General features: G+C 38.8%; 1 protein-coding gene across 1 annotated transcript; it reads left to right on the plus strand.

The window, feature by feature from the left end:
- Positions 1-30,320: 30,320 nt before the first annotated feature.
- LOC149169770 (callose synthase 3-like) lies at positions 30,321-121,457 on the plus strand. Its single transcript, XM_089425331.1, has 14 exons — positions 30,321-30,870; positions 30,965-31,065; positions 74,649-74,773; positions 75,102-75,195; positions 75,342-75,452; positions 75,684-75,803; positions 76,008-76,100; positions 76,216-76,307; positions 76,466-76,592; positions 94,416-94,553; positions 94,679-94,755; positions 94,856-94,949; positions 121,048-121,170; positions 121,284-121,457. The coding sequence occupies exons 1-14, from the start codon at positions 30,663-30,665 to the stop codon at positions 121,455-121,457; spliced, it is 1,677 nt and encodes a 558-aa protein (XP_089281457.1). The 5' UTR covers positions 30,321-30,662.
- Positions 121,458-126,800: the final 5,343 nt, after the last annotated feature.

The raw sequence follows: 126,800 nt of genomic DNA on the forward strand, positions 1-126,800 counted from the left end.
TAGAGATTTTCCCTTGGATCCCAAAATCGGGACTACCAGCTTGATTTTTCATTATGTTCCTTTCAATGTTACAATACATATTTATACATGCCGAAACATCCAATACCATCGATTGAAAACCATCGCGTCCAAAACCATGGACCAAAATCCATCGCTTCCAAACCATGTGCAAAAATCATGCACAAAACCATAGGTAGGTCTGCCCAACCTAACATAGGGTCCAAAAACAAAATTTTCCGAGGCGCTGCCCTGGACCCCATAGAGTGGGGTTACTTACACCCCTCAAACCCCCTATTACCCCATGCTACGCAATTGGCGCAATGAAAGGGGGGGGGGGGGGGGGTGCGCTTCGGCCCCCTTCTAGCCCCGCGGTTAACTACGTCAACTAGTTGTGGAAAGAATATAACACAACCCAACACCAAAGACCTCGCTAACTAGAATTTTAGCCACTGCGGCCGCCTGGACCCTGCCAGAGGTAATCCTCAGTGCTCTTCTCCATCAATTAGATACATAAATTGATAAAAGAATCAAATTTAATGGCTTCCCAGAGCGCTCAAAATGTAAACCCTCTTCAAACTCCAGTGTCAGATGTCGAACACATTCCCTTGGCCAATAAAGACTTTAAAATCATTGATACTGTGATAGATTCCAACCTTTTGGAGCTCCACTTTTGGAGCCATGACAAATTCATTGACCAGGCAGACCATATCCATCTGTGGGATTCAAATTTGCCTAAATACATATCCCCACAGACCTTCCAATTCTCTGAACTTATTAGACTCTATCAAATCAACTATTTGTCTAATGAAAGAGCTTTAGTTACCCCAAACCAAGAGGTCCTTTTCACAATCACTACTCAATCCATCAATCAGATGCTACAGATTCAACCACAGCCTAATGAAGTGCCAATATCCATTGAAACCCTTACAAAACTCTACTTGAAGCTGGACCTTCCCAAAAGATTCCAAATATTCCAAACTTCCTTCCACCATCAGTAGAAACTACAGAAGATAATCCTCCATACACAACATCCATTTTTCAGAGAGAACCAGACAAATTGTCACCATGTTGTCATGTATTTTAGGGTATTTCACTGATGAATATGTGGACGCATCTATCCTTGGTTTCCTATCCATATTTTGCCGAGGTCAGCCTCTAGCTTCCACCTTCAATTTTGCCCAATACCTAGCAGATGCAATCCATGATCAACTAGTCAAGATGCTAAAGGAAGGATTGTTCAAATACTCCTCAATTTTGTTCCATATATTTTTATATTTCCAATCAGAAAGGTTTGTAGTTAGCCTCCAAAAACTAGACACAGAGGGTAATCCCCAATCTGTTGTCTTTTGGACATCCTTGATCAGAAAGGATTCCACATAATACAACTATAAAGACTTCATTGATTCATTTGTTTATCCAGTTGTTAATATGCTAAGCAGTAGCATTCAGCCTAGAATCAGTGAAGAGATAAAGAAGGTGTTACAGTTGTCAGATCAAAGTAAAACAGGAGACTGGTATTTATACCAAAATCATACAGAGATCAGAGTGTATGGAAGCCAACTAGTTCCATACAAGCTTCCCAAATACCTCCCAATGAGGATATTTGCTTTGGAATACATCAGACAAATCTTGAATTCTGATGAGATCCATTTCCTTTCGGCTAAAAAGAAAACTCAGTTCAAGATTAAAAAACCAAATAGGGTCTTTATATGCAACAATAGAAATGGTGGAAAGGAAGCAGACAAATGTTCACAAGATTTCAAGTTCATGAGTAGTTTCAAATGGCCTTATGACCCTTTGGGTGTCATAAGTAAGTTAAGATTCAAATTCAAATTGACCCCTTTCATTCATGAGTCAAAACATCAAATTGAAAAATATTCCAACCAGTCAAAGTGGTTGGAAAACACTCTACACGAGGTGGATAAGCAGATTGATACTAGTTCCATCCTGCATACTCCAAACGCATAGGACAAAAATTCAAAAAGGACTAGAGAAGAAGGATCCTACTTAGCAGAAACTACTTCTGATACTAAATTCAAGCTTGTGAGCAGAAAGAAATCCAAACTAAATCCAGTAATAGAGCACGAAAAGCCAATTGAAACAGAAAAAGAGATTATAATCAAGGATGATGCACCCACAACACATATGGAAGAAACACCTCTACCATCATCTTCCAGTGCACAAATCATTCAAAATCAGAATAATGCAGAAGTTTCGTCATCTAGCAAACCAGTTGAGAAAGAGAAATATATCATGGAGAAGTACAAAGAGATTAAAATTAAAAATGAAGCATTAAACGCTATTATATGTACACAATATTGGAAGCAAACTCCCAATGATCATAGTAGGTTGCTTTCAACTTTTGACAACAAAACAAGGAAAATGCAGATGACCTTCCTATAGCCAGAGGTAAAGGCCCCAAGAACTTCAGAAGATGATAAGAAAACAACCTTTGAAATATGTGCATCCAATCGACCAAATTGAATTTCACAAACAGGCAGGAGAGTTGTTATATTCAACCATGACACATAAAGCTCTAAGTGTCGAGAAATTGAAGAATTCTCTTGAAAATATACAGTCACAGTTAAAGCTGTAAAGGGCCTCATCACAGGATTAAGTCACTCGAAGATTTGGTAATTGAAATTGGCTATAATCCAACTAACATCAAGGCAGCAGAAGAACTTACAAAAAAAGAAAATGCAGACATAGCTGCACTGAAGAAACAACTAAAGCTACCAACCACTGAGCATCCACAAACCAATGAGGTTTTAGAAACAGTTAATCAAAAGGATGAGATGATGAATTTAATCATCCAGTTGATAACTCAACTGAAGGAAATGGAGACAGAAAGAAATGGATAAACTTGTACAAGAAAAACAAGCTAGCATGGAAGCAGTTCCCATTACTGCTTTTCCCATAGTATCTACATCAGCACTTGCATCAGCATCAGTTCCAGCAACTGCAACATCAACAAGACCAACAACCCATCCCACTGATGAGGACAACAAATTGATTAAAGCAATGGAAGATATGTCCATTCAAACAACACAAATTAATAAGCTCAAGGAACAAGTAAAGAGCTTAGAAGAGGAAAATAAATTAGCAGAAGTAATGCATCAAGCTGAGAAACAAAAAGCCAATAGACTGAGTGACAGAATCCACAAGCTAGAAAAAGAGTTGTCACTAAAAGAGCCTTTAGCCCAAACAAAGCAACATTTATGGGACAATATCATTAACTCAGTTAATGATATTTGGCCTTCTATACAGGTAATATTTGAGCAGAATGATTTGGTGAAGGAAGTTGGTGATGCAATTCAAAAGGTAAAAGCAGGTATTGGAAAGAAACCAAAGGAGGCCTCTAAAATAATCAAATTCCTTAATTCTAAAAACAAGTATGAATTAGAATATCTCGGGATAACTGACAGAACAGAGACTATACTAGAAGTCAAGAAAGTGATTTCCAAAAGAAATTTTATGATACAGCTTGAGGAGAAATGTCAAAACATGAAACTTGCAGTAGACAGGTTTTCTGACAAGTTATATGTATTGAGACAGAAGGGTCTACCTAATCCTTTAGTAATCGATGATAAACTAATAAGACATGAAGACTGTGATAAAAAGACGAGGGAAGTAGCCAAAGAGACTTCCAACAGTTCATCCATGAAAGGTGTACCCACAGGAAAAGTGCTCCTCCAGACTTTAGAAAACTTCTTTTACCTCCAGCATGAGGTAAATCACCTTTTTGTGAATAAGCCTACATTTGCCAAATATATAGAAGTAGATGAGATTTACCGGAGCATGATGAAAATCAAACTTCCAAATGAAGAAACATGGGGAAAATGGTGTGATTTACTATGAAGGGTGAAAGGCACAAACAAGGTGAAAGGAGCAGACAACGTGAAAGAAAAGCAGATGAATGAAAAGAAGATGAAAGAAGTAGTCAAGTAACAACAATCAAATAAAAAGGGACAGATCTCAGTCAGTTAAACAGGTGTCACTATCTTTTTGCATAAAGATATTTATTTTCCTTAAATAAATCCTAGTAAGTTGACAGGATATTTTTGTAAAAGTTTTGTATAAATACTTCATCATTCGAAGTATCAAGTGTGGATTTTCTGAATATTTCAGTAGCTGACTGATCTATTACCTAAGGGTTATTGTACCAATTCTAGTTGACAAACAAAACAAGTTATAAAGAAACTTATTTACAAGATTCATGTGTTGAGCTATCTCAGCGAAGTGTACATTTTAATTGTTCATGTTTTCTTTCTAAGTATTCCATAAACTTTCATGTGTTCTAAATTTGAATGTTATAACAGGAGTTTTACTGCAGAATTTGCTTAAGCATTACACTATGCTTTTAACTGTTATACATTTCTATGTTTTCTTATGATATCTGGTTTAGAGAATTCTTAATTTACCTCTGATCTCGATTGATTTTCTTCATCCTTACTCATTATCTAGTTTAAGGAATTCATAATTGCTCCTTGATCCCGATTAAAAAACATTTCACCATTCAGCCTTGAGATCTGATATTGCTCACCTATCTTGCCCTCTAACACTTTATTTATAGTTTGTGGTTGTTCTGTTTTCAAAGTCATATTGACTCCATAGCCCAATGGAAAGTGAAAAAGCACCTATTCATCTAAATCATTAATTCCACCAACGAATCAAAACCAATTCTATTAAGCATACATAACTAGCCTAAAATCCATTAAATAAAGTGAAATCATATAGAGAGAGCCCTCTTTGAGTTTAGGAAGACTATATCCTAAGCTCCAAAGTAGGTTTGTAGTTACCTCTGATATTTCCTTTTAACGCATTGAACAACCCTTGGAAATTTCGGAGTGATAACATATTGGCGACCATACTCGGGAATCAGTCCCTAGTTAACATCAATCTTAAAGGAAACAACTTTCCTCATTTTTCACATTAAGATTTTAAGGGATTGTTCGAAATCATCATTATAAGTTGAAATTTTGGCTTCTAAAAGAACATATTAAATGAGGGCTCATCCTTATCCACGCTCTGCTACAATTGTTGATGATCCTGACAAAATTTTAAGAAAACCTAAAAAGGTAGAAAGTCTAGGAAGTATTAGTCAGTTAATCAAAGCAAATTCAGTTCCTAAAGAGTTATCAAGCATAGAGGATATTCAATTTGATTTATCATTTGAGCATTCTCCAGAGGGTAGGAGGGTCATCCAGAATTTCATTATTTGATGGATTTTCTGGATACAATTAAATCCTAGTCCAACCTAAAGATCAAGCAAAGACTGCGTTCACCACTCCCTGGGGAACTTTCATGTACTTGAAAATGCCCTTTGGATCGATGAATGTCAGAGCAACATTACAAAGAGCTATGGACATAGCCTTTGCGAAAGAAATCCATGACTTTTTAGTCATCTACCTAGATGATATCACAGTGTTTTCCAAGTGGGATAATGAACATCTAGATCATCTAAGAAGAGTATTCATAACATGCAAAAAGTTTGGCATATCCTTAAATCCTTAAAAAACATTATTTTGGATTAGAAGAAGGAAAACTCCTGGGACACATAATTTCAAAAGAGGGCATTAGAATTGATCCAGCTAGAATAGAAGCAATCCTAAACATCAATCATCCTAGGAACATTAAAGAATTAAAAGCATTCTTAGGTAAAATAATTTTTCCTAGAAGATTCATTTCTAACTTAGCATAACTAATTAGAGATTTGAATAACATGTTAAAAAAGGATTCAACACTTAAGTGGACAGTAAAGGCTAAGCAGTCTTTTGAAACAATCAAAGAAGCCCTTACTAAAACACTTGTCCTCAGAAGTTCTAATTTTAATAGAGATTTCATAATTTTTTCATTTTCTTAAGAGCACACCATTGCAACAGTCTTGTTGCAAAAGAATTATGAGGGTTATGAACAACCCATCGCTTTCTTCAGTAAAACTTTGAGAGATGCTACACTAAAGTCTAATATAATGGCAAAACAAGCTCTTGCTTTAGTGAAAGCCATAAAAGATTTCAGAGTATGTATTATATACTCTCACATAATAGCATATGTTCCAAACTCAGTGGTAAAGGACATTCTAACTTAGAATGGGCCTGATGGAAAAAGAGGCAAATGGATTGCCATCATACTAGAATATAACATGGAGATCAAGCCTACAAAATTGATTAAAGGCCAAGGTTTAGCCAAACTCATGGCTGAATCGAACTGTCGAGCCTTAGACATAAACTTCATTGCTACCATAGATGATCAAGAAGAGATGGCGACTACACAAATCAATGAAAATTTCATAGATTCACCTTGGTACACAGACATTATATTCGTTTTACTCAAGCTACAAACTCCTCTTGGTTTATCTAGAACTAAAAGTAGATTCCTAAAAATGAAAGCAATGAAATATTGTATCTTAGACAATGTTTTATTTTGGAATGATCATGGTGGCATCCTCTTAAATTGTTTATTAAAAGATGACGCTGAGAAATTCATGCAGGAGATTGTGGGGGATGTTAGCACTTTGTAATTTCGAGGTTGAAAACAAAATCACAGAGGTAACATCAAAACCACTTGATCCCGGATGGGATCTAGCCCTGCCAGCTTAAGAGAGGGCTCTCTCTTTGAGATTTAGCTTTATTGGCTGAATGGATATTAGGCTAGTTAATGAGCATAGGTTTGGTTTTTTAAATGGGAAAGATGCATATGGCATTTTTGAAGGCACAAATATCAGAGCCTAAAACTCCAGCAGACTACAAGCAGACTTCATTTGAGTTTGATGTCAAAATTGTGCATCCAATTGATCAGCTGGAGATGCACAAGAAAATAGTGAAATGATTTCATCTACTTTGACCAGCACTTCCATGAACTTGTTTAAAATGCAGGTAACCCTTTCAAATGCTCAGTCTCAGTTGAAGATGGAGAGAATTTCATCATTACCAAAGGACCCCAAGATTAAGTCTTTGGAATACTTAATAATAAAAATTGGGTATGACCCCTCAGATACTAAGGCAGCTGAAGAAGTGATAAAGAAGAAAGAGCTAGACATCGCAGCTATGAAGAAGCAGCTCAAGCTGCCTACTACACATGACCCACTGACCAAGGAAATAGAGGAAACAAAGAGTAGAAAAGTTGACATGATGAAACTTATAGTAGAGCAGTCCATCCAAATCAAACAGATGGAAACAAGGATGGAAAATATGGTGCAGGAAAAGGAAAAAGCAACACATATGGATATCACTACAATGGAGACCCTTCCTTTAATGACTCCCCCCCCCCATAACTACTCCAACATGTACAGCAACAGGAGCAGGAAGCAGTACAGAACAATTGGCAAAATCTATGGAGGGAATGAATATCCAAAATGAAGAAATTAAAAGGCTAGAATCCCAAGTTAGTGTGCTACAAGGTTAGATTAAAAGGGATGAAGACAACCACTTGGTAGAGATGCAGAGAACAAAGGCATTGATTAAGAAGCTTCAAAAGTCAAAAAAAGAATCCTCCATTGGGAATACTCTAGGGAGGGTTAAGGAAATCATTTGGCACAATATCATAGGTCGGATGAATGAAATTTGGACTAGCATCCAAATTATTTTTGAGTAGAAATAGTTGTTAGAAAAATCCAAAGAAGCCATTTCAACCACCAACATAGAGTTGGGAGATATGCTATAGACAAAAAACAGAATTACCAATTTCCTGAATGCAAGAAACAAATATGAGCTGGAAGACTTGGGAGTGGCAGACAGGACAGAGACAATACTACAAGTGAAGAAGGTGCTGACAAAGAAGAGTTTAAATGCGTAGCTGAAGGAAAAGTGCCAAGTTTTATAGTTGACAATAAACAGGTTTTTTAACAGAATGCAACCTCTGCATCAAAAGGGTCTTCCCTCTTTGTTTGTTATAAATTAAAAACTCATGGAAAGAGGGGATAATGTCCAGAAGCTTCAAGGCATAGCCATAGATGCTGCAAATCTGTCAAACATCAAAGGCAACATAACATGAAAAGCTTTACTAGAAGCAATCAACAATTAGATTTACATTCAACATGAGCTGAAGCATGTATTTTTGGTCAAGCCATCATTTGCCAAATACACTGATGCTGATGAGGTGTACCGAAGGTTAATCAAAATTAAGATCCCTTAAGGGGAAGCGTGGAGTGACTTATGTGACTACCAAGAAGAACGAGACAAGGATGACTAGAGTAGTCATATAGGTTTGAGTCAACACTAGCCACGTCAACAAAACCACTCAAGTCTAACTAACACTTGAGGCAACAACATTCTAGAAAAGGAGGGACACCTGTCCTAGTTTTCTCAGTGTGGCTACTCCTTAGCTACATTAGTCAAATTTTCCTTCATTGTAATAAATAATAGATTGCCAAGTGTTCAAGGCAAATCGTTGTAGTTTTTGTTTAAATACTCCATGCATTGGGAGTATTAGGGGTTGGACCCTAGTCATCAAAACTATTTTTATATTTGGAGCACTGTAATTTCAAGCTGGAGCATCAATAAAAGGACAGTTTATACGATACTTTATCTGTTTCGACCTGGTGATGTTTTTCTCTCTGTGTTTAATGTATTTCTATTTACTTATTCATGCAATTTCACTTCTCATTGTAAAACAGAAATTATAGTTTAATATATGTTGTTGGAGCACCTTACTGTTATCTGTATTTACAATCTTTGTAATTTCTTTTGAAGTACGATTACAAAATACTTAAATGCTTTTTAATCCTAACTAATATCATTATCTATCATTCCGTTTGTCATTGTTGGGTCCCTATAATACTAGTGATTACCCCATTACTATTGTAGTTGTATCCCTTATTAATATTGTTGTGCCCCTATTATCCCCATATTGTTATTATTGTGCCCCATAGAATCCCTCTATTGTTATTTTTGTGGCTTTATATTATTATTGTTAGGTCGGCTGGGTTATATTGTGACTCCTTAGACTCCTATATATAGAAAGGAGGTTTTGTCGTTTGAATCATCCATGAATTGTTCATTTATGTAATGTAAAGGAGGTTGACCCCTTGAAGAGGCTGGATTCTAAGGCGTTGATCTATCTTTTCTATCTTTTTATTGAGCTGGTTTCATAACATTTGGTATCAGAGCTTTGGATTCTAGGGTTTCGCTGCTCCAAATAGGTCATTGCGGCATTTTTGCTATAACTTTTTCTTCTGCGATGTTTCAGAAGCTAAAAAAAAAACCCATTTGAGAAGAAATTGTGCTAAATCTTAGGTCCGAATTTCAGAGCTTTTTAAGCTATAGTTGCAGAGATATGATCTGAGGAAGTTAGTCTTTTTGCAGACTCCTGAATTACATTCCAAATAGGTGACCTGGGGAAAATCATCATAACTTTCTCTCTGAGCATCAGATTGAAATTTCATAAGAAGGTACAAAAAGAGGACGGACTGTAGTTTCTTGTATATATTTTCAGAGCCAAAGGTCGAAAGAGTGACTCGTGGCATGTCATACAAGTTCGCTCTGTTGAACTAGTCTATAATCAGGTCACTGTGGGATATTTCGCATAACTCTTCCTTGGAGAATCCAATTTGGATCACACTTGTGGCATTGGAAAGAGGACACAGAGGGCTACTGCAGATCGCAATTTCAAAACTAGATGATCCGAAAATACAGAGATACATCAGAGGCAATATCGAGCTCCTACAAAGTGAAAAAAGGTGTGTAGATTTTTTAAAATTTTTGCTTAATCTTGGTTTGAAAATTTATTTTGAAGGAATTCAAAGGGAATAGTAGAGCATTATTATCGGTGACTGATGCCCCAAGGAAAGAAAATGCAAACACCTAGTGAGCAACCTGAAAGCTCTAGCATGACTCATGAAGAAGAGGAAGAAATGCTACATGATATATCAAAATTACAAGACCAAGTGCAACAAATGTCACTCTTAGAAAAGCTAATAGAAGCTAAGATAAAGGGCGTGGAAGCTAAGATGGACGATTTGAAGATAGATTTGAATACAGATTTGAAGAGAGACATGGCAGATTTGAAGACAAATTTGACAAATTTTCTACAAGAAATACTTACTAATGGTGAAAAGTTAGTAAAGGAAACTCATGTTGCGAACAAAAGAAATGTTAATCATGATTTCATAGACTTTAATGTGGGATCGAAGACCCACCATATTCCAAAAATCGATATGAGGAAGTTTGATGGCAAGGATCCCGCAACATGGATATTATAGATGGAGCAATTTTTCGATCTCAATAATGTGCAAAACACACAAAGGCACGTATTGCAACTTTATACTTGGAACCAAATCAGTTTGTAAGGTATCAATGGCTTTGCTCTCGTAAACAAATTATCACTTGGGCAATTTTTATGGAAGAATTGACAGCACATTATGAGGATACAAAAAGCAACACTTTTTTTAGCCAATTGATAAGTCTCAAACAAAAGGGTTCAATAATGGAGCACATTGAGGAGTTCTAAAAATTGAACATAAGGGTAAAAAATATTCCAGAGGAGCATAGGATTGATGTGTTCATAGGGACTTTAAAGGATAATATCCAACATGATGTTCGCCTTTGGGAACCTGATTCATTAGAGAAGGCATTTAGGTTAGCAAGAAAAAAGGAAAGCAAAATTATGGCAACCAGGAAGCATACTGTTGAAAATGCAACAAGATGATGGAGCTTAGTGAAAAGGAGTCGCCTTCACTAAGTGGGCCCACAGGCTATTTTTGGTGCAAAGTCTATTTTTAGACATATGGATCATGGTCTATGAGTTGCAAGATGCTATTTGTGGATGATTGGTCATGTTGGTAAAAATAGATGGACTTCTATTTTTAGACATATGGGCGGAGTCTATTTTTAGACTGCCAAGCTAAAAATAGAACAGTCGAATATTATTAGCTCTTAATAATATTTGGACTATAAACATTATCTTATCCTCTTGGAGCACTTGAGTTCGAGCTACAGATGTGGCACATGCAACTATCATAAGGAAATACGCTTTTCTTATGGGTCAGTTGAGCTATTGCATGATGGACTTCAGTTAGAACTCAAGTGGTTGAGTTTGGTGGAGTTGATTGAGGAGTTGATGGAGTTGTGTTCAATTTGACTTAGTTGAACTAGTTGTATTTAGTCTAACCACAGAATACACTAGTGACGAGTGATGTGAATTAATTATTAATTAATTCACTAATTATTAACTCATAAATCAACTAAAGAATACATCAGTTAACTCAGTGCATGGACAGTTCACTGGAGACAGGTGTCAGAGGTGGAGACTACTATCAGTTGTGACTATAGTTGTGCATGAGATTTGCACAATCATTGATTGAGATTGCCAATGAGGATTGCGTGGTACAACAAAATGGAATTCGAACTTGGATTATTCCTATTTCTTTCATTGGATTGTGTAGTAGAGGCAGGCAAACAATGGAGGAGATTTAAACCTGTGACTTGATTCACATCTGAGCTAGTTTGTGTGTAGCAGGTGGAGATAGTACTGAGTACTTGTGAGGAGTATTGTACTATGTATTGTTACATGTTCTCTATCATTATAATATACAGATAGTTGGGGGCTTTCAACTGTATGCTTTCCCCAGTACATACTGTGTTAATGTGCGCATGCGATTGATGTTTCATTGTTTTTAATTCCGCAAAATTGATGATCAATGTAGAGGAGGTTATGTATTATGCATGCATTCTGAAAGAGTGTATAATCAGGATAATCTCTATGAATAAGTGTTATATTATTCAAAATTTCTACATGGTATCAGAGCAGAGTTGATGATCAGATATTATTCAGAAAGTGTTTACATTTTATTTCTTCTGGCAGAGTCTGTAATCGGGCCAGGTAGCCTCTGGATTCATCCTTCTTTTGGAAGGTGAGATATCCAGTGAATGCCCATACAGTCAATCTTTGTACGAGAAATACCTTGTTCTCACGAGTTTTAGATCAGAAGTGGTTGAGTTTTGAGCTCGTGGAATTCAAATTTGCAGCAGTGTTTTCTTGGTGTCAAAGTTGAAATGTCTTTCAACGGATTGCGATTAGAGTATGCTCTTGAAGGCAGCTCGAATTATATTGCATGGAAAGACAGGATGGAGGCGGTGTTAGATGACAATGGCTTGAAGGAGTTCATAGATGCTGAGGTCCCAAAGCCTACTGATGCTTCTCACGTTGAGGTTTGGCAAAAGAAGACAACAAAGTGTCGAAGGATTCTCTTGGAGGGCGTGAAGGACCACATTGTATCCAACCTGCATGGAAAGGCTTCTCCATACTTGATGTGGAAAGCGTTGACAGATTTATTCCAAAGCAAGAGTGACCAGAGGAAGTTGGCGCTCAAGGATAAACTTAGAAACATTAAGTGTGAGAATGGAGACAGTATGCCCAAGTATCTCACGAAGTTCACCCAGTGCTGGGATGAGCTGGGAAGTGTGGGGGTGATTGTCGATGATGAGGACTTGGTGAGCTTGGCTCTCCTTGGTCTTCCAAAGAGTTGGCATTCCTATCAGGACTCTATCAATGGTCGGGAGAAATTGCCAGGATGGGAGAGACTTTGGTCGGATCTTGTGCAAGAGGAGATCAGGCGGAATACCAAGGACGAATCTTCATCAAAGGCATCTGATGAAGAAAATTGTGCTTTGGCTGCCAAAGCAAAGAAGGGGAAGGAGAAGGGTTCTCTTTCAGAATCCAGTTCTTCCAATGATGGGAAGAAGGTTGAAAAATCGAAAGTGTGATGCTTTCGTTGTCATGAGATGGGCCATTATGCTGCAAATTGTCCACGGAGGAAATCCAAGAAGGGATTCGGGGAAGGATCTGAAGGTGAGGCACTTGCTTCACAGTTTGAGTTGGATTTCACACTCTTTGCATGCATGGTTTCATCCATGGTGGGAAGTGGTTGGTTTCTTGACAATGGAGCTTCTTTCCACACGACCAATGACAAGAGTTTGTTCAGTACTTTGGAGGAGAAAGATCTCCAGATACTCATAGCGATGGGTAATGATGAGAAGTATAGTGTCTCAGGTATAGGCACGGTTATTTTTCAGAGGGAGCATGGAGCTCGCATTACCTTGACCGATGTCAAGTATGTACCAGGACTAGAGAGAAACTTGGTGTCGATCGCGATGCTGGAAGACAGAGGCTATGATGTAGTCTTCAGTAAGGAAAAGGTTTTCCTTAGACACATCATCACTAGACAGGTGAAGCAGATTGGTTCACGGGTCAAGAACCTGCATGCTCTTGAGGTTCAAGATGCATGCAAAGCCTTGAGCAGTGAGGCAACTGATGGAGACTTGGTGGTTGAGAGGGAGCGTATATTACCTCTCAACATGCAGAGCTAGAAGAAGTCTCAGACGACTGTGGAGGAGCCACAATTGGTGCAGCAGCTTCAGGAGGTTGTGGAGCAGCCACAACAAGGGAAGCTGAGAGGAGATCGAGAAGAGACATCTACTCATGCAGAGACCTCCAGTAGGGGGAAACTTCAAGCCAGGTAGGCTGAGGGATCACATGCAGCCATACCTCCAGGTAGGAGGTGGGGTGATGTGGATTGATCGTCCCAAGGAGGAGGGGCAGGATCCTTGAGGTACCCAACCTCTTGGATGAGACCTTGCTACGGGAGCCCCGATGTGGAGTAGCAGGAACTCACTGATTGGGTAGAGACAGATGCGGATGGAGTGGCAGAGAGAGCGACAATGTAGGGAATCCCAGGACAGCGCATAGCTAGCAGGCTGCAGTAATGCGAGAGGCACAAGTGTTTTACACAATGCTAGGTGGCACAGAGAAGTGTGCAATGGTGCGAGATGCATGGAGATGTTGCAGTAGCGCAGATGTCAGAGAGGGAGCACTTGTCAGCAGCAGGTAGAGCTTCAACACCAGAGTATGTTCCTAGCCCAACAAAGTGGTCAGTTGGGAGTGTTTTTTGTTCCAAGTGTTGTTGGAGCAAGTGGACTGGGCAAATGTGTTGCATGCAGAACATTCCAGAGTTGCAGGATAGGGGTTGAAGATAATCCATATCTTGTTGAGAGGGAGTGTTGAAAATGCAACAAGATGATGGAGCTTAGTGAAAAGGAGTCGCCTTCACTAAGTGGGCCCGCAGACTATTTTTGGTGCAAAGTCTATTTTTAGACTATGTCTATTTTTAGACATATGGATCATGGTCTATGAGTTGCAGGATGTTATTTGTTGATGATTGGTCATGTTGGTAAAAATAGATGGACTACTATTTTTAGACATATGGGCGGAGTCTATTTTTAGACTGCCAGGCTAAAAATAGAATAGTCGAATATTATTAGCTCTTAATAATATTTGGACTATAAACATTATCTTATCCTCTTGGAGCACTTCAGTTCGAGCTACAGATGTGGCACATGAAACTGTCAGAAGGAAATACGCTTTTCTTATGGGTCGGTGAGCTATTGCATGATGGACTTCAGTTAGAACTCAAGTGGTTGAGTTTGGTGGAGTTGATTGAGGAGTTGATGGTGTTGTGTTCAGTTTGACTTAATTGAACTATTTGTATTTAGTCTAACTACAAAATACACTAGTGATGAGTGATGTGAATTAATTATTAATTAATTCACTAATTATTAACTCATTCATCAACTAAAGAATACATCAGTTAACTCAGTGCATGTACAGTTCACTAGAGACAGGTGTCAGAGGTGGAGACTACTATCAGTTGTGACTATCACCGTGCATGAGATTTGCACAATCATTGATTGAGATTGCCAATGAGGATTGCGTGGTACAAAAAAAGGGAATTCGAACTTGGATTAGTCCTAATTCTTTCATTGGATTGCGCAGTAGAGGCATGCAAACAGTGGAGGAGATTTGAACCTGTGACTTGATTCAGATCTGAGCTAGTTTGTGTGTAGCAGGTGGAGATAGTACTGAGTATTTGTGAGGAGTATTGTACTATGTATTGTTACATGTTCTCTATCATTATAATATACAGATAGTTGGGGGTTTCCAGCTGTATGCTTTCCCCAGTACATACTGTGTTAATGTGCGCATGCGATTGATGTTTCATTGTTTTTAATTCCGCAAAATTGATGATCAACATAGAGGAGGTTATGTATTATGCATGCATTCCGCAATAGTGTATGATCAAGATAATCTCTGTGAATAAGTGTTATATTATTCAAAATTTCTACACATACCACTCACAACTATAAAGATGGAAGTGTTGTTGCCCCTAGTCTTGCACAACCTATAAGGTTGACACCACAACAATTGGAAGAAAAAAGAGCAAGAGGGCTCTATTACAGTTGTGATAGCAAATACACTAAAGGTCATAAGTGTGCTGAGAAGAAATTATTCTACATAGATTGTGAAGAGGAAGAAGAAAAGGAGCAAGAAAGGTCAAAAGAAGAGGATATATTCCAGGAACAAAGCCTAGATAAAGAAGAAATGAATCCGACCATATCTTGTAATGCATTGGCGGGAATTACCACTCCTCAAACCATCAAGATAGAAGGACAAATCAAGAAGTAAAAGGTAATAGTGTTGATTGATTCAGGAAGTACCCACAATTTTATTCATTGTAAGGTAGCAAAAGAATTGAATTGCTTCTTATATCCAGCACCAAAGTGTCAAGTGATGGTTGCAAATGGAGGAACAATAAATTGCTCTGGAAAGTGCCATAATATCAAGCTATCCATGGGAGAATATGTATTGACTAGCCCAATGCTTTCCATTCCAATGGGGGGTGCTGATGTTGTACTAGGAGTCCAATGGCTACAATCCTTGGGTACAATAGCTTTTAATTTTCAAGAACTTTTCATGAAATTTTCTGTGGAATGAAAGGAAGTTGAATTAAGGGGTATTGTAGGGAAACCGACAAAGATAATCAGCTCTAACGGTATGACAAAGCTTCTAAAAAAGGAACAAAGGGGTGTAATTGCACAATTATGTTCACTAGATGTTTCCACATTGGAATCATCTATTTCTCCAGATCTCCAAAAAGTCTTGGACAATCATTCCAAGGTATTTGAGACTCCCAAAGGTCTCCCACCTATTCGTGATCATGATCATGCTATTCATCTGATTCCAGGAAGTGTTCCTCCAAACATCAAGCCGTACAAATATCCCTATGCCCAAAAGAGTGAAATTGAACGTATGGTTGCAGAAATGCTAGAGGCTGGTATAATTCAACCGAGTCAAAGTTCTTTCTCTGCTCCAGTAGTATTGGTGCACAAGAAGGATGGATCATGGCGCACATGTCCGAATTATAGGGAGCTCAACAAGCTCACTATTAAAGATAAGTTTTCCATTCCTGTCATTGGTGAATTACTGGATGAATTGCATGAATCAATTTACTTCACCAAGTCGGATCTTCGTTCAGGATATCATCAAATCAGAATGAAGATTGAAGACATTCCGAAAACAACATTTAGAACTCATGAGGGTCATTATGAATTTTTGGTCATGCCTTTTGGCCTTACCAATGCACCTTCAACATTTCAAGGTCGATGAATTCCATTTTCAAACCATTCCTTAGAAAATTTGTGTTAGTATTTTTTGATGATATACTAACCTACAGCAAGTCTTGGAAGGATCATGTTGAACATGTTGACAGGGTGCTACAACTATTGGAGGAGAAATAATTATATGCAAAGAGATCCAAATGTTTCTTTGGAGTACAAGAGGTGGAATATCTGGGTCATATTGTATCTCATGAAGGAGTTAAGGTAGACCCTAGCAAAATTAAAGCCATTAAGGAATGGAAAATCCCCACATCCATAAAGCATTTGCGAGGATTTCTCAGGTTGACAGGGTATTATCGCAAGTTTGTTAAGAATTATGGGAGAATAACAGCACCTCTAACAACATTATTGAAGAAAGATGCATTTTCATGGACTCCAGAAGCAACAAAGGCCTTCAAACATCTTAAAGAGGCAATGTGCCAAGCACCGATCATAGCTACACCGCACTTCACAAAAACCTTTATTGTGGAATGTGATGCTTCAGGAAATGGAATTGGTGCTATTTCAATGCAAGATGAAAGACCCATTGCTTTTGAAAGTCGTCCAATCAAGGGAAAGTTTTTACACAAAGCTATTTATGAGAAGGAAATGTTGGCAATACTCCATGCACTTAAGAAATGGCGACCCTACCTAATGGGAAGACACTTCAAAGTAAAAACGGATCATGATAGCCTTAAATACTTTTTAGAACAAAGATTATCCTCTAAAGAGCAACAAAAGTGGGTCACAAAGATGTTGGGTTATGACTTTGAAATCATCTACAATAAAGGGAAGCAAAATGTGGTGGCAGATGCACTCTCGAGAAAGGATGAGGATGTGGAAGCATTGTTGTGCGCCATTTCTATTATCCAACCAGATTGGATAAACAAAGTAAGGGAGGAATGGAAGAATGATGAAGAAGTGTGGGCACTTATTCGAAAGTTACAACAAGATTCCAGTATATTTGATACATTTAGCTAGCAAAATGATTCGTTATGGTACAAAGATCGCTTATACCTCTGTAAGAATTCCCAGCTAAAACAAAAGATTCTTATGGGATTGCACACTTCTCCCTTAGGAGGGCACTTAGGATTTTTTAAAACTTACCACAGGGTTAAGAAGGAATTTTTTTGGGATGGCCTTAAATCAGATATTCAAAAGTTTGTGGTGGAAAGTTTGGTTTGCCAACAAAATAAAGTTGAAACAATTAAGTCACCGGGTCTATTACAACCTTTATCCATTCCAAGCCAACGTGGGAGGAGGTTTCAATGGATTTTATGGCAGGTTTACCCAAGTCTGAGGGAAAGAGTGTCATCATGGTGGTAGTTGACAGACTTACCAAGTATGCACACTTTTGTGCATTATCACATCCATTTAAAGCCAGTACAGTTTCTACTGCATTTATAGAAACAATTCAAAAGCTACATGGAAACCCAAAGATTATTGTAAGTGACAGAGATCCCATTTTCACTGGAAATTTTTGGATAGAATTATTTTCTTGTCTTGGTACTCAGTTAGCTCATAGCTCATCTTATCATCCTCAATCTGATGGGCAAACTGAGATAGTAAACAAATGTTTGGAAGGATATCTTCGTTGCTTTGTATCTGATAAACAGACACAATGGGTCAAATGGTTGCCTCTGGTTGAATGGTGGTATAACACTTCCTTCCATACAGCAACAAAAATGACCCCATTTATGGCACTTTATGGATATCAGCCACCATCCATCACATCATATTTAAGAGAAAATTCTAAGGTTCAAGCAGTGGAACATCACATCGAACATCAACAACAAGTCCTCCAACTCTTAAAGCATAACCTCGTGTTGGCACAGAATAAAATGAAACAACAAGCAGATCAACATCGCAGTGAAAGAAGTTTTGATGTAGGTGATTGGGTATTCCTACGGCAACAACCATATAAGCAAATGTCCCTCAAGCAAGCTAAGAAGGATAATAAATTATCACCAAAGTATTATGGTTCGTACAAGGTGTTGCAAAATATTGGTACTATGGCATACAAATTGGAGCTTCCTGCAACTTCTCAATTGCACCCAGTTTTCCACGTTTCATGTTTATAGAAGGTTATAGGCGACAAGCTCCTAGTTCAGACAATATTGCCAGAACTTGACGAGGAAGGAAAAATTATATTGGAACCGGAAGCAGTCACAGAAACAAGAACTCGACAACTACGAAATCGATCAATTTCGGAGTATCTTATCAAGTGGAATAACTTATCCGCTAAAGATTCTACATGGGAGGATGAGAATTTTATACAGAAGCATCCAAAACTACTCAAGCATTGAGGACAACACTTTTTTGAAGGAGAGGGGCATGTTGGGTCCCTATAATACTAGTGATTACCCCATTACTATTGTAGTTGTATCCCTTATTAATATTGTTGTGCCCCTATTATCCCCATATTGTTATTACTATGCCCCATAGAATCCCTCTATTGTTATTTTTGTGGCTTTATATTATTATTGTTAAGTCGGTTGGGTTATATTGTGACTCCTTAGGCTCCTATATATATAAAGGAGGTTTTGTCATTTGAATCATCCAGGAATTGTTCGTTTATGTAATGTAAATGAGGTTGCCCCCTCGAAGAGGCTGAATTCTAAGGCGTTGATCTATCTTTTCTATCTTTTTCTTGAGCTGGTTTCATAACAGTCATTCTGCTTTAAAAGATTTAGTGAGGACAGTTAGCTTGCCATGTAAACACTCTGTAAAATTTATGTTACCACTCGGCCTGTGACTCCATTTCCCAATGGAAAATGTTTAAAAATGATCTTTCTCCAACCAAATGAACAAACAATCTTTTTATTCTTGATATCTAGCCTGAAATATTCCAGCACTAAAAACAAAGTTAAAACATAATTGTATAGAGAGAGCCCTCTCCGAGTCCAAGAAGGCTAGGTCTTGCACTCATAAGTGGTTTGATGTATCTTTTGTGACTTTTGTCTTGCCAATCTTCAAAATCACAGAACGATAACAGGGGACACCTATACTGGAAAACAACTGTTGATAAGATTTTGAGGGCAGGTTTTTACTGGCCCACCCTTTTTGCAGATGTCTGAAAATATGTGACCTCCTATCACAAATGATAAACATTTGAAGGGAAGAAGAAACTCTTACCATTGCCCCACAAACCTATCTTAGTAGAAATTCCTTTTCAACAATGGAGTTTAGACTTTATTGTGGAAATTCACCCACCCTCCTCTGCCCAACATAATTGGATTTCGATAGCCACTGACTACTTTACCAAGTGGATAGAAGCCATCCCTTCTATACGAGCCACAATCTTTGTCATTATTTCATTTATTGAGAACAACATCCTTTCTAGATTTGGATGCCCACAAAAACTCATCACTGATAATGTTGTTGCCTTCAAATCCAAGAAAATGTTAGACTTTTGTAACCGATCATATCACCCTAGGCCATTCAACTGCCTATTACCCTCAAGGTAATGGACAAGCAAAATCTTCAAACAAAAGCCTAGTCAACATCATCAAGAAGGTATTAGAAGATAACAAGAAAACCTGGAATAAAAATTTGGTGAATGCCCTATAGGCAGACAAACTTACTACTAAGAAATCTATTGGTACATCTCCATATCAATTAGTATATGGGATGGATGTTGTTTTTCCATCCTCATTAGGAGTGCCAGTAATGAAAATGATTCAAGAGCTGCAAGTAGAACCAAATGACATCAAAAGGAGGATAAACCAAACAATTCATTTGCAGCAAACCAGGAAGAAGTCTATATCAAATCCCAAGTAATTCAAGAAAAAATCAACAAGATCTTTGATAAGAAAACTAAAGCAGAGGATTTCTTCATAGGTGACCAAGTACTAAAATGTGATTCCAGAAGGGAAGACAAAGGAAAACATGGGAAATTTGACTTTCTCTGGAAAGGCCCATATATTATTTATGGTTACACAGGCAAAAATGCATTTTTCTTGAAAGAGTTAGGTGGGACAAACTTACAAAGTGGACCAGTCAATGGTCGAATGCCGAAGCACTATTTTTCACTAAAATAATCAGTAGTTCATTTGTTATATTTTACTAATTGTATATACCATATCAAAGTTTAGATTGGAGTGGATGATTATCTTGTAAAGTTGAAGCCTCGAGAGGAAATCTTAAGCTTTAAAAGATATAACATCATATGTTTGAATAAGGGAGATCACAGAAAGCAGTTCCAAGTAAAGCATAGTCAAAGTTTCAAGGCCACTAATCAGAAACTTCTTGACATCTCACATGGAGATGTCATCCCCAAGTGGAGCCACTGTTAGGTTCCTATAATAATAGGGATCATAATTTTGAATTGACTATGTTAAGTCTTGTAATATTGTACATACCTTTGCTTTTTTCCAAATGTTTTCCATATTAAAAAATGAAAAGAGGGTATGTCCTAAAAGAATAATCAAAGGACCAAAAGAAAGAAAGATCAAAAAATATATAAAATATGAACCCCACAAAAAGAAACAAAAATAAATTCTGAAAGTGTTCAACATTCAAATGCCACTACTCTTAGTTTACTTTTCTTTTGCAAATAAAATTGTGTGCAGCTTGTCCAAAATGCCACAATTCATGATCATCATACAGTCTAATCTTGATTATTCATGATTTTAAATTTAATGTCATGATAGTTAGTGAATAAAGATCTGACCAAACCATTTAATCTTGGCAGATCATTAGTTAGGTAGAGAATAAAAATGAGATCATAAGTTTAATCAGAGCCATTGGAAGATATAAGGTTAGAAATAAGCTAGTTTGCTTATCAAAAGAAAATAAAAGGGTCAGCAAGCTCAAATGCACCCAATAAAGGAAAGAAAAAATGTTAGCATAAATTGAAGGGTAGGTAGAATACTTTCCAAAAAATCATAAGCATCATAATGCTTATAAAAAAATATCATTTTAACCCTTCCCTTGTTTAGAATCCCTTTTTCCCTTCCTAAAAACCATGTTTCCACTCTTGGAAGCCATTTTCCCTTGAAAATTCATTCCCCTTTGAAAAAATCCCTTTCCCCTTATCCTAACACATTTCCCCACCTTATATTATTAACCCCACATCTTTAAAAAACCTCGTCCATCATCTGATTTTTGATCAAATACAACGGTCCGCACACATTATCGCATCCCCCCACTTCTGACGTTTAAAACTAATGGGGGGTTTTGAACTGGGTGGTTTCACTCACCCCCTCCCCTGCGACACATCACCACTACATCTCATCGCATCCCCCTAGTCCCAACCCTCGATACCACCTTTCGTCGTGCGATAATCCACCAAACCACTTGCAAAGGTTATGTGACAAACCACCCATGTGCTAAATCACCTACGTCATAAACCACCATGGTATTTTACATTAAATTTCCAATTCTCAAAGAAAATACAAAAACCCCCAATATTTCATTATTTTGGTATTGCTGTTGAATTGCGGAAAAAGACCCAAAGACCTCGCTAATTGGAATTTCAGCCCCTGCAGTCACCTGGACCCTGCCATGGGTAATCCTCAGTGCTCTTCTCCATTAATTAGATACATAAATTGATAAAAGAATCAAATTTAATGGCTTCCTAGAGCGTTCAGAATGTAAACCCTCTTCAAACTCCAGTGTCAGATGTCGAACACATTCCCTTGGTCGATAAAGACTTTAAAATCATTGATATTGTGACAGATTCCAACCTTTTGGAGCTCCACTACTGGAGCCATGACAAATTCATTGACCAGGCAGATGATATCCATTTGTGAGATTCAAATTTGCCTAAATACATATTCCCGCTGACCTTCCAATTCTCTGAACTTATTAGAATCTATCAAATCAACTATTTGCCTAATGAAATAGCTTTAGTTACCCCAAACCAAGAGGTCCTTCTCACAATCACTGCTCAATCCATCAATCAGATCCTACAGATTCAACCACAGCCTAATGAAGTGCCAATATCCATTGAAACCCTTACAAAACTCTACTTGAAGATGGACTTTCCCAAAAGATTGCAAATATTCCAAACTTTCTTTCCACAATCAGTAGAAACCCCAAAAGATAATCCTCCATACCCAACATCCTTTTTTCAGATAGAACCAGACAAATTGTTACCATGCTCTCATGTATTTTAGGGTATTTCACTGATGAATATGTGGACGCATCTATCCTCAATTTCCTATCCATATTTTTCCCAAGTCAACCTCTAACTTCCACCTTCAATTTTGCCCAATACCTAGCAGATGCGATCCATGATCAGCTAGTCAAGATTCCAGAGGAAGGATTGTTCAAATACTCCTCAGTTTTGTTCCATATGTTCTTATATTTCCAATCAGGAAGGTTTGCAGTTAGCCTCCAAAAACTGGACACAGAGGGTAATCCCCAATCCGTTGTCTTTCAGACATCCTTGATCATAAATGATTCCACATAATACAACTATAAAGACTTCATTGATTCATTTGTTTATCGAGTTGTTAATATGCTAAGCAGTAGCATTCAGCCTAGAATCAGTGAAGAGATAAAAAAGGTGTTACAATTGTCAGATCAAAGTAAAACAAGAGACTGGTATTTATACCAGAACCATATAGAGATCAGAGTGTATGGAAGCCACCTAGTTCCATAAAAGCTTCCCAAATACCTCCCAATGAGGATATTTGCTTCGGAATACATCAGACAAATCTTGAATTTTGATGAGATCCGTTTCCTTTCAGCTAAAAAGAAAACTCAGTTCAAGATAAAAAACCAAATAGGGTCTTTTATATGCAACAATAGAAATGATGGAAAGGAAGCAGACAAATGTTCACAAGATTTCAATTTCAGGAGTAGTTTCAAATGGCCTTATGGCCCTTTGGGTGTCATAAGTAAGTTAAGAGTCAAATTCAAATTAACCCCTTTCATTCATGAGTCAAAACCTGAAATTGAAAAATATTCCAACTAGTCAGAGTGGTTGGAAAACACTCTACAGGAGGTGGATAAGCAGATTGATACTAGTTCCATCCTACATACTCCAGATGCACAGGACAAAAATTCAAAAAGGCCTAGAGAAGAAGGATCCTACTCAGTAGAAACTACTTATGAGCAGAAAGAAAACCAATCTAAACCCAGTAATAGAGCACGAAAAGACAATTGAAAATATATATATATATATTATAATCAGGGACGATGCACCCACAACACATATAGAAGAAACACCTCTGCCATCATCTTCCAGTGCACAAATCATTCAAAACCAGAATAATGCAGAAGTTTCATCATCTAGCAAACCAGTTGAGAAAGAGAATTATATCATGGAGAAGTACAAAGAGATTAAAATCAGAAATGAAGCATTAAAGGCTATTATATGTACACAATACTGGAAGCAAACTCCCAGTGATCATAGTAGGTTGCTTCAGCTTTTGACCTCAAAACAAGGAAAATGCAAATGACCTTCCTACAGCTAGAGGTAAAGGCCCCAAGAACTTCAGAAGATGATAAGAAAAAAACCTTTGAAATTCATGCCAAGGATGTGCATCCGATCGACCAAATTTAATTTCACAAATAGGCGGGAGAGATGTTATATTCAATCATGACACATAAAGCTCTATGTTTCGAGAAATTGAAGAATTCTCTTGAAAATATACAGTCACAGTTAAAGCTGGAAAGGGCCTCATCACAAGAAAAAGACAATAGGATTAAGTCACTCAAATATTTGGTAATTGAAATTGGCTATAACGCAACTGACATCAAGGCAACAGAAGAACTTATAAAAATGAAAAATGCAGACATAGCTGCATTGAAGAAACAACTAAAGCTACCAACCATTGAGCATCCACAAACCAAGGAGGTTTTAGAAATAGTTAATCAAAAGGATGAGATGATGAATTTAATCATCCAGTTGACAACTCAACTGAAGGAAATGGAGACAGAAAGAAATGGATAAACTAGTACAGGAAAGAAAGCTAGCATGGAAGCAGTTCCCATTACTACTTTTCCCATAATATCTACATCAACACCTGCATCAGCATGAGTTCCAACAAAAGTAGTAGCAACAACATCAACAAGACCAACATCCCATGCCACTGATGAGGACAATAAATCGATTAAACCAATGGAAGATATGTCCATTCAAACAACACAGATTAATACGCTCAAGGAACAAGTAAAGAGCTTAGAAGAGGAAAATAAATTAGCAGAAGTAATGCATCAAGCTGAGAAACAAAAATCCAATAGACTGAGTGACAGAATCCACAAGCTAGAAAAAGAGTTGTCACTAAAAGAGCCTTTAGCCCAAGCAAAGCAACATTTGTGGGCCAATAACATTAACTCAGTTACTGATATTTGGCCTTCTATATAGGTAATATTTGAGCAGAATGATTTGGTGAAGGAAGTTAGTGATGCGATTCAAAAGGTAAAAGCAGATATTGGAAAGAAACCAGAGGAGGCCTCTAAAATAATCAAATTCCTTAATTCTAAAAACAAGTATGAATTATAATATCTCGGGCTAACTGTGAGAACAAAGACTATACTAGAAGTGAAGAAAGTGATTTCCAAAAGAAATCTGATGATACAACTTGATGAGAAATGTCAAAACATGAAACTCGTAGTAGACAGGTTTTTTGACAAGTTTTATGTATTGAGACAGAAGGGTCTACCTAATCCTTTAGTAGTCAATGAGAAACTAATGAGACATGAAGACTGTGATAAAAAGATGAGGGAAGTAGCCAAAGAGACTTCCAACAGTTCATCCATGAAAGGTGTACCCATAAGCAAAGTGCCCCTCGAGAGTTTAGAAAACTTCTTTTACCTCCAGCATGAGGTAAATCACATTTTTGTGAATAAGCCTACATTTGCCAAATATACAGAAGCATATGAGATTTACCGGAGGATGATGAAAATCAAACTTCCAGATGAAGAAACATGGGGAAAATGGTGTGATTTACTATGAAGGGTGAAAGGCACAAACAGGGTGAAAGGAGCAGACAACGTGAAAGAAAAGCAGATGAAAGAAGCAGTCAAGTAACAATAATCAAATAAAAAGGGATAGATCTCAGTCAGTTAAACAAGTGTCACTATCTTTTTGCATAAAGATATTTATTTTCCTTAAATAAATCCTAGTAAGTTGATAGGATATTTTTGTAAAAGTTTTGTATAAATACTTGATCATTCGAAGTATCAAGTGTGGATTTCTGAATATTTTTGTAGCTGATTGATCTATTACGTGAGGGTTATTGTACCAATTTCCAGTTGACAGACAGAACAAGTTATAAAGAATCTTCTTTATAGGATTCATGTGTTGAGCTATCTTAGTGATGTATAAATTTCAATTGTTCATGTTTTCTCTCTAAGTATTCTATAAACTTTCATGTGTTCTAAATTTGAATGTTATAACATGAGTTTTACTGCAGAATTTGCTTAAACATTACACTCTGCTTTTAACTGTTATACATTTTTATGTTTTCTTTTGATATCTGGTTTAGAGAATTCTTAATTTCCCTCTGATCCTGATTGATATTTTTCATCCTTCTTCATTATCTGGTTTAAGGAATTCTTAATTGCTCCTTGATCCCGATTAAAAATCATTTCACCATTCAGCCTTGAGATCTTTGCTCACCTATCTTGTCTTGTAACACTTTCTTTATAGTTTATGGTTGTTCTGTTTTCAAAGTCATATTTACTCCATAGCCCAATGGAAAATGCAAAAGCACGTATTCATATAAATCATTAATTCCACCAACCAATCAAAACCAATCCTATTAAGCATACATAACTAGCCTAAAATCCATTAAATAAACAAAGTTAAATCATATAGAGAGAGCCCTCTCTGAGTTTAGGAAGGCTAGACCCTAAGCTCCAAAGTAGGTTTGTAGTTACCTCTGATATTTCCTTTTAACGCATTGAACAACCCCTGCAAATTTCGGAGTGATAATAGCTCGCAATTGAGCCTTAGACAAGTTTGACTTCCTCCCTCTAGCCTTCCGGTCCCCTTCATGGAGAATCTGCATTTCAATTCCACCCACAGCCTCCCAAGGAGGGGGCTTTTTCTCATGGGGTCTGAGGTTGTAGGAGGGTTTTACAGCAAGGGTATCTACTGAATTCAATACTTCCTCACCCTTCCCATTCTTTCGGTTCAGATCTAAATGAGGGATTGAAGTAATAATACTATCCAGTTGTTCATTTGCTATGCTTGAAAGGGGAATTACAAGATTCTGAGGCCTGGAGGGACCAGGAACTAATGCAGGAAGAATCAAAGAATGAGCAGGAGTAAAAAGAGTAGGGGTAGAAACCGGAACCGTACCCTCTTTTGGATGAGTATGGCTCCCGGCCTCCATTACTGCTGGTTCTGGTTCTAGGTTTGTCTCCTTCTGTTGTTGAATTGGCTGGATTGCTGGGTGACCTTCTTCCTGCACTTCCATGTTCTCCCTTGAATCCTCCTGAGGCTTATCAATATCCATCTGATCATCCCCCGAGCCCTTATTTGACTTTCCCCCCTTGTTCTCCTCCTCTATTGCTTTCCCTCCCTCTTCCTTCCTTTGCTTTCTTCTTCGCCTGAACCCTAATGGGCATTCTTTTGCCAGATGTCCATATTTGTGACACCTGTGACATCTGAATGACAGGTGTTCATAATCTAAAATTTGGGTATACTTGAAGTCCTTGTATTGTAAAATGATTTCCTCCACCAAACTTGCATGAGGGTTTAAGCATACCAATATATGAGCCATCCCTTGATCTCTTGTTTGCAGAAATGACATATCTGCTTCCATGAATTTTCCCAGATGGTTGCCGATGGCCTTGAATACTGATTCGACCCAAAGAAACGGCGGTAGTCCCGGCATGCAAACCCATACAGGTAATTCGTCCACCCTTTCCCTTTGTGCATCAAACATGGGGTTCCATTTCTTAAAAAAGATTAGGTGGCTTCCAAAACACCAATTCCTCGCCATGACCCATTCTGCTGATTCTTTCTTCCCGAACTTGACCATGAACCATCCTTTCGCTAGTGTTGTGACCACAAAAGTTGTGTCTGACGCTTCTTGCCAATTTTTTGTAGTCCATTCTTGAATATAGTTGGCAGAGTATTTCTTGCCTCTAGCCCTTCCCACCAGGGTTAGTTCTGCTACCTTTGTGGCCTTGTTGATTTGGACATCCATTCCCAGGACCAAATTAGCTACAATTCTACTTTTCTTGATTATTTTGTGTTTTTTCCTCTTCTCCCCCGCCTGTCCGAAACCCTCCCTCCTTATTCTGTGCATTTGCTTCCACATTGGTTGTTGCTTCTAAGAGCATTCCAGAATTCCCCTCTTCCATGAATATGCTTAACCCTTTGAAGGTCCTCTCGCCTTCTTGGTTCGACTCTTCAAGCCCTGTGGTCAATTCCTTATCACCCGGCTGCCCTGCCCTTTCGAATGCAGATCCTTCCCCGACCTTTGTCTACTTGGCTCCTCCTCTCTTCCCACCCTCCTTCAAACTCTCTCCCACTGCCTTCCAACCCTCTGATGGGTCCTCTGCTATTTCTAGCAATCCCGCGATGCCCGCCCCTGAAATTGGGTTTTGCCACAAGGCGCTTCTACCTCCATTTGTGTGAGGGCTTCTGTCGGCATGGGTTTGGGTTAGGCTCAACCTGATCTCCTCTTTTCATGGCCCTAACCCCACCGTCTGGTTGGTGCGCCGGCCTTCTTGGCCTTGAAATACACAGCTAATTACAATATCCTCTAACCCGCCTGAGTAAAAATGATTGAGAGAACGAGAAAGGTCGTGACTTACTTGGAAACCTTCGCTATCTGCCACTCCATGCTCTGATAAGGACAACCTTTCTTGCAACTGCTTCCCTTCCAAGCTTTCTAAGCACAACAAACCTAGACTTTCCTTTAGGAGTCCTAGGGATTTGCTCTGCTTCCAACCCGCTTCTGAATCTCCTTTCTTCCTCCCTGAGCGTCCAGCTGGACGAATATACCGCTCAATATTTTGGTCTGTTACCTCCATACCCCAGACTGACAGTATATCCTTAGGTTTGGGGTCTAGTTCAACAACATCGCTCTATTTGACCATCTTCTGCCTTCCTGTTCGCTGTTAATTGCTTAGCGAGAAAAACAACCCTCTCTGCTCTGACTTCAATCACTTGTTGAGGGTAGGAGGCGACAACGTAACTTAGATTAACCTTGATCTTTGTTACACCGTTTTCCATCCTCTGCATTAGATCACGGGCTTAAGGTAATGCCTACAACGAAAACTCGTTCACGCTTGTCGCCTTCCCCTTATATATATCTATATAACTGTGATGAGAATATTGTATTAAGTCAAAATCTGCGCTTGGATCACAACCTGTACAACATGTGAGTATGATGAAAATTCTCTGAGGCTAGATATACATAACCTCACAATGTTCTTTATTCTTAATATCTATTAGTCGTTTTACTATCCTAAAGGACATGGGTATTTAGAGGTGTAGATTCGCCAAATGACTCGTAGATATAGACAAAATTTACAATGCATATCAGACCCACTGTTAAGGAATAATTGCGAGGGGAGGAACACCATTTCTTATTAGGACTCCTGCATCCAAGTTTACACCTTTATTGGTGAGATCATCTGCAACAAAATTGTTTATTGTCAACACATGGAAGAAGCTAATAATAGAGAAGGCTAGTTTCAGATTCTTGATTCGAACAACAATGCTTCACAACTTGCAATCCTTACGCAAAGATCCATGAACAAGGTGATTGAGCCCAAAGGCTCATTCTACAATCCACTATGATGTGTAAGCCTGTCCGTCCATCATAAAAGTTGAATTTTTTCTCATGTCCACTAAAATAAAATTTAAAAAAAATCTAAAAATAAAAATAAATAAATAAGTATACAAAACATTTAAATAATGTCAACTCAAAAAAAATATTGCACTTGAAGAAATTGGATCCCTCTTGGCTCATGTTAGATTTGTATTTAAAATGGATCTATGCTGGTGGATAACCAATTGTGAATCTCCCAACACTAACAAATCTTCAATGTTTGCTTCTCTAGCCAGAAGGAGCCCTTGCAGTAATCGATATGCCTCTGCCACATTATTTGCGCAATTGCCTAACTCCCAACTATACTCAATTTCAATTTTTCTATTAAAAATTTATTATAATTTAATAAAAAAAATAAATTTATATATAAATTATTTTGTCTTTTTCCAAATTCACATTTATATAGATCATTAATCAATATAAAATTAAAATAAATTCATATTACCTTATAAATATAAAATTAAAATAAATTCATATTACCTTATAAATATAAAATTAAAATAAATTCATATTACTTTATATCAAAAATATATCAACTAATAACCAAAAAAAAATAGTGTTATAAATTAATCTTTAACTTTACTTTAAAAACACATTTACATAATTGCTTTCTCTTTTTTTCAAAAAGATGTTGACTTTTTTCCTAATATTCAGCAAATATAAAATTGTGATATATTTGTGTTATTTTATATATAAATATTCTTTTATAAATGGAAGATTGAAAAATAAAAAAATTGTGATAGATTTGTGTTACTTTATATATAAATATTATTTTATAAATGGAATATTGGAAAAGATAAAATAAGTTATTGATATAATTATCTTACAAATAATTAAAATTACTTTTAAATTATAATGATATTACAATTAATTAAACATACTTTTAAATCATAATGATATCGTGGGTGTCCGATTCAATAACTTGCGTCATGGGATGGTGGAAAATAAAAAGAAGGTGGAGTTTGCGAGACTCTCATGGACAATGGTGCGTATGGATAAAGCAAAGACATAGATGGGTAGGTATTAGACTCGGAAAGAAGAGAGGGGCAAAGTTGAGGGATAAATGTATCAAAAATGTGGTAGCTCGTGGGGCCCAGCTTAGCTCGGGGTTTGCGCTATATTATTTTATTTGATTTGGTCACTGTCCGACACAGTCCGTGGAGTCCGTCGAAGTAGTTGCTTCCGGGGCCGAAAGAAAGTTAGGGGAAAAAAGTGGATGAAAATGGGGACAATGGAATCTACCCATACTTATTCCATCACATCACTCTCCACTGTAGCTTTGCTGCTACTACTTACATATCTGCGAAAGTGGTAGGTAGCTCGATTATGTTTTTGCCAAATGGGGTCGCAGGCCAGATGAAGAAATTGTCTGTGAAGAATGAGCAAAGAAGGCCCATGGTTTAGCTGGGTCTGGAAGTGGGACTAATAATTTATCAGTAGCAGCGTTTGTAATTTCTTGCTGCTCTTGTCGTAAAGAAAAGAGAAGACAATGGCGGGGAGGGGTCCGAGCGACACAACTACTCGGCGTCTGTCGAGAACACAGACGACCGGGAACCTGACGAGGACACAGACAATGGTGAACCTCTCAGAATCGGCAATCGACAGTGAAATCGTCCCTTCGTCCCTTTCCGAGATCGCCGGGATTCTTCGTGTGGCTAACGAGATTGAGAATGACAGCCCTCGCGTCGCATATCTCTGTATTCATCTCTTGCTCTGATCTCGCTTTTTCTCCCTTTATGTCTGTATATTTAGGGTTTAATCATTAATCGCGCATGCTTTACTCTACTGCAGGCCGGTTCTATGCATTCGAAAAAGCTCACAGACTGGATCCTACATCCAACGGTAGAGGTGTTCGCCAGTTCAAGACAGCTCTCTTGCAAAGACTAGAAAGGGTATTAGTTGTCCTCTCTCAAAATTTCTCCTCTTGTTGCGAGGCGCGGTATTTATCATTAATTTCTTTCAATAAACTAAGCAGCAGCGTCTGTTTACTGTCAGTCTGCCTAAGCTTTATTGTCTTCATGCGTGTTTTCCGAGTGTAAATTAAATTAAAATGATTTTGCAATGTAACAAATATTTGTTTCTCGAAATAGTTCATACAGCTTCAACAAGCAACCAAAAACTGTGATTTTTGGTCAAAGTTGTATGACTTTAACCCGAACAGTAATCTTTATTTGAGTAATGTCTGAAGTCTGAGTCAAAATTGTTCAAAATTTATCTTCCTATGGGAATATCCGAAATAAAAAACGACAAAATAGTTTCAAATCCCGTCCATATACATTTCAAGATTTCAAATTATGCGACTTCTACGTTGTCGGAACAGGAAAAGTAACCGGAAATGACAATGCAATGAGAAATAGCGCCAGAGGGTTTCATGCAGATCTTCGCGTCCCCCCTCTTTTCCTCCTGCATAAAACTGACAGTGCTTACAAAAAGCAATTTAGAGAATGCATTTCACTAGTTAAAACAGATAATGCGTAAATATTGGAAATCTATCTAGATTTACAGCTTTACATCATGGGACATTGGAATCAGCTCAAAACTGAAAATCAATCAAAGTAAAACAACTGACATTCACATCATAACAGATTCTAGAACATTTGGAATTTCTATAATGTACGCCTTGTATTTATTCATTGCATAAAAATTTGGAAGAATTTCTAATTTACAAGTATATGGTGATAATAGAAAATCATATCTAGTTGACTCCAGACATTGCACAGCTCATAATAGACCAGTAACCAAATTCATTTGGATGTGTCATCTCTCGCCCCAGCTTTTGTTGCTAGTAAATAATCACCAACCCAAAGCCAATAGGTGTCTAATCACCATGGGCATGGTCATTTAACCTTCTATATGCTTGTCATACAAAACTTTCATGAAATCATTTAACCTTGTATCTACTTGTCCTACAAAATCTCCAATGGAAGTTCATCATCACGATCATTGTCATCCACTCCTTCTTTGTTGCCAGTGTAGTGCCCGTCGAGCCAGTGCCACTAGGTGTCTAATCACCTTAGGTGAGGTCATTTATCATCCTATCTATATTTGCCTACAAGACCTCCAAAGCAACTTCATCATCACCATCACCCATCCCATCCCCTCACCTTTTGTTGCTAGTGTAGTGGTTGTTAAGCCAGAGTCACTAGGTGTCTAATCACCTTGGGCAAGATCATTTAACATTCTATCTATATTCTCCTATATGACTTGTTGAAAATCTAGCGAGTAAAGGTCTTCTGGTAAGCCTTAGCTAATCAAGACCTCGATTTGTCTTTCTTTAGTATGAGTGCGAGCTCATGAGTTAGACTTCAGTTATGATGAGTTTATTTCCAATTTACTGGAATGATCATCAAGATGGCATGCGCAGAGTTGGGCTTCAATTAAATGGAGTCTTCATCAATTTGACTACAGAATGAGGTGGCAGTTATAGGTTCAGTTATAGCGAGTTAGTCTTTAGTCTTGATTGAAGGAAGAACGAGTTAAGACTCCAAGTGTTGATTGGAGAGAGAAAATGCATCACTCTCAATTAACTCGTCAATTAGAACTCGAGTTCTAAAATTGAATCGAGCCTTCCTTGCATGATCGAATTGGGTCTATATAGAGGAGGGTGAAGGCACAAGAAATCACAAGTTTTGTTCACAAGGTTTGTGAGAGCATCTTTGATTGTCAAGAGTGCATAGCTTATGTCCTAAGAAATACGAGATCACAAGTGCGCTAGAATTTAGGAGATTGATTGTGCGCAGTTTTGAGGAGCTAGTGTATTAAGAAATAGGAGGCAGGAAATGCGCAAGGAAATAGGCTAAGTTGCACAAAACGCCGAAACGTTTTGGACTTTCCGAAATGCGTATGTTTAGAAACGTCACCTCCCAAAAATGGAAACGTAATAAGATCCATAGATTACAATTTAGAAGGAAAAGCAAGTATATATTAACTCTCATAGATGATTACATCCAAGTTTCGGAGTTTTAGGTACAGGTACAGCTCGAAACCTCGGGTTCGTAGAAGTTTCGTGCAACATAGGAAATAAGACTTGAGCTAAGAAATAGGAGCCAAACTTGCATTAGGGAATAGGGGATCTGCACAAAGAAATAAGGCTACCATGTACACAATGAAGGAGGAGTAGGATCAAGCAAGATGCAGGGCAAGTCAAGGAGGCAGCGTGGAAACAATTGCGTGTTAGAGGGCTGAGATCAAGCAATGATCAAGGCATGCCGAGATCAATTGTATCAACTAAGATTTGTGGGAAGAAGCATAATGCTTTCTCAGAGGGACAAATTGCTTTGTAATAGATCCAATTGCTCAAGAAAAATAAATAAAATACCACAACCAAGGAAGCAGGTTTTCCCTTTTGGGTTTCTTGTGTAAACAAGCGTGTTAATTTGTGTGATGTGTTTTTTATCTCTGGTGTTTCGCTACTTGTGAATTGTTAAGAAATTTTGTATCTTGTTGAAAGTAAACTAGGTTTCAGTTTTCAGTTATTCATCTAAGTAGTTGTAGATTTTCATGGAAATTTAACATGACCTCCATAGAATGTTTGTCATCACCATCGTCCATCCCATCGTAGATTTTCATGGAAATTTAACATGACCTCCATAGAATGTTTGTCATCACCATCGTCCATCCCATCATCTCACCTTTTGTTGCTTATAGTGCTTGTTGACTTAGAGCTACTAGGTTTCTAATCACTTTGGGTGAGATCATTTAATAATTGATTCCATATTCTTCTACAAGATCTACAAAGTAAGTTTGTCATCATCACCATCCATCACATCTCCTCATCTTTAGTAGTTGTAGTGCTTGTGGAGCTAGAGCCACTAGGTGTCTAATCACCTTGGTCAAGGTCATTTAACATTCCATCCATATCCACAAGATATCTAAAGGAAGTTTGTCATCAACATCATCCATCTGACAAGTCAAACTCAATATTTTTGCTATTATTGATGTAGAAAGCAAAGATTTGAGTTAACAAACACCAAATCCAATGCCTTTTGTGAGGTAAGTTGATTCTAGTTAGCAAAGTGGATGAAATGCATATTCACTCCTATTTTTCTCTTATGTTAATGGATTGATCATAGATGACTTCAAAGGAAAATGGACTTGAGTTTTGTTGTTTCCAAAAGTCTGTGGGCCCAAGTTGAAACTCGTTGTAAGTGCATTGCTCATCTACAAATTGGCTCTTAGATCTCACATATTTCCCAAATCAATCACATGGTTGTTCAATCTTCAAGATTGTAGTACTAGTTAATAACGCTGTTCCAAATTTGCATGGTCTTTGCCTTTTTTGCTTATGAAACCATTTTGGTTTGAGTAGAAATGTTATCAAATGGATAGCAATGTCAAGCAACTACCACATCCATAGACTAAGATCCTACACCTCATATTCAATTCAATTTTAAAATGCTTACCAAAAATGATATCTTCAGACCTCTCCCCCATTTGGTCTATCCAGTCATTAGCATTCCCCAGGCATGGATGGCCATTGTAAAAAATGTGGAAGAAATCTAGTGGGAATTGTTTGGATGTTGTATTCTCCACCCTCCAAAACTTATTAAATGAGGAATTGATTGTAAAGTCCTCAACTTTTGCAGTGTCACTAGTAGTAGGGACGTTCTAACATGCCACTCAATAGGAGCCACTCATAATACACGTGATTGACATGGTTTTAGGAGACTTTAGCATGATAAATGTGGTGCAAATCTAATCTATGAACACCAAAAAGCTACAATTGGCGTATTTCCTATGCTTTTGATGTAAAACGATTAATTTTGAAAGTCTCAGTCATTCTGGCTTCATTTGACGTATTCTTGACCAAAGTAATGTTATTAATGGCTTTTAAGTACGAGATTAACATAATTAAAGACCCAAGGAGTCGAAATATATTTGGACATTTATCCTTTGCCATTGCTCCTATAAGTATGTCGTTGACAACAATATTTGTTATAATCTATATCACATTTTTTGTCTCAACCTATTCAATAAGCATATTTTGATGTCATCACATCAAAATATGCGCAATCATTTACCTTCCAATTAGTGTCACAACTTTTAAAAAATATTGAATCTTGTGTGTTAGAAACATGGTTGACAACATACATGGGGAATAGGTATGAGTATTTGTATTGGTATAAGTGTTAAATTTGGAAACTAGGGCCAAACTTCACCTTGGACAACTCATATGAGGCAGCTAATATTTTTATTAGATTCCTCTCTCCGAGAGGTGTAGGATTGATCTAAAGATCATCCCATTCTGACATGTATAAATGGAATTATGAATTTATTTTGATTATGGACAAATTGTCAAGGTCGACCAACTATTTATTTGCACCCTCAAGCCCACAACGTTGCATATAAATACAAGGAGCGTCCTCCTCATTTTGTCATCTCTTCTCACAATCATTCTTCTCTCTCCTTTGTTGATTGGGTACGAATTTCGGAGGCAACTCTCCACACGTGCGAAGAAGAGCAGGGTTTTCTGTCCCTGTGTTGACTGAAATTGCAGGAGGCTATTTTGACTTACATTGACCTATTTTGATTGCGGTTTTGTGTGGAGGATCTCTATTTGGGTAGGCCGCATTTCTGGGCACAAAAACCAAGGCTATTTGACCACTGTTTGACTGCAAAAGGGTTTGCTACAACGTTGAATTTGGTTGACCAGATTTGACTAGACTCTTTTGGGCTGATTTGTCTAGCTGTTGGAGGTTGAGTTGACCGAGTTTGACCGAGCTGTTTTGGAGGTCAAAATCTGCCTTGTTGACCAACGTTGACTTTATGGTTAGGGCTTTCTGTTATTTTTGTTTGACTGGTTAGATTTCACTTTGATTGGGCAAGTGAAAAATTGTATATTGTACTCTCTCTCTTTCCTGAACTTTTGAAGAATTATAAGAAGAATTGATCAAGGGTTTCCCCACATCGGGGTTTGTCCCTGGCTGGTGTCATATCTTGTGTCCTCTTGTCTTGGCTAGTCTTCTACTGTTATTGTTTATTTCCTATCTGCATTTTACTATCATGTTGATGTGATTGCTAAATTGGATATTGATATTGGGCTAATAAGAAAATTGAAGTAAAATTGCCTTTAAGCATAAAACATACCATTGTTATCTAAAATTAACATGATCTCAGAGCTGAGGTGAAGACAGCCCAAGTAAGAGTGAGAAGAGCAATCACTAAGAGGACAAGATTTAATGGCCTCCACATCCTACTTCAACTCTGATGATAAGCTTCATGATAAGTCTGATTATCATGCATGGAAGATGTCTCTTGATTTGACTTTACAAGAGCAAGATGTTATGGATTATGTGTAGGGAAATATTTCAGAACCTCCCTCAAATGCACTGGTTGCTGCTAAGACAAAGTACAAGAAGGGTGAAGTCAAAGCCAAGAAGATCACCATGGATTCTATTCATAAGCATTTAGTTGCTTACATTTCCGATTTGAATACATCAAAGGAGATATATGATAGGTTGGTTGGCATGTTCAAATCTAGCAATGCAAACCAAGTTATTTTCCTCAAGAACAAGTTGAGGGATATAAAGAAGGGAAGAAATGAAGATATTCAATCCTACTTCATGAGGATTACTAGATAAAAAATGATCTTCTTTTGATTGGAGAAGCTATTGCTGATAGGGAGCTTACTCTCATTGCCCTCGAAGGACTCCCTTGTGAATGGCATGTGTTCAACACTACTATTCTTAACAATGATAGGATTCCAAGTTTTGAAGAATTGCTGACTAGATGTTCTCAAGAAGAAACAAGGATGATGGAACTAGATATGCCTTTAAAGAGGAATGATCCTATTGCATTCTCCGCTCATGCTAAAAAGAACAATGCAGGTTCAAACAAGTAATGTCAAGGAAGGTCGGGTTTCAAAAATGGAAGGAAGGGAAGATGCTTCATTTGCAACAAGTTTGGCCACTATGCTAGAGAGTGTCCTAATAGAAGGGATACACCTCACAATGATGACAACCACAACAACAACAATTTCAGGGGCAACAACAATCAAAGGAATGGCAGATTCAACAATCGAGGTAAAAGGAATGCTCCCGCTCCTCATCAAGGAAATGGTTGCCCTCCCAAGAGATCAAGAAACACAAGGTATGATGAATCTAATTTTGTTGATAACAAGCAAAAATGATTTTATCTTATATATGCCCTCTCTTCTGCATCTCCTCTGGACACCTTGGGAAATTGGTTGATTGATAGTGGTGCCTCAAGGCACTTCATTGGGTATAAGGAAGCTCTTTCAAATTTGATTGAAAAGGGTACAAATTTGGAAATTATCCTCGGAGACAATGCCACCTATCACGTGAAGAGAGTTGGGAATGTTACTTTTCAATTCAAACGAGGTAACAACATTCATCTACAAGAAGTACTATATGTACCCGATCTAGAAAAGAACCTAGTATCTATCTCGGTGATGGAGGACAAAGGATTCAAGGTGGCATTCATTGATGGAAAGGTACGTGTGTGGAATAAAAATTTCAAAGATGCATTTACACTTGGCTTCAGGGTTGATAGCCTATATCAAGTTGGAGGAAGCCCATTGGGAGCTATGTCTTGTGACACATCACTTCAATCTGAATTATGGCACCAGAGGTTTGCTCATCTACATTATAAGGCTCTACCCGATGTGAGGAAGATGGTGACAGGTATGCCCGAATTTAAAGTAGAACATGAAGGTGTTTGTCAGGGGTGTGCCGAAGGAAAGCATACAAGGGGACCATTCCCCTCAAGTGATAGCAAGACTACTGACATATTGCAATTGGTTCATTCTGATCTATCTGGTATGATGCCCGTGAACTCATTAGGAGGATATTTATATTATGTTATCTTTATGGATGATTTCTCTCGCAAGACTTGGATATATTTCTTGAAGAAGAAGGACGAAGTATTCTCATGGTTTTATTCTTTCAAAGCTTTGGTCGAAAAATCAAAATGGGAAGAAGATCAAAATATTGAGGACCGATAATGGAATCGAATATGAATCAATTGAGTTCAATAATTATTGTAGAGAAGCTGACATTAAGAGGGAGACTACTATCACATATACTCCTGAGCAAAATGGTGTTGCTGAAAGGAAGAATTGTTCTATCGTAGAAGCCACTCGTGCCATGCTTCATGATCAAAGCCTTTTGAAGTTCTTATGGGCTGAAGCTGCAAACACCGCCTTGTATGTTCAAAATAGATGCCCTCATCAAGCGTTGGACTCCAAAACTCTCGAAGAAGTTTTCACCGGTAAGAAACTTAATGTTTCTCACTTTAGAATTTTTGGTAGTCTTGTATATTTTCATGTGCCGAAAGAAAAAAGAAGCAAATTGGATTCTTCTGGGAAGAAAGGAACATTTGTGGGCTATAATGAAACTTCTAAGGCATATAGAATCTATGTGCCTGGCCAAAGAGAAGTGGGGATAAGTCATGATGTCACTTTCGATGAGGATTTTGCCCTTGGAAAGATTAGTAACCTTCCTCTTCCAAGGAAGGACAAAGAAGCAGATTCAGGAGAGAACTGCAGGATGAGCCGATGCCTGATGTTGTAGGACCAATGAATCCCTTTGATCCACCCCCTCATGAGCCCTCCTCCTCAAAAAGGAGACCCTCATTGCTTAGGGAGACTCTTGAAGGTGTCGAGAGACATGTTGCACCTAGGGGGACATTTCGTGAAAGCAAGAAGCCGAATAGGTACCAAGGGTACTTAACTGCAATGAGCACCATTGTTCAATCTGAGCCTTGCACATTCGAAGGAGCTACAAAGCACCAAGTTTGGAAGGATCCAAAGAACGAAGAGTATGAGTCGATTATGAAGAATGATGTCTGGGATGTGGTCCCTAGACCCAAGAACAAATCTGTTGTCACCTCGAAATGGCTCTACAAAATCAAGCATAGAGCTGATGGAAGTGCTGAAAAGTTCAAGGCCAGATTTGTTGCTCGAGGCTTTTCTCAAAAGGAAGGTGTAGATTATGATGAGATATTTGCACCAGTTGCGCGCTACACCACCATCCATTCAATTATAGCCCTTGTTGCCTCGCAAGGATGGAATCTACACCAGATGGATGTCAAGACTGCCTTCTTGCATGGTTCACTTAAGGAGGAAGTCTATGTAGAACAACCTGAGGGGTTTGAAGTTCAAGATCGTCAGACACATGTATGCAGGTTGAAGAAAACCCTCTATGGGCTAAAGCAAGCACCCTGGGCTTGGTATGAGAGGATTGATAGCTATCTAATGAAGCTTGGATTTACAAGGAGTGAAGTTGATCCGAACTTTTACTTTAAGGTTGAGAATGATAGACCTCTCATCTTGGTACTCTGTGTGGACGATCTATTTCTAACAGATGTAGAGCCTCTTATACATCAATATAAGAGGGAGTTGGCTTCTGAATTTGAAATGAAGGACCTAGGACTAATGCATTATTTCCTAGGGTTGGAGGTCTGGCAAAAACTAGCTGAGATTTTCCTTTCTCAAAGAAAATATATTGTAAAGTTACTTGAAAGATTTGGGATGGTGGACAACAAGTCCTTGACTACTCTGATGGAACTTAACTTCAAGAAGTTATGCGAAAGTGTTGCTGGGCTCGATTTAGGAAATCCTTTTGAGTATCATCAACTTGTGGGGGCCCTGATGTTCTTGGTGAACCCCTGTCCAGACATATGTTTTGCAGTGAATACATTGAGTTAGTTTATGGTCAATCCTCGTCACATACATTGGATTGCTGCCAAGAATCTCTTGAGATATCTCTGGGGCACAATCACTTATGGACTGAGATACGCTGTTGGGAATGTGAGGCTCCATGGTTACTTTGATGCAGACTGTGCTGGCAATGTGGTGGATCATAAAAGCACATTTGGATGTTGCTTCTCTCTAGGTTTTACTTTGATATCATGGATGAGTAGGAAGTAGAAGTCTGTTGCCTTGAGCATCGCTGAGGTTGAATACATTGCTGCTAGTATGGCCTCCTGTGAAGCTATTTGGTTGAGGAAGCTCTTTAGTGAGCTGTTTGGACATGTGCTTGATACCACCATGATCTTCTGCGACAACCAGAGTGGGATTCATCTTTTTGAGAATCCAGTGTTTCATGACCACTCCAAGCATATTGATATTAGGTGCCACTTTATCCGGGATGTGGTACAACAGGGAGCAATAAGGCTCCAACACATTGGGACTGATGACTAGGTTGTCGATATTCTTACAAACCCCCTGGGGAAGGTCAAATTCTTAACCTTCTGTGAACGACTTGGAGTTGTGGAGAGACCCTCTTATGAGGGTCTCGTATGAGATGGATGTTGAGCTTTGGGAGCTCCGGGGGGGCTCGGGGTACTTCTTGGAGCAATGAGCGATCATAGGGTGAGTGGTTCACCTTCCCCTAATGGTGCGCGATGTACAAGGTGAGTGGTTCTCCTTCCCCTGTGATACCCCATGTTGAGATATGCATAGGATGAGTGGTTCACCTTCTCCTATGGCATATGAGCAGGATGAGTGGTTCACCTTCTCCTGGCTGGCACATCCTACCCATGCAGTCCGAGACTCATGGGAAGTACCTCTCATCTGGCCAATGAGTAGGGAAATGAGGATAGGGACCATAGTATGACCGATGGACGCATCGTGTACTATAGTACTCCTTATGCTAGGATGTTGATATTGATCTGGGATTAATGGAAACCGACTTCGGGTTAGTTAAGATTGCTATGGCACACTCTCTATTATTGGAGACTGACTTCGGGTCAGTGGAGATCATTTCTTCTTTGTTCATGGTTCAACAGAGCAGAGCAGAAGAGAGCAGAGACAGGGATGGTACAGATTGTCAGAGAGTTTGGCAGGTGAAGTTCTCCCTAGTTGAGAGTGAGTGTTAAATTTGGCAACTAGGGCCAAACTTCATCTTGGACAACTCAAATGAGGCAATTGATATTTTTATTGGATTCCTCTCTCCGAGAGGTGTAGGATTGATCTAAAGATCATCCCATTCTGACATGTACAAATGGAACTATGAATTTATTTTGATTATGGACAAATTATCAAGGTGGACCAGCCATCTAATTTGCACCCTCAAGCCCACAACGTTGCATATAAATACAAGGAGCCTCCTCCTCATTTTGTCATCTCATCTCACATTCATTCATCTCTCTCATTCGTTGATTGGGTACGAATTTCAGAGGCAGTTCTCCACACGTGTGAAGAAGAGAAGGGTTTTCTGTCCCTACGTTGACCGAAATTGCTGGAGGTCATTTTGACTTGCGTTGAACAGTGTTGACTTGTTTTGATTGCGGTTTTGTGTGGAGGATCTCTGTTTGGGTAGGTCGCATTTCTAGGCACAAAAATCGAGCCTTTTTGACCACTGTTTGACCAACGTTGATTGCAAAAGGCTTTGTTGCAACTTTGAATTTTGTTGATCAGATTTGATTGGACTTTTTCAGACTGTTTTTGGGCTAATTTGTCTAGCTGTTGGAGGCCGAGTTCACTGAGTTTGACCGAGCTGTTTTGGAGGTCAAAATCTGCCTTGTTGACCAACGTTGACTTTCTGGTTAGGGCTTTCTGTTTCTATTGTTTGACTAGTTAGATTTCACTTTTATTGGGAAAGTGAAAAATTGTATATTGTACTCTCCCTCTTTGCTGAACTTTTGAAGAATTATAAGAAGAATTGATCAAGGGTTTCCCCATATTGGGGTTTGTCCGTGGTTGGTGCCATATCTTGTGTCCTCTTGTCTTGGCTAGTCTTCTACTGTTGTTGTTTACGTTCTATTTGCATTTTACTATCATGTTGATGTGATTGCTAAACTGGATATTGATATTGGGCTAATAAGAAAATTGAAGTAAAATTGCTCTTAAGCATAGAACATACCATTGTTATCTAAAATTAACACTAAGGGATGCCATTTTCGAAATCTAGGTACAAGGATATGTGGGGATATGGGTACATCAAATGAGAAGTGAATAACAAGAATTACAATTAAAATTTAGATTTTAAAGTCACAAATTTATGAACAATGAACATTGGCCAATTGTTTACATCATAACATCCGGTACCAATCAAGGATAGGTATATCCAATAGGAGTCTAGACTGAAGTCTATTACAGAGATGATATTTGAGTTACAATACTTGAAAGTTTAACATATTCAACTTTATAGTGAAAATTTAGGTCTCCAACTCAATGTCTACATCATTCAATTTGGCTTCACTCTTTGCATTTTCTAATAATAGCCTTTATCCATATGCTTTCTAAGAAATCATCACTGTGTAGCTTAGTTGAGGCTCATTTGTAATGGGAGGTAGATCTGACGCCATCTCATTGCGATATAAATATTTGTTGTTATTAATAGTTATCGAAGTCACATGAAATGATGACATGGAAATACTTGTTCGACACAAGACACATCAACCCTAAAAACGAGACACAAAAGACACACAAGACACATTATATCCAGGTGTTTTGTAAATGTTTTATTTTCTAAAAAATATGGATCTTTATTTTACCCTCATCTACACAATGAGAGATGGTAAAAGCTCTTTCTATCTAGTTGAAGTGATAAAATAACAGTGAAGAGAGTTACTTAAAGTCAAACAGATGGGACATGGCCAGGGCACATGTTCAATATGTGTTTGGCGTGTGTCCTAGTGTGTTTGTGTTCGACACATGGGATATGAACACAAAGGCCCTGGGGGCCATATATTGTTACTTAGATAGTTATGCTACCCTTCTCCAAGTCGATTTTTGTTGTGGGGTCCACCATCAAGTTTAGGTAGGGTTCTACTTTTTCTAATTTTTTTTAATCTTTTATGTATTTTTATGAAGAAATCATGGGAGACATTAAGGTGCTCACCATAAATGGGAATAAACATCAATAGTCTCTGAGGAGACCTTTTCATGTGTCCCAAAATGTTTTCAAGTCCTTGAGATGCCACTTGTCTTTGAGATGTGTACCCAACCTCAAGAGATGTGTATCTCTATTATAATGGCTAGAAACTAATATGTGAAATAGGATGTGATGCTTAATATATCTACCTAGCCATCACACACAAGTGGGACCCTAATATTCTTCTAATAATCTGTATTATCATGTAATGTTGGTTCAATGTAGGGCTTTTCATTGTGCAATAAAACAAATCTTATTTCTCATAATTAGGGGGTCTGTATCCTTTTGGGTCATGGTTTATTGAATCACTATTGAATTAACCTTTCGTTAAACATTTTGTTCTAATAAGTAGACCCAAACACATTGCATCCCTATGCGATTTGCAAGGAAAATTGGCACATTTGGTGCATCAATGTAATACGTGCGCTTTGGGTACCACAAGTGATGAAGTGCGTATCAGAGATTAGTAGTAGATTGGGGGCCCATTCTAAATTTGGTGTGGCATCTTGATGCCATAACAATAATGTATGTATGAGTTTGAGTGGGATAAGTAGTTGCTTTTTTTTTTTTTTTAATTTCATTAGAATGTTGTTGTTTAGTGTTGCCCTTTTTGATTTAGGGATTTTGACAGAGTTTTAATTGTTCTCTCCTCCAAATACTACGCAATTACCACCTCACTCCTTATCTAAAAATAGTAGCAGTGTGCAACACATAATGCTCAATATCAAAGCATAACACATGACCAAAAATGTTAATTTCTTTAAACACAACTACAAATTCACATAACACATGACCAAAAATGTTAATTTCTTCAAACCCAACTACAAATTTACTATCTCAACAAATAATCACAAATTTGAAATAAACAATGCTTTCTAATTTGATTTGTAACAATAACTATTCTGGGGTTTTAACCAAATAAACATTAGAAGCATAAATACTCAAAATCAATCACATGCAATAGAGAATAATACAAATATACCCTAGAAACCTCGGTGTGGGGAAAACCAACAAACCTTGGGCTTCTTATTCAGTGTTATTAGAAATATCTTTTAGAACAATCTTACAAGAATTTGCTTTGTCAAATACACAACAAAAGATCTGCGCCTTCTCTATCACTAGACCCTTACGCGACTCGCATGTGCGACCCAACAAAAGAACTTTTGCGCACAAGGAAAGCTTGGACTCACGACCCAAGATAAAACTCAACCTACTCACTCTGAGAAACTCAACCTACTGAATTTGAGAAACTCGACCTCTCTGCTATTCTTGCTCTATCTGGGTTGATCTAGCCTTTTCTCCCTCTCACTACCAAACACTGGGCTCCATTGAATCCCAACTCATGTCAATCAGTTGTGTCTCTCCTTTCGCTCAAACATCCTTTACAAAAGATCAAACCCTAATCTCAATGGTTGAGATTAGATCTCGACTCAATGAGATGGATGGCTACACTTTAATTTGTTGTTGACTTTTCCTTTTTTAGTAAAAATGTAACCAACAATTAAATTAAATTGTCGTCTAAAGTCTTGACTTAGTAAATTCATTAATTAATTGTTGTAGGAGATAATTAAGGTGACTTATTGCATGTCATGGCCCCTAATCCATGCATAATGTCCTTCCAAGTTACAATCTTGACAAGAAACACGCATCAAACCAAGTCAAATGCCAAGTGGATGGAGTGCTCTACATGAAAAAATGTGGTCAGCTCCGGAAAATAGAAAGTAAACCATCTCTCTACAAGTGTGCACTCCAAAACAATCCAATAATAGTGTAGTATCCCTTAGGGTAAAAATGTCCTTTGGGTTAGAAAAGAGCACATAACGAGTTTTGTATTCTAACTAGCATCATAATATACTTCAATTTGGCAATTAGAGGCAATGTCGAAATGCAATAGAATAATTACGTATTCAATAGTTCATTCCCATAAAACCAATTTAGCAATACATAAGTAGTGTTAATTGAAGTTACAGATGGAAGGGTTTTGCTAAATTTACAAGTGCACTATCTTTGGCAGAAGAACCCACATGTGAAGCTAAGGCGCACTTTTATTTTCTCTTAGTATTGACTTAGGAAAATTCTCAAATTTTCCTATAGTAAAAAATAGTAAATCAAATTGAGCATCCATGGAGATTTTATCTCAATTCGACTTCAGTTCAGTGAGGTAGTGTGACTTGAGTTCAAAAGGCCAGTTCGCTTGAGTTCTAGATGTCAGTTAGACTTGAGTTAGAAAATCAGAAAGGCATAATATTTTCTTATACTTGATAATTACTTGTGATGTTCTTGATTTCTTATTAGGTTCCTTTATATCTTCTTTCTTTTAGTTCGTCAAGCAATTACCAAAGCAATAACACAAATTAATGGACACCAAATATAGGCTCACAGCGAGGGAAAAACCCCTCTCTAGGGGAAAACCCAGTTAGTAATTCTTCCTTCAATAGTTTTCCTGAGATATTCCAAGACTCTAGACCTTGACACAAACTTTCCTCCACACCAAGTCAACCTTCTTCTTCCTTTGCAGATGATCCTTCTTGACCTGACAGCAGCAGCAGCAGTAGCAACACTTTCTTCGACCCAACAACTTTGACCTTGCCTTAGAGACTTCGATCTTCATTGAAAGACTTCGATCCTCACTTAGAAACTTCGATCTTGGCCCAATACAACTTCTTGAGGTAGCAACATCCAACACCAACAACTTCGACCTATAGCAACAACAACATGCAGCAATTGGCTATGACATCAACTAGAGAACTTCGATCTTCCAAACCAGGGCACGAGAGAGAGAGATAGATGGACCAAAACTTCGATTTTCCTTCTTTCCTTCACCTAGACCAAACTCGCACTACTTTTGCCTTCCTTCCTCTATTTCGCACTTTTTCCCAGCTTCAAGAGATATCAAACTTGCTTGTTGTGAGTGTTTCAAATGGAATTCAAACTGCTTCATTTATAGTCCTTTGGTGAGGTCGAATAACCCTCTTTGAGGCCGACTTGGTGTGGAGGCAACATAATTCATATTTGACTTAATACTTAACCTTTTTACATGATTCAAAAGCCCAAGAAGGGTCTCTTTAAAAGTACAATGACTCTATTAACTCAGAATAAATCCTAGAAGTCCTCAATGGGGACTTTGATGTAAAACATGATGACCCAAGCATGAAACCCATGCTTTAATAAGTCATAATAATAATAATAAAATTTATTTTCTTTATTCTTTTGACAAGTACATTACATGATGACTCAAATACATTTAATGAAGATCGAACCTAGTTACATTTTCCAACACTCCCTCTTAACTAGGGAGATATTCATCATATACAAGTACAAGGAAGATCTCAATTATATGAACCATGAAAAACTTTAGGCATCGTAATGCCATGGACTAGATTCTTGACCAGGGCAATCTATCCATGGGTCTCTCAACAGTTTAGCCACCGCAATGCCATGGACTAGATTCCTGGCCAAGGCAATCTATCCATTGGTCTCTCAATAGCTTAAGCACCACAATGCCATGGACTAGATTCCTAACCAGAGCAATCTATCCATTTGGGACTAAGATAAACTCAAGCTTTCAACCTCTCTAGGTACCATTAGGCTTATTTACTAACCATCAACCCAAGGATCCAGGTGTGTGTTAAAAAACAAAGCTCTATAACCAACACCACCTTTCCAACTTTAGGACCTAGACATCAACACAAAGTGCTGGCCAGATGTCTTCCCAGGCAATGCTTCACTCACAAAACCTCAACACTCCTTGATCCAACAGATCAAGGATAACCAATCTCTCCCAATCAACCTGATTGACAACCAGCATGCTACCAAAACCTTCGAGAGATTCACTGGTACAAACACAACCTCAATCAATAATATACTTTCACATGTACATAATCAAATACAAACCTTCGGGGTCTTCCAAACAACTGATATTGCTCCTCATAATAGTCAAACTATCAACCGAATCTTTGACAAAAGATACCTTTTCCTTTCCTACTTTATATTTAGCAACATATCTTCCAAAATGCATTCTCCAATCATAACTATGCTATGCCCTCCCTCTCAACCAGGGAGCTTCGCTTTATCCCGACTCCCACTTAATCTAAGGAGATCACCTTCTTTACTATGACATTGGAGAATCTTTTGTGGCTTCCAACCATTTCATTAGAGTTATTATTGCCATCACTATTCACATCATGCTTATCAATGAACATCTTCACCATATTGAAGGTTGTGTACCTGCACAACTTAGATAGCAATTACAACCAAATCTCTAGAAGCATGAAGTTAGCCATATCAAAATTACGGAAGCATATATCAGATACCCAATCTTAATTACAAACAAGACACACATACTCTTTAACATCTTGATAGGGACTTTGTCATAAACCCTAGACTACTTCATAACAAATTTCATTACATCTAGGGTTTTAATCTTCTTTCCAAAAATATGACATACCCTACTACAACATATAACAAACCCTAGAAACAATTGATCCGAATAGAAAATGGCATCAACCCATGGTATTCATCCACCCATGTTATTCATCTACCCATGGTATTGTAAGTGACATCCACCCATGGCATTCATTCACCCATGGTATTGTGACATCCACCCATGGTATTCATTCACCCATGGAATTGACCCATGGTATTGTGACATCCACCCATGGTATTCATTCACCCATGGAATTGACCCGTGGTATTGTGACATACACCCATGGTATTCATTCACCCATGGAATTGACCCGTGGTATTGTAACTAAAAAAGACTATAAGTAACAAGTCACATTTTGTAAAAAAACAGATTGTCCGCCACAATGTAGCCTTTATAGTTATTATCGGTTTTAATAAAAAGTTTATTTGTGGTCTTATTTACTGTGTGTTCTATCATTTTCTTTCTAGCATTGCAATTCTTCAAATCTTGGGGGCCTCCCCTCAAGATCCGGATCAGTGGTATCAGAGCAGGTTATGATTCCATGGGAATGATGGTTTGATGCATATTTCAGTTTCGAATTTTGCAGCAATATTCAACAAACTTAAAGCATGTTCTACGTCTTCCACAGAGCATTTTCTTGGGCCAAGAGGGAATTATTATTATTATTATTATTTTTTTGCAGGAATGTTTTTGGGCGGCGAGTTTGCAGATCAGATCTGAAATTTTTGGTGCAAAATTTATAAAAACAAATAACAGATCTAGATTCCCTGCGGAAAAATACCCAAATTAAAAAAAATTTGGCACAATTGGAGTCCGCATGAGGGAGATATCACTAATTTAAAATCAACTATGTTGCAGAAATGTTTTTGACGGCAATGTTGAGTTATATATTTTTTTTGCCATTTTGGTGCATAATTTCAAAAAATTGATTGTAGATCTGAGCTCCTCTTGAAAAATTGCTCCATTTCAAAAAAAATAAAAATGGGTCGAATCGGAGTTCGGATGTGGGCGATATCACTGATTTAAAATGAGCAATTTTTTCAGAACTTTTGTGACGACGGAAAAGTTGCAGCGCGAATATGAGATTCTAGAGTGTCTAGATAATGATTTCCAACACGGGAATATGCAAAATTGTCATTCTGTTTCCAAAAACAGGTTATAATAAATATTCTGAGTTATATTGACTGAGTTATGTCCATTTTAATTTTGGAGCAGCATTCAGAGTGGGTTCCCTTTGGAGACGTGCCCTCCCACCCCGCTTTAGTAGGCACCTACTTCACATTCATCAGTTTCAGCATAGCAGCATTCGGCTTGGGTTCTTTGGAGACGTGCCCTCCCACCCTAGGCTATGTAGGCACCTGCTACTTCATCAACAACCAACATCACGGTTATGGGTCAACCGCACAAAATCCTTGTCATTGAAGTCCATTTGCCAGGCCGCACACTGTTACCTTCACAGTTGGTCACAAGCATTACAAGGTATCTCTATCCTCGGATCTTCATTTGTCATGGTTATGGGTCATCCACAAACCCACACTTCATCGAAGTCCATTTGTTAGGCCGCACACTATTAGTATCACAGTTGGTTACAAGCATTACAGGGTATCTCTATCTTTTATTCAGTTACAATACCACGGGTCAATTCCATGGGTGAATGAATACCATGGGTGTATGTCACAATACCACGGGTCAATTCCATGGGTGAATGAATGCCATGGGTGGATGTCACAATACCATGGGTGGATGTCACAATACCATGGGCAAATACCATGGGTGAATGAATGCCATGGTTGGATGTCACTTACAATACCATGGGTAAATTCCATGGGTAGATGAATAACATGGGTGGATGGAATACCATGGGTTGATGCCATTTTCTATTCGGATCAACAATTCAAACAACTATAGATCTACAAAGAATCTAATAACTTTCAGAATTCATATGTTAGACTTCCCACTAGGGTTTCATACAAACGCTTGATTTCTCAAACAGTCAAACATCAATAATAGATTTCAACAAACTTACACAAATCTCAAATTATCGAATTGTCATCAGAGATTTTCACTTCTACTAATGTTCAACTCCAAAACCCCAGAATTTGCAAATACTACCACCTAGAGAAACAAACTTTCACTGGGGCTTAATTCCAAACCCTAGGATTCATAACCATCGACAAGCAGGTGAACACATACATCTATGACTTCATCATCATGCACAGGCATTTCATATCATGTGCTAGTCAAACCCACCTTTACAAATATTAATAACAAACTTATACTAGGGTTTGATCAGATAAACACACATATTCCAAGGAAATCATTTCTAAGACATTATAGGGATCTTGCTTACACATTCTACCAAACCCTAATGAGCTAGGGTTTCAATATAAGAACATAGCAAACCCTAAATTACCAATACTTCAAAGGTTCGAGATTTTAGACTTTATCATTCAACCCTAACAAGTTAGGTTTTTTGATCATACCAAAATCCTAAACATGACATCATAAAAAAACTTCAAATAACATTTCTCAATAACCCTAAGCAGTTTAGGGTTTCAGACATTACCATTAGCATACCCTTAGGCTAGGGTTTTCTGGAGAACTTGTCTCGAGCTCTATAAAAACAATTAAAAATATGAAGGGGGTAGATTTATCAAGTTATGAATCACCCAAAACAAGAGTCATTATGATTCAATATAGCTAGACATAACAATGTTAGTAATAGATTGTCAAATGAATAAACATTTATTATAAAGAGATCAATGTTTTGTAGTTTAAGACATACCTTTGTTTCTAGACAAACCTTGTCTTAGGTATCTCTCTTCCATACTCCTTGAGGATACAACAGATGTTTTCCTAATCAAGACAATAGATGGAGAATGGTGATTAGTATTTAATACAATCAAAACTTAAATAAGTACATGAAACCAAAAACTGAAAGGAAATGAGATACTTATCTTTGGGAGATGTTGGGAGTTCCCTCCAAAGCTTGAGGGATACCTATAAACTTATAAAAACGAAAGAAAATGTCTTTTCAAAAACATGTTAAAAACCTATAAATCTGAAACATCAAAAATACAAAATAAGATATCTATGACTTAAAAGCAAAGGACTTAGTAGTGTAAGTCCCTTATGTCAGATTCTTCGGGCTTGGCTTTCTTTGGTTCTTCTTCTTCAACAATGTTAGCATGATCTTTTTCTCTCTACTTATTTCTTGGATTGTCAGGATAGTCACTCTTGTAGTGACCCTTCTTATGACATTGATAGCGTTCTACCTTGGACATGTCTACTTTCTTCCTTGGGCCTTTCGATTTCTTTCCTTTGTGTTGAGCAGTGTAGGCATTTGAAACTTCTTCAGGATTGGCAATTAGTGAGAGCCTTAATTTTTCTTGATTGTAGGCAATCCATATTTCTTCAAAAGTGGGAGCTTCCTTCCAACTATTAAGTCCTGCAGCAAATGCTTCCCAAGAAGGTGGCAATCCTAATAGAGCAGTGATCACGAGTTCTTTGTCTGGAACAATTTCATCAATTGCCAAAAGATCATCTCTGATTCTTGCCATCTTCACAAAGAAGGAGACCACTGTATGTTTTTTGCTCATCTTTGTGGTCCTAAGTTCATTATTCAAGCTTTCTACTTGACCAATGTTCTTAATAGTGATTAACTTTGACATGGCTTCATACATTTCTTGAGCATGATTAATGTTGGCTAGAAACGGGACAAGGTTGTCCTTTATTCCTTCTACCATTAGGGTCATGGAAACTAATTCTAATTCTCCGAACTTCACTTTATTAGCATGAACAGAGTCATTTGTAGGCTTCTTTACTTTTCCTTTGATCTAGACTTGAGGTCAATCCTCTTCTTCCAAGACCTGTAGTTAGGCTCCTTCAAGTTTGTTCTCTCCCTTGATTGTATTAGACATTGTCTTTGAAGATAGTAGACTTCTTCCCTTGAATAACTGTTTTGAATGATTCCTTGATCAAGTGCTTGAGATTGCCTTTTTTTCTTTTTTCACCCAAGCTCTGATACCATGTTAGAAAATCATAAAGGTAGAAATATTTTCTTTTACTTGATAATTGCTTGTGATGTTCTTGATTTTTTGTTAGGTTCCTTTATATCTTCTTTCTTTTAGTTCATCAAGCAATTACCAAAGCAATAACAAATAAATCAATGGGCACTAGATATAGGCTCATAGTCAGGGAAAAATCCCTCTCTAGGGGTAAACCCAGTCAATGATTCTTCCTTCAATAGTTTTCCTAAGATATTCCAAGACTCTAGACCTTGACACAAACTTTCCTCCACACCAAGTCAACCTTCTTCTTCCTTTGCAGGTGATCCTTCTTGACCTAACAACAACAACAACAACAACACTTTCTTCGACCCAACAACTTCGACCTTGCCTTAGAGACTTCGATCTTTGCTGAAAGACATTGATCCTAACTTAGAAACTTAGATCTTGGCCCAATACAACTTCTTGAGGTAGCAACATCCAGCACCAGCGACTTCGACCTATAGCAGCAACAACATGCAACAACTAGAGAATTTCGATCTTCCAAACCAGGGCACGAGAGAGAGAGATAGATAGACCAAAACTTCGATTTTCCTTCTTTCCTTCATCGAGACCAAACTCTCACTACTTTTGTCTTCCTTCCTCTATTTCACATTTTTTCCCAGCTTCAAGAGATATCGAACTTGCTTGTTGTGAGTGTTTTAAATGGAATTCGAACTGTATCACTTATAGTCCTTTGGTGAGGTTGAATAGCCCTCTTTGAGGCCGACTTGATCATCTGAAGGCCGACTTGGTGTGGAGGCAACATAATTCATATTTGACTTAATACTTGACCTTTTTACATGTTTTTTTTTTTTTTAACTGAAACGGGTATTTTTATTTATGGGTGGCCGAAGCCAGATCAAGCATTACAATTCACTGTTTCAAACAATACATTTCTCTGCTTTTACAAGAACGCCTTGCCCTTTTAGGGAATAGTTGCCATATTCGGTGCTCCTGCATTTATGCTGATCATGCTCTTTTCGAGAGTACATCCTGTGTTTGCCAGTCTGTCTGCTTCTGTGTTTAATTCTCTGAGGATATGGAAGAGTTGAACTGAGGAAAAGTCCTTCAGGAGTCTGTTCACTCTTGTAAGCTGTTTGTTTAGTGCTGGATCCTTGAGCCCTTTCTTGTTTATTAGAGATTTTATCAGCAATTCTGAGTCTCCAAAGACTATGATTTCCCTTGGGTTTCCTTTTCTGGCCAGTTGACAAGCTTTTAAAAGACTGAGAACTTCTGCCTGATTGTTGGTTTTAAGCCCAAGTCCCCAGCTGAAGTCCTCTTTTCTCCCATTCGGGAGGTAGATGACCCCCCCTGCTCCTGACCTGCCTGGATTGCCTTTCGAGGCTCCGTCAAAGAAGATAGTGCATTTTCCTTGTGATTTCCACCACTTCTGGAAACTATCCAAGGTGTCTCTAATCTGCCAATTTTCCTTATGAATTGGGCGAATGATTGCTGAAGGTCTCGGCATGGGGGAGAAGCCATCCAGCCATGCCCTTTCTTCATTTCGAAGGGAGCTATCTTTGACATTGGATTGTCTCAGAGTTTCTATTAGGAGTTTCTTGGCCTGCTCCGCTGCATTATCTGCAGTGATTTCTTTTTGGTTGAAGACAATTTCGTTCCGGGAAAGCCACAACTTCCAGCAAACATATTTTGGAGCTGCAATCCACACCTTATGCCAAAGAGATTTATCAATGATGTTGTAGGGGTATCGAGCTTTCCAAGACGAGAACATGTCTGTGATCGAACAATGTGCTGGGGGTCTCACATTCAGACCTGTCAAGAAGCTAGTCCAGGCCTTCTGTGCATACTCACATTCGATGAACATGTGAACTGAGGTTTCCAATGCATTTTTGCAGAACGCACATCGATGAGGACCAGCTATGTTTCTTCTGCACAGATTATCTCCAGTCAGGATTTTGTTGTGGAATAAAGTCCAAAAGAAGAAGTTGATCTTGGGGATGCTGAAGTTTTCCCAGATCTGATTCCACACTGTTTCCGGGTGCGGAGAATCCTTTTTGCCTTGCATCTGTAAGTATCCTTGTTTGGCTGTGTACACCCCTGTTTTTCCCCATCCCCATGAATCTTCCTCATCCTTATGCACTGGTGTAAAGTCTGTAATTGCATCTGTGAAAGTATTTAACTGATTTTTTAAATGCGCTGGAATGTTAGGCAATGTCCAGCACTGCCAATTGCCTTTGTTATCCCACTCTGCTATATCCTCGATTTTCCGGATTCCTTTTGAACTTAACCAAGCTCTTAAATCTGCAATTTCATTAATGGCTGAAAGTGGAGGGTGACCCATGATTCGATCTCTCCACAGCAATATATTTTTGCCGTTCCCTGGAATTTTATACAGATGAGTTCTAAAGAATTCGATCCCTTTACAGCAGAGCCTCCAAGCCTGCGTTCCTCTAGGAGAAAGCGCTGGATTGAAGGAGGTGATCGACTGATTTTTGAGGTACTTGAGTTTTAAGAGCTGGCTGATAGGGTGCGTAGGCTCGGTTAATAACTGCCACAGAAGTTTACAACCCAAGGCTAGATTTGCTTGCTGGGGGTCACGAATTTGGAGTCCGCCTTCGGCAATGGGACGCTTCACTGTTTCCCAGTTAATTAGATGAAATCGGTTGTTGTTTCCCTTCCCACCGTTCCACAGAAAATTCCGCATTAGACAGGAGATTTGATCTGCGATTTGTCTTGGAGCCATCAGCAGAGAGGCTTGGAATGTAGGCAAGGCTGAAAGCACAGAACGAATTAGAGTGAGCTTGCCGCCTGTGGTGAGCCAAACGCCACCCCACGCTGCAATCTTTTTTTTGAACTTTGAAATCACCTCCTCCCACAAGTGATTGCGGTTGGATCCCATCGTCAGAGGGAGACCGAGATACTTTATTTTATCCCACGCTGCATAGCCTTTGAACCCCAATTCGCTGGCAATCCTTTCAATTGTTTGTTGATCTGTATTCCATCCATAAACAACACTTTTCCTCTCACTGACTAACGCTCCGGAGATGCTGCAATACTTTTGGAGAATGGTTTTGAAGGAGTTAGCAATTCTCATGGAAGCACCCCCGAGTAGGAGTGAATCATCAGCAAAGAGCGCGTGATTCACTGGGGCTATGCCTTGCACAATTCTTATCCCAGGTATGGAACCGATTTGTTTCTCCTGTGTCAGCTTTCTGCTTAGTGAATCAGCCATCAGAATGTAGAGAAAGGGAGAAAGAGGGCAGCCCTGCCTCAGTCCCCTGGTGGCTAAAAAGAACTCTGCTGGTCTACCATTCACCATTGGGGCGATCCAGATGTTTTCAATGCAAGCTTTGATGAGGTTTATGAATTCCTGGTTGAATCCAAAGGCTGCAAGAACCCTGAACAGGAAAGAACGATTAACTCGATCAAAAGCATTACACATATCCAATTTGATAATCATACCTTGTTCTTTCCGTGTTTGACTGGAGTGGAGGGCTTCTTGGATCTGAATGACATTGTCCAGGATTTGTCTGCCTTTCACAAATCCTCCTTGGGCCGGAGAGATGAGCTTTTGGAGAAGGGGCTTAATTCTGTTAGCCAGCAGTTTGGCCACGATCTTGTAGGATGAATTGCAGAGTGAGATCGGCCTGTATCTGTCAAAGGAGCCTGGGTTTGTTTCCTTGGGGATTAAAGCGAGGAAGGTGGAGTTTATTCCTCCACCCACTTTTGCCTTCCTCAGGATTCCTCTTATCATTCTGAAGAGATCAGTTTTGATTATCTCCCAACAAATTCTATAAAAATGAACTGAGAATCCGTCAGGTCCTGGAGCTTTGTCTGGTTCCATGGACCAGACTATATTAGTTATCTCTTCTTCCGTGACTGGGCTCAACAGAGAATCATTATCTTCCACGCTGACTAGTTTTGGAATGGTTGTGAGAAACTCTTCTGCATCCTCCTCATTCCCATTTCTTTCCGCACTAAGGAGGTTCTGAAAATGGTTTACAACTGCTTCTTTGATTTGAGAAAATCCTTTATACACCTGACCGCTAGTGCTGGTAATTTCTGCTATATGATTGCGTGAGAGGCGAGCCCTGCACTGTCTATGGAAGTATGTGGTATTTCTGTCCCCAGATTTGAGCCACAGGCTTCGAGACTTTAAGCGCCAATGTTCTTCTTCAATTCTAAAAGAACAGTATGCATTCCTTTGGGCAGATTTTTCATTGGCTAAGTCTGTGGGAGAGGGATCTTTCTCCTCCATTTCGAATTGTATTCTTTCCAACTGAAGAACTGCCTCCTTCCTCTGCCTAGTGGGGGTTTGCATAGATTTCTTTATCCAATCTTTAAGAGCTTTTTTTGTGTTTTTCATTTTTTGTTCCCACACAAAGCTTGGGGATCCGAATACATCTATCCTCCATGCTGTTTGGACTGTTTCAAAGAACCCTTCTTTACCTGCCCAGAGAGGGCTGAAACGAAATGGGAGGGGGCCAAGATCTTCTTCTTCTTTTAGGCATAAAAGGATTGGCTTATGGTCCGATGTGAGCTTTGGGAGAATCTTGGAAAAAACTATTCTGTTGTCCATCATTAAAGAGCTGCTGATGAGAAATCTATCCAACCTAGCAGAGATTTGATTTTCTCCTGTTCTATTGTTAGTCCAGGTGTATTTGCCTTTCACGGGTTTGAAGTCAACTAAGTCCCACTGCAGTATCAGATTTCCCACTGTATTGATGAAAGGATCCCTAGAGTAAATCCCTCCTCTTTTTTCTTTGGGATCTAGAATTATATTCAGATCACCGCCTATGACTATATTTGTGGGGTTGATCTGCTCTATATAATCCAAGAGTGTCCTCCAGCACTCTCTCTTTTCTTCATAATGAACAGGGACGTACAAGTTAAACAGAGCAAGGGGGAGATTGCTTACAGTGTGGCGCAGTTCTGTGAAGATCCAATGTTGGGTCTCAGAGAATCGTTCTAATGAGAAGGAGTTTTTTGACCAAAATGTGCCTATTCCTCCGGCCGAGCCCCTTGCACTGACAACCTTTCCTGAATCATATTTCCATTTCATAATGCTAGTGTTTAGAAGGGTTTCCCCTTCTATTTTAGTCTCTTGGAGCATAAGGATGTCCGCGGTTTCCATCTTCAATAAGTCTTTGATAGCCTCTGCCTTATTGGGATTACCCAGTCCCCTACAGTTCCAAGAGACCAGCTGCATCATTTACCACTTGATGGGGTGGGGCCTCCTCCCTTGGACGCCCTTGGTCTTGTATTTCTCCCGATGGTCATTTCAATGGTAGTTTGACTGCCTAGGGTTTTCTGTCGTTCTGATTCTTCTTCCCTAGTTTCCTTGTTTGTTCTTCTTCCCACTTTTTTTGATGGCCTTTCAAAGGTTTCCTCATCAGATGAGCCCGTGTTTTCTAGGTTCTTCTTCTTTTGTTTTATGATGTCAGCATAAGAAGGAGAAGGGGTATTGCTAGAATTCGGATTTGGGATGTTACCTGGCTCTTGGTTGTCTGCATTATTCATCTGTGGTGGATCTTCCTGCTCGACCTCTGGAGGATCTGCCGGTGGTGTAAGAGATTCGAAGGGGTTTTTATCTCCTGCAATGCTGTTAGCTTCCCTGCTTCCACTGTTTTGATTACTTGCGTCTTCTTGCCCTGTTTTGTTCCCTGTCTCTTTTGCTTTGTTTTTGTTGTTCTGCCTGCTGCTTGCTGTTCTCTTTGCTTGCTTCCACTGCTCGCCTTTTTCTTTTTCTGCTATTTCCTCATTTTTTTTACAATATCTTGCAAAATGCCCATATTCATGGCAATGTCGACATTTAAAGGGCAGTTGTTCGTAATCTAGCTCTTGAATATGCGACCAGTCTGCCACTGAAAGTTTGATGGCTTCAGGAAGCCCGACCTCCAGATCAACTTCCACACAGATGCGTGCGCAGGAGAACTGTTCCTTCCTCGGGGCCTGATCAATATACCTGCCTAGGGCATTGCCAATGGATTGCAGCGAGCTCTGACTCCAGCAGTGGAGAGGGAGGTGCGGGAGGCGCACCCAAACAGGGACGGCTGTGGGCACATCTTGAGCAGGGTCAAAATCTGGAGACCATTTGTTCAAATATAACCCTTGAGGGCCCATGAAATAAGGTCCACTTCTGAAGATCAAGCTTCGGTCTTCCCCACTGTCAAACACGAAGACGAAGAACCCTTTGCCTACAAAATGGCTTTTTATTCCTTCCTTAACCAGTGGGATCCAGTTTCGTTTGACCCAATCATCTACTGCCTTCGGGGATGGCCATAGCCCTGTGAACTGGCCGATGAGGCCCCTTTCGGCAAGGTTTAGCGCTGATCTACAAGCATCATCTACCGGTAGAGACACCGTAGGGATGTTGTCCAACTTTTTAACGAACTTTTGTTGCGAGACCGAGATCGGCCGCTTATCAGCTGCAGCAACAAGGGAACGGAATGCATCTAGATCTGAAGGCGGAAGGGAATCGCCTCCATTCGCCATGGTCGGGGATTGAGGGGCGGGGGTCAAAGCAGGGACCCCATGCACCAACTCAGATCGACCCCCAGAGCTATCGAAACACGATTGCAACACGAAAGCCTGAACCTCTTCAATCCAAAACGCCCCGCACACCGAAGGCCTCTCCGAAGACGCAGAGCTCCACGCCCAGATCGGGCAGGGCAGAGCCGAGCCCAAGGGATGCAGAGGGAACGCGAAAATTTTCCGTTGCAGAGCCGCGACCTTTTTACATGATTCAAAAGCCCAAGAAGGGTCTCTTTAAAAGTACAAAGACTGTATTAACTCAAAATAAATCCTAGAAGTCCTCAATGGGGACTTTGACCCTAAAACATGATGACCTAAGCATGAAACCCATGCTTTAATAAGTCATAATAATAGTAATAATAAAAATTCTTTTCTTTATTCTTTTGACAAGTACATTGCATGATGACTCAAATACATTTAATGAAGAACAAACCTAGTTACATTTTCCAACAAAGTTCAAGCAATTTGATCCTATAAAGAGAAGAGCGCATAATTGGTGAATCATATGATTATGCACTAACGAGAATTTGTGTTTTGAGCTCAGGGAAATAGTTCCAGATCAGTGTGTGAGGTTAGGGAGAACACATCACTTAAGGGTTGAGATAGCTTGCGCAGGTAGGGAGTTCAACCCGTACAGTTTGTACAACTGTGCAAGGGAGAGGCCGAATTGGTCTAGGGTGTGTGAGATATTGTGTTGAGGAACAAAGAGTAAGAAGGGAAATTTTCCCAAGTGATTTGTAATTAATTATTGAGATTTTTCTAAGCAGATCAATAAAAACACAAATTAGTAGGTTTTCCCCAGTTGGGGTTTCCTGGGTATTTTTGGTGTTTTGTTAATTGTATGCTTGTCTTTATGAATTTATTTTCCGCTACAAATCATTAGAATACTCAATATATTTGATCAATGAATTTTGCAGTTCATTTTTCTAGTTCTTGCATCTCAGAATACTGTTCAAATTAGCTAATGGGTGTTAGAAAACTAACACGGTATCAAAGCTACAAACTAATTGAAGACCATAAAGCAGTATATTTTCCTCAAAAGTGAGTTATAGTTGCAGGGTGTGCAGTTTCCACAAGAGCACAATCTTTTCCCGTGAAATCATGTGCGCATGTGTTTTTTCTGAGCAGTTCAAGTTAGAGCGTGGTGTACCTGGGTATGAGATTTGAGGACTGCCTTGATGGGGCCTCGAATTTCTGCTCTTGGAAGAAGAGGATTGGTATAGTATTGGATGAGCAAGGAGTTTGTGGAGAGGCCAATAGCTACTCCAGCATATCCTCAGCAACTGGCCTAGCATAACAAGGATGCAAAGGCCAGAAGAATAATCCTCGAAGGAGTCAACAATCACATCACACCTCACCTTTTCGGCAAGAAGACAACTTAGGCCATGTGGACAACTATCTTAGGGTTGTATTAGGGTACGAGTAAGGCGAGGAAGCTGGTACGTTGAGATAAGCTCAAAAATATCAAGATGACTAAGTCAGAGTCTGTGATTTCTTACTAGACCATATTCATCCAAGTGGAGGACAAGTTAGCCAGGGTTGGGGAGACAATCTCAGACAAAGACCTTGTCAGTTTTGCTTTATTGGGCTTTCCCAAGTCATGGGGAAACTTCATTGATGCAGTGAGCGGCAAAGAAAAGCATCTAGATTGGGAGCGACTATCGAGTGATTGCGTGCAAGAGGAGATTCATAAGCAAGCAAAATATGGGTCTCATACTAAGACTGAGGAAGAAAAAAACTTTGCCCTAGCTAGCAAAGGGGGCAAGGCTAAGGGTAAGAAAAATCCAGGAGGGGGTGAGTCTAGTTTAGGAGGCAATAAGAAGAAATATCTCAACAAAATGAAGTGCTTCTCTCATCATCAGTTTGGGCACCACTCCACCAAGTGTCCAAACAGGAAGGAGTCTAAGAAGGATCACATGGCAACATCAACAGAGGTGGAGAGTTCACATCTCAGTTTGAGAAGGAGTTTTTGCAAGCTTAGTGGCCAACAACGTATGGTATATTGATAGTGGAGCATCCTTTCATATGGTCTGGAACAAGGGTTACTTCAACCAGTTAATAGAAAAGAATATGCAATTTCATGTAGAGATGGAAGATGATGGCAAGTATGTTAAAATTGGCAACTAGGGCCAAACTTCACATGGGTCATCTTATTTATGACAACTGATATTTTTATTAGATTCCTCTCTCGGAGAGGTGTAGGATTGATCTAAAGATCATCCGATTCAGACATGTACAAATGAAGATATGAATTTATTTATATTATGGACAAATTGTCAAGGTCGGCTAGCAAACTCATGTAGGCTCAGAAGCGCAAGAGTCACGTCTATTCATCCTCAACGTTTGCCTATAAATTCACGATGCCTCCTCATTTGGATACACTTCACTTCTCACACATCTCTCTCTCCTCACATGATTGGGTACGGATTTCTGGGCAACCTCTCCACACGTGCGAAGAAGAAGATAGTCATTTTCTGTTTTGGGCGTTGACCAACGTTGACCGAATTTTAGGAAGGGTTTTGACCAACGTTAACCAACCAACATTGATCTGTTTGACGGTGTTATGTGAGGGAAATCTCTGTTTGGGCAGACCGCATTCCTGGTCACAGAAATCGAGGCATTCTGTATTGTTTGACCAATGTTGACTGTAGAGAATTGACCACAAGGTTGACTTTTGCGTTGACCAAGTTTGATTGTGATTTTCGGGACTATTTTTGAGTTGATTTAGAGGATTGTTGGAGGCCGAATTGACTGGGTTTGACCAAGCTATTTTGGAGGTCAAATCTGTCCTGTTGACCAACTTTGACTTTTTTGGTTAGGGCTCTTTTGTTGTTATAAATTATTAGAATTTGTAAATTGTACTATCTCCCTCTGCTGAACTATTGAAGACTAAAAGAAGATTTGATCAAGGGTTTCCCCACATTGGGGTTTATCCCTGGATGGTGCCATGTCTTGTGTCCTCTTGTCTTGGCTTGTCTTCTAATGTTTATGTTTATGTTCTATCAACATTTTATTTACATGTTTATGTGATTGCTAAACTGAAAATCAAGATATTGAGGACTGATAATGGGACCAAGCATGAATCCAATGAATTCCAAGATTATTGCAGAGAAGCTGGCATTAAGAGGGAGACTACAATGCCATACACTCCCGAGCAGAATGGTGTGGTTGAAAGGAAGAATCGCTCTATTGTAGAAGCTATCCGTACCATGCTTCATGATCAAGGCCTTCTGATGTTTCTATAGGTGAAGTTGCAAATACTGTTGTGTATGTTCAAAACCGATGCCCTCATCAAGCATTGGACTCCATGACTCCCGAAGAAATGTTCACTGGTAAGAAACCCGATGTCTCTCATTTTAGAATTTTTGGAAGCCTCGTATATTTTCATGTGCTGAAAGAGAAAATAAGCAAATTGGGTGGATCTGGGAAGAAAGGAATCTTTGTGGGCTATAGTGAAAATTTTAAAGGATATAGAATTTATGTGGTTGGTCAAAATGAAGTTGAGATAAGTCATGATGTCACCTTCGACGAAGATATGGCCTTCAGGAAGATCAACAACCTTCTTGTCCTAAGGAAGGACAAAGAAGCTGACATAGGAAATCAGGGTGAAAAAGAGGATGAAACGATGCCTGATGTTGATGAACCTATGGATCCTATTGATCCACTCCCTCATGAGCCTTCCTCCTCCAAGAGGAGACTCTCATGGCTTAGGCAGACTCTCGAAGATGCTAAGAGGCATAGTGCACCAAGGGGGAATTTCTGTGAAAGCAAGAAGCCGAACAGGTACCAAGGATATTTGACCGCTATGAGCACTATCATTCAAAATGAGCCTTCATCATTTGAAGAAGTTGTGAAGCAACAAGTATGGAAGGATGCTATGAATGAAGAATATGAGTCAATTATGAAGAATGATGTCTGAGATGTGGTCCCTAGACCCTAGGACAAATCGGTTGTCACTTCTAAGTGGCTCTACAAAATCAAACATGGAGCTAATGGAAGTGCAGAAAAGTTCAAGGCTCGCTTTGTTGCTCGAGGCTTCTCTCAAAAGGAAGCTGTAGATTACGATGAGATATTTGCACCTGTTGCCTGATTCACCACCATCCGCTCGATCATAGCCCTTGCTGCCTCGCAAGGATGGAACCTACATCAGATGGATGTCAAGACCGCTTTCTTGCATGGTTCAATCAAAGAGGAAGTCTATGTGGAACAACTCGAGGGGTTTGAAGTTCATGATCGGGAATCTCATTTATGCAGGTTGAAGAAAGCTCTCTATGGATTGAAGCAAGCACCCCGAGCTTGGTATGAGAGGATTGATAGCTATTTGATGAAGCTGGGATTCACTAGAAGTGAAGATGATTTGAACCTTTACTTTTAAGGCTAAGTTGTAGGAAATGTTGCTCAGGGGACCGTTTCTGTCTGGTAACAAAACGAAAACGAGGAAACTCGTACCGTACGACCTGGAAACTTGTTTCTGGCCGTATTGGCTCGTTTCATGCTGGGGAAACGTGGCCAGTATAGCCGGAAACGAGTTTCTAGGCCGTACGACGGAGTTTCCAGTTAAAACTTTACTTTTTATTTTATTTTTAATATTTTAATTTTTTTTGCATTTATTTTTTTATTGGGCGACTAAAGTATCTTCTTGATGCTTCTAGATGCCTCTCTCAAGTTATAAAAAAGACTCTCACCTCATTCTCTCATCACACAATTGAGCAATTAGTTTCTCTTGGAGACAGACGATTCTAGCAAAGGAGAAGAGAGGAAGAGAGCAGTGGTTTCAGCTAGGGCATTTTCAACGGTGAGCAAAGGAGATTTCAGCAACAAAAGAAAGAGATTTCAACAACAGATTTGGAGTGCAAAGTTTCCGGATACGACATTCTTGGCTTTTGGCTCAGCGACAACCATATTTCTCTTGTCTTTTCTGGCATTTTGGGGTTGCTTCAACAATAGAAAATTAATTTGGGTAAGAAGCATTCATTTCTTAGTTTTTTCTTACTATTTCTTCAATTTTTCGAGGGGTTATGCTGCCAAAAATATGAAAAACTTTTTTTCTTTACAGATTTGTTTTTTGTTTTTTGTTTTTTGCTTTGCAGCAATGGCTTCCAACCAAAGTGTAGCTGCAAGTTCAAGTCCCAGGGCCAACCCAAGGGTTGAATATTATCCTCTTTGGAGGCATGTAATGAAGCTTCAATAATGTGGAGGTGGTGGCTCATGGGAATGGTGATGTAATCTTTGCAGTGATTCGTACAAGGGCTCCTACCCAAGAGTGAAGGCACATCTTTTGCATGGAGGAGGACAGGGGATTGTAGGTTGCACAAAAACAACAGATCCATTGGCAAAGAGGGCATATCAAAGGGAGCAAGGTGAGGCGGATGGAATTAAGAGAAGGAATGATGAGCTTAGTCAAGCTACTTCTGAAGCTCCTTAAGGGTACAAGGGGCCTAACTATGCAAAAGTTAGAACTCAGCTTCTCAAAAATGAGAAGGAGCTTATGGAGGATACCTTATCACCAATTCGTTCTTCCTGGAGTAGCTCTAGGGTTACCATAGTCTCAGATGGATGGATAGATACAAGGCGCAGACCATTGATAAATATCATTGCCACTTCCCCCAAAGGAGCAATGTTTATAAAGGCGGAAGACTGCTCAAGAGAGGTAAAAGATGCACAATTCATTGCTGATGTTATTATAAAAGCTATTGAAAAAATAGGGCCTATCAGGGTGGTGCAAGTTATCACGGATAATGCACCAGTTTGCAAAGCTGCAGGGTTAATTATTGAGGGGAGCTATGATCACATCTTTTGGACACCCTGCATTGTCCATAATCTGAATATGATCTTAGAGGAGATCGACAACAAAGTTCCGTGGATAAAGGAAATCACAGGGGAAGCAAGGGAGATTGTTAAATTCATCACCAACCACCACCAATCTCAAGCAATATTTTGAGAGTACTCCAAATTGGAGTTGTTAAAAGTTGCTGAGACAAGATATGCCTCAAACTTCCTGATGTTGTGCCGACTTGTTGAGGTTAAGCATGCATTAGTTTGTATGGTGGTGAGTCAACTTTGGGTTGAGTGGAGACAAGCAGATTCAGAGCAGGGATATATGGTGCGTAGATTGTGCCTTGATGAGGATTGGTGGAGCAAGATTGATTTCTTGCTAAAGTTCACAACCCCTGCATTTGAGCTTCTTCGGAACGCTGACACTGACCAACCTTTCTTAGGAGAGGTATATGATGGCATGGATTCCATGGTTGAGAAAACTATGGAAATCATTTCACAAGAGTCTCCACAACTTTTGTTTGTTGATGATCATTTTGCTAATTTAGTCAAGAAAATCATTGTTGATAGGTGGAACAATTTCAACACTCCATTGCACACTTTAGCACATGCCTTGAACTCCAAATTTTATGATGAGGAGCTTATTGCTCAAAGCAATGGGAAGAGGAAGGCACCCCATAAGGATAGAGAGGTGGCTAATGGGGTGAAAAAAGCCCTTATGAGAATATTTCCATCTCATCTACACAGGGAGGTAAAGGAAGAATTTGCCAGTTTTGCTGCAGGATTAGATGATTATGCAGATATATCAGCTTTGGAGGAGAGAAGCACCATGAATCTAGTTAGGTGGTGGATTTGTCATGGAGAAAATGGTGTACATTTGCAAAACCTTGCCATTCGTGTTCTTTCACAAGTGGCAAGCTCTTCATCAGCAGAAAGGAATTGGAGCACCTATGGTTTTATTCATTCTGTGAAGCGCAATAGGTTGGGCTCACAAAAGGTAGAGGATCTTGTTTATGTGCACTCCAACCTTCGCCTTGCATCTCGTAGGGGTCCAGAATACAACAGTGGTCCTTCTAAAGAATGGGATGTGGATGCAGAAAGTCCTGATTTGGATCTCTCTCTTGCTGCCCTGAATATTGAGGTCCAGCCTAGAAGTGGAATTGGCCCATCATCTTCTTCAGCACCACCATCCACTGTTGAGCATGCTTCTGCTTCTATTTTTGATGAGGATTATGATGATGAGGATTAGTCTTTTGTCTTTATAGTTCTTGCAGCCTCATAGTCTTTATTGTACTTGCAGCCTCATATATATAATAAAGGCTGATTTTGAGATTTGGATATATAATAAAGGTTGATTTTGGATATTCCGATATTGCTATTTTTATTATGTGATCATTCATGAGTAAATGTGATGTAAATTTAATCATAATGTTTAAACTTTAAATGTAATAAATTATAATGTATCATGTATGCTTTATGATTGCACATAACATTTCTTAAATGTCCTAAATTCTAATATATATATATATATCGTGTTTCCCCATTTCCAAAATTTGGGGGGGGGGGGGGAGGGTCACGTTTCGTACCTGTGCCCTTTTCTAAAACTTGTACCCGTTTCGAAAACTCGTACCTATTTCCCAGTTTCATGCAACTTAGGACCTCAACCACCCAACGATGAAGTACCCCTTAGGAGAATGTGGCAAGGTGGTTATAAGTCATTAATAAAGTACTCCAATTGTCATGTAAAAGTGTCTGTTGATACAAAATATAACAGGCGTGGTGCAAAGCTTCACTGGGCGGTGCTAGACCTTATGGCAACAAAAGAAGGGGTTGTCATTGTCACCTCAACGACCTTTTTCTTTCTCTTTAGTGGATTTAAACCACAAGGGAGGCTTCCCTAACTCACATAGAAAGATACTCTAATGCTATGGCTCAACATGATGAGTAAAAGGTCTTTTGTTGGATAGAGTAATGGCAAGGCCTAAGATGTATTCTATGCTAGGGTTCAAATACTGTATGCCTAGACCAAGAAATAGGCTGCTGTAAGTTAATGCTTGGAAGATATGCAATGATGAGGCATTCAATGTCATATGGCAGCCCAAGAAAAGATCTTAGAAAGATCCTCCTATAGAGACCAAATTAAAATTAGGGAAATTAATTCTATGGCTGTTAGGTATGCATAAACGTCAAGAGAGTGACGTCGACCCTATTTAGGAGGTATAGGCCATGCACTGTGCCTATATTTTTCCTTCAAACAATTTATAGATGCATTTCCTAAATTATAAGCCACAAACATTCACTCAAATTTCACTTCTATGCACAAATTTTCCATAGAAACCCTGGTGGATGTGCTAGCCATCTAGGAGAGAGAAAAGGGAAATAAATATATGGATGATCTACACACTCATGGTTAGTGCCTTATCCTACTAGGGTTTAATAGAGTCTTTAGGATAAAAATCAAGGGAAGGACCTTGATGGAGTGAGGGTGGATGCTAGGGGTATCCACTTTTAAAACCCTAGCTATTGCTCTTGTGAGGGGAGAAATTAAATATAGGGTTTGCACATGAAGAGTTTCCCTATAGGCCTTAGAGAGAACAATTTTAAATGTAATAATGAAGCAATATTTCAACAATAATTAAGCATTAGTCATGGCAAAATAGAAACCCTGGTAATCTGATTTATGTTAAGTGTAACATGCCGATGTAATTTGATTTATTAAGGTGTTACATATCATTGGTAATCCTGCTGCACTGTCCATGATAATGCTCTTGTTTGGTTTTGGTAAGCAAATCTTATATTTATATTTCCGCTTACCATACAGGGTGAGGTAGATTGAGCATCTGTGATAATGATGCGAGATTTTCATTTATTGAGATTACTCTATTTCTTACTGTATGTATCTCATTCCTGCAAAGTTATATCACTGCTTCTAGTCTCAAATATCCTATCTCGTTTATAGCTTGGGCCTCAATTTCTCTGCACATTGAAGTCTGAGTGCTTGGATAAAGAATGCTCTCGAGCTCATCTTCCTCATATACTGACGTGACTTAACTTCGAGGGTTCTTTAAGAAACAATTCCCTAGGATTGTGAACATATACCCTCTTATTTAGTATGAGCCTTTCAGAGATTTGTGCATCTAGATATTTTTGTGAATCATAGCTTCTGGAATTTATGCAACTGGTGCAGTGATAGTTAGCTCTGTTTCAGATCTTACTTTTAACATTTCCACTTAGGATCTCATAAGTGCTCTGCTACTTTTGTTGCAAAACACACATATGATCTCATCTTATTTACCTAGCTTGTAGATTTTCCACGAAATTCTGATCTGCTGTTATGAATAATCTGAAATAGAAATTTCTTTTCACACAAACTCAGAAAATCACTACTCTAATTGCAGCGGAATGAAACAGAATTAATTGCATACATTCACACAATAAATCACACAATTTGTAGGGAACCCGAACAGGGAAAACCCTCACTTGCTTGAGAATTTTATTGAAGAAAATTAGAGCAGTAGATCTCTTACAATACACTTGGTTCACTAAAGAGTACAATGAACTCTCAGCCTTACACCAGGCAAGAAACAATCCCTGCAAGAATACTGATCTTTTCTCCCAAACCTGTGCACACTAGCAGCCCAAAATCCTTGTGCTATTTCTCCTAAAAACCCGCGCAAATCAGTTCCTATTAAATAGGGGTATTCCCTATTTCTATGTGCACTTCCTTGGGAATTGCCTCGCTCTCCAATAACTCCCACAAGAACCCTTGGCTCATTCTCTTCACAAGTTCGTGCTCAACAACACAATGGTGATGCAATTGTGTGCCTTCGATCTCCTTATAAGCAATTCGATTTGGCTATTGTTAGTGAGTTTTCTAAATTAGCAGTTGAACTTGGAGGTTTTCTAGTTAATAAAAGTCAACAGAAGTTGTTAACTGGATCCTCCTAAAAATTTTGAGGCTAACTTCACTTAAGCTTTCAATTCCCAATTTAACTCACACTAGAGGACAAATAACTTGTCCTCCACAAACTTGCACTAGTCAAACTACTTCTTGAACTCGTCCTCATCACTAGAACTCATACATGACTAAGAAGATCTCCAAATTGATTACTTGAATTAAGACACAAATCAATAAATCCATTCTTATGCTACTTTTCAACACTCCCTCTTAGCTAAGAAGGGATTCTGTACCACTCCCAACTTATCTATGTGATGAGCAAAACTGCTTCTTGCCAATGACTTGGTTAAGATGTCTATTGTTTTCTCCCCTGTTGGAATGTATAGTAGTTTGACTATCCTCTTCTGCACACAATCTCTAAGATGGAGATACCAGATCTCGATATGCCTTGAGTGATCATGCAACACTGGATTCCTAGAGAGTTTAATGCAACATTGATTATCACAATATATCATGGTAGGCTCCATCCTTTGTCGGAAAAGTCCTAGAAGTAACTTTATGATCCAAATAGCCTCACAAGTTGTTTGACTAACATCCATGTACTCGACCTCTGCTGAACTGAGTGCAATTGATCTTTGCTTCTTGCTATGCCAAGAAACTGCTGCTGACCCAATGTTGAAGATGCCACTTGAAGTACTCTTCCTGTCTGTGGAGCTTTCTGCGCAATCTGCATCTATGAAGTCCCCAAGCCTCACTCCATCGACCTGTTTGTACCACAATCATAGTCTGCTGTGCCTCTGAGGTATCTCAACACGTGCTTTGCAACAACTCAATGCGCTCTGGTCTTTTTAACCATGAACTGACTCAGCTGGTTGACTGCAAAACAAATATCAGATCGTGTGTTAAACAAGTACATCAATGACCCAATGAGCTGCCTATATATTGTAGGATCCATTCGCTCTCCTTTGCCAACATCCACCTTCCTCCAATTTGTGACTAGAGGTGGCCAGGGGATTGCAATCCTCCATATGAAATCTTCGGAGATTCTCTCCTGTGTACTTGCCTAGTCCCATGAAGATCACACCATCACCCTGCCAAACCTCCAAGCCAAGGAAATAGTGCATAAGCCCCATATCCTTCATCTCAAACTCCCTTGGAAGGTCCTCCTTGCAATCCTGGATCAAGCTCTTGTCTCTAGTCAATATAAGGTCGTCGACATAGAGAACTATAATGAGTGGAAGCTTTCCAACCATGATGTAGTATAGGTTGGCATCTTCCTCATTCTTAGTGAAGCCTAATCCTCAAAAGTAGCTGGCTTCACATCCTTTGAAGAAGGCCATCTTCACATCCATCTGGTGGATCTTCCACCCCATCTATGCTACAAGTGCCAGAATAGTCCTAATGGATGAATACCGTGCTACTGGGGCAAAAGTATCCTCATTGTCTATGCCCTCAATCTATGAGAAGCCCTTGGCCACAAACCTAGCCTTGAACTTCTCCATGCTCCCATCTGCTTCATGCTTCAACTTGTACACCCATCTAGATCCAACTACTGATTTCTTCTCAGGTCGTGGAACAACCTCCTAGACATCATTCTTCATGATAGAGGAATACTCCTCCACCATGGCATCTTACCAAACTTGCTGAGAAGCTGCATCATAAGAAGAAGGCTCAGTGCCCACCAACTTTGTGGTGGAGGCACAACAGACTATGATTGTGGTACAAACAGGTCGATGGAGTGAGGCTTGAGGGCTTCATAGATGCAGATTGGGCAGGGGGCTCCACAGACAGGAAGAGTACTTCAGGTGGCATCTTCAACATTGGGTCAACAACAGTTTCTTGCTACATAGGAGGCAAAGATCAAGTACACTCAGTTCAGCAGAGGCCGAGTACATCGTTGCTAGTCAGGCAACTTGTGAGGCTATTTGGATGAGTGGAAGCTCTCCAACCATGATGTAGTACGGGTTGGCATCTGCCTCATTCTTAGTGAAGCCCAATCCTCAAAGATAGTTGTCAATCCGAGTGTACCATGCTCTCTTTGCCTGCTTGACCGCATAAAGATCTCTCTTCAACTTGCACACGTGTGTCTCTACTGAATTGCTGGAACCTCTCTAGCTGCTCGATATAGATCTCCTCCTCAACAACTCCATTGAAGAAGGTTGTCTTCACATCCATTTGGTGGATCTTCCACGCCATCTGTGCTACAAGTGCCATAATAGTCCTAATGGATGAATACCGTGCTATTGGGGCAAAAGTCTCTTCATAGTCTATGCCCTCAATCTGTGAGAAGCCCTTGGCCACAAACCTAGCCTTGAACTTCTCCACGCTCCCATCTTCCCCATGCTTCAACTTGTACACCCATCTAGATCCAACTACTGATTTCCCCTCAGGTCATGGAACAACCTCCCAGACATCATTCTTCATGATAAAGGAATACTCCACCATGGCATCCTGCCAAACCTGTTGAGACGCTGCATCATAAGAAGAAGGCTCAGTGTTCACCAACTTTGTCATCAGTGCCATATAACCTGTGTACCTCTGTGGCTGTTTACTTTGCCTAAGCATGGTGCTAGGAGCCTTGACCTGCGCTTGAGCCTCTTGGATCAACCTCTTGGCCCACTTGGCCTTCTTCCTCCCTGTGATGGGTGGCGCTGGTTGATCTGTCTGCTCTCGGTTTGGCTTGTCCTCCTCATCCTGTTGCAAATCCTGTTGCGCTACCCTCTTGCCACTATACTGTGGCTGCGGCTGACTCTAAGGCGTTGGCAGGCCTCCTCTTTAGGAGTGAGTAGCTCCTCCTCAGATATTGCAATTTGCTTACGCTCTAAGGAAACTCTCAGAGATTGATCCTCCTGGAATCTCACATCTCACCTAAGAATTGTCTTCCTGAGCCTTGGAAGATACATCCTGTATGCCTGAGATGTATCACTATACCCCACAAAGATACCCTTCTCTGTTGTGGCATCCAATTTCTTCCTGTTATCTTTGGACACATGACAATAGACCTTTGTGCCAAATATCCGGAAGTGTGAAACATCAGGCTTCTTGCCTGTGAAAACATCCTCTGGTGTGACTCGCCCAAGCACCTTGTGTGGACTTCTATTCTGCAGAAATACTGCAGGTTGCATGGTTCTATCCACAAGAATCTAGGTAGATCTTGAATATGCAACATAGCTCTAGTTACTCCAACAATACTCTTGTTCTTCCTCTTAGCCACCCTGTTCTGTTGAGGGTTACGAGGTGCTATAATCTCTCTCTTGATACCTTCCTTTGCATAAAACTCCTTGAAGGTATTGGAGATATATTCTCCACCATTGTCACTTTTCACTGCCTTGATTTTCTTCCTGGTTTCCTTCTCTACCAGGGCCTTAAGCTTCATGAACTTGTCTAAGACCTCATCTTTTTTTTCATGAAATAAATCCAATTTTTTCGAGAGAAATCATCGTTGAAAGTAACATAATACTTGTGTCTCATTAGTGATGGTGAAGAGAAAGGCCTGCACACATCTGAATGCACCAGCTCCAAAATACCTTTGGCTCTGCTATCCTGACCATGGAAGGAATACTTGGCATACTTGTCAAGTGTGCACCCCTTGCACACTCCACCCTTGTCAAGGCCTCCTGCTGGTAACCCTTTTGCAATTTGCTGAAGAATCTTCAGCACCACATGATGCAAGTGTCCCATGCGCATATGTCAATTTTCACCTACATCTGCACATCCTACCTTGCTGCTGTACATGCAACTTGTAGAGATTTTTCACCCTTACACCTATTTGCTTCTTACATCAGAAGCCATGTGTTGGAGGTAAGTCTTACCTCTGCTGATGATGACATCATATCCTTTATCCTCAAGAATAGCTATTGAAACGAAGTTCTTCTTCAGCCATGGAATATAGAGAACATCTTTGAGATGAAGAGTATTACATGACTCCCTTTCAAAGCTGACGGTACCAACTACCTTGGCAGCATACTTGCCATTATCTCCAAGCTCGATATTCACCTGCACATCCTTCTCATACAACTGGCTGAAATACTCTTGATTTCCAGTCATATGGAAAGAGTCCCCTGAATCAATATACCACGTGCTGCTCCCTACTGAGCTTGCCATGCAAGTTATCAATGAGAAGTCCTTCTCAAACTGAGAGGCAAACTCATCTACCTCAGCTGATGCAGCTACATGCTCCTTATTCGACCCCTTCTTCTTCCGGTTAGGACACTTAGAAGCATAGTGTCCAAAAGTATGGCAATGGAAGCATTTGATCTTACTCAAATCTGTCTTCTTCTTGTCACCCTTTTGACTGTTTTCGCTCTTCCCTTTGCCTTTCTTGCCTTTGGCTTTACTTGCAAGAGCAAGATTCTCCTCCTCCTTCTCAACCTTGGAACCCTTGCCACTGCTGCTAGAAGTCTCAACTAGCCTGAGCCTTAGCTCCTCCTAGATGAAGTCACTCCATAGGCGTTCCCAATCCGACAACTTATCTCGTCCAGTAATACTTTCAACAAAAATATGCCAATCTTTGGTGAACCCTTTCAGAGCCACACAAACTAGCTCTGTGTCCATGGGCTTTTCTCCAACAACTGCTAGCTCATTATAGACTTACTAAATTCTGGTGAGATAGGCAGTTACACTCTCGTCTTTCTGCGTTTTGATAGTCCTCAACTTCTCTTGGAGGACCATCTTCTGGTTCTCGGAAGAATTATGGTGAGTTGGACTAAGGTATCCCACATTTCCTTAGCTGTATCTTTACCTGCAACATGAGGAACTACATGATCTCGAAGTCCATCCAAGATCATTCTCTTGGTCTTCACCATATGTCTTTGGAAGAGCCTTAGCACATCTGGATCTGAAGGTTCTGCAACACCTTTCTCAGCGAATTCTTTCAGCCCAAACTCATCCAATAAAAACAATATGCGGACCTTCCAAACGCCAAAATTTGAAGAGTCATCTAATCTATCCTGCTTTTGCAATCCCAATCCTGTGTGAATTGTCATCTTTGAAGACTATGTGCTGATTGATTTCTGTTCACAGCTCCAATAACATGTAGATTAAGGAATTTAGACTTCTGTGATCCATAACATTGTTTAGATAATCTTCGGCAAAATCACATAACCAATCTTGTGTCGACGCGTTTCGAACCAACCAGTGTGGTTCATCGTCAGGACAAGTTGAAGACCAATCCGGCTTAGCTTGATTAAATAGAGTGTGCAGAGATTCCAATGGCTATAATGCCAACGGCTAATTTTGACCTAATAATCTGGTCAAATCATTAAATTAGTTAATTAATATTCCTAGAAATAGCTAAAATAGGTAAAAGAGGAATTCATTTGTTAATTTAAAAATAAATAGATATATTATTATTATTATCTCAAATATTACGAAAATTCATATCCATATCTAATAATATTTGAGATAATAATAATAATATATCTATTTATTTTTAAATTAACAAATGAATTCCTCTTTTACCTATTTTAGCTATTTCTAGGAATATTAATTAACTAATTTAGTGATTTGACCAGATTATTAGGTCAAAATTAGCCGTTGGCATTATAGCCGTTGGAATCTCTGCACACTCTATTTAATCAAGCTAAGCCGGATTGGTCTTCAACTTGTCCTGACGATGAACCACACTGGTTGGTTCGAAACGCGTCGACACAAGATTGGTTATGTGATTTTGCCGAAGATTATCTAAACATGTAGATTTTCCATGAAATTCTGATCTGCTTTTATAAACAATCTGAAATGGAAATTTCTTTTCACACAAACTCAGAATTTATGTACTCTAATTACAGTGGAATAGAACAGAATTAATTGCATACATTCACACAATAAAACACACAATTTCTAGGGAACCCAAATGGGAAAAACTCTTGCTTGCTTGAGAATTTTATTGAAGAAAATTAGAGCAATAGATCTCTTACAATACACTTGCTTCACTAGAGAATACAATGAACTCTCAGCCATACACCAGGCAAGAAACAATCCCTGCAAGAATACTTATCTTTTCTCCCAAACCCGTGCAGACTAGCAGCTCAAAATCCTTGTGCTATTTCTCCTAAAAACCTGCACAAATCAGCTCCTATTAAATAGGGGTATTCCCTATTTCTATGCGCACTTCCTTGGGAATTGCCTCACTCTCCAATAACTCGCACAAAACCCTTGGCTTGTTCTCTTCACAAGCTTGTGCTCAACAACATAATGAGGATGCAATTGTGTGCCGTTGATCTCCTTATAAGGAATTCGATTTGGGTATTGTTAGTGAGTTTTCTAAATTATGAGTTGAACTGGAGCTTTTCTAGTTAACAAAAGTCAACACAAGTTGTTAACTGGATCCTCCTAAAATTTAGGAGGCTAACTCCACTTACCTTTCAATTCCCGATTTAACTCACACTAGAGGGCAGATAACTTGTCCTCCACAAACTCGCACTAGTCAAACTGCTTCTTGAACTCGTCCTCATCACTGGAAGTCGTAGATGACTAAGAAGATCTCCAAAGCGATTCCTTGGATTAAGGCACAAATCAAGGAATCCATTCCTTCACTACTTTTCAACATAGCTTGTTCTGCACTTGAAATGTCTGAAACTACCGGTGGGCATATTTTTCTGTTTTTAGTTTTTGTACTTATTTGAAAATATTTAATTCAATCTAAAAAAATCCTCATTTAGTTTGTACTGCTCTTAAACTATATGCAACTGCTGGTCGGTATATGTTTACGAGTTTGGTTATTGTCTCATTTAACAATTTATACTTGGATTTGAAAATGTTTTAACATATTATTGTTGTGCTTGCAAATGCCAGGCTTGATTGCCAATTTTTTATTAATTTTATGTATGTGAATGTCAGAGAATTTGTTTCTTTTGAGTCTTTGACATTATAGTAATCCATGGTACATCTTGTAAATAAACCTTAACCTCAATCATGCTCATATTTATGTAAAGTTTTTTTTTTGGATAATTTTTTGACCATGTATAGAAATTTCATAGAATATATTATATTGCAGGATGCTGACCCAACTTTGCACGCGAGGATGCATAAAAGTGATGCAAGAGAAATGCAGAACTTTTATCGGCAATACTATGAGAACTATGTTAAGGCGCTTGATAATGTAGCTGATCAGACTGATCGGTACAGCTATCATTAGAAGAAATTTGCACTTATCTCTATTTTTTTTACAGCTCGCTTTTCATCCATTTAGATGATAATTACTCTCTTTGATTTTCCTTTGAGCTCCATAGGCCAATCTTGGTTTAGATATATAAAACAAAAGCTTTGGTAGAACTTTCTCGATTCTTTTAAGCATAAAAAATGCACGCGATAACTTATAAACTATAGTTCATTATCTATAAGTTAGTTCTTGACTTTTGTAAAAAATGTACTCCTTAACATTTTAATTCCCGTTATTTGATGAAGCTTTCCCTTAGAGGTTGCTGACTGGTGGTTGAATCTTCTTCAGAGCTCAACTAGCAAAAGCATACCAAACTGCTGCAGTACTGTTTGAAGTATTGAAGGCGGTCACCCAGACAGAGTCTGCTGAAGTTGCTCCGGAGGTCCGGATTACTACATAATTGTTTCTTATTGATATGGTCAAAACAAATCTATAACCCCATTTCAAATATGAACGGTACCATATAAAAACAGAGGATGATTTTTTTTTCTAGTTGTAAGTTTTTGATTGGTAGTTAATTGTTTGCAGATTATGGAAGCTGGTAAAGATGTTGAGAAAAAAACAGAGCTGTATGTGCCCTATAATATTCTTCCTCTTGATCCCGCTGGTGCACATCAAGCCATCATGCAGCTTCCTGAGGTTAGTTTCTCTGTCTATTAAGCTGTCTGTTTCCTCTGCTGTGCAAGGATCCTGCCATGAACTTTCGTGTTCTTGATTCATGCATGAACATTAAAAATTCTTAATTTACATTTCTTCTTTTCGAAATTGATTGTTTGTTTATCCATTTCACTTGTTCTTAGCATGGCCTTTAGTGTCTGACTGTTTGTTCACACTCTTGGAAAATGATTCCTAGTTTGTTCATGATCTCAGATTAAAGCTGCAGTAGAAGCTATACGTAACATTCGTGGCCTTCCATGGCCTGAACATCATCAGAAAACAGGTGCAAAGCAAGATCTGCTTGATTGGCTCCAAGCTATGTTTGGATTTCAGGTAATTTTAGTTAGACTCAGATTGATTTTTCTTTTTCCTAGTGTGTTTATGCATTCAAGATTTCAAAGTTCAAAATAATTATTCAGATTCCATATTGACATAAATATGAACTCTATAAGGAACCGAAACTGATACATGGAAGTCTTCAATATAGGCAAGAAATCTGAGCTAAGTGAGTTGGTGGTACTGTTTGAACTTTTGCAGAAAAGCAACGTGGCCAATCAAAGGGAGCACTTAATTTTGTTGTTTGCCAATGTGCACATAAGGCAAATTCCCAAGCCGGAGCCAATGTCAAAGGTGATCCAACCAAATAGTGTTGATTTTTCAGAACTATGAAAACATTTCCATTTGAGACAAGAATTAAGAATATGGATGTTGAATAACCATTTTTAATTATTGTGTGTGCTGACAGTTGGATGACAGAGCACTAAATTTGGTCATGAAAAAGCTGTTCAAAAATTACAAGCAGTGGTGCAAATATTTAGGTCGCAAAAGCAGTCTCTGGTAGTATCTTCTGATAAGGCCGTGTTCTTAAATATCTTGTTTCTATGGTTGTTATATTGCATGGTGTGATGAAAACCAATGGAATGCTGGCAGATTATACTTTGGAATTGATACTGAGATTATACTTAAAGTTTAGTTTTTGTGTTTGTTAAATACAGGTTGCCCACTATACAGCAGGAAGTGCAACAACGTAAAATTTTATATATGGGACTTTATCTTCTTATTTGGGGAGAAGCTGCAAATCTTCGGTTTATGCCAGAATGCCTCTGCTATATTTACCATCATGTATGTGAGATGAGTTTTGTTGAGTTTCTTTGGTTTTGAAAAATTTATATATAAAATCAAAACTAAATCTTTACATTTATATTTTATTCTGTGGATTCTACTCATGTGGGCTTTTAAGTGCTGTAATTCAATCATAGCATTGAATTTCATCCTCACACAGGGAAATGAACATTGACAAATTTAATGTTCGAGTGAAGATTCTCTCAAGCAAAGGGTTGAACGTGCTAGTACTTAAAAGTACCACCTCTTTTGCAAAATATTCAGTATATGAAACCAATGTTACTAGACTAATCAACAATAAATCGGCGAGGCAAAAGAGCGAAGAGTTTTAATCGGAATGGGAAAAAATCGGGAAAAAATTGGTGCATACAATAAATAAAGATATACACATATATTGAATTAAAAAAATATTTTTCATTGATATTCAATAAAGCCATGTCCAGACAATGCATAATATCAATAGATGTCCAAGAAATCATGAGGACAATGTGTATGCTTCAAGTATAAAATATATTTAGTATTGGAAAACATTCAAAAACAGGTACAAATATTCAAATGAGACGAGGAACTTCCGAGTTTTTGTCAACCAACACCGCGGACCTGCTAAAATATTACTTGGGGTTACAGTAGCATGATTTCTAAATTGGGTTAATTTTGGATTGGTAGTGTGTTTATACCCATTGGTAGATCACTTATACACTCACCGACATCAAATGAATTTAAGGAATTGTTTCATCATTATAGGTCCTTGTAAAGTTCCAACATTCTGAATCACTTCTCCTCTAAAAAGGGAACGATGATCCAATAGAACCTATTATAAACAGCAATGCCAGTACGCCAAAGGTAATTGTGTAGACTGTGTTTGTAAGTATAAATAAATAGTTGTAAATTTGTAATATTGAATAAAAACTGAATGGTGAATACAAGCCTTTGTGGCAGTGTGCCTATATGGGCATTGAATGGCTACGAAGGTGAATGGTCACATTGTTTGACCTTTGCCCCTTCATAATTAATGAAGGTGACCGTTTTGTAGTTGTTTGGATCTGAACGAGCCCCATTTTATGGATGTCTTAAATTGTGTGTTGCGACCAAGCCTATGGAAAACCCCTACAAACAACATGGTGAAATAGGTGTTGATGTTTGTAGCATCAGACAGGAACTTCCATGCAGGTTTAACTGTTAAGACATGCAAAAGTCATCCAAAGCCTCCAACCTTAGCAAATTCAATTTAATTAAGGAAATTAATTAACTTGAAGTGCTTTTTATAAAAGTGAGTTTAATATTAATAAAATGTAAAGGATTTTACATTAGTGAATTAGATGCATCTTAACTGTTGATCTAACGTGAGGTGAGATTAATGTCAACTGTCAATCACTTTGGAGATTAGGGTTAGTTGATTCATTCATAGTTCAAGATTATATAAGAAAATCTAGGTGAAGGAGAAAGACAGAAGAAGAACTCAGAGAGAGTGATTGAGGCACAAAGGACAATTACTGAAGAGAAACATAGTGAAAAAAGGAACTTCACTCAAATGTTCATTCCAAGAAAGGCAACGAGAAGAGATTATCAACAAAGTAATTAGCCAATAGTTTGATCTAGTGGAGGCTGAGTCAGTACAAGTCAAGTCGAGTGAGAGAGAGGGTGTGACTGGGCTATACAGCCCAGCCATATAACATGTTTAGAGGTCGCTGTAGAACAGGGTGACAGGTAGGCATACATCGGGCCTTGTATAGTTCGTACATGTGGCACAAAAGTCTGTAAAATAGGCTGATAGCAGCAACAGGTCTGTTGAATGATTTGGCGGTTTTTGGAGGGTCGTACAGGTGCCTAGCTAATTTCCAGAAATTTTTTGTAGCTTGTCTTTATTTTCCGTGGGTCGCTTCCTCAGTAATGAAGCTTTTTTATGTTGAGATATTGTTTTAATGAACAATAGATTTGAAGGGCAAAAAACTTTTGTGTGCATGTGTTGAAATTGGCTAATTTGCTTTTGCTGATTTTTTTATTTTTATTTTTACTAGTTAAAAAAACCAATAGTGCATTTTAATCTGTAAGTTGTAATTTAAATTAATTAAAAACAAGAAAATTAATAGGAACTAATTTTCCAGGTTATTGTGGTTAGGAATTTAATGTGGTATTAGAGCTTGCACTCTGAGAGGGAGGCTGATTTCAAGTTTGTACAACAGATCAACCAACAATGAGATTGGTGCAGGTCGTAGGTTGCAAAGGGAGAGGGGGAGGCCATACCAGTCAAATCGATTGACAAAGGATCTAGCAATTTGCAGCAGATCTATTAGACTTGTAAGGAGATCTCAATAGGTCTGTAAACCAGTAGTAAAAATTCCTGTGGGTGCTTGAAGGAGTAAACACGTGACAATTTTCTTCAGATTCAGGAAATGCTAGTAGCAAGTCTTAGGTTTCAAGATAGATTGGATGAAGCTTCAAGCTTCTTGCCTTAGAAGGAAAGAGTCACTTTGCTTTGAAGGAAAATGACCTTTGGGAAATAGTTGGCAAAGTAAGTCCTACACAGATAGATTTGCAACAGTGAGTGGCTCATGAGGACATTAGAGATTAGTGGGTAGTCATGGATGCTGTGAAGGATCACTTGATCCCTCACTTGTCTGGGAAGCAATCAACCAAGGAAATGTTCGAGGCTCTAGTGGATTTAATAGAGAGTGACAACATGAACAATAAGATGATCTTGAGAAACAAGCCTAGATCCATGCAGATGTCAAGATTTGACAATGTTGCTAGCTACTTCATGAAGATCACCTAGGTACGCGATCAACTTGCAGCGATTAGGGAGAAGGTGGATGATGCAGAACTTGTTAATATGACATTCAATGGTTTTCTAAGCCTTGGGGACCATTTGTCTAGTGTATTTGTGCCTATGAGAACTTCCCTATTTTGAGGGGCTTTGCGATGATTGCATCTAAGAAGAGGCTCGAAAGGGATCCAAATCCAATAGGCAAGGAGGTGGAGATGAGAACTTGGTCGTTTGTTAGTCAAGAAAGAAAGGACAAGGAAAGGGGTGTTCCAACAAGAAGGGTAATGATGAGGAGTCAACCTCACGATCAAGGAATAAGAAAGACTTGAGCAAGATCAAGTGTTTCATATGCCACAATAATGGATATTCTTGCCCAAGTGTTTCGTATGTGACAAGAATAGACATTATGCATCTCAATGTCCAAAGAAGAAAAAGGGGAAGGGAAAGTTGTAGTAGGTAGCAACATTGACAAAAACTCAGTTGGATGAGTTTGTTGCAAAGTTTGGAAAGAACTTCTCTCTAGTTTTTAGCCTTTCTACCAACACAATCACTAAGAGTGCATGGTACTTGGAAAATGGTGCATCAAGTCACATGACAGAGACACAAGAACTATTTAGCAGTCTAATGGACAGAGACTTAGGGAGTTCATGTGGTGCTTGGTGATGATGCCAAGTATGCAATGAGGGAAGAAGGAACTATCTTGTTCCAACATGAGTTAGGAGGACTGTTAGAAGCCAAGGATGGGCTATATGTACTAGGATTGGAGAAGAATTTGCTCTCAATCTCAATTATGGAGTACATGGGTTTGTCATCAATGCATGTTTCAAAACGGACAAGTACTCATTCATCTAGAGGGATCTTGCCCTAACACAACAATGTTCATTGGGGCTAGAGAGTGCAATTTATATAGGTTGCAAGGTAAGCCAGTTCAAGCCTTGGTACATGTCAATGACAATCTGTGTGGGTTATGGCACAAGAGGATGATTGAGAGGAGGAATTGTTATCCTCTCTACTTTGGTTGATATCTCACTTGTGACATGTTTTCTCTTTTGAGCCATGAGGAAAATCTCACGCATGCTTACTGGCTAGAGGGTGGGGTACTTGGTTACATGCAAAAAATACGTTATTATGCTAATTGAATTTAATAGTGCCATTAGTTGAGAATAGATAGTTGGGGTAGGTATTAGAAGTCACTTCATGAATAATTATATAAGGGAACCCCACTCCTTGTATCCATCAACTTAATTTATATTCAAATTATATTAATCCAGAAATAGTTTTAACACTGGGAACCTTTCTACAACTCGACCCCCTATGAAACCATGTTTCGACTTGGATTTGGACCAACTTTGATTGAATGAACCAATTTATAAAAAAATACATAAAATAATTAAATTTTAATGGAAATGTTATTTTTAGGATTTCAAACAATTAGAGACAAGTCACAAAATATGCAAAGTTTGCTCATCTATATATCATGTGAGGATGAATATATGAAAATGGCACCAAGTGCAATACATATTAACATCAAAATACATAACTAATGAGGCTCTAAATGGCGCCTAGAGTCCAAAATCCATCCTACAAGTTACTAGGCCATTGGCCTATTACAAATCGCTGATTAGCATGATCACTCTCAAACTCATCACCACTACTAGCAATTGGATCATCGTCCAGATATACATAAACATAATCCGGCTCAGAGTCGTCGGACTCCTTGGATTCCTCAACCTTATAATATGGTAGAAAAAGCTTACCATCCCTAACAAGTGATTTTGGTTTGAGTGAAGGGGTCATCTCCTTAACCTTATAATATGGTAAAAAAAAGCTTAACCTGCCTAACTCATGATTTTGGTTTGAGTGAAGGGTACATTTTTGTTAAGGCCAAGGTTGAGGAGTTCAACAACCTCTAGCACCAACATAAGATGATTTCAACAATTAATACCACCAACATCAAGGCACATAAAAGACTTTATGCTCTTGATTAAATGCCAATCACATACCCTCATACATGATAGAATTCGATGAAAATGATGCAATCCTACCAATCCAAAAATGCTGAAAACTGTTAAGTCTGCTCAATTTTGAGTCGGATATGAATTTCTACTTTTTCCATGTGAAGTTCGATAAGGTTGGAACCACTCATAAACATCCTGAAACAAATAAAGGTAATGTTAAAAATTTAAGTAACAGTGGAGATTTCCTTTATCCTTCCAAGAATTTAACATTACCTTTGATTCCCAGCATTGCCAGGGTTTAGGAGTTAGGTTTTTTGGTTTAGGGTTTAGGAATTAGGCTTTTGTGGCTTGACTAGTTCAGGATGGGACTAACCAGTTCATATTGGTTTGTACTGGTTTAGTACGAAATTAGTATAGACCAGTCGATCGGTTTGAGTTTGTGGCTGGTTTGACCCCTAGCCCTATCTGCCCTATCCAACCAGCAGATTTGATTGGTTCTGGTTCAGACCAGGTTGTTTTCTAAAACTAGGATTCTGCATCTGTCACGTATATTTGTGTATTTAGTTGTTTAGGATAATAGCTGCAAAGCAGTTCTTGGCACATTATTACACAAGCTTCTAGTTTGCATCCATCATATTTTTTTAAAGGTTACCCCATTTCAAAGCATTGAGTAAATGGAATCAGATTACTTTATTCAACACCTCAAGTTCCACTTGTAAAGGAAAACTTGGAAAAAAATGTATTATTGCATCAATTATAATTCGATCTTGGCATGAGATATCTTCCCAATTATGAAAGCATTTCAAATAATCTTGTGCTTATGTAGGACTGTAATCACCCAGATCCGTACATTGATTCATTAAAAAAATTGCTTTTAAGGGATTTCTTTGTGGATGATGAAATCTGATGTGCTCCTTTTGTTGAGCAACAATTCAGCTTTATAAAGATTTTGGAACATGACAAGCTTTTTAATCACTTGGTGGCTCAATATCATCTCTGCCCACAAGTGTTTTACATGGTTAAGAGCTTGTGGCTGACTGTTGTTACAACTTTAAACAATGAACCTTCCTACTTTCTACAATCTTAAGCAACAATAACAACTTGAAGAATTTGATCATGTAGATTGACAACCATTACATTGTTGTTACAACATTAAACAATGAACCTTCCTACTTTCTACAATCTTAAGCAACAATAACAACTTGAAGAATTTGATCATGTAGATTGACAACCATTAAATTCATATGATTTGTTCCCTTACACCAATGAAATATATGGATACATACGAGAAATTCACCGGAAGGAATTGTGATACGGATTTATGAAGGAACAAAATGGAACATCAATATAAAAAGAAACACAAAGCTACAATGAAAACACAACTTCAATTCATTAATAACAAAGTACTGAAAACTGTTTACATGAAGAATGGAAATAAACTATCTCGGGTGATGGTTGCTTATCTCTGAGAAGAGATGTGGCGGCTACATGCCTTTTGATTTGTGTTACAATGAGGCTTGGAGGCCTATTTATTATTGAGAAACAATAGAAAACCTTGAACATTCAAAAACCTAACCCTAGGAGATGAAACACCAAAAGTCTGTGGGCCCTGTTGGGGTAAATTGGTACATCAACTTCCTGGGGTTGTAACTTTGGCATACGATCTCCATTTGACGTGTACGATACCTCATTAGAAAGATCTATTTGAGGACTACAATTTTTGATTGCAAACCCATGCCACAGGCTATGGATTTGGCTGTTTTCCAAAAAGATGTTATTTATGTTGAAGAATCTAAGGCAAGATGACATTAATGATTCTTCTAACTATGATAACTGTTTGAGATGTCTTTTTACTTATTATGATTATCTTCTCCTTCTTATTATTACAGTGTGTTCTTCAATCATAAAACAACTACCAAAACAAGAAGATCAACAAGATACAAGCACACAAGATGTAGGCTCCAAGCTAGGGAAAAATCTCTCCTCTTGAGAGGAAAACCATTCAATCTCTTCTTGTAGATTCTTTATTGACGAATACCAAGACCCTTGACCAACACTAAAGCCCTTCCAAGACCAAGATCAACTTCACTAGAATGTGCTTGCTTCACTGCTTTCCAAACCCAACATAATCTCTTTCGACAACTCTACTTCGACCTCCAACCACAATTTTTTGGCCCTAACTGTAGATTTGCAAATTTGGCCCCTTGGCAGTAGCTTCTACTTCGCACGTGTGGACAAAAATTGCTTCTTCTTTGCCTCCAACTACCTCACTTGACCTAATTTGTCTTCTGGATCTAGAAGGGGACTTTGTTGGCTCTTCCGTTAGCTCTTTTTCACTAGATCAAACCTCCACAACGAAACCTTAGCTCGACAACAAAAGCCCTAGCGAAAAGTTGCAAAATTTCAACCCTCTTCTTCACATGTGTGGAGAGAAAGAGAGAGAGAGGAACCCAAAACACTTCTTCTCCTTCTTCTGCCTTCTTCGCTTGCCCTTTTCTGCTTCTTCCTTCGCATGAGAGAGAGAGAGGAATGAATGTGTCCAAATGAGGTCGAACGTCTTCTATATATAGGTCTTCTAGGGGTACGAATTCCAGCTTCTAGGCCGACTTGACAGGCTAGCAGGCCAACTTGGTCTTGGAAGGCTCAGTAAGATACAAAAAATATTTCCTTTTACAATTTACAACATGCCCGATGGGGTCTTCATATTATGACAATGTCCCCATTTGACTTCTTGACCTAGGACAATCCTAGAAGCACTTTCAATTAGTGCTTAACTTATAAAACAAATTTCTTGGGCAAGAAACCCAAGCTCAGTAATAATAATAATCATTTTTCTTTCTTTTACAAAATACAAGAATCAAAAGTACATTTCATATTTATGAAGACCGAACCTAGTTACACTTTCTTCAACACTCCCTCTTAACTAGGGAGGTATTCATAAATGCTAAATGGCTATTCTCAATACTGAAGAGATCTCATAAGAAGAGTCGAACTAGTAATGCATTTGTATAACATCATTATAACCAACATTGTCACATAGCAAGGCCTTGACTAACAACTCTATCTCTCAATAGATTAGAGCACAATGTTGGCGAGACCAATGATTATAGACACCTTCATCATTGTCTCGCAAGGTACATACACACCCGTGTGTTCACTGAGTATGACCTTCTAGGACTATTCTTTTCTTGGGTACCCAACCCTAAAAAAATATCGATCCTCTTGCCTACTCTTATCTTGGATGTCCTACCACATCCTCAAAGAGTATCAGATGCCAGATGATTACTCAATCCTCCATTCTTTCTTCCAAAATGAAGACAAGAATGATGTGTCTATCTCTCCCTCTCAACTAGAGAAGATATGTCAACCAATCCAAGCTTGTTTCTAAAATACACAAGCTTCTTATTGGTAAGAGATTTTGTCAAAATATTAGCAGTTTGATCATCGGTGGGGATATACTCCAGCTTCAGTACACTCTCTTGTACCAACTTTCGAATGTAGTGGTACTTGTTGTTTATTTGCTTCGTCCTTCCATGAAATACCAGGTCCTCAGACCATCTAATACAGTTGGTATTATCACATTGTATTCTTGTCTCTTTTGTTTTGGTAACCGTTTGATGAAGTAAGAGAATACACATTGATAATAATAAGAGAAGATTGTGGTAATAAGAAAAATAAAAGGTACTTCACAAATTGTTATCATTGCTAGAAGAATCTCATTATAACTCAAATTCCCTAGACTCTTCAACAGGAAGATCCTCCTCATCAGAATTAGATTGGAGATCTTTAGATTTCTTGAAGGCAATGCTCTGATAAAAAATTACATCTCCGCTTACTTCTATTTGATGTCCTTGTTTTATATAGGTCTTGTAAGCCTTGGAAGAGTTGCTATATCCAACAAATATTCCTTTCTTGCTTGCGGGATCTAGCTTCTTTCTTTTGTCCTTGGGAATGTGAATATATACAAGACACCCAAATATCTGGAGATGCTCAATATTTTTTTTCTTCCCAGCGAAGACTTCTTTTGGAGTTATATTACTGAGTGACTTGTGAGGACTTCTATTTTGAATGTATACTACTGTCTTTGTTGCTTCTCCCCATAGGAATTTCGGTAGATCTCGAACATGGAGAATAACTTTGACACTTTCTTCTATAGCTCTATTTTTTTGTTCAACTACTCCATTATGCTCGAGATTGTATGGAACTATAAGCTCCCTCCTAATTCCAGCCTCCTTACAGAAAGCAATGAGTTCTTTGGAAGTATATTCGCCTCCATTGTCTGACCTTAGAATCCTTATGTTTCTTTCTATAAGATTTTCTACGTTTGCCTTGAATTTTGAAATTTTATGAATACTTAGTCCTTGGATTTAAGTAAATAAACCAAAGTTTTCCTTGAATGATCATCAGTGAAAGTAACATAATATAGATGACCTCCAAGTGATTTAGACATGGGACCACATACATCAGTTTGGATGAGATCTAGAATCTCTTGAGCTCTAGATGTACTATTTGCAAATGGTTTCTTTGCATTCTTTCCCAGAGCACAACCTTTGCTTTCATGGTCTTCTTTGAGATTTGGTATCCCATTTACAATGGAGTTTAGAGTTGGCAGGATCTTGTAATGAAGATGGCCCAATCTTCTATGCCAAAGTTCACATGGACTTATCTCAATGTGGATAAGTGCTTGATTTAGAGGAGATGAGAGTTTGTAGAGTCTTCCTTCTCGAACTTCAATGGTTCTAGCTTTTTCATTGCTAGAATCTTTAACCCAAATTGCTACTTAACCATCTATAAAAGCAACTCTATCTCCTTTTTCTTCTAATGATGGAACAGTAATAAGATTTTTGCACAAACCTGGAACATATAGAATGTTGTTTAGATGAATGTTGCCTCCTCCTTCCAACTCAATTGATGTAGATCCAATGCCTTTTACCGGATAGCTCTTGTTGTCACCAAGCTCCACAGAGTATGAGGACTTCCCTTTGGATAGGGTTTTGAGTTGCTTGTGATATCCAATTATGTGTCTTGAAGCTCCACTATCTATCACTCATATATTTTCATCTTGAAATGTTTCGGTGAGGGTTGAGAATAATCCTTCATTCTTTTAAGATTTGAGATCTTTGGAAGAGAAGAGACTATTCCATACTGCCTTGAAACTTTGCTTGATGAGACTTGCTAATGATGAACACTTTTCTTCAAGCTTCTTCATAACATAGTTGACCTTCTTCATGCCTTGTGCGAACCATAGCTCTGATACCATGTTGAAGAATCTAAGGCAAGATGACATTGATGATTCTTCTAACTATGATAACTGCTTGTGATGTCTTTTTACTATTATGTTTATTTTCTTCTTCTTCTTATTATTGTGTGTTTTTCAATCATCAAACAACTACCAAAACAAGAAGATCAACAAGATACAAGTACTCAAGATGTAGGCTCCAAGCCAGGGCAAATCCTCTCCTCTTGAGAGGAAAACCCTTCAATCTGTTCTTATAGATTCTTTATGGACGAATACCAAGACTCTTGACTAACACTGAAGCCCTTCCAAGACCAAGATCAACTTCACAAGAATGTGCTTGCATCATTGCTTTCTAAACCGAACATAATCTCTTCAGGCAACTCTACTTCGACCTCCAGCCACAATTTTTCAGCCCTAATTGCAGATCTGCAACTTCGCCCCCCCGATAGCAGCTTCTACTTCGCATGTTGTGGACAAGAACTGCTTCTTCTTTGCTTCCAGCTACCTCGCTTGACCTATTTTGTCTTCTGGATCTAGAAGGGGACTTTGTTGGCCCTTCCTTTATCTCTTTTTCACTAGATCGAACCTCCGCAACGAAACCCTAGCTCGGCAACAAAAACCCTAGTGAAAAGCTGCAGAATTTTAGTCCTCTTCTTCGCACGTGTGGAGAGAAAAAGAGAGAGAGAGGAACCCAAAACACTTCTCCTTCTTTTGCCGTCTTTGCTTTCCCTTTTCTGCTTCTTCCTTCGCATGAGAGAGAGAGGAATGAATGTGTCCAAATGAGGTTGAACTGTCTTCTATATATAGGTCTTCCAGGGGTACGAATTCTAGCTTCTAGGCCGACTTGATAGTCTGGCAGGCTGACTTAGTCTTGGAAGGCTTAGTAAAATACAAAAAATAATTCTTTTTACAATTTACAAGATGCCTAATGGGGTCTTCATGTTATGACAATGTCCCTTGACTTCTTGACCTAGGACAATCCTAGAAGCACTTTCAATTAATGCTTAACCTATAAAACAAATTTCTTGGGCAAGAAACCCAAGCTGAATAATAATAATAATCATTTTTCTTCTTTTTACAAAATATAAGAATCAAAAGTACATTTCATATTTATGAAGACCGAACCTAGTTACACTTTCTTCAACAATTTAGGGCCTCAAAATGGCTCCAGAAGTTAAGGACTTGAAACACTGCCAAAAATAGTTATTTGTGTTATAATTAAGGAAACTTAAAGAAACAATGGTGGGGGTCCAAGTGGAATAGGTGGTTGGTCACCAATATCTACCTGGATCAGTCCTCCCCCCGAACCTAGTTACACTTTCTTCAACAATTTAGGGCCTCAAAATGGCTCTAGAAGTTAAGGACTTGAAACACTGCCAAAAATAGTTATTTGTGTTATAATTAAGGAAACTTAAAGAAACAATGGTGGGGGTCCAAGTGGAATAGGTGGTTGGTCACCAATATCTACCTGGATCAGTCCTCCCCCCTTAGGAAGCAATGGTCCCCATTGCATTGAGTGCCTCCATGAGATGGGGAAACTTCTACTGAACTTGGTCCTTGGTGAGCCACTTGCCTTGGTGTAGGAGTTGGCCAACTTCGACAACCTGATACAATTTGATCTTTTGCTGGCAAGTGTTCTTGATTTGTGTGTCCATGATCCAATTAGTTGTGGCCTATTCCATGTAGTTTGAGTTTAGCTCTGTTGGTGTTAACCATTCTGCAATGTCTAATGTGTCCAACAATGGTGGAAAGTATGGTTGAAGGCAGTTCACATTGAACACTGGGTGCAAGCAAAGAAGTGGGGGAATGCTAATCTCAAAAGTATTGTCTCCCTCAGCCTTGGTGATGGTGTAATGTCCATATCGAAGTGGTTTGAGCTTTTTGATGGGCTCCGACAAGATGTTCTTTTTGCAAATGCAACCAAATTTTGTCGCCCACCTGAAACTTGTGTGGAACCCGATGCTGATCATGTTGTTGTTTGTACTTGGCATTGGACTTACCCAAGATATCGTGCACCTGCTGGGGGATGTGTTGGATGTGTTCAATATATTAGATTGCTTTATTAGCCTCATACTGTACATGTGCGGATTCTGTCTGTGTAGTCGCATGAAGCATGACAACATCAATTGGACACAATGGTTGAAATCCCAGACCCATTTGAAAAGGACTGCGACCAGTCGAGCTATGGAGAGCTCTGTTATAACTGTGCTACACATAAGGAAGGCTCTCATCCCAGGTTCGTGGATGCTTGGATTTGTACATGCGTAGTATGTGCACTCTCATCCGGTTGACAACCTCTCTCTGACCATCAGTCTGGGGATGGAATGTAGTCGACTTAGTGAGCTTGGTGTCTAATAATGTCCAGAAGCTTGACCAAAATGTGCTCAGGAACCTATTATCGTGATTTGATATAATGGTCTGCGGGATCTCAAACTGTACCCATACTCGTTCAAAGAAGAGATTGGCAATGTCCTCTCTGGTGATACTCTTCTTGCAAGCCATTAATATAGCCATCTTAGAAAATCTATCCACGACCACAAATACATAGTCATTACCATGCTTGGTAGAAGGCAAGCCCGATAGATAGTCCATGGAGATGGATTCCCAGGGCTGATTGAGAGTAGGTAGAGGAGTTTACAGGCCCTGCTTCTTGATGGTTGACTTGGCAATTGCACAATCAATGTAGGATCTGATATATTTTCCAATATCCTATCGAAGTTTTGGCTAATAAAAATAATTCTGTAGTACGACCACAATTTTCTTCACGCCAAAGTGCCCTGCGACCCAACTATGCCTCTCAAATCAGCTTGGCACGTTCGTTTGAAGGTAAAAAAAGATGGCCCAAGTAGCATACTAAGGTATTCTGGAGGTGAAAACCTAGAACTTTCTTGACATACACTAGCATCTGGTATGTGGTTACGAATTTTGGATCATTTTTGTGCAGTTGTGGCCATCCGAAGGTCTTGTGGCCACATGAGTTGAGAACAAAAGTCAATGCTGCAACTGGGGTTTGATTGACGCAATCTGCAACGTGATTGGTGTTGCCATTCTTGTATTTAATGTTCAAGTGGAATTGTTGCATATATGTAGACCACTTTTGATGTCGATCGTTTTACAACTTCTTGTGTTTGTATAAATTGAAGAGGTCGGTGATCTGTGTGGATGAGCGTCTCCTTCCCTAGAATGTAATGTTTCCATTGTCGACATGCCTGCATGATAGAATATATCTCTTTATGATAGGTGGGGTACTTTCGAATTGTATCGAAAAGTGACTCACTGTGATAGGCCACTAGATGCCCTTGCTGGGTAAGAATTGCGCCAATAACATAGTTGGAGGCGTTTATCTCAATTTCAAATGGTTGTTGCAGGTCTGGCAGTGTGAGTATAGGTGCAGAGCAGAGGCGGTGCTTCAACTCAACGAACACCTTCTGTTGGGACATGGACTAGAAAAACATTGCTCTCGCTCCGCACTTGGTAACTTGACTTAGAGGCCAAGTGATATGAGAGAATCCAAACATGAACCTTCTATAAAAATTGGCAAGGCCCAAAAAGCTGCAAAGCTCTGTTAGAGTGGACGGGGCTGGCCAATCCCGAATGAATTGGATCTTAGTTGGATCCACATGCATGCCTTGCTCATCAATGATGTAGCCCCGATATTGGACCTGGCTCATGCCAAAGGCGCATTTCTCCAAGTTGGCACATAGTTTGTGTTGTTGCAGAGTTTGAAGGGCCTGCTGAATGTGTTGTAGGTGCTTCAAAAATCTTGCTGAAGTTGAGGATGTCGTCCAAATATACAACCACGAATGAGTTGGTGAAGTGCCAGAAGTTGCAGGGGCATTTGTCAACCCGAAAGGCAAGACCAACAACTTGAAAAGACCCTCTTTGGATTTGAAGGCGGTCTTCCATACATCTGTGGGTTCTATTGGCGCTTGGTGATAACCAAACTTCAAATCGATCTTGCCGAAATACTTGGCACCCTTGAGCTGGTCAAGAAGGTCATCAATTTGTGGGATTGGATATCTGTTCTTGACAATGATTTTATATAGTGTCCGATAATTAATGCAGAGCTTCAAGGCTCCATCTTTCTTCTGTACAAGTAAAATCAGACACCCACAAGGTGAGAAACTTGGACGGATGGGCCCTTTTTGCAGCAACTCCTGGATATGTCGCTTCATTTCGTCATTTTCCAAAATGGAATGATGGTATATCGACCCATTGGGTAGAGGTGCTCCGAGAGTCAGATAGATCGAATGCTTTACCTGATAGTGCAAAGGTACCCTTATGGGTGAGGAGAAGTCCTAATATTCTTCGACGACCTTATCTATTGAGAAATCTAGGTGGAAACAAGTGTAGGTGATTTCCCTTTGATAACTGCTTGTGATAATTTTTTACTTTACTTGATTAACTTCTTCTTTCCTTTCTTATTATTAGTTTTTTCTATCATCAAACAACTACCAAATCATAAAGAACAATGAGACAATAGGACACAAGATATAGGCGACCAACCAGGGTCAAAACCTCTCCAACTGAGAGGAAAATCCACCAGAACCCTTCTCTTCTTATAGAACTTCAAATGATGAATTCCAAGACCTATGACCCTTGACCAAAACCCTCCAAGACCAAGTCATTCTTCCTTCTTGATGAGCTTTCCTTACACAACTTCCAACAACAAACTTCGACCTTCCAGCAACTTCGACCCCAGCAATAATTTCTGCAACTTCGACCTAGCATCTTCTCAGCTTCGACCTTGATGCAACTTCAGCAGCTTCGACCTAGCAGCTTCACAACTTCGATCTAGAGGCAACTTCACAGCTTCGACCTTGCAGTTTCACAACTTTGACCTTGCAACGTCGTAGCTTTGAGCTTGCAGCGTCATAGCTTCGACCTTGCAGCTTCACAACTTTGATGCGGCTTCAGAATTTTGTCTAGCCTAGAAACTATAGAAACCCTAACGAGAGAGAGAGAGAGCCCCAAAAACCTTGATCTTGATCTTCTTCTTCTTCTTCGTCCTTTTCCAGTGTTTATCTTGAGGAGATCGAACTTGCTTGAGTGAGTGTGCAAATGAGGTCGAATTCCTTCTTATTTATAGGTTTGTGAGGGGTACAAATTGCTATCTTGAGGCCGACTTGCCCTTTCATGTAGGCCGACTTGATCTTTGTGCCATGACGAGGTCTTGGAGGGTCTTTTGACTCTATTTTGACTCAATAATTTTTCCTTTACAATATGTAACATGCCACATGGGTCAAAAATACATGACAATGAGTCAATTGACTTTATGACAAACTTAGAAGCACTCAATGGGTGCTTGACCTAAAAATAAATTTTCCTTGAGCATGAAACCCATGTGTCTCAGAAAGACTTCCAAGAAGGGGCGAATGTAAACAGAGAGGGTTCCTTGGCCCTTTTCTCATAGTAAGTTTCCCACCAGTCCTTGACATGGGGGGAGGCCTTAAGCAATGCAAAATTATTTTTTTCCCTATCGGAGAAACTATGTATTGAAATGTTAAAATTGGCAACTAGGGCCAAACTCCATGTGGGTCATCTTATTCATGGCTGATAATATTTTTATTAGATTCCTCTCGTCGAGAGGTGTAGGATTGATCTAAAGATCATCCGATTCCGATAAGTATTTATGGAGATATGAATTTATTTTGATTATGGAATAATTATCAAGCTGACCAGCAACTCATGTAGGCTCAGAAGCCCAACAGACGCATCTATTCATCATCAACATTTGTATATAAATATAGGAGGTCTTTTCCTCATTTGGACACACACTTCTCATCCATCTCTCTCTCTCTTCTGCGCAGAAAAGAGTCTTTCTCTCTCTCCTGCGTAGATAGGCCTCTCTCTCACACGTGGAAAGGAAGGACGCAGCTGCTGCCGGTGATGCCGATGATGCTGATGCTGGTGATGCCGATGATGCTGATGCCGGTGATGTCAATGATGTTGATGTCGGTGATGTCGATGATGCCGGTGATGCTGACGATGCTGATGCCGGTGATGTCGATGATGTTGATGCTGATGCCACTGATCTAGGGTTTGTTGCTGCTGATGTAAATCATATTTATGTGCTATTTCTCTCTGCTGAATTATTGAAGATAAAGGAAGATTTGATCAAAGGGTTTCCCCAAATTGGGGTTTGCCCCTGGCTAGCTGCCACATCTTGTGTCTCTTGGCTTGGCTTGTTTTCTGTCGATCGTTTAATGTTCTATCTGCACTTTACTTATGTACATGTGATTGCTAATCTGTGGATAATAATAAGAAAGATAAATAAACTGCTCTAAGCATAGAACATACCATAACTTAACATGAAAAGTAACCTTCAAGTAGATTCAACCATTTATATACAACATTTGGATCTATTTGACCTTCAAATATAGGGATATCAAAGTTCACTTGTACCTTGAAGGGGGCAACGCCTCCGAAGTGATTGTTGGATGAAGATGCGTTGTCGGTGGGCATCCGCCGAAGGATCTGGGCAAAGTTGTCCATCATCTCATTCCTTTGCCGCTCGAGGGATTCTTCGAGCAACAATTTGATAGGATCTCCTACTCTGTTGTCTTTCTTTTCTTTTGCCATGGGAGGTTGTCGGTGTTAGCAGGGATGGTCTTGCAAATGCTCAACCAGTTCAAGTCCCAACTCCTTATACCCGACCTCGTTGGGGACATGCACAAAAAAATAGAGAAAAAGCAGACCGTTCTGATACCACTGATCCGGATTTATGAAGGAACAAAACGGAACATCGATATAAACAGAAACACAGAGCTACAACGAAAACAAAACTTCAATTCATTAATAACAAAGTACTGAAAACCATTTACGTGCAAAATGGAAATAAAGCTAGCTCGGGCGATGGTAGCTTATCTTTAAAAAGAGATGTGGTGGTTACATGCCTTCTGAACTATGTTACAATGAGGCTCAGAGGCCTATTTATTATTGAGAAACAATGGAAAACCCTGAACATCCAAAAATCTAACCCTAGGTGATGAAGCGCCAAAAGTCTGTGGGCCTCGTTGGGGTAAATTGGTACATCAACTTCCCGGGGTTGTAACTTTGGCATACGATCTCCATTTGATGCGTATGATACCTCGTTAAAAAGATCTATTCGAGGAATACAACTTTCAATTGCAAACACATGCCACAGGCTATGTGTTTGCCCATTTAACAAAAAAGAGTCGTTTTGGGCCTCAAAACGGCTCTAGAAGTTCAAGACCTGAAAAGCTACCAAAAATAGTAAACTGTGCTATAATTAAAAGAACTGAAAGAAACAATGGTGGGGGTCCAAGTTGAATAGGCAGGTGGCCACCAATATCCACCTGGATCAAAATGCCATAATCTGAATCAGATGATTAGAAATTCATGTGAGTTTTCATTGCCTTTTAACAACAATTATCTTTACAGGATGATGTGGGCGTAAAATGGTTATCGGACCACCCATAGATCAGTACAGATGATATAAAACCAAACAGGCTTGATCCTTCTAACATTTTCTGAAAATTGTTGCCCATCATTTATGGTGACTTGAACCAAGTCAACTCGAAGAGTTTGGTTCTTAATGTTTCTGGAAGTTATTTACAAGAATGAAATCCATGAAGATATTCTAGTCTGTGTGTGTGTCACATATGGGAACAAAGGCATGCATGATATCCTAGGGGGAGCTTGCAATAGGGTGGCAAGCTTAGAGCTAGTTGTTCAAGTTTTTTGTCCATTTTCAGCAGAATATTTTGGCAAATATAACAGACACAATCCTAGCAATGCTAATGTTTTGTCTTGATCACAGATTTTTTTGTTACATAATCTGTCGGAATGTCATCTTTCTCCAAATTTTCTATTGTAATGTAGACTTCACATTTTTGCAGATGGCATATGAAGTCTATGGAATGTTAGCTGGTAATGTGAGTTCTGTGACAGGGGAAAATATAAAGCCAGCATATGGTGGTGATGAAGAGTCATTCCTTAGAAAAGTTGTGACTCCTATTTATAATATTATTGAAGAGGTACTGAGCATCTTATTGTACCTTACATCCTCTTGATAATGTATGTTGTTCCCTATTATGATTTGATATTGATGCACATATATGAACATAAAGAAATAGTTTTTTTTGTTTTTTGTTCTGTACAGGAAGTCATGAGAAATAGAATTGGGACAGCCAAACACTCACAGTGGAGGAACTATGATGATCTGAATGAATTCTTCTGGTACAGGGGATGTGTCATAAAATGCTCAGCAGTATTTTTATATATCCAAGTTTTGTAATAATTGCACGCTATGCTAAAACATGACTGTCTTTATCAACAGGTCAGCTGATTGTTTCCGCCTGGGCTGGCCAATGCGTGCAGATGCAGATTTTTTTTATGTACCAAAAGAAAATGAAAGGAATCAATCCACAATGGTAGCAACACTATTCTATATTTTTCTATACATGAACAATATCCTTGTAACTTGTATGACAGCTTTCATATCAGCAGCTTGCTAATTGCTTTTTATATTTGTCAATTCATACAAACCCTGCAGACTGGAAATTTTGTTGAACGGTCTTCATATTTGTTGAAATTGCCAGAATTTTTAATGCAAATTCAGAAATTTCAGCTCGCACTGGAGGTTTCCCAGATATAATCCTTATGTACTTTCAGCCTTTAGACTGAACTGAAATATTATTTTACAGCAGCAAACAGGACAATATTTCACTTCACTTCAACCTGACACGGTAGGTGTTAATTTTCGGGGATTGAAATAGGGATTCTTCCCTTAGGTCATGGACTGTGAGACGTTGTTAGTGGTTAGGGAGATGTCGCGAGTTTAAGAATGGTTTATTCTGTGCTTGATGGAAGTCAAGTTGGAGTTCTGTTCAAGAGAAAGAAGGTCTAGTTTCTATCCTAAAGGGAGTTCGAGGGTTTAAGAATGGTTTATTCTGTGCTTGATGGAAGTCAAGTTGGAGTTCTGTTCAAGAGAAAGAAGGTCTAGTTTCTATCCTAAAGGGAGTTCGAGGGTTTCGTATGCTGGCCAAGGTTCTATTCATGGTGTTAAGGTTTGGTTAAGGCTATAAGGGAGGTATGATTGTAAGGGCCATAGGGCTAGGCTATGCCCTAGTCTAGGCTGTAGCAAGAAGAGGACTGACGAAGGTCTGTTAGGGCTTGAAGTGGCTTGACCAAAGCTAGACATTGATAAAATAGACTAGGCCGAGGCAGCCTTTGTTAGACCTTATTTAAGGCCTTAGGTAGGAAGTCCAAGGTTGCAGAAAGGAGGCCATAGGCAACGACAAAAGACCGAGTTGTAGTAGACTTAAGGAAGTGGACGACAAGGAGAATGGGGTGGATAGAGGGTTAAAAGAGAAGTCTGTTGGGTAGAGAAGGAGTTGACAATAAGGTGAGAAAGGAGCATGTAGCATCAAAGGAAAGACATCTACAACAAGCAAACTAAGGTCTAAAGGAATTGACTTTTGTGGACGAAAAGGACTGAAAGGGATGATTGCTAAGGAGGGTCAAACAACAAGTAAAGTTATTTTGTCTTTGTTTTTCATGGCCGTGGGCCTGAAGGATACGACCTTAGCCCTAGTTGTATCTAGTTGAACGAAAAACTTGTATACTGCATATTGTAGCATTGTATTAGGGTTTGGAAAGGGCCATGATCCCTTAGGTTTTCTTATTGATAGATTAATGCGAAACGTGGTTTGGGCCAATGAATATTGTGTATTGTTGTTATATTCTGCTGTCCAAAGTGGTTCATAATTGAGGATATTTAGTGTGTTTATGTGCTTGGTTAAGTCATAGACCTAACCTAGGATGCAACGAAATTTCAACATGAGAGATTGCAATTTTTTGCTATTGGGAAGTGAGAGATTGAAATGTGGGAAAGTGAGTTGCAAATCTCTTAATGGCAGGCCTAGCAAGTTCCTTTCCTCTTGTGTTTTTCCTCATTGGGCTCAGTGCACATGAGTGGTTGTAGATGTATTTGGTGATACACTTGGCATGCTCTACAATATTCTTTACCCACTCCACATTTACTATGTCCTCAAGCATGAGGCCTATGCAATGTGCAACACATGGGGTCCAAAATATGGTCTTATATTTGGAATCTAGCGTATTTTTAGCAAGAACATGGTTTGATGCATTATCTGTGATGACCTACACAACATTTTGCTCCCCCACTTTCCTAACCATCTCATCCAAAAGCTGAAATAATAGGTTGGTATCTTTCGCCCTATCAGATGCATCAAATAATTTCAAAAACATGGTTCCTTGAGGGCAAGAGACAAGAAAATTTATGATAGTGTGGTCTTTTCCATCAATCCATCCATTTGACATGAGGGAACAACTTGTTTTGGCCCATGACTCTTTAAGCTCAGTCAAATATTTTTTGATGGACAAAACATCGCTTTGCAAAAGAGCTCCCCCCAAATCATGCATAATAGGGCCTTTGAAGCCCATTCCTGTAGCTATAACAGAGTCCCATGTAGCTTGGTAATAAGTGGGGTAGACAACATTAAAGGAAATATCTGCATCATACCACTACCTGGCAATGTATTGAAAACAACTTCTTTGCATTGTTTTTTCGAATGAATATCTGAGGTGGGTTGAGTTAGACTTGGTTTGGAGGTAGTGCCACCAGTAGAGATAGAGGTGGAGGAACATAATAGAAGGTCAAGATCATCAAACCCGCTTGCATTTTTCCTACCCATAGATTCTGCAAGTTCCTTGTTCCTTGCAATTTTTGCTTGTATAGGCTTTCCCCTAGCCTTTGTCTCCTTAAACTTCTCAAACTTTTCAACGTATTCTCCCCTAATAGGTCCTATCACTTTATTAGGTGCATCATTGGGGGTTACATGGCCTTTGATATCAACCAAATGTTGTTTCAACCTATGAATACCCCCTGCCTCCCATTGGGTGCTTACAATATTTGCACAACATTTTGCCATCAACAACATCATAGTGAATTGATGCAACATATTTGGATTTTGGGGCCATGGTGGATGATGAAATTTCAGATTTGAATGTAAAGAGATTTGCAAATAGAAAAGAAAAATGCATCTAAGTAAAATGCAAAGCCTATGATAAATTAGAAAAAAAGGAGACATTTAGCCTACAAACAAGGGTTGTTTTTTACTTGAAATAGGGGAAAAGAATAGGGACAACAATCAAATCTAGAAATTTTCAAGAGAGCATCACACCTGGGAATGAAAACCAGCTGCTAAAGCCTCCTCCCAAAGATGCCAACTCTACTAGACTGCTCCAAACCAACTCCAAGGTGACAAAGAACCTCCAAAATTTCTACTGTTGCTCGAAAACTCGATGTTGTTGCAAAATTCTCCAAGATCTCATATGCTCACAAACACTAGAAATTAGATGTGTGAAACAAATAGGAGCTTAGGCATGCTTTTATAAGCTTAGGGTGGCAAATTTAGGAGGGAACCTATCCATGGGTTGCAAAAAAACCATCTCCAAAATCCACCTCAATATGTTCATTATAATCTCGCGAGTTTAGGTATTTACTCAATATGTCAATAATTCATTCGTTGGACTTTTCATAATTGGTTAGCACATATACTAGTGTAGTGCATGCGATACATGCATATGTAGCTATCATATGCATGTCTTGTATGCATGCTAATATTTCTATGTTCCTTATAACTTGAGGTGGGTCAATACAACTCTTCCAAAGCCATTGTGCTCCTTTGAGTCCATCACGGCTACTTGATTGCTTTCTCAAACATGACATATTGAAGTCAAACACAAGCCTCCATGGAAGATACAAGCTGTGCCTATGCCATCTAGTGCTAAGTGCCTTCCTCCAAGATGTCGAAATCTCTTCATGCCTGGGCTACATGAAGAAGCCACGAAGTTTCGTATGTCTCTAATGCATTGGGGAGCTATGCCATACGAACATCCATACAAATTCAAGCATTCAACAAGCAAGTCGAGTCCACTGTGTTTGTCCTTTATAGAACAACCAATAGTCATTCACATAACATGTATTTGACATCACATGAAGCACCCCCAAGAATGGCGTGAACACTATAAAGTAAACCCAAAAGCTAATACGCTTTTGTTACGAGGAAAGTCTTTTCACAAACACCTGTCTTGCTTGTTTGCTTCTCCACGAAGCTTGCCATCTTCAAATTTGAATTTACTACAATCTTGTAATTGATGTAAACATCATTCTCCATCAATGCATCATACCTCACCTCATTAAAACAATTGGAAGTCTCACAAATGGAAGGAGAAAATGCAATATGATTAGTATATCTCCTTGGAGGTATACTTGGCCTCCTTAAAGATGTAGGTTCTCCTACATGTTGCTGTGTATCCTATATAGTGTTTGAGTAAGTCTTCTTAGCCTCTTACAGGTTGGAGTAAAAGGTGAGGGCATGTCCACCTCCAATCTCTCCTCGTCCACTTGTGAATATGATTCATATCAAACATCTAAGTCAACCTATGGAGCAACAACCTCCTCCTCTTCAATCTTTGAAGCATATATCTTTGAACTAGAGGAACACACATCCCCATCAAACTTCACTTTTCATCTCACCACAACCTCCTATTATGTTGGACTACTGATCCTGTAAGTTGTAGAAGTATCATTGTATCTAACAATAGAAGATGCTATCATAGCTTTTTGAACCTCGAACTAACATCTACTGCTTATGAATTTGAAGGAACATAACCTTGGATCATTAGCAAATTGTGAAACTCCATTCCTTATGGCAACATTATAGGCCAGAATCTTCAGACACTACATCATGGGCTATTCGAGATGTCCTTCAAAGGTAATCACATCTCCATATAGGACCAAGACAAGTGGATCAAATCTATCAAAATCACAAAGAAGATTTCACGAAGCCCATCCATCCTAAAATACGAAGCTCATTGTAGAAGCAACAACCCACATAATGGTATCATCAACTTCTAATCATAGGTATCTAGCCCGATGACCTCAAAATATTTGGAAATTGAAGCATACACCTCAACAAGGTTACCTCCCTCCTTCCGAGAGAATTTTGATGCAAGAGTAACATCTATGTCAACACTATCTCCATGAGAGAATCCAACAACCCTATCCGTGTACTCTACATCACTCCTATCAGCTGCAAGTCTGAAATCAATCATTGATTCCACAATAGGCTTTGAATGTGTCTGCATGGCATCCTTTTGTGCATGCTCTACACATGCCTCCTCAAAGACTAGAGGCTCACCTAACTGCTTGCTTGGAATGTACAAGTGCCACATGATCAACAAAGAAGTGTAAGGGAAACTTCATCTCTTCTTGCACAAAGTTATTACAAAGCTTCGCAAAATTCAAAAAGGTCTTTTGAGCAGAAATAACTTGGAGAAAAGGCATCCAAGATGGAGCTAGTCCAATCAAGGCAGTGCACAACAATTCCTTGTCCTACACCTTCATCCCTATGGAAACTAGTGCATCGGTCGACTCTATGGCTTTGGAACCAATCATTGATTCCACAAGTACATTGTAGTAAACAAGCCAAATTAGCAAACATATGCTTATTGTTTGTCTTCTTTACAATGTTATGGATGAAGTGATCCTTCAATGAAGCATGATTTATTTGCTTTTCCTTGGCCTCCTTTTTGACATGACCAACAAATAGTGTCGGATCTGAATCCCAGTTTCCTCCAAAAGCATTTTGCAACCTAAGCTTCCAAGGTATGAAATTGCGAGCACCATCTATCACACACTAAGACCAAGAGTCGTCATCATCTAAATTTGAAGCACACCTCAAAGTATAAACAGATACTGTGGCAACCTTCTTTGTGAAGAGCTCGACTCAAGGATGATCTCTTGGCCATCCATGAGATTGTTTCGGACAAGAACTTGTGATCACTGCTCTATTAGGATTGCCACCCTCTTGGGGTGCATTTGCTGCAGGTCTCAATAGATGGAAGGTAGCTCCCACCTTTGAAGAATTATGGACCGCTTGCAGTCAAGAAGAACTAAGGATTTCTATGGTTACCAATCCTGAAGGAATATCAAATGCATACATTGCTCATCATAAAGGAAAGAGATTGAAGGGACCAAGGAAGAAAGTTGACATATCCAAGATAGAGTGCTATCAATGTCATACGAAAGGTCACTTCAAAAGTCACTGCCCCGACAATCCAAAGAATAAGAAGAGAGGAAGGGATTGAGCCAACCTTGCTATAGGAGACTCAAAGAAAGTCAAGCTCGAAGATCGTACATTAGGTATTTACACTATTATGTCCTTTGCTTGTAGTTTTATATATCTTGTTTTATATGTTTTAGAATTTATAGGTTTTTAACTTATTTTGGAAAATACATTTTTTTATTGTTTTTATAAGTTTGTAGGTATCCCTCAAGCTTTGGAGGGAGCCTCCAACAACTACCTAAGATAAGTGTCTCATGTCTTTTCAGTTTTGGGTTCATGTATTCATTTAGGTTTGATTATATTAAATAGTAATCACCTTTCTCCCTCTATTTTCTTAATTGGGGAAAACATCTGCAAGGAGGATCTCTTAAGACAAGGATAGTCAAGAAACAAAGGTATGCTTTAAATACATTGATTGAAAGGATTATTCATTTGATAATCTATTACCAACTTTGTTATGACTAGCTATATTGAATCTTAGTGATTCTTGCTTTGGGTGATTCATCTCGTGATAAATCTACCCACCCCACTCATATTCTTAACTGATTGTATAGAACCCTAGACAGGTTATGGAAAACCCTAACCAAAGGGTATGCTAATGTGAATGTCAAAAAATCCTAAACTGCTTAGGGTGATTGTGAAATGCTATTTGAAGTTTTTATTGATGATGTCGTGTTTGGGATTTTGGTATGATCAAAGAATCCTAACTTGTTAGGATTGAATGATAAGGTCTAAAATCCTGAACTTTTGAAGTTTTGGTAATGTTGGGTTTGCTATGTTTCTACATTGAAACCCTAGCTCATTAGGGTTTGGTGGAATGTGTGAGCAAGACCGTTATATTGTCTTAGAAATGTTTTCCTTGGTATGGGTGTGTTTGTTTGATCAAAACCTAGTGTAATCAAGATGGTTGTGTGTCTAACTCTTATTGATCATTGTGAAGATTGGTTTGACTAACACATGATATGAAATGTCTTTGCATGATGATGAAATCTAGGCATATATAGATATGTCCTTTTGGTTGAAATCCTACGTTGGTCTAGGTTAGATGTATTAATGTTGTTGGCCATATGATATGATTATGAATAATTATGATCTCCTAGTCATTGATGGTCATAAGTTTTTGGATTTAATGGAAGTCCTTGTCTGAGGTTCCAGGATGATGATATTTTGAAATCTGGGGTTTTACAGCTAAACCCTAGTGAAGTTAAATTGTCTAGTTACTAGTATGTGTGATATAAAAACCTAAAATCTATTTAAATGATTGTTGGAAAATGAAAATCTAGGGTTTTGCAGTTAAATCCTAGTAGTGACATTGTCTAATGTGTGTAATATAACAATCTGAGATCTATGTATTTAATGATTGTTGAGATTGTGAAAATAGAGTTCTAGGGTTTTGAAGTTGAACCTTAGAAAAAGTAAAATCTCTGAAATATGATGATTTGAGATTTGTGTAAGATTGCTAAGATTGTGAAATTGGAATTCTAGGGTTTTGGAGTTAAACCTTAGTTGAAGTAGAAATATCTGATATATGATGACTATATGATAATTTGAGATTTGTGAAAGATTGTTGAAATTTGAATTTTTGGTTGAGATTGATGATTGATCGGAAATCTAAGGTTTGCAACTAAGCTGTGATTGACTTTGATTGATCCTTTTTATGAAATCTAGGGTTTGTATAAATCCCTAGTGAGAAGTCTAACATATGAATTTTGAAAGGTTGTTAGATGCCTTGTAGATCTATATTTGTGTGAACTGTTTCTAGGGTTTTCTATATGTTAAAGTAAGGTATGTCATACCTTTGGAAGCAACATTGAAACCCTAGATGGAATGAAAAGTGTTATGAAGTAATCTAGGGTTTATGATAAAGTCCCTAGCAAGATGTTGAAGAGTATATGTCTCTTGTTTGTAATTAAGTATGGGTATCTGATATGTATAAAGTTGAAATGCTTCTGTAATTCTGATATGGCTAACATCATGCTTCTATAGATTTGGTTTTACTCGCTGTTTAAGGTGCAGGTACACAATCTTCATTATGGTGAAGATGCTCATTGATGTGATAAGCATGATGGGGATGATAATAACTCTAACGAAATGGGTGGAAGCCACAGAAGATTCTCCGATGACGAAAAGAAGAAGGTGATCACCCTGAATTAAGAGGAAGATTGAATAAAAGAGATCTCCCTAAGATTAAGAGGGAGTCCGAATGAAGAGGTGCTTCTTGGGTGAGAGGGAGGGCATAACTTGGTGTAAAATTGAAGAATGATTTTTAGAGGATATGTTGCTACATGGGAAGTAGGATGGAAAAGTGTATGATTGAGGAATCTTCTGTCAAAGATTCGGTTGATAGTCCTACTATGAAAAGTTGAGAAGCAACATCAAGTTGTTTGGAAGACCCCAGAGGTTTGTATTTGATTATGTACATGTGAAAGTATATTATTGATTGGGGTTGTGTTTGTACAGGTGAATCTCTCGAAGGTTTTGATAGCATGCTAGTTACCAATCAGTTTGATTGGGAGAGATTGGTTATTCTTGATCTGCTAGATCAAGGGGTATTGAGGCTTTGTGAGTGAAGCATTGCCTGGGAAGACATCTCGCTGACACTTTGTGTTGATGTCTGAGTCCTAAAGTTGGAAAGATGGTGTTGGTTATTGAGCTTTGTTTTGGATACACACCTGGATTTTTGGGTTGATGGTTAGCAAGTAAGCTTGAGGGTACCTAAAGGGGCTGAAAGCTTGAGTCCATCTTAGTCCCACCTGGATAGATTGCCTTGGTCAGGAATCTAGTCCATGGCATTGTGGTGCCTAAACTGTTGAGTGACTGTTTGGATAGATTGCCCTGGTCAGGAATCTAGTCCATGGCATTGCAGTGCCTAAAGTTCTTCATGGTTCATATAGTTTGAGATCTTCCATTGTATTTGTACATTATGAATACCTCCCTAGTTAAGAGGGAGTGTTGGAAAATGTAATTATGTTCGGTCTTCAATAATGTACTTGAGTCATCATGTAATGTACTTGTCAAAAGAATAAAGAAAATAATAATAATTATTATTATTGTGACTTATTAAAGCATGGGTTTCATGCTTGGGTCACCTTGTTTTAGGTCAAATTCCCCTTTGTGGACTTCTAGGATTTATTCTGAATCTATAGAGTCATTGTACATTTAAAGAGACCATTCATGGGCTTTTGAATCATGTAAAAAGGTTAAGTATTGAGTCAAATATGAAATATGTAACCTCCACACCATGTCGGCCTAGAAGAAGATCAAGTTGTACTAAGGAACCTATTTGACCCCACAAGAAGCCTATAAAAGGAAGCTCATCGAATTCATTTGGTGCAACATTGTCTCACACAAGTTCGAATTGTATTGTAGCTAGGAAGAAGTGCGAAAATCTCTTGTAGCTGGGCAAAAGTGCGAAGTTCTCTTATAGCTGGGAAAAGGTGCAAACTCTATTGCTTGGAAGCCGAAGTGAATGAGAGTTTGGAGAAGTCTAAGGAGACAAGGAAAATCGAAATTTTGGTGTCTCTCTCTCTCTGTTTCGTGTCCTGGATTGGGAGATCGAAGTCTTCCAAGTTTTACTATTGCCGAAAGCTTCTTGTTGCCATAAGTTGCTGGAAAGAGGTCGAAATTCTGGGAGGCTGACTTGGTGTGGAGGGAAGGTTTGGTCTTGGTCTAGGGTGAAGAGTCTGAAAGAATACTATTGAAGGGAAGAATTATCTTGACTGGGTTTTCCCCTTGAGGGGGTTTTGCCTTGGCATGTTGCTAGATCTGGTGCCTATTGTTTTATGTGCTGTTGCTTTTGGTAATTGCCTGATGAACTAAAGAAAGAAGATATAAAGAATCATAATAATAAGAAACATCACAAGTAACTATCAAGAACAAGAAAATCTTTTTGCCTTTCTGATTTTCTAAGAGGGTTTGCTCTCTAAGCCCAAGTTTCTCACTCTTTTGCTATTGCTGTAATTTTTGTTTCATAACAGTGATACAGAAGCCCTGAAATCTTAGGTAATTGGTAGAAATACTTTAAATTTGCAAAATAAATTTTCCTAGGATTTTGGCCACTTGGGTATTAGGGATCTAACTAAGATCTAGTAATTTGCTTGCTGGAATTTTTCTTCATAACTGAATATTTCAGATCCAATATTTTCTGAACACTGCATCTTGAAGGATTAAAATTTTCAATTTTTCAGTTTGGCAAAGCTAATTCTAGGTTTTGGGCACAATTTGGGACTTGTGGCATTGATAAATCACTGTTCACACACTTGCTTACTGCTGTAATAAGTCATTTCAGATATGAATTTTGTATCTTAATGTGGTCTAAAACACATAGTTTACATTAGAAAAGGGTTGAGCATCTTATTGATCATCTATGGTTATCATAGGCTTGTTTTTTCTCCAATCTAAAGTGATTTTCTTACTGATGTCATACGGATAACAAGTGCTGATATTTCTAAAGTATCACTGCTGATTTTGGTTATTGGAAATCTAACATTCACTTGTCTTGTCTTAAGCTCTAATAATTGTCAAAGTTTGCACTTAAGACACTAACACATCTAAGTTTCTAAATCTTGTTTAAGTTACTTTGGCATTTGAAATCTAATTGGCATTGGGATAAGAACATCTTGAATAATTGTGATTGGCATCTTGTGGTTATTTGCTAATTGACAATTGGATAATTTGTCTTAAGTATCTTGTGGATTGATTCATTGAGATTGATTTAGTATTTTAAGTATCTTGTAATTGTTGTTAAGTACTCTTGTCATTAAAGGCAACTTGATTCATCCATCTTACATTTCATTCTAAGAGTAGTTGCATTTGTAAATTACCTCCAAGCATAAGCTTGGTTGATAGACTCTTAGGACAACCCTCTCTTATTTAACTTGAGGGATTCAACCCTTCTTAGTGGTTAACACAATGACTTTGTAGTCGTTAGAGCCACAGTCTTTGTACTGCTGGAGGCACTGGGTGGTTGGAGCAGAGGGGGATTCGGGAGGTATCGTTAATCAGGCCACTGCCTACTTCCTGTTGGCTTCCATCTCACAACCTATTTCGAAGACTGTTTCTCAAAACAGTTAAGGGAAAGGTTCCATCTAGATTAGGCATATAATCTAAAACTATGAATTTTAGGCAACAATGGTTTGTTCTATGCTTTAGAGCAATTTTACTTCAATTTCTTTATTAGCCCAATATCAATATCCAGTTTAGCAATCACATCAACATGATAGTAAAATGCAGATAGAACATAAACATAAACAGTAGAAGACAAGCCAAGACAAGAGGACACAAGATGTGGCACCAACCAGGGATGAACCTCAATGTGGGGAAACCATCGATCAATTCTTCTTTTAGTCTTCAATAGTTCAACAGAGAGAGATAATACAATTTACAAATTATGATAATTTAGAACAACAACAAAAGAGCCCTAACTAGAAAAGTCAACGCTGGTCAACAGGGCAGATTTGACCCTCAAAGATTCAATCAACTTCAGTCAACTTCGGCCTCCAAACAACAAGATGAAACAACCCTCAAAATAGTGAAATTTAGCCCAATCAAAGTTTGGTCAAACAGTCAACCTGCGGTGAACTGTAACCACAGTCAACGCTGGTCAAACAGTCAATGAATTGCCCAATTTTTGTGCCTAGAAATGCGGCCTGCCCAATCAGAGATAACCCTCACAAAAACACAATCAAATAGGTCAACGCAGCCCAAATCAACCTTCTGGAAATTCTGTCAAACTCGGTCAATGCTAAAATAGAAAATGCCCTTCCTTTCCTTTGCACGTGTGGAGAGAGGAGCTGCCCATAAATCCGTACTGAATTAGATGAGGAGAGAGAGATATGTGTGAAGATGAGTGTGTCCAAATGAGGGTGAGGCATCATGTATTTATAGGCTAACGTTGAGGATGAATAGACATGACTGTTGGGCTTCTGAGCCTACATGAGTTCGCTGGCTGACCTTGACAATTTTTCCATAATATAAATAAATTCATATCTTCATTTGTACATGTCAAAATTAGATGATCTTTAGATCAATCCTACACCTCTCGGAGAGAGGAATCCAAGAAAAATATCAGCTGTCATAAATAAGATGACCCATGTGGAGTTTGGCCCTAGTTGCCAATTTTAACAAAAATTAACAAAGATCCTTGCATTTCACCTAGATCTTAGGACTTGTACTTCATATAGGTTATAGTTCATCATATAAGCAACAGTGATTCATCGGTTACTTGGTCATAATTTATAATAAGCAAGAACTTTTGACTCCATAAGGCACTGGTCTCAATTCTAAATCTAATCGAATCCTTAATCTTGCTAAATTTTCACCAAGTAGCTAGGCCACTCAACTGTGTCTCTTGGGCAAGTTGGTTCCCAACTTGCTTTCCATCATCTCATTTCCATAGGGACTACCCCCCATAGCTCGCTGTTGGGAGACAACTAGAATAGAGTGGGCGGGGATCAGAGTGACAACCCCCGCCCTGAGCCGTTGTCGTGGTGCCTGTACAATTCAAGCGACAACAATTTTTGGCGCCGTTCCCGGGGATAAGTTTAACTTGTTCTCAACGCTTCAATGATAATCTTCCTAATCTTATAATCCTTGTTGCCATTCATTAGCCATTCAAATGACACAACATTTTTTGGCGCTATTGCTGGGGACAAGTTTCTTGTTGCCGGGGTTTGCGACAATTTTCAATCCTTCATCTTTTCTTTTTAGCCGCCAACGCCACAACATTTTTTGGCATCATTGCCGAGGATAAATTTATTTTAGTCTCGGTGCTTCAACGACATTCTCCCTAATCTTCTAATCATTATTCAGTAGCTCGTCAAGTGGCACAACATTTTTTGGCGCCGTTGCTAGGGATAGATTTTTCCGTTCCCGGGGTTTACGACAATTTCTCAATCTTTCAATCTTTCCATCTTTCTTCATTCCTTGTCCCGTCAACGTCACAACATTTTTGGCATCTAGCCTTTCATCATTCCTCATCTTTTCATCACCTTATGCTTTATGCTCTCACTAATCCTTTCATCTTGTTCATTCACACTTTTAGCGCCTTGACATTTAGGTTGGTCTCCTGTTTGGGTGGCGACTACACTTATTCAACCATTCACAAGAGCCTACTTTAGAAGGAATGCCATTAGCTTTTTTAACCCCGCTCTCGATCCTGAAAAGGTTTTAAGAGCTCTGTTAAACAAATTACATTCTAGAGAGCAACTCAATTTTCTCGGACAGGAAGCCCTCCCTGATCTCCATTTTCTTTTCATCAATCCTCCAAATCAAGACATCATGGGTGACTTTTACAGGCCTTGCAACTTCACCAACATCTAAGGGTACCCACATGACTTGCCAAATGAATCTACCATGAGTAGGCTGTCAATCTTCCAAGGAAATAATGCCATCAATGTTGAAGCACATATAAAGAAATTCGACAGTTTCATCCAAAGATTTGCTCATACTACCACATACAACCATGAAGATGTCAGAATGAAGTTGTTTGTTCTATCCTTAGAAGATGATGCTCTTGATTGGTTTCATGACAAAGCTGATAATGCCTTTGATTCTTTAAGGACCCTCCTTGATTCATTTAGAGATAAATATGGGGATAGGAGAGAAGGAAAATATTTGGTCAAATAATTCAACACTATTAAGAAAAGAGAGAATGAAACAGTGGACGAGTTTAATCGAAAATTCAACAAACTTTTAAAAAGGATGACTCGGGATTACAAGCCTCTCGACAAGACAATTTTGGAACAATATCTTGAGGCCTTCCAAGTCAAAACTCAATATGAGATAAGATACACTCACCCGAATACTCCAGCTGTTGCCCAAAGCACTCCTGAAGAGTTAGAGAAGGACAAGAAAGCCTTAGGAAAATGAGAAATCCCAAGTTTTGAAAGAGTTCAAATCAAGTCTAAGGGGAAAGAAGTTAAAGAAGAAGAGTCAGAAACAATTAAAGAGTTGACCCAATTAGTAAGAGAAATGAATCTTGAGCATACCAAACAAATGAGTGACATGCAGTCCAGGATGATTGAGATGTTAAATATACAACCCAAAGGCGATAATGATCCTTGGCCAAGAAGAAATCCTCCTGCTGAGCAAAGTCGTCCTCATCCTCAAATTAATATGTTCGGAAAAGAGTTCCATTTGCCTTTAAAAGATTGGATGGAAGTTATTGAAAATAACCATGATATTGAAACTCTTAACTTAAGCAATATGGAAAATGAAGATTAAGATTGGCTTGGAGAGCAATCTGCTTAAGGCATAGCTAAATCGATTCTTGATTTTTTTAAAGCTAATCCGAGTTTCAAATTGGGGGAATGGATCAACCAAGTGAAAATATATGTACCTATAAGTCAGATGATCAAAAGACCAGTTCAAAATAAATTGGTCACGAAGGATATCAAAGGTTCTCCAGAAAAAATTCCTTGAGATGAGCACCAAGCTCCCCCTTCCTCTGTTGCATGTAAGGATTGTGCCAAGGTCAAGGAAGTTTCAGAGGAAATGTCCACTCCTAAGGACCTTTTAGGAGAGCCTATCGTAATGCAGTATAGCAATGGAAATTATGCTATTCTTTCTGATCCATTAGATTTGCCGAAGAATAAAATAGAGTCTGAAGATCAAATGTGGCACATGTGTTTTGATGGTGCTCGTTCAAAACCAGGTAAAGAGGCTAGAATTGTTTTAACTTCACCTCTGGGGCATGTGCTCAAATTTGCTTTATGTTTGGAATTTGAAGCTGCTAAAAATGTAGCCGAGTATGAGACTTTGTTGTTGGGCCTAGAAATAGCTAGGGACCTTAGAATAAATTCATTAACTGTGAAAGGTGACTCAGATCTGGTCATCAAGCAGGTCAAGGGTATATTTTCATGTAAAAGTGATAGACGCAAGAAGTACACAAATTGAGTTATTCGATGCGTTTTGCCTACACATTATCCCTAGAGAAGAAAATGATCAAGCTGATCGGCTTACTGCAACAACGTCCACTTTCCAAATATCTGATAGTTTAATAAAGGATGAAGCCAAAATGGAAGTCATTTTTAGACCATCAATTTTGGATAATGTGGAACACTCGCAAGTGTTTAATGATGAGAAGAAAATTGTCTGTTTCCTTAATCACTTGGACGAATTCAAAAATTTCCAAACTTGTTCTAAGTAGGAAGGGTCTAAACTCAAAGAGAAAGATATGGTAAATTGCACCATCGGGAATATGGTGGCCATGGAACAACTTTTCGATAGAAATGATGCCACCAAGAAGTCTGACGAAAAGAAGATGGATCCTGGAGAATTCATCGAAGTAAATATTGGTTTTCCCAAAATCCCAAAAATGGTTAAAATTGGCAAAGGAACTTCTGAAGAAGAGAGGGAGGATTTAATAGATCTGCTCATCGAATATCGAGATGTCTTGGCCCTTTCTTATGATGAGCTCAAAGGTTACGAGAAGGATTTTATTTAACATACAATTCCTTTAAAAGATGAAGAGGTCAAACCTTTTAAGCAAAAACTTAGGCAAATCAATCTTGAGCTGGCCCCTCTTGTTCAAAAAGAGTTGCAGAAAATGCTTGCTGCTGGTATCATTAGAGAAACTCAGCATTCCTCACGGTGCTCGAACCTGGTAATTGCTAGAAAGAAGGATGGTACTATCAGGCTATGTGTGGATTTCTGAAATCTTAACTTAGCTTGCAAAAAAGATAATTATCCACTGCTTAACATGGAGAATTTGCTGCAAAGGATAACTGGGTCTGGTATGATGTCATTATTAGATGGTTTTTTTGGTTATAACTAAGTTTGGGTTAAAGATGAAGATTGTCATAAGACCACCTTGGGGTACTTTTGAATATCTTAGAATGCCTTTCGGGTTAACAAATGTAGGAGCTACTTTTTCAGAGGGCTATGGATTATGCTTTCAAGGGTTTAATTGGAAAAATCATTGAGATCTATCAGGATGACCTCATTGTTTTTTCTAAGGATGGTAAAGCTCATATCAACCATCTAAAGCAAGTTTTTGACAAATGTTGTGAATTTGGCATATCATTAAACCTGACCAAGTCTGTTTTTGGGGTAACCAAAGGGAAATTATTGGGACATATCATTTCCAAGAATGGCATCAAGATTGATCCTGAAACAATTGAGGCTATTCAACAAATTCCATTACCTCATAATCTTAATTCCTTGCAGTCTTTCCTTGGTAAGACAAATTTCCTCAGGAGATTGATTCCGAACTATGCTAAAATTGCTAAACCTATACAATGTCTTCTAAAGAAAGATGCAAAGTTTGTATGGAAAGATGAGGGTAAAAGGGGGTTTCAGGACATTAAAGATGCTATAGCTAAAGGTCTTGTCTTGGTCAGCCCAGATTATTCAAAGGACTTTATGGTCTTCTCATTTGCTTCCGAAGACACTATAGTAGGTGTTCTCTTACAGAAAAACAAAGATGGCTATGAGTAGCCAATTGCTTTCATGAGCAAACCCTTGCAGAATTCAGAGTTAAAGTACAACATTATGGAAAAAAAAGGCTTATGCATTTGAGCCTTCTATCTCCCCCGAGCTTCAGAAACTGGAAAGGATCGAATGGTATAAGGACATCATTTATTATTTGACAAATCTAACTTGTCCTGATCACTTGGTAGCCCATAAAAGGAGGGCTCTCAAATTAAAGGCATCTAAATATTGTATCTTAAAGGATGGCCTTGGATGGAGAAATCCGGATGGGATAATACTCAGATGCATTGATGAAGATGAAGCTAAGAAGCTTATCACTAAGTTCCATGCAGGATTTTGTGGAGGGCACTTTGCAGCAAAAACCATAGCCCACAAGATTCTGCGTGCGGGATATTATTGGCCCACCATTTTTTCAGATGTGCCATGGATCGAGATTATTAGCCGTCAACATTATACTATTGTAAACCCATTCTGCAAAATTTTAATGTAAATGATGCTAGTAAGACCATGAATATATGTAACAACCTAGGGAGGTCTATTATTTTGGCGATAATTTCATCTTGGGAGGTTTTTCGTCTCACTGACTCATCTGTGTTTCTAAACACGGATGGTTGACGAAGTTTTTCCCTCCTACCTCACCCCAACGCTAGGGGGAATTTTTCGTCAAAGTCTTAGGTGAGTCATAGTGTTCTAGTCGAGTCTTATGTAAAAGTGATTTGGGAATAATTTAAGCTAATTGGCTAAATTATTTTATTACAAATCACTTGGTCTACTAGATCATATTGTGTCACAAAATTGGGTAAATTATTTGAGGGTCTAAGCTAAACGCGTATTCCCCTTTTGAGGGTTGACTTGTAAAAAACCTTATGTAAAAAATATTTTAGTGCATGGTCCCTCATACTTAGACACCATGGCTAAAATATTAGAGGGTGGAAAAAATATTTAATCTCCTCAAGTGTCAATTAATTAAATTTTCTGGCAAAATTAAATTAAAATCCTAAGTCAGAAATTTAATTAATTAGAGTCAAAATTAAAAGTCTAGAGAAATTAAATTCTCCAAGTGGAAAAATTCGTGGGTATTAAAAGAATTAATTTTTGGAGATCCTCCACCAAGGGAATATTGGATATTTTAAGAAAAAATGGACCTTTGGACCTTGGTGGTTAAGTCAAAGTCAAATTTTTGAGGAAATTAGCTCAAAATAATTAATTTTGAGCTAATAAAAATGGAATTAAATGAGAAATTCGAAAATTCCTCAAAAATAAAAATTCAACAACTAAGATTAAAAGATGATCAAGTGTTTTTCGACGGCCAAGATTATTTTGACAAGGATCAAGCCAACTAGCCATTATTTTCCACTTGGAGGATTTATCTATAAATTAGAGAGTTGTTTGAGTCTCTAGTCATCTGATATCTAGAGACATATTGTCCCGCTTTGAACATTTATTTGAATCATAATAAAGACTTTAGGGTGTAGTTTTAGGTGTTCCGTGTTCGTTGATTTGTAGTATGTGTTGGGTATGAGCTTTTCTATATTGTGCTGATTAATTTTAAAATTTGTTTTTCATTAGATGGGGATAAAGTCATTCTATTGATAGATTTTGGGTTTCTCTTAGATGATTTGATTCACCATATTGCCTAACAAATTTTCTTGAGAAATATATATAGTGTTTGCAGTTTCCCCAGTCCTTGGTCTCCAAGTTCACAAACTGTGGGCATGAATTGACTTTGTTTGGATTCCAAATATTTACGTGGTTGATTTAAATTTTGCTAAGGCTATAATGTGCATTAATTTGCTAAAGTGTTTTTAGACACTTATGAAAGAAAAAACTCCATAAAAATTATTTCTCAAAATTTATTTCAAAAAACCCTTGTATATTTGAAAATTTGTAAATAGATTTGTAAATATATTTTGTAATTTTTTTTTTTAATTGGGGTTTTGGGATTTTAGAAGATTGTGTATATATTGGGGTTTTGGGCATTTTATCTCCATTCTGCAGGTGAAATCAAGAGAAGGAACTGGAATATGGCTAGATCTCGGCCCTTGAGGGTAACATCTAGCCTTTAGATTTTTTTCAAGGGAAGTCACGGAAGAATTTTTAGAAAATTGAAGAGCTGAATCAAAATATAATTTTGGAGGCAAGGGTTTCAAGTTTTTAGGGATCCTAGCGTTGGTTTTCTCCTCCTAACCCTCAGCGTCACCCCTATGACCCTCTGCATCACCCTTTTCAGCCTCCCTAGGGTTGGTTGTAAGCCTTAGGGCTCTTGAGGGCCTTCGCTTGCCCTCGGCTCCGCTTTTTCCTCTCCGTCCAGCCTTCAGCCTCCCTTCCTCAACCCTCCGTTCCTCTGTGGCCCTCCGTCCCTGCTTCTCTCTCTTCTCCTCTCTCCTATCCCTTCCCTCCAAGACACAACCCTCAAGGGCTTGCGGCAGGCCTCCAAGGCCTTTTTCCTTGGGCCATAGCCCTTAGGTGGCTTTCGACATCCCTTTGAGGGTATTCTCGCTCTCATGGCAGGCCTTTAAGGCCTTTTCCCTAGGCCATTAGCCCTAAAAGTGCCTCCTCTCTCCAACGTCTAGCCTTTTGGCCTTCCCCTACTCTTCCTTAGCCTCTAATCCTCTTCTAGCCCTATTTTGACCCTTAGGCATTTCTGAAATTTTCAAGACTTAATACTCGGTGGGTGTTGCAGAGTTTTGGGCTCAAAAGGATTGATTTGCAGGTGGCAACCTCATTGCAAAATTATGGCAAGTTTGGACAAAGTGATCTTCAAGGTCTTGGGCCTAGGGTTTGCTTTCTAAACCCTAGTTTCTCACTGTTCTGCTACAGCTGTAATTTTTGTTTCATAAAAGTGATACATAAGCCCTAAAATCTCATCTAATTGGTCAAAATACTTTAAATTTGCAAAATAAAATTTTCCTAGGATTTTGGCCACTTTGGCATTAGGGATCTAGCTTAGATCTAGTAATTTGCTTGTTGGAATTTTGCTGCATAACTGAATATTTAGGATCTGATATTTTCTAGATACAACATCTTGAGGGATTAAAATTTTCAATTTTTTAGTTTGGCAAGCTAATTCTAGGTTTTGAGCACAATTTGGGACTTGTTGGCATTGATAAATCATTGTTCACACACTTGCTTATTGCTGTAATAAATCATTTCAGATCTGAATTTTGCTTCTTAAAGTGGGCTAAAACTCATAATTTACATTAGAAAAGGGTTGAGCATGTTATTGATCCTCTGTGGTTATCATAGGGTTGTTGTTTCTTGAATCTAAAGTAATTTTCTCACTGTTGTCATACAGATGACAAGTGTTGATATTTCTGAAGTATTACTGCTGATTTTGGTTATTGGAAATCTATCATTCGCTTGTCTTTGTCTTAAGCTCTAATAATTTTCAAAGTTTGTACTTAAGACACTCACACATCTAAGTTTCTAAATTTTGTTTAAGTTACTTTGGCATTTGAAATCTAATTGAAATTGTGATAAGAACATTTTGAATAATTGTGATTGACATCTTGTGGTAATTTTCTAATTGACAATTGGATAATTTGTCCTAAGTATCTTGTGGATTGATTCGTTGGCACTTGTCTTGTTTTAAGATTGTCTTCTAGTTGTTGTTAAGTACTCTTGCCATTAAAGGCTAATCACAATTTAAGTACTTAAAGACTAAATTAATCTTAATTCAAGTAAATTCACTCATCCATCTTACATTTCATTCTAAGAGTAGTTGTATTAATAAATTACCTCCAAGCATAAGCTTGGTTGATAGACTCTTAGGACAACCCCCTTTCGTTTAGTTTGAGGGATTCAACCCTTCTTAATGGTTAACACAGTGACCTTGCAGTTCAGAGCCACGGTCTCTGCAGGGCCGAAAACATTGGGTGGTTGGAACACAGGGGGAGGTATCATTAATTAGGCCATTGCCTGCTTCCCATTGGCATCCCTCTCACAACCTAATCTGAAGACTGTTTCTCAAAACAGTTAAGGGAAAGGTTCCATCTAGATTAGGCATATAATCTAAAACTAACAAAGATCCTTGCATTTCACCTAGATCTTAGGACTTTCACTTCATATAGGTTAGTTCTTCATATAAGCAGTAGTTATCCGTCCAATTACTTGGTCATAATTTATAATAAGCAAGAACTTGTGATTCCACAAGGCACTAGTCTCAATTCTAAATCCAATCGAATCCTTAATCTTGCTAAATTTTCACCAAGTAGCTAGGCCACTCCACTGTGTCTCCATGGAAAGTTGGTTCCCAACTTGCTTTCCATCATCTCATTTCTTTAGGGATTGCCCCATAGCCTGTTGTTGGGAGACAACTAGAACAGAGTGGGCGGGGATCAGAGTGACAACCCCCGCCTTGAGCCGTTGTCGCAGTGCCTATATATATCAAAGCTTTATCCCATCATCAGTAAAATCTCTAGCTCTCCAAACCCTAGCTAACACCAAAGATCCATAAGTCATAACAAGCTAGCATTAGCATCAACAGGTTTTGTTGGCTTCAACACGTCTCCTCGAGTGTTCAGCACATGCTTCTCTTCTCCATAATCAAGCATATTAAGTAAACACAAGGGTGTCCAATTCTTGTTTCACAAAAGCCACAAGAACAATGTTTTTTTTTCGTGTAGAGTTAATTACAAATCTTGGCTTCATTGCCTCCTTTAGGCTATAACCCAACTTTAGAAAACCATTGAACTTCTTCAAGAATCTTGTTCCAAGGCAAAGAGTGATACTACAACGAAGGGTACAAAGAGAGAGAAGGGGGGGGGGGGCAATGTGATACACTCCTCAGATATCCAACATAAGATTTGAATAAATGAATGGAAGGACTCTTTGCCTCCTCTATTTATATTAGAGGAAAAGGAGGCCAACAATATATAGTGGGCCAAAACCTCGACAAGCAACTTAAATTTGCACAAGTATGCTCATTGTTGACAAGTGGAGCATTTTCTCTATAAGTGATACATTCAACATCTAAGGTGAAGACGTCCACAACAAAGGCTTTAATGCATGAACTCTCCATGGAATGTGTCCAATGCTCCTCCATCACAGGCCTCGAAAAGCGCTAATGCTTCTCCATGTTGGAAAATATTGTAGCCATGGTCAATATTTTCATCATCAAGAAATTGGAAAATTTGAATTTTTATTTTGCCTTCAAAAATTGATCAAGTCAGCCTCCTATTATTAAAGTTGGCTGGGCCCCTTGGAGGCACCCATTCGACCCTCCTTGAAAGGCTATAAATAGGAGATCACTTATCCTCATTTGGATATCGATTTGTGTCCTGGTTATCTTTGATCTAGCGAAGGCAAAAGGAGAAAAGGAGGGCCGAATTTCAGAAGGAGGGCTTGATACTTTATTTTTATTCTTGGTTATTGGTTTGGCTAGTATCTTGATATGGTTGTTTTTGATGTATTGATGAATCTTGAACTCTCTCTCTCTCTCTCTCATAAGGAAAGATTTTGGGTTTTTTCCCATTATGGGTTTTGCCCTGGCCTAACGCCTAATTTCTTTGACTTTTGTCTCATTGTCTCATGGTTATTTTCTACTGCTCTTTCATGTTTAATGGTTGATATTTTCTTCTATATAACTGCTTAATGATATTGAATGAATGTTATGTGGAATTAATGCTAATTGATCATTGGAAGTAGTTATCATGTTGAAGAAAATTTATTCTAGCTTATGCCCTAGAAATATCAACATGGTATCAGAACTTGGTTAAATGAGCAATTGAGAAAATCCGAAGCATCTATGGATCATCTCTAAAGGTTTGGTTCTATAACAAGTATTTGTGGAAAAGTCAAAGTCATCCATGTTTTGTGATCTGAATCAAATGATCATGATCTGTGGAGAAGGTTTAAAGTTTTGAGCATAATCCCTCATCAAAGGTCTATGGAGAAGTACTATGTTATGGAAAAGAGATTCGAAATTCTAAAGTATATAATGGTCTGAGCCTTTGAAGTTTTGAACCAAGTGAGAAGGGCTGCAAAATTTTTAATTGTTGAAAGAGGGCCGAAAGTATTGTACATAAGGTCAAGAGGGTTTGTATGCTAAAGAAGGTTTGAAGAGTGTTTTGATCCTCCTCAAAACTCTGCCCGATGTCTCCTATGCGAAGTTCTGTGAAAGGATTAGTAACACAAGGTGAAGTCTGAATCTCTGAGGATTATCCGAGTAGCTATATCTAAGTGGCATTGAAGTCACCTATACTCTTGCAAACCCAAGGCATCGATCCTCTGTGGTATGCGAGCTCCTGTGGTATGGGAGATTCTGTCTTATGCGAGCATCTTTGTGGCACATATTCTCTATTATGCAAGCCTCTTTGTGGCATGGCATGCGAGCTCCATTGAGGCACCATTGCATTATGGAAAATAGTGCGGACTCGAGGCTTTGATTGTCTGTGGAAACTATATGAGGATTCTCTGTGGAAAAGGCACAAAGTTTGAGCCTTTCTCAATGTATGTAAATTGGTACAAGTTTCTAGTGGTATGTCACACAAGTAGGGGCTCATTATCTCCATTTCATATACAAATTCTATGGCATCACTTGTGCATCTCATCTCTGTGGCATCTAATCTCTATATGTGAGTTCTCTTTGTGGCATGTCATGCGAACTTCTCTGAGGCACATTGTACTATGTAAATTTGCGGACTTGAGGAAGTCTAAGCCTTATCTAGTAATCCGAGTTATGATCCAAACTATCTCTTTGAACAAAACACAGACACTTATTCTCTGTAGAGGCATGAGTCTATGTCATATCTCTTTGGAAGGGGTCCTAAGACTGTGTACTAGTCTGATCTATGGAAAAACATCCAAGCCTTACTCTTTAAGAAGATTAAAGCCTCTCTCTTACAAAAGTCTCTATCCGAGTTACAATGATACTATTATCTCTCTGATATTGCTATTTTACAAATGCTAGTAAGAAAATCTGTATTAACTATCCAATGTGATCTGAGCTCAATAATCTGAGTTGCTGAGATGACAATTTTGATCCAAACTATCTATGTTATATACATAGAATTTGTGTTGTTTCGAGTATGAAGTTTCAAGTTACAAATTAAAATGTTAGTTGATCTTATGTATGAAGAAATGTGAGCCTAATCCAAAGGTTTTGTATTTCTGTTTAAGGAAACTAACCCGAACCTCTTTGAGGTTTGTTCAAGATAACTTTTGAAGGCGGCCTTTTTCTGTGCTCAAGTATGTGGAGAATTTAGATTCTTGGTGTAACTTGATACCGAATCTCTTGTATACATAAGAGAAGAACGAATCACATTGAAAAAGGGTCGACCTAGTTGATTTGGAAGCAAAGAAGTAGACATGATCCATTCTCCTCTGTAAATATCCAAGAACATGCCGCTGATTAAAATGAAATAAAAGAATTTTTTTGATTGGAACGCTGAAACTTACGACATTGGAAATAAATGTAGGATATCAAGGCTATACCATGATAAGAGGATGAAGCTCCTCTTCAAAAGCTTAAAGTCTAATCAAAATTATTGCTGACGGATTTGAAATTTGTTGAGATTGCAAATCCTAGGGTTTGGAAGATTGAAATGATTTGAAAAACCCTAGTAAGGGTTTAAAACAAGGAATGCCCTAGGGTTTACGATAAAAAACCTAAGTTTGATCCCTCATGATGCTCAAGAATGATGAAGTTGAAAAAGAATGCAAGGATGCTGATATTGAAAACGAGAATGATGAAGATAAGCGTTACTCATATAGGGTTTGTAAACTCTAAATTGATCTTGAAGAATTATTAGGGTTTGAAGTCAAAACCCTAGCTATACAAATTGCAAACCCTAGCCAAACAATTGTTAACCCTATCTAGACAAAAAGGGTTGGAGAAGAAAGCCTTGGGTTTATGGATTGATCGCTTCTGCTTAAAAGAAAGAAGAAACCCTAGCTTCTAGAAGATTTGACATCTTGATGATGAGGTTGATTTGCAAGTTGGATGCAAGAAGACTAAATATTAAGAGGGAGCTGACATGTTCTCAAAAGATAAGTATCTTGTATTTCTTTTATTTTTTAAATTGTTACTGATGATGTGGATGATGTGGACAAGGTCAATGTGGACTTCTTGATGATGATATGGACTCCTTGATGATGTGGATTTCTTGATGATGATATGGACTTGATGATGTGGACTCCTTGATGATGATGATGTGGATGATTAACTCCTTGATGAGTTGAACGAGGTTGACTAGACCCAAGAAGACTAAGATCAAGAGGGAGCTGACACATTCTCAAGAGATAAGTACTTTCTTGATTGTTTCTATTGTTGTTTCATTATGAGTCTCTTGTCTTTGTATATCTTGCTTGGTTGTATTTGTTCTTCCATGGCCTCCTAGTGAGGATTGCAGGTACATAATGAAGACTGCCAAGGTGTGGCAATCGTTGGAAATGGATGGAAGAACAATGTGACAAGAAGACTCGTGATTGGATGAGCTTTGGACTCAGAGGGAGCAGACAAGATCAACCTAATTGAAGCATGTTTTGATCCATGATGTAAATAAGTCAGTTGTGACTTCCAATATGAAGATGATTAGAGTGATGCTGATCCAAATCTGCTAAAGATGAGCCTGTGACTTTTCTGCTGTGTTTTTGACAAGGGCTGAGGACCTCTCCAGTGTAAGAAGAAGCTGATTGAAGAATTATAAGATTGAAAGTGTGGCACGAGGCTGGTGAAATCCTTGCTGAGGCTGTGGCATGATTCCTCTTGTTTTTGTTTAGGTATCTTGTAACCTCATGTGATTTATGATTAGTTTCATGGATCCTCTTGTTTTATTTTATGAGGAAGATAATGTTGATATGGTAAGTTGGAGCAAAATTGTTGGACCATGTGAACTTTTCCTACATCTGCAGCAGCTATAAATCTCGAGTGGTGCTGACCACGTGAGTTTTGAGTCTTGACAGTTTTGGGGTTTTGTTGATTGCCATGACAGTCTAGTAGAATGGTTGATCACAACTTTGGTGTAGGGTCTAATTAGGTGTATTGCATATTAACTTTTCTTGAACAAGTTTTCCTTGAGCATTGTGTTGCAAGGAGGTGGAGACCAATCATAATAAAATGGACCTTACTGGCAATACATGCACGAACATAATTGACCACTCTAGTGGGACCTACAGGACGATAAAAAGTGTAGTAGCCTGTTTTAGGAAGCAAGAAAAATTCTCAATATCAATCAAGTTATCAACTCATGGTTTTTCTGTACACCAATTAAATGTTTACCACATGAGGTGGTGTGAGCTGTGTGTGCAGAAGCCCTGTTATTCTGAACTTTGATATGGCGCAAGGCTTGCATGGAGCTATCAGTGTTATGAAAAAATGTCAATCTCTGAAGCTTATCTTTCAGTGCTCATTATTCAAAGTTTAACAGTCTCTTTCATAATTTGGATTTCAATGTTCAGTGTTTAGATATTGATGACATTTTTCCTCAATGTTTGAATGCTATAACTGAGTGCATAAAACTGATTGTTTGAAGGTTGACGTTCAGTTTTGTATATCATAGTTCACTATTCAATATTTGTAATACAAATGTAGAAAATAGTTGATTCAATGTAAAAACTGTGGCGCATTGTTTACTGCCTTGTATAACTTTAAAATATTGTAGCTTATTATTGATCTTGAACCTTTATTAATAGATATGATCTTGTTTATATTTTAGCCAATCTGGAGATTCTGTGAAAAATAATGACCTTAAATGACCCTAGCTAGTTTGTGTACCATATACTTTAGTCTGATTTCTTTACTGTATCACATGCATACTTTTCATACGTTGGGGCTGGCACACATATGTGAATCATGTTGTGGTAATGTTATAAATAAAAATGTAGCATGCATGGCTAGAATAATGAGTTAGATATGTTGGGGCAATTCAAATGATCTTACATGTGATCGGCCTCTGAACATTTTCATGAGCAGTCGGTGACTATTTTTTTCAAACTTTTGCAGAGAGCTCGACAGAGGCATGGAAAAATATGGTTGTCAAAGACAAATTTTGTTGAAATTCGTTCGTTTTGGCATCTATTTAGAAGTTTTGATAGGATGTGGACCTTTTTTATACTGGCACTACAGGTAGGATTGGAGTTCTTGAATTTCTATGTGGAAGCAGTGTAGGATGTTGCATTCCACAATTTTCACATCAATTTATCTAACCTTGCAATTGCTATCCTTACTTGGATCTTCAGGCAATGATAATTATAGCATGGCATGGTTCAGGCTCGCCAACTGAAATATTCTATGGATCTGTCTTTAAGGAGGTTCTAAGTATCTTTATAACGGCAGCTATTCTGAAGCTCTTGCAAGGTATATACTATCCGTCTTTGCTTAGTAGCTGTCAGTGTTTAGGCCTGCCTATTTAAGAATGAATTTAGATGTCACATAGCAAGTGCTTATGGATGTATTTTGTTCTCTCTTCTTATTTGATTTAATTGTGTCTAGAAGATATTCATATACCCATCTTATCAGACACACAATTTGTTCTTAAAATTAAAAAAATATATATTTTTAATGCCTTCCAGGCATAGGTTACATTTTTATTGCATATGTTTTCGGAATCTCCTTTTGTATTCTGAGGCTTATCAGATCATATAAAGATTGAACAGAGGACACTGTACACATGAAAAGGGAACCATCGAGATGTCTTTCAGTAGGAAACATCATACATCTTCTTACATATGTGAAATTGAAGAGGACAAGGAGGTTATGTAACCACTTCATGTTTAAGTACTATGTATTTTATGTGAAGCAAATTTCTAAATACTTTTAAATGACCATTGTTAATAATTACAAAAACTTCCTCCCTTAATGGAGATTCTGAAGTTGGGAGTCATGGAAAGACCCTACTATGAGGATTCCGGTTGAATGGTTGACTGGTCTCCCTCAGGGTCACTTGGAGAACACACTGAGGGAGACCAGTCAGTTCAATTTCTGGAGCGGGGTTAGCTGAGAAAATGAACCAGTGGTCTGGTGAGGAGTCAGGAGGCGGCAAGTACGGAGCAAAGAGGAAGGATCAACCACTGGAGATCAGCACTGAGGCAGGAGAGACAGTCACAAGGCTTTTCAGGCGGACACAAATGCAACAAAAGACTGCGCAGTCGCTTTCTTGGCCTGCGTGGGTGATGCAGAGGGGCCCAGGGCTGATGCAATCAAGCAGGGGCTGATGCGAGGGTTTGAGAGCCACGCAGAGGTCAGCCGGGCTGACGCTGGGATTGGAGAAGTGTTGGAGAATTATTTCTCTCTGTGGGTAAGCCAGTTTGGCACCCTGTTGTACAGAAGAATCATTGAATAATAAAATCCTCCTTGCTGCACTGGTTTTCCCACATTGGGTTTTTCCGGGGACTGTTGTCCAAAATATCTGTGTCAATGTGTTAATGCTTGTGCATATGTTTGTTTCTGTATTACAGTGTGATATCTGCAACAATATTTATTTTAATGTTTATTGAAGTAATTTCATAAATAACTTATTGTGGAATAAGTAGGAAAAATAAATCAGTTGCTGCAGTGATAGAATTTTCACATGGTATCAGAGGAAGTAATCAGAGACAGAAAGGGAAAATCAGTTATGGGTCGAGACCACGATGCAGAGGCATCCACGTCAGGGGACTCACACAGATTTTCAGAAGATTGCACAAGAGAAAGAGATTTCGATTTCTCTATGTTGGCTTCCAGGCTAGAAGAAGTGGCGTGTATGACTAGTGCTGCATCATCAGAAGTATGGTATATAGATAGTGGAGCTTCGTGGCATATGACGGGAATCAAGGAGTGTTTCTCAGAATATCGAGAAGAGAAGATGAACTTTCAGATCACCATGGGGAACAAGGCAAAGTGTACTCCAGTAGGGAAGGGTACCATAGTTTTTCAAATAGAATTGGGAGAACGGTTCCATGCTACAAATGTGCTGCATGTACCAGGATTGGGGATGAACTTACTTTCCGTGTCGCAACTACAAGGCGGGCTATGGTCTTTCATCTAGAAGGTATAGGTATAATCAAACAAACGAAAAAAAAAAAAAAAGGGGGATGGGATAAAAAATAATAATCGGATGATATTTGTATAATTATAAATAGAATCATCAATTGAACTCATTTGGAGAGGGACTGGAGACAAATGACACTGAAAGAATAGGGTTACAGAAATTAGTGATCAGATCTTGATAGGATATCAGAATTTGGGAGCACTAACAGGATTTACGGAACTGAGTGTATTAGATGATGTGATGTGTTCTGGAAAGTATGCTAAGGCAACATTTCCTAGGAGCAAACACAGGGCCAAGAGTGTACTAGGTTTGATACACTCTATATCTGTGAACCTATGTCCATCAAAGCTTTTAGTGGTGCCGAGTATTTCCTTACCTTCATTGATGACCACTCAAGGAAAACTTGGATTATTATTTTCTAAAAACCAAGGATGAGGTTTTCTGTCGATTCAAGGAGTTCAAGGTTCTAGTAGAGAATCTGATTGGGAAGAAAATAAAAGTTTTGCGCTCAGATAATGGTGGAGAATCTGTCAATAAGGACTTCACTGATTTTTGCGCTAAGGAGGGCATCAGAAGAGAGTGGACAAATCCATATAATCCGGAGCAGAATGGGGTAGCAGAAAGATTCAAAGAAAGAACAAGACTATTGTAGAAGTAGCTAGGGCCATGATGTATGATCAAGATATGCCAAAATTCCTGTGGGTAGAAGCATGCAACACAACAATGTATGTTCAAAACAGGACTCCTCATCGGGCAGTTCGCAAGATTACTCTAGAGAAAGTCTTCACAGGGAAGACACCTGAAGTTAGTCATTTCATGATATTTGGGAGTCTAGCATATTGTCGCATACCCGAAGAAAAGAGAAGAAGCTGGATCAGACAACGGAAAAGGGATATCTGGTGGGATATAGCGAGAACGCTAAGGCATACAAAATCTATCTTCCAGGAGCAAGACGGTAGTAGTACGACGAGATGTAAAGTTCATGGAAGACAGGGCTTTCAGAAGATCTCGCGAGATGCCTTCCGAGGAGCAGTTGAAAGAGGAGCCATTGGTTAAGCCTCTTCAACCAACATAAGTAAAGAATTCTTCCTCAGGACAGGAAGATTCTCAGGATGAGGAGGAGGAGCGAATAGAAGCACTTGCTGGCAGAGGAAGAACTAGCAGGGAACTTCGTCAGATTCTGCGAGATGCAAAGGACTTCATCGGTGCGCCAAGAAACAATAAGAGGGAGCAAAAACAACCAGATAGATATCAGGCATTAGTAGCTCAGGATGGAGAGCCTGCCAGTTTCAAGAGGCAGCTCAACATCAGGTTTGGCTAGATGCGATGGTAGAGGAATACAACTCCATAATGGTAAATGATGTCTGGGAGGTGGTGCCAAGACCTCAAGACAGATCAGTGGTAGGTTCAAGATGGATCTACAAGATCAAATACGCTACAGACAGTAGTGTTGAGAAATACAAGGCCAGGTTTGTGGCTAAGGGGTATGCTCAAAAGGAAGGGATTGACTATGAGGAGACCTTCGCCCCGTAGCCAGGTATACATCTATTAGGACCGTGATATCTCTTGCAGTCCAGATGGGATGGGAGATCCATCAGATGGATCTCAAAACGACATTTATGAATGGGGTAATAAAAGAGGAAGTATACATTGAACAACCAGAGGGCTTTGAAACTCATGAGAAGAAGTCTCATGTATGCAGATTGAAGAAAGAAAAGCCTTGTATGGGCTGAAATAGGCACTGAGAGCATGGTATGGTCGAATAGATGGCTACTTGCAGAAGATGGGGTTTGTCAAGAGTGACGCGGATCCGAATCTCTACTATCTGGTTGTAGAGAACGAGCTGCTAATCTTAGTATTGTATGTGGATGATCTCTTTCTGACAGGATCATCCAGACTCATTGGGGACTGCAAGAAGAATCTAGCCACAGAATTCGATATGAAGGATTTGGGACGAATGCACTACTTCTTAGGTTTGGAAGTTTGGCAAGAAGGGAGAAATCTTCCTTGGGCAAGGGAGGTATGCTACAGAAATCCTGAAAAGATTCGAGATGGAGGACTGTAGACCTATGGCTATGCCAATGATCACCAACTGGAAGAAGATTGATGCATCAGAAGACAAGGATGTCGATCCCACCCTATACAGGCAGCTCATAGGGTCCCTGATGTATTTGGTCAATACCAGGCCAGACATTTGCTACGCTGTCAACACCCTTAGTCAGTTCATGGTGGAACCGAAGAGGGCGCACTGGGTAGCAGCCAAACATGTTCTCAGGTATTTACAGGGAACAGTCGATTATGGACTCTTGTACACCAGGAGTAAGGATATCAGATTGAGTGGATTTATTGATGCAGATTGGGTAGGAAGTTCAGTGGATCGGAAAAGTACCTCTGGGTACTATTTCAACATTGGATCAAGAATGACCTCTTGGTGCAGTAGGAAACAGAAGTCTGTGGCTCTGAGCTCATCTGAGGCAGAATATATGGCGGCAAGCATAGCTTCGTGTGAGGCCATATGGCTTAGAAAACTGCTTGTGAACCTATTCAGAAGGAATATGGAGGCGACCAGGATCATGTGTGATAATTAGAGTTGCATCAAGCTCTTTGAGAATCCAGTGTTTCATGATAGGTTGAAGCATATTGATATCCAGTGTCACTTTGTCAGGGACTGTGTCCAACGAGGAGCTGTACAGTTGAGCTACACTCCTACAGGGGAATAGGTGGTGGACATCCTCACCAAGGTCCTTGGAAGGACAAAATTTGACTACTTTAGGGAAAAGATGGGGATGGTAAAGAACTTGTTTCAGTAGCAGAAATGGGAGTGATAACTGCAAGGATGCAGAGGGAGTTGCAGTGCGGATGCAGTGTTGGGAGAAAGGACCAACAACAACACAGATGTAGAGGGAGTTGTCGTACAGGATGCAACATTACAAAGGATGTTGGGCAGCAGGCCTAGCATCAGCACAGGGATCGATGCCAGATGATTAGGGTGATACTCAGTGAGGAGTATTGCTAGAGCACAATTATTGCTAAGAGGGAGTGTTGATTTAGGGTAGCATCAAATGTGCTCTAGCCACGAAAATTGGTGGAGAGGCTAAGGCACATGAGATCTCCAATACCCAGAAAGGGTTTTGGCAGATTCTAAACAGTTTGGGAGATATTAAAATAATTAATATTTTTAATGGAGTCCCTAAGTCTAAACTTAGGGAAAATAAAATATTAATTTGTATTAATATAAAACTGTGTTAGAATGGTCCAAAACTCATGGATCAAGCCAGATCTAATCTTAGCCGTTGATTAGGGACTTAATCTCGGCTGTTGATTGTCAACGAGGAAAGTATAAGAGGAGGCTTGAGGGTCACTTGGAGAACACACTGAGGGAGGCCAATCAGTTCAATTTTTGGAGTGGGGTTAGTTGAGAAATTGAACTAGTGGTCTGGTGAGCAGTCAGGAGGCAACAAGTACGAAGTAGAGAGGCGGGATTAGCCACTGGAGATCAGCGCTGAGCCAGGAGAGGCAGACACAGGGCTTTTCATGCAGACGCAGGAGCAGCAGAAGGCTGCGCAGTCACTTGCTAGGCCTGCGTGTGTGACAGAGAGGGGCCCAGGGCTGACGCAGAGGTCAGCCGCGCTGACGCTGGGATTGGGAGAGTGCTGGAGAATTATTTCTCTCTGTGGGTAAGCCAATTTGGCACCATGTTGTACTGAAGAGTTGCTGAATAATAAAA

This window comes from Pinus tabuliformis, chromosome 4_2, assembly GCF_031772625.1.
Source record: "Pinus tabuliformis cultivar Carrire ecotype Pingquan chromosome 4_2, CPIR1, whole genome shotgun sequence".
Classification (NCBI taxonomy): Eukaryota; Viridiplantae; Streptophyta; class Pinopsida; order Pinales; family Pinaceae; genus Pinus; species Pinus tabuliformis.

Excerpts from the sequence above, each read along its gene's own strand:
- LOC149169770 (XM_089425331.1), top strand. The coding sequence starts at position 30,663 with ATGGCGGGGAGGGGTCCGAGCGACACAACTACTCGGCGTCTGTCGAGA. Across the intron at positions 76,101-76,215 it reads AGCCGGAGCCAATGTCAAAG|TTGGATGACAGAGCACTAAA; the intron begins GTGATCCAACCA and ends GTGTGCTGACAG. Across the intron at positions 94,554-94,678 it reads TTTATAATATTATTGAAGAG|GAAGTCATGAGAAATAGAAT; the intron begins GTACTGAGCATC and ends TGTTCTGTACAG.